The sequence below is a fragment of the Anguilla anguilla genome, chromosome 9 (genome assembly GCF_013347855.1).
Source record: "Anguilla anguilla isolate fAngAng1 chromosome 9, fAngAng1.pri, whole genome shotgun sequence".
NCBI classification, from domain to species: domain Eukaryota; kingdom Metazoa; phylum Chordata; class Actinopteri; order Anguilliformes; family Anguillidae; genus Anguilla; species Anguilla anguilla.
Genome location: NC_049209.1, coordinates 42880853 through 43023479, shown reverse-complemented (window position 1 = coordinate 43023479; position 142627 = coordinate 42880853). Strand labels below are relative to the sequence as shown.

General features: G+C 44.3%; 9 protein-coding genes and 3 long non-coding RNA genes across 15 annotated transcripts in view; 7 read left to right on the top strand and 5 right to left on the bottom strand.

The window, feature by feature from the left end:
- pigl (phosphatidylinositol glycan anchor biosynthesis, class L) overlaps positions 1–16771 on the top strand; it is a 26450-nt gene extending 9679 nt beyond the window's left edge. Inside the window, exons 3-7 of the mRNA XM_035434856.1 lie at positions 7063–7153; positions 10310–10377; positions 12590–12621; positions 14757–14890; positions 16422–16771. Coding sequence (XP_035290747.1) covers positions 7063–7153; positions 10310–10377; positions 12590–12621; positions 14757–14890; positions 16422–16550 — 454 coding nt within the window. The 3' untranslated portion in view covers positions 16551–16771. The remainder of the gene's footprint in view (positions 1–7062; positions 7154–10309; positions 10378–12589; positions 12622–14756; positions 14891–16421) is intronic.
- Positions 16772–17431: 660 nt separating this feature from the next.
- Positions 17432–20460, bottom strand: LOC118236455. The gene is made up of 4 exons (XR_004767039.1): positions 19419–20460; positions 19059–19157; positions 18194–18263; positions 17432–17529 (listed from the first exon to the last, which is right to left on the bottom strand). It is a non-coding gene; the product is annotated as an uncharacterized LOC118236455 (long non-coding RNA).
- Positions 20461–23594: 3134 nt separating this feature from the next.
- Positions 23595–27476, top strand: ubb (ubiquitin B). The gene is made up of 2 exons (XM_035435200.1): positions 23595–23745; positions 24637–27476. Exon 2 carries the CDS (start codon positions 24643–24645, stop codon positions 27382–27384), a length of 2742 nt encoding a protein of 913 aa, XP_035291091.1. The 5' UTR covers positions 23595–23745; positions 24637–24642; the 3' UTR covers positions 27385–27476.
- Positions 27477–30869: 3393 nt separating this feature from the next.
- Positions 30870–43124, top strand: p2rx5 (purinergic receptor P2X, ligand-gated ion channel, 5). Of its 2 annotated transcripts, none has more exons than XM_035435201.1 (12): positions 30870–31088; positions 32499–32649; positions 33908–33979; positions 35844–35919; positions 36465–36549; positions 38089–38169; positions 38747–38888; positions 39722–39855; positions 40767–40860; positions 40970–41035; positions 41436–41536; positions 42047–43124. In XM_035435201.1, exons 1-12 carry the CDS (start codon positions 30952–30954, stop codon positions 42162–42164), a joined length of 1257 nt encoding a protein of 418 aa, XP_035291092.1. In that variant the 5' UTR covers positions 30870–30951; the 3' UTR covers positions 42165–43124. The 2 variants fall into 2 exon arrangements, with proteins under 2 accessions (XP_035291092.1, XP_035291093.1); XM_035435202.1 differs by having other exon boundaries at positions 30873–31088; positions 41436–41518.
- A 1013-nt stretch (positions 43125–44137) lies between these two features.
- emc6 (ER membrane protein complex subunit 6) lies at positions 44138–45222 on the bottom strand. The gene has a single exon (XM_035435203.1). It carries the CDS (start codon positions 45204–45206, stop codon positions 44874–44876), a length of 333 nt encoding a protein of 110 aa, XP_035291094.1. The 5' UTR covers positions 45207–45222; the 3' UTR covers positions 44138–44873.
- A 7677-nt stretch (positions 45223–52899) lies between these two features.
- On the top strand, positions 52900–59780 carry shpk (sedoheptulokinase). The gene is made up of 8 exons (XM_035431711.1): positions 52900–53029; positions 53494–53652; positions 54243–54384; positions 55475–55658; positions 55886–56038; positions 56730–56905; positions 57009–57209; positions 57350–59780. Exons 2-8 carry the CDS (start codon positions 53500–53502, stop codon positions 57745–57747), a joined length of 1407 nt encoding a protein of 468 aa, XP_035287602.1. The 5' UTR covers positions 52900–53029; positions 53494–53499; the 3' UTR covers positions 57748–59780.
- Positions 59781–61485: 1705 nt separating this feature from the next.
- trpv1 (transient receptor potential cation channel, subfamily V, member 1) lies at positions 61486–76080 on the top strand. Of its 3 annotated transcripts, none has more exons than XM_035434767.1 (16): positions 61486–61590; positions 64246–64482; positions 65849–66006; positions 66849–67004; positions 67136–67273; positions 67762–68060; positions 68327–68503; positions 68740–68895; positions 69042–69137; positions 69744–69814; positions 70873–71038; positions 71375–71441; positions 71830–72176; positions 72734–72855; positions 73795–73895; positions 75215–76080. In XM_035434767.1, the coding sequence occupies exons 2-16, from the start codon at positions 64268–64270 to the stop codon at positions 75340–75342; spliced, it is 2397 nt and encodes a 798-aa protein (XP_035290658.1). In that variant the 5' UTR covers positions 61486–61590; positions 64246–64267; the 3' UTR covers positions 75343–76080. The 3 variants fall into 3 exon arrangements, with proteins under 3 accessions (XP_035290658.1, XP_035290660.1, XP_035290659.1); XM_035434769.1 differs by lacking the exon at positions 75215–76080 and adding an exon at positions 74115–74284; XM_035434768.1 differs by lacking the exon at positions 61486–61590 and adding an exon at positions 62382–62626.
- Positions 76081–81831: 5751 nt separating this feature from the next.
- Positions 81832–124402, bottom strand: fam222ba (family with sequence similarity 222 member Ba). Its single transcript, XM_035433176.1, is given in 4 exon segments — positions 81832–86137; positions 86139–86605; positions 93837–93964; positions 124277–124402. Coding segments are annotated over 3 exon segments (1749 nt in total). The 5' UTR covers positions 93919–93964; positions 124277–124402; the 3' UTR covers positions 81832–84937.
- Positions 123480–131272, top strand: eral1 (Era-like 12S mitochondrial rRNA chaperone 1). Its single transcript, XM_035433177.1, has 11 exons — positions 123480–123733; positions 124316–124480; positions 124941–125068; positions 125223–125300; positions 125515–125561; positions 125682–125743; positions 125851–125963; positions 126105–126455; positions 126844–126993; positions 127335–127415; positions 128858–131272. Exons 1-11 carry the CDS (start codon positions 123628–123630, stop codon positions 128978–128980), a joined length of 1404 nt encoding a protein of 467 aa, XP_035289068.1. The 5' UTR covers positions 123480–123627; the 3' UTR covers positions 128981–131272.
- On the bottom strand, positions 130761–132460 carry LOC118235631. Its single transcript, XR_004766890.1, has 2 exons — positions 132364–132460; positions 130761–131776 (listed from the first exon to the last, which is right to left on the bottom strand). It is a non-coding gene; the product is annotated as an uncharacterized LOC118235631 (long non-coding RNA).
- Positions 132461–134922: 2462 nt separating this feature from the next.
- On the bottom strand, positions 134923–135997 carry LOC118235205. Its single transcript, XR_004766805.1, has 2 exons — positions 135909–135997; positions 134923–135240 (listed from the first exon to the last, which is right to left on the bottom strand). It is a non-coding gene; the product is annotated as an uncharacterized LOC118235205 (long non-coding RNA).
- Positions 135382–142134, top strand: tbx16l (T-box transcription factor 16, like). The gene is made up of 9 exons (XM_035432344.1): positions 135382–135554; positions 135932–136094; positions 136707–136809; positions 137328–137492; positions 138170–138316; positions 138888–138958; positions 139501–139580; positions 140358–140583; positions 141171–142134. Exons 1-9 carry the CDS (start codon positions 135470–135472, stop codon positions 141850–141852), a joined length of 1722 nt encoding a protein of 573 aa, XP_035288235.1. The 5' UTR covers positions 135382–135469; the 3' UTR covers positions 141853–142134.
- The last annotated feature ends 493 nt before the right edge of the window (positions 142135–142627 follow it).

Below are 142627 nucleotides of genomic sequence, written 5' to 3'. Positions count from 1 at the left end.
GTAGCGGCATAAAGAAAACCTGAAAGTTCTTGAAATGTGTGACCGCAAGAAAAACAAGGAATTATTTATTCGTTTTTTTAATATTCCTGTCACTGCTAAAAAAGACCAATCTATAAAAGGAAACGATTCAGTGTCTCTGCCTAAATATATTTCCACTGTAGTTTGCCGCTTCCTTTGAGTTTAATTATACAATGATTTTGAAAAAATATACTGTATATGTATATATTATGTATGTATATATATATATTTATATATATTGGCTATATCTGTGAAGGAGAAAACTCATTATAGCCCTGAGCCCTGGAATTGACCTGAATTGTGCCTGCTAATGTAATCACTGGGGAAACAGCAATAAGCTTTGTGCTGAAGCAAGACAGCACAAGATGTGTATTCTACTGAAATAGTCCACATGTTCCTGCAGCCTCTTGCATTATAATGACTCAGTCCGTATTTGTGCACTTCTTGTTTCTGCTTGCGGCTAATGTGAACCCTGCTGAACATCTGTCTGGTCTAACGTGAGAATTGGCCTTTTGCCATGGTGTGTTTTTTTTGGCCAACAGGCGTTAGTTATGCAAATCGAAGTGTTGGCCAAATGTGAGCCAGAACAGAGTGATACTGCACCACATTCAGTCCTGCAGGTCCCCTCAGCTAGGGCTGAGCTCATATTATTGATATGGCAATTGATATAATATAATATAATATTAATGTCATAACTTGACAAACAACGTATTGGATACAGTGATTTGCCATATTGGTATGTTTATAGTATAGTATGTTTAAAATTCCGTGAAATGTGCACATTTCTTTTTACCCATAATGTGTTGTTTTAAGTACACACGTTTATATGTGAAAGCTAAAACTAAACATTTGTAACTGTTTCCTTTGTTTGTAATGTATGTGGGAGCTTGTTGGATTTTATGTGAGGTTTTTCTACGTTTTCCTGTTGTTCTTGGCTCTGATGTGATTTCTTTGAGTTGCTTTTACTGATCACAGTAAACAGTTGCTGTACTCAGTGTTTTCTTTAGTGATACCTGAGTCAGTTTTAAAAACATTTTCAAAAATCACATGCCTATGCGTAAAAATGATTTATATTTTATTGTGCCCCCCCCCCTCCCCCCCATATTGAGATGGGTATCGCATTGTGAGGGACCTCGCAATAGTCTCAGGGCTTGGCTTGCTCTCTGCTGTTTCCAAGGTGACATTGTACCACACATTGGCTATAAATGTATATATGATCGCAGTGGCACGTATTGAGAGTGCGTCCGCTGAGGTGGGCGGGGTCTGGTGAGGCTGCAGCTGCACTAGGTACCCTGTAGGCTGTAAAGGAGTTTATGACCGCGCTGTTATAGTGTCCCCAGCTGAGACGGAACAGAAGCCCGGTGCTTTTTCTCAAGGCCCTTTTTCGCCAGTGTGATCAGACTGAACGAGCGCTGTCGATCAGTCACAGGCTCTCCGGTAGACCAAAGTTCAAAGCCCGCTTTCAGATGCTCGCAGGCAATTAGACGTCGAACATGCAAAGCGGTGGGAGGGAGAGAGAGGTTACTCTGGGCCGTTTGCGCCGTTGCCATGGTGAAGCTACACACGGCATCCATTAAGCCCACTCTCGGCCTGTGGCCAGCTTGAGAAAGGTCAGGTAGATCATCTGTCCATTCTTCTTTTTTTTTTCCCTTTTCCTCCCTTTCTACTCTTTTCTTGTCGAATACAGTCGCAGGGATCTCAGCTTAACTTTCTGTTAGAGAGAATGGAGATTATCACAAAGCAACCTTATGAAAAAAAAAAAGGACTTAACCTTCTGGTCTGCAAAAGTTGTGTGGGAGTCTGTTTCATGCTTGAAACAGCGGATGTTCTCTAGCCGTGAAGTAAAAAGTTAGTTACTCCCACATAGACGATATAGTGCCGCGCTTGTTAAAAACAAGTCAAATTTAATGAGATTGTTTCACTTTCTGTTTCCTGCACTGATTTCAGGTGAAAGGGACACCTTTTTAAATGGACAACTTTTTAGTTTAGCTCCATTCTTGAAAGCTTACTTTAGAGGTCACTCGGGAAATGTATTTGCTGCAGTTGTAGTCACGGGTTAGCACCTCATTTTCGATCTAAATGTTACAGCATCTGAATTGCATGAGGTCATCTGGCAATATGCAAAGTGGTTGGAATCAATGTACTTGTTTAGCAATACTGGAATAAAGGGACTTAGGAAGTTCCCATTATCTCTTCTTTTGGAAAGGGGAAGGCTTCCTGTTTGGGTTTATTTACTGCATGATTCTGCAAGTTTGCGCCTTTAGTCGGATTCAGCCCTCCGTGTTTTGGTTAATTCGTTCGCTCCCTCTGATTTTAGCGGGTCAAGAAAGGGCAGAGGGAGGCCCGGACGGACGGCCATCAATTAGAACCTCACCACAGCGCAACAGATAGCCCCAAACTTTTTTTTTTTTTTTTGTTTACCAACCCGGTGTCCCCCCCCTCCCCCCCGACTCACCTCCCCTCCTCCCTCCCCCCATTCTGACACCACATCTCCTGGATGACCCTCGTCGACCCCGGCAGGAGTTGATTTGTACCCTGATCCATCACGCCTCCGGGACAGGCCCAACAGTCCCGGGCTCATTGTGGGGGTCCAGGAGGCGGGAGGCCAGGCTCTATTCATCCCCCCCCCCCCCCAAATGCGCCGGAGCTCGGGCCATTACTCTCCCGCGTGGCCTCCTGACCTTGAGCCGCGTCCCGCTGTGGAGCCTTTTAACGCCTTCAGCGCCATGCGGTGCTCTCGCACTGCCTGCTGGGAGGGGGGAGGGGCGGGGGAGGGGAGGGGAGGGGCGCACTAACGTTTCTTCAAACTGTACATGGTTTTGGGCCCTCAGTAGTATTTTATGCTTATATGTTGAGATTCCCACACCACCCCCTCACCACCCTCACCACCTCCCAAAAAAAGTGTATTTTTTCCTTTTTAAACCTGCTGAAACTGTCCTTTAACTTTCAATATTCTGACATTATCTCCTGCGTCGGGGCACTTTCCTCATATTTTCGATGTCATAATTGGTTACTCTAGATTTAAGTGATAAAATAGGGCTGTCGTTCGTGACACAAAAACATATTTGCATGTATTGAAAAATATGCTGTTAAACATTTGAATGACCTACATTTGAATATATGGATATGTTCAAATATATTTTATATTTTTATTTTACATATGCCACTACATGCCAATTTATTGTAATCTTTGTTTAGTACATTCTGTTGCTTATACTGCACTATATCCAACTAAGACTAATGAGGCAATAATTGGTATATTTTGCTACGTATTTCTATATATTACTGAATGAATTTCTGCGTGCAGAATTGAAATTTTGTCAAAAAGAAAATCAGGTTGGTGCCTTGGCCTTTTTTTTGTTGTTGACATTTTCAAAGAACACTGCTCCCCGTGACCGCCATTTTGGTTTCCTCCGAAGGACTCCATTGCTTCCTTCTCTGCAAATTACAACACACTGCGCAGTTCCACTAGCAGTTTCTTATTTCACAGCCGAGTCTGAGTTACGTCTTGGTATCATTGGTATGTGTAGTCAAATGACATTATCAAAATAACCAGTCAAGGGGGTTTCTCTTGCATATTGAGGCACAAAGCAGAAATATTTGCAGAGATTACATGAGCCAAAGGTTGATATAGCGGAGTGATGGAGATTGCAATATGCGAGAAAGTAGGCTTAGAATAGACTTTGAAATCTCTGGGGATGCAGTGCTCTATGGGGGTTGAACCTCTTCCTCTTTATAGGGGTCCCATGTGACCACCACCCAATCATAATAAGACAAACCAGGGTATCACTGAGGCTGCTGCGGCAAGTGTTTTTGCATTGTTTTAACTGAAAGCTACAGGGCACATAAAACCCAATAGCAGAACATAACTTTGCTTTGTGGGCACTACCATTTCCAACAACCTTTTTTGAGTGACAGCACATTAGATTAAATAGTTTCATAACTGCACAATCACACCATATCCTCGTTCTAGAGGGATTCATTGCAGTATAACAAACCAAGTAGCCTAAATATTTCAAGAGTTTCAAGCATTTCAAGTTGAGCCACAGTACATTTTGACCATATGATGTATGGCTTGCCTGTATGCCAGTGGAGGTACTTGTGAAATACTATAAAGAAGGTTTGTCTTCTTTTTTCAGATTAAATTTAGGAAAATACCTAACTTAACCAGCAATCCAGTTTACTGGTCTCATTGCACCAATAAAACAACTGACAAACAGGAAAAATCCATGTGATACAAATCGGAAATCAAAACAATTAGTGGTGCAGTTTTCATGATGCTACAGAGCTTGAGGAACTTTGCATGATAAGCGAGCAAACATCTGAACCGCTCACAACGAAAAAAAAAAAAAAAGACAATAACAAGCATCCTCTCTGCAATGTTAATCATCAATGTGTAATGCAGCACCAGCTGTGCTCTCTCTCAGCTCCTGCCCGCGCACCGCGTTCAGCACACAAGGAGTTAAACCCTCTCAAAAGCTTCCCCCCCCTCCGTTCCTCTTTCTGACGATGCCGTGCCCGTGAGCTGTTGTTTTCACCCGAACTGCCTTGACCTCGGTGTGTCCGAATCAGTTAGACCGTGCCTGGTTGCCTCTCATTTCGTTTGTTTGATGTCGAGGGAGACGGAGAGACGGCGGTCCGGCCCGGCCTTCCTGTAACCCGGGAGACACTGGCCACACCTCTGGAATGCCATTGGATTGGTCAGAAGTTCTGTGTATTTTGTTTACAGTAACCTACTTTGGTAGCTTACTTTATAAATCGGTGTGCGCCTACATTTTGGAAATAGTCCCCGGGCATTCTGCACACGGCTTCTGTCTCGTGCAAAGAATTCTACTTGTTCCAGGATTCTAACTTATTCTAGCCTCACCGATATGCCCATACAATAGTACATGCGATTAAGCTTTTCATTAGTAGAGCGGTTCTAGGCTCTTTATCTGTGCTGTTTGGCCACATTTATGACCGAGGGACTTCTGCCTCTGTGCCCCTGTTGACATCCAGCTTTGCTTACACACAGAGAGAGAGCTCTTAGACTGAGTTTAGGAGAAGATGCTGTCACATGAGCTGAGGAGGGAGCTTCAGGTCTCTGCAGCAAACATCAAAGAAACCCCACAAAGGTACAAAAACAAAGTGTGAAACTGAGACTTTCAAGCAAAATGGTTTTCTTTTCCTGTTACTTAATGTTGTCTATAATGGGAGAATGCTCTGAGCTGCTAACTTTGTCTAGAAAAAGAAACAGTTAGTTGCTCGGAGCATTTGAAATAAATGAACATAAACCAATAGAAATGGCCTGGCTTGCTCTGACTTGCCGTGAGTTGGGAGGGGGCTGGCTTTATTGGCCATTGTGGTGATGGATGCCAACCTGTCAGCATTTTCCAATGGCAGAGCTCAGGGCTGACCCCCATACATTAGGAGGTGGGTAATCAAGTTGTCAGGGTGGAACAGAATGGGAGAGCTCCATCTCTTGTGCGAGGTGTAATCATTTTCCCCGGGTTGAAGTTTGGAAGATGAATATTATGCAGAAGCCCCACGACCTCCGACCCCTTTGCAGAGAGGGTTCAGACTCCCTGAATCAGAGTTCCACAGGCGGAGCTGAATAGACAGATCCCCATAAATCTGGCTGGAACTTTGCCAGCGTTCACTCCCACGTTGAATGCTCCCCAATTCCTCCAACCACAAAAAATTGCCAAATCTTTTGTTTTGGTCAAGCTTTTATGTCATTTAAACACTAATTCTCTAGGTAGTCAAATATGTTGTAGGCCTACCATCTTAGTGGATGTACAAAACACCTTCTGATCTGAGCTGTGATCTCTTGAATTTGAAGACGATACTTCAATTTTACAGCACACACTTTTTGTAAAATATCTGTGTCGGAAATTATTCTGTCATCAATACTTCTGACCATTCTGCCAAATTTAATTTAGGAAAAACCAGTAGCTGAAGCCAAATATAAAAGTTAAACTGAAAACGGATGACCTATATCTGCCATTAGAATTTCAGTTGGAATTTGTTTTTGAAGGTACAGGCCAAGAATGGGTGAAGTTGGTTAAAGCATGCAGATTGAAATTGTATACACTTACTCGAAAATATTTCTTCTTGTAATATTTTTTTTCCAAGGGGGACCTTACATGTGCACACAGTTATAAACAAAAATATCATCGCAATCACCAGACACGTAAACAGGCGATAAGACAGGCTGTAGCGCCATTGGTTACAGAAGATAAAAAGCGGGGGCGATCCTCAGCTATAGTATTGGGAGTTAACCCAGGACACAGACATAACAACTATATCATTATCATCCTATTCTACTTCTATGAATGTGTGTAAAAATCACTGAACGTGGCCTCACTTTTGATCTTCAGGCATTTTCAGTTTAAGCTTTCCTCGCACCAGTTGTCTGCTTCGCTGTTTCTCCACCAGATACTGTTGTTTCTCTGAATTCGAGGGCACATCGGGTTGTTTCGAGGTTATTTATAAACACTTTAAACAGTAGTCATCGATGTATATTTATGGCTTACAAATGATATTTCTAATGTCATTTTTCTTCCTAATTTGGAATGCCCAGTCGTATATATATATATATATATATATATATATATATATCAGTGTTTATTGCTGGGGCCTCTGTTAGTGATTCAAGAGAGAACAGACAATCACGAGTTCTCCTCTGGAGCACGCATGTCAACTGCCCTTCTTATTGCATTGCACTAAAAGCATAATGGTGCCTTAACCAGATGAGCTGCCACACAAATCATTTTTGACACTCTGCAAGAGGGAAGAAATGTACCCTGCTCATCGAGTCTTTTTTTCATCAGGTTCACGCACTGCTGTGGATAGCCCTCCAGGATAATAAACTGCCAATCATATTTATCATCACTCGTATCATTGGTCTGCTTTTAGTCTACTTATATGCAGGCACTTAGCACTGTACATAAGTTTACATTGTCATCCTGCTACATATTTGTCCCATTGATTCCGGTGATGTGCCTTGCTGACGGGTACAATGGTAGTGACCTGCTGATTAATGGAATGTTTTCTTTTTTTTAGGGAACTTCCAGATGATCCCAACGTAGAGTGGAACATCCACGTCATCTCCTCCCTTGTCCTGAAGCAGATTCAAGCCAGCTCTATTAACATGGTGAGGCAGATAATCCATGAATAAAAAACAAAAAATACTGTGGCGGCTTTTAATTTCTTTTAATACTCACGTTACCAGCGTTCGTAGCCAAATTGGATTGGCAAGTCAAGACCGTAAGCCCGTCTAATCGGTGCACCATCCTGTATCAGTTTGAGGGGTTACAGACCGGCACGCCACCCTCCGAAACATGTGCAGCCGGTCGCTGTGTCATCCGTGCCCCCCCCCCGCAGTCAACCACCCGTGTCCCGCAGCTGCTGAGCGTGCCCAGCGGCCTCGTGCACATCTGGCGCAGGCAGGCCTAGGGAGTCGCTCTTTGCGCTGTGACATGGCAACCCTGCTGACCGAAACCCTCCCATCCTCGAGAAGTGCTGAGGTCTGCATGTCATGAGTCAACTGGCGGGGGTTGCCAGGCACGTTCAAACACCGGCCCGGTGAGGATTCAGTAAGCGAATCGGCGATCTTCGCTCCTGGTCCCGGAGAGCCGCGGGGTCTGCTGGTTTTCTGTTTTCGCCTTGATATCCGCGACCAATCCAGACCCAGGAATCCGGGCGAGTTGAGTTAACCGTGTAATCGACCGCTTCAATCTACCAATTACCCTGAGCGGCGAGCGACAACGAGAACCAGCCGACCCTGCGGCCCGCCGGGAATGAAGAAGACCGCTGATCCAAGGGGGTGACTCAGCGTTCCCCCCCTTTTTTAAAAACGGTTTCCTCTGATCGAAACTCGGCAGCGCTCTCTGCGCCCTTCGCCCGTGGGCGTGCGCGTACCTCTCCCTTTGAGTCGGTTCGTGTCACTCTGACCCGAGAGCGGGAGCGTCGGCGTCGCGTCCCCATGGCGATTTAATTAGGGCAGTCGTGTTCTCTCGAACCTGAGCGGGCCTTCCGCGGACTGCCGGATCAGATCGCTTGTTACCCGGGCATAATTAATTCACTTAGGGCATCACCCAAGTGCTGCATTTACGTGGCATTCACATGAGGTTCACTTGAGTCTACCGTTGGACTCTCTTAGAAATTTCAAGTGTTGACTGAAGGTTCCTACCAGCCGCAGAGGGAATTCCAGCCAATTTCTGGTCGGTAGGGAAGAATTTGTTGCTGAAACCTTGACAAACATTTGCTTTGCGGAATTGAAATGCAAGAAGAGACTGTTGCGGGCTCTGAAAGAAAGAATTCAGACGGTTGTCTGGAAAATTAAGCGTACTTCTGCATTCCCCTTTGTGTTGGAGGACGGAAATAGGAAAAAGTTGTGGCTGTATAATTGACAATAAACTTCATTGTGGTCCATTCTGTATACTGGGTAAACCCCCAGAACTTACTTTCTGATGTCTGATTTCATCATGACGTGAACATTTTTAGGCGTGTACTAAATGCGATTTTCAGAGCGTATGGATGTGCCTGAAGAGAATACCAATGTCAGCTTTACAATAAGAACATTTTATGGCATTTTTAGCACCAAATATGAATAATTTCTAGATTCATCCACTTCCATTATTTCTTGCTGTTCGGAAATTCTCTATTTTTATCCTGAGAAATTGAAAAAGAAAATTGTGTCAGTCAGAAGCAAAATTTTCAGTCAGAAGCAAAACTTTTGATGTCCATCTCACTTGACTGTAGAGGACCTTACATTATTCACGATATTCCTGATAGCTGATAGACTACACTGACTTGTGCTCCAATGTTGAACCCCAGGCCAAACCCTGAAATCCATAAAGCCCCTCTCCCTTCCCCAGCACACGCACATACGTTCACTAGCCGGGTGGTGTGGCCTTCCCTCCTCCGCCTTGCTGGCAAGGCCAGCGTTTTGTTTGAGGTGACTTTCTTCGTATTGCGTTTTATGGGTCGGCCATTTCCTCGAAAGGGAAGAGAGAGAATCCTGGAGCCCGTCGCCCACCCCTGGGGGGGAGACGCTATAGAGCCTGCCGGCTTTAGCAGATGTTCGCTCGGACGTGAATGCCCGTCCGGTGCCAGAAGCAACACAGACGCAGTCAGCTGTGCGGGTCGTTCCCAGACACCCTCTGTCTGTCTTCTCCCCTTTTTTTTGAGTTCTGTTATTTGTAAGTTTTTTTTTTTTGCTCTTCAAGTTTTCTCTTCAAGAAAGCAGATTTTCCCATTCCGAAGGCTACTCTGCCTCGCCTGTTTATTTTGGACTACGTCTTACATTATAGGCAATGTTTCTGTTGGGCGTTTTTAACCAAATCAGAAACCGCCCCCACCCCGTCACCCCCACCCCCTCCCCAGACAGGTCAAGGCAAAGCAGCCCGGGAATCTCGCCCGGAATCTCTCTCTGACTGAGACTTCCACTGTCTGTCTGGCGATTATCATATTTGGAAGGTTGGACCCCCTTTTGTCTTTTGTTGAGCGCCGGCTTCGGGAACGTTTGACCCTCTCGCCTTCCGTGCCCTCGGTCGCCGGCTTTCCGCCGCCCCGTGTCGTTCTCGCTCTTCCTCCGTGTCTCCGTGACGGGGGGAAGAGTCCGTGCCAGGAAAACTCTGCCGTCCTAAATGCCGGTTATCTTCGGCCAAGCGGCGTTCCATTCCGTGAGCAGACGGACCGGGCTGTCTGAGCTTCGGACGCGCTTCCCCAGACGGCAATCCAGCAATCTTCCCGTCGTTCGGCCCTCATCTCCGCCAACCCCTAAAACCGACTTTTGGAATGAGCGCCTTCAGTCCAGCCTGGAACCGATCCTTCACATGAACCGAGACATCGCTGAACGCGCAAAGAGTCTCTCAGGACCGTTTTGTCTTTATGACAACAGCAATGTTAATAATATTACTGATTATGTTCATAAATTCTCTATTTCACCACTCCCAGAATGGTTTATTGTCAGTACTGATATGTTTGTGCAGTTTTATTGAAGATTTCTGGCCTTCTGTAACACTATCAAGGGTTTAGATCATCTTTGTCTTCCAAAATCTTACTGGCATTCCATGCAATATTCTAACATAGATCCTTTTCAGTTTTCGAGAATTTACAGTCTAGTTTCTCGACCACCTCAAGGAAACATATTCTGTGTGTTCAATGTTAGAGGAGACTGCATAATGTTTTGTTCCTTTTGCCGCTCTAACAACCGCAGGCTTATGGAACACGCATCAAAAGAAGTATTCTTAGTGTGTGCACCAACGTTCAGCCTCTTTGGCCAATCCATTGTTTGTTTCTGCAGGTCCTGACCTTTGATGGCAGGGGAGTTAGTGGCCACGGGAACCACATCGCCATTTACCGGTCCCTCAGGTACGCACTGCAGCCGACTGAGAAATTCTTTTACATACAAAGAAAGAAAACACAACAAAGTAGAAGATCTTAGCTATACGCATACTCTTATGGTGCAACATAAAGCCTGCGGTCAGTTCAAAGCCCTCTTTGAGCTATTCTTTGATATGCTAGAAGCCTGCTACTGTTTGGCTGAATGTACCGAGCAGAAATCTGCACTGAGGGGCCCATTTTCTGGTTACGCATGGAACATGCCCAGCTGAACACTTCACCTTGGGGGTGGGGGGATGTTTTTCAGTTGCTTATAGTCTCCCTCTAAACTTAAAATAGAATTCAAACCACAATTCATTTTAAATTGCAAGCTAGGTACGCTGCCAATACGTACTCAGAGAACAAACCTAGGTATCCTTGTGCCGTCACCAGATTTGATTCGAATGCTCAGATATTGTCCTTGAGGCAGCACACAGGTCGGTCTCCCTCCACAAGTAAACCAGGACCAGGCCTGTTATGTGCGGACCTGGCAACCAGATCCCCGAATCCATAATTATAACTTCCAAAGCGGCGCTGGTTCCAGCCGGCCCGACCGTGATGTCCCGCTATGCATAATTCAGCCTTTCGCGAATTCAAACGCCGTCCAAGCCACACGCGAAGGAATAACAAGCTCTGCCCTGGAACCGCTGCAGATCCCATCTGGGGACGGGGGGGGGGGGGGGATTTGGGGGGGGGGGTGTTCTGAGGAACAGCGTCTTGCCTCGCGGTTGCATCAGTTTGTTATGAAGTACGGGGGGGGGGGGGTGGGGCGGAGGGAGCCGCGCGGCGGCTTGGCGCTCGCGTCGCGCGCCGTTCCGTTCCCGACCGACGTTCGGCGCGGCTCGGACTCGGCTCTGCTCCCGACAAGACTCCCCCACCGCTAACAGAGGCCTCGATCGGCAGCGACGAGGAGTCAAAAGGGCGCTGTTCCCTTTCGCGGCTACCCCGGTGGCGGTAACGTTCCCATTTCACTGCTCACTCCGCCAGAGGCCTGAATAATTCAGCACTTCAGCGCTCGTAGGCTCCCTGACAACCCCGCCGAGAATTCAAATGATACAGCGAGATTATTAACATGATGTCGCTATAGAAATTAGAGCGGAAAAAAACGAAATAAAACAAGTTAGCAACCCTATGAATATATAAATGTTTGTTAAATGTGAACAGTTTTCTTGAATTAAAAACTGCTTCATTCAGTGAAAACGTTCTTGGAAAAACTGCCACTCTTTAGTTCTTTGTTTCTCTATACTGTGCTTCCACATTTCCCTGCGGTGGCTGTCCTGGTAAAAAACATTTTGGTGGCAAATCTTTTTAAAATAAAGAGGTAGCCTGTGCTTTTTCAGCTTCAAATAATTAACCGATGAAAACCTCTACAGCTGGAAGAAAGCACTGTCCAGAGTTGTTACACTATTTAGAGAGAGACTCATAGCTGGAGAATGCAACCGTGGTCTGCCAGTGACCATAACCCTCATTCTGCAGTAAAACGTGTGGTGCGCTCGCTTCTCCCCACAGAACACCAACAGGTTTCTAGAAGGAGTTTTAAAACTTGTTTTCAAGCTGCAAACAGTCCCGCAGGTTTCGCTTGCCACTTTAATAACAAAAGCAACTCCAGTTCTCTCAAGGCAGCCTGTTTTCTCTGGAGTCCTCCACTGTCTGCTCCTGGAGCTTTCCGACCGCCCCCCCTCCCCCCTCCCCCCTCCCCCCCCCTCCCTCTCCCCCTTCCCCCCCTCCCTCTCCTGCAAGCTTAGAAATGTTCACCTCTTTCCCACTTGGCTCAATGCCAGCGAAACAGTTTATGTTTTACAAACACATCTCAGCTGGCGGAACCGTGTGCAAGCATTTGGTTATTTGTACCTTTGTAACAGGAATACTGCCCACAAATAGGGACTGTTTTCCTAACCCTGACCCGTTTGGCTGGCCAGGCATGTCCGACAGGGGGGTTATTGCAGGGATTTCCAGGAACCAGACAAGTGGAATTTCTTGTGAGAACTCCCAACTGTGAGATTCCTGCCTGGTGCGTATTTGACCTGCAGGGAGAATGCAAATAAAGCACATTGGGACTCGCTAATTTTTTTTTGCTACCATGACCTGCTTTTTTTGGTTTACAGAGAGAATTAACTGATGTGAAGGTAATGCTGTTTAAGTGCACAATGTTTTTAAATTCCAGGCAGATCCAGTCTTATTTCTTTATATCTGTCTTAAACAGCTATCTGGCCTCCACTGGAGAAATACCTGACGGTGAGTTGTTTCAGTTATTTGAAAGAGTACTTCGGGCCTTCCAAATAAGAAAAACAAAATGAAATGTGTATTCAACAAAACTTGACTCGTCAGTAGTAATTAACATGTTTAACGACATACCACATTCTCATTTCCCTGATTATTTGTATGTATATATAATATATGTGTGTATGTGTGTGTGTGCGCGTGTGCATATAATGTGTAATGTGCTCTGTCAGTTTTTTGTCTCATCTTCTGTCTAAATCTCATTGGCAAACATGCTTGAATTTTAGAACCTTTTGGAAATTTTTTGCCAAGGTCACCATCTACTGGTCAGTATAGTGCATTACACCAAGCTTCTGCCATAATTGCAGCAGGATGCATATTGTATTCCACATTACCCAGCAGGTTAAACTTCTGTCTTCTCAGGGACATATTTTATTTGTCTTTCTGGATTTAAATTTCCAAATACTTACTAGATGCTTAATTTGTACATTTTCAGGGAATTAACTTGTTTTTTTTTTGTCCCCCCCATTAGATAACATTAGCAGTTCATGTCACACGCAGGACATGAGACGAGATATTGCTAAGAGTACAAATAAAGGGAAACCATGTGTGAAGATGGATCGCATTAATGCATATCATGAATCACGCCTTCCGACAAGTATCAAACGAGCATGTGTGGCGTCTGACCTTTTTTTTTTTTTGTTTTCGTGGATCACTTCCACCAACAAACCTAAAAACACCATCTGGCACAACAGACGGAGAACGCTGTCTGCAGGCAGGCAGGTTCACTACAGGTTAATTCGCCTGTCTCTGCAACCCGGAGAAACGTTTCATCTTTCATAATGTCTATCCCTGAAGCCCGAGCGAATCTGGGCTCGATAAAACACAGTTTTAAATCAAACTTCAAATTATGTAATAGGGATGCCAAATCATTTTTGAGTTGCATCATCATTGAGCAGTATTAGTTAAAAAGAAAGTATCAGCCAAAAAGTGAAGATTGTGGCTTATATGATCGGCCAACATGATGACGCATGCACCAGAAAGGCAACACATTAATTGCTCCTCTGATTCTGCATTTAAAGTGAAAGCCATTTGATGTTGATATCTGTGCTCATCTACTTCTTTCATGAATGTGAAAACATCGTTGCAGTTTGCATTTGCATTTCATAATGTAAAAACGGAGAGGTATCAGCAACAGCATGGCCAAAGATTGGTTATTTACATTGCCCCAGAATTGCCAAAATTGCACCCCAAATTGCTGAGCAGACGAACGACAAAACAGCAAGGAAAGAATCTGACTAGTTATTTTGTCAACAAACATTTCATTGTATGTAAAAACAAGTGCGTAATGAGCATGTTTTGCCCTGTTGTGGGTACTGACTGATAGGTGTTAGATTGTTTTCAAGTGCTTTGGAGTCTGAAGTCCTCCACTGTAGATACCTGACTGCAGGGCAGTAATAGAATGTGCCAGGCAGTAGAACAGAACTTGCCTCTCTACACGTGAAGCTCATAAATGCAAGAAACCGACTTTAAAGGTGGCCTTGTACCCTGACAGGGAGGGGCCCATAGTGAAGATTATCTGTTTGCCACAGGGCCGTTTGAGTGGTCTCTGCCCAGCCTTGCCCTCGTTCGGACGGGATCAGTAAGGAGGGACAGATAAGCGTGTGACGACTCGCCAGGTCACGCGCTGGCACCGCCCCTCCTGGTTTACACGCTCTGTGTGAGCCTGTGTGGGTCTGAAACTGGCACCGTCATCATCCTCACTGATAGAGGCAGTAGTCCATGTCTGAGCTTTCGTCAGTGCCCTAGCCGCTGCTCGACACAGGCCTCTTAAGCATGCCGTTGTTTACGTGGGAAAAGACTGGGTAGGAAAAATAAGCCTGCTTCTAACTCACAGGAGATTAGCCTCTTGTATTGACCTGATTTTTACACAACTAAGGATTAAGTAGTATTTTTTTTTATCTTTTAGTATCTTTAGTGTCTTTTAGGGCCTAAAACTGTTACACCCACATTTTTTATTTAGTGAAGTGTGTTAGGTAACCCCCCCCCCCTCCCTTTTTTGTAAAATGTACGATGCTGGTTGGTTTTGAGCGTTATTTCCAAGCAGGAACTTTATGTGTCAAGACGAGGTGTCTCCTCCCGCCCCGCAGGCTGCTGCGTCCTCTCGCTGCAGACCGTGAACGTGATCAGGAAGTACCTCTCCGTCCTGGAGCTTCCAATCAGCTGGCTCTGCGGGTCAGACGTCTCCTTCCTCATTGGGTCGGAGGGGTACAGGCAAGCGAAGGTGAGCCCGCCCCCTCGCGAAACCTGACCGCAAACGCTCTGCCTCCCCCCTCCTCCGCGCACAAACGGGGTTCATAGTAAGCTCGTCCCGGGGAAGGCACCGGCCTTGAAACAAACGGGAACGGCCGTTATTTTTAAAGGCGTTAACGTGCCGCCCTGCGTGCACCTTTAGCGTTGCGCTATGATACAGCGCATGCCTCTGAATCGCAATGAGCTGAATAATCCGGCGTGGGAGAGGTGGGAGGACGGGGAGGTGCTGCTCTGGCTGTCATTTCCTCTCTCCTCGTGAAACGATCCAGATGCCTGACACTTCACACCGTGTGCTAATTGATGCGTCGGTGAGCGTGAGGTGTGTGCAGAGTTGCCAGTTTGCCACCGCATGGTGCCAAAGCTGTTTGTGAATAAAACATCTAGTCATTGCAATTAGGTTATTTGGGTCAGTGTTAACAGTGTAAATTTAGATTTTTTTTGTGAGCGATTTCACCCAAAAACAGCCTTAACTCAAAAACCACCTAATATTTGAAAATAAAAAATGAATTTACATTTAGAGCTTTAAGAGCCATAAACATTTATGAATTCAAACGGTAATGTGATTCCTAAATCCAAAGCTTTTTCCTAGAACATAATGAAGTAGTGAGTGGTTGTAAAGGAACATGGGTGGGTCATGACCATTGTACCACTGAATAAGGTACTGTGTGTGACCTGAATTGCTTCAGGAAATATCCAGCTATGTACATGGATATAATTTAGAATGTGGGTTGCCCTAGATAAGGGGACAGTATGTCTAAGTATAGACTCTCTCTCTCTCTCTTTATATATATATATATATATATATACTGTATATACATACAGACAGGTGACAAATTAAAGCTGACCTGAATTCAGATTCTCCCCTTTATTTTGTCACCCATCTGTGTATATATATATATATATATATATATATATATATACACACACACACACACACACACACACACACACACACATACACACACGCAGTTGAATTTGTTGTTGCTCAATATGATAATGCAGTTTTTTTTTTTTTAAAGGACTAATTTTGAGGTTACTCCACGCTGCGTTAGAAAGCCTAAGGGGACATATTGGATTGGTTCACCATCTGTGTACATTGTGTTGATGCAGTAATAGAGTACAATTGCAACAGCAGTTGGGTTATGAAGGCAATTCGGCGGTGGCAGGTAGGCACTGCCTAACTGTAGCTACGCTTTTCTCAGTGGTGCTACAGTCCAGTCACCCGAGTCAGCCAGCTGACAGATTCAAAGTGCTGAATGCACAGGCGTTTGTGCACCTTTGTGCGCTTGGTGAAATGGAAATATAGCTGGCAGCTATTTATATGCATGATTCTCTCTCCCTCCCTCCCTCCCTCTCTCTCTCTCTCCCTCCCTCCCTCCCTCTCCCTCTCTTCCTCCCCCCTCTGTCCCTCTCCATCCCTCTCTTTCTCCCTCCCTCCCTCTCCCCCCTCTCTGTCCCTCTCCCTCTCTCCCTCCCTCCCTCTCTCTCTCTCTCTCCTCCAGAGGGCCATGTTTTGTCACCGCAGCCAGCTCCTGTGGTTTCGCCACCTCTACATGCTGCTTTCCCGCTACGTGCTCATCAACACATTCCAAGTGATCTCTCGGGAAGAGAAGGACTGGGAAATGTATTAGCTTCTCATTTGTGTCACAAGTCTACTGTTCACTGCTAAGCTACTGTTACTTTGGGGTTCTTCGAGTGATTCATCTGTGGGCTCTGAATCTGAGCTGTCACAGCACTATTTTATGTGTAATGGGAAAAAAGCACTGACCGTGAATGTATGTCGACACATGCTGCTTCGATTTTTACATTTTCTAAATACTTTTGAGGCCTTCAATAAAAATTTCACACAATCTGACTGTTTCTGTGATCTTCTCTGCCAGGCAACACAATTTAAATTTATACTTGAATACATTTATGTTCTGACTTTGAATGAATGCATGTTTGATATTAACCAGATAACAAACCTTTATAAATACATACTCAGTCTGGTCAATGAAAAGGGGTCAGCAGTCCATTTGAGCTCCTTATAATTTTTTTTATTTTTTTATTGCTGCTTTTATAAACACATACACTTATTTCATACATACCATATTTACTGTCTTGTGAGCAAAGTATAAAATCCATTTTCAGAAAGTAAAAGTTATCCCCAGTATTTTGATCCAATCACCTGGATTTGCTATTTAGCACAGTTCTTCAGCCAAGAGGTTGAACTAATTAGTGAAAACAGCTGGCTGAGTTCATTGGTGGAAGAAACACATGGCAGGACTCTTATTTTCTGACCCCTGGACTTTCCACCTCTGCTTGTGGTTCAAATCTATATCTCACTGACTGCCTAATCTCTGATTACACGTGATAACGTTCCTTCCAGGAATTCTGACTGAAACAGGTTGTTACTGTCACTGAACGTTGAAAAACTGGAACTGTAGCCACCCTGCTGAAAAAAACTTTTTTTTATTTTTTATTTGGCTGACGTGTGTGAGTCAGCCTCAGCTTTGGACATGCTTCTGATGGTCTGGTGTGCCTCCATACTCTCCTCCCACTTCTCACCACAGAAGTCCTCCACCCTCACGCTCCTCACAGTGCCCGGGTCCAAGCAGTGCGGTGCCACGCCTGCAAAAACAAGCTTCCTGTCTGAAATACTTGTTCTGCATCGCCCACATCCCTAACAATGCATTTATATGCAAAATAACTCAATACTGACGGCATAAATAAACCATGTAAAAATGTCTTTGGGTCAACTGCTGTGTGCTTCACTGGAGTTTAAACATCAGGTTCAAACCCCAGGACCACAGAAGTGCATTACAACTGGAACAGCTATCCTAATCTGTGAAATAAGGATAACCTGTTCCACCGTAATGCAGTTCTGTGCTCTAGAGGTTTAAACCTGGGGTTTTAAACTCCAGCTAAGCACGCACCAATTGAACAATTAGGTTTTGCTGGAGAGAGAACAACAGAATATATCCGTTTTAAAGGGCCAGTAATTTAGTTTGTTCTTTCCTTACCGTATCCATCAGGATTGGAGCGAGGGGTGTAAAAACTCTGAACTCCACAAGTTTTGCAGAAAGTGTGCTTGGCGGCGTGAGTGTTAAATGTGTACGTGGTCAAATTCTCAGACCCCTGAGAGACATTAGATAAGTTAGTATCATTAATACTGGCCAAGAAAGAGAAAACAGACCAGAAAAAAATATCCTTTAAATGGGTGTGTGCTTTTGCAAATGTAATTTAAATAAAACAGTATAAGTATGCCACAAAAATCAGTGAAATGTGTGCTTACCTGCAAAAGAGTGAACTGACGTTTTGGTACAATGAAATGGCGGTTCTGTTTCTTAGTGCAAATGCTGCAGCTGAGTGAGAACAGAAACGAGTTTAGGTTCCGGGTGCGAAGGTTTCGAAATTTATTACACCAACAGAGGGCAGTGTGCCATTTCAAAGCTCTACTTCTGGTTCCCTTCGTACAACTGTATACAGTAGTACTCACAATCCCAGTCCCTCATATTTAGGGTCACTGTTTTTTTCTACAGCATGTGACCCACTGGGATTTAATCTTGTAGTATAATCAATATCCTCCATGTGTCACCCAACAGGCACTGGATTAATACAATCACCTGACTGATCATACAATCATATAATACTGATTGTGACCAAGGGTTTAAACTTTGTGTAAATACTGAAGGGAGTATTTTCCAGTTTTGAGCTGTGAGAATTAAATCAGCGTTGACTTTAAACTAAACACTAGTGACTGACAAAGAACCGCAAGATAGCCTACATGAGATTACAATTTGCAAGCTTCTAATGATCCCTGGACTACATTAAGTCACACATTAGCAGGTGTACTTGTTTTCATTTGGAACTGCTTTGGAAAACAGTGGTTTGATTATGAATGAGATATAACAAAAAGTTGGCAAATTCAAGTATCTCGACACTTGATCAAACGAAACGTCTTTTCAGAACAGGCATTGTGTCAGCACCAAATTCTGCACAATACCTTTTGTGTTCATCCAGGGTTGTAATTTAAATGTTTGTGTATGGGTAAAATGCGTTTTCTTGCGATTGGAGAAGGCGCCATGACAGAATGTTTGTTACCGAAACATATGGTAGTGGCTGGGGGTGCCTGGAGCACTGGTGGATTTGTAACATACTTGCAATTAAAGACGTGTAGATCAGGCGAACTCCACACCTCGAAACGGACTGCCCCACAATGGCATCCACCGGTATGCGTCACGCATCCCGTGTTCTCACTGTAAACAGATGTACTGTTTTGACAACAGATTGAGGTTTGGAGCGAACTAGGTTTCAATTTTACCCTGTGTACCTAGTCTACATGGAATGTGTGGTAATGTCTGCAAACCAGAACATCAAATGCTGATGTCGCACGGTGTTCCTAATCTTAAATCATCGAATAGGTTAGGCTATATTTAAACAAATACAGGATAAATTCATGAGCAATTCTTTGTCAAAGGTTGGTTATTTGCGAAGCAACGTGATTTCAAGCCACGTACCTTTGACCAAATCCTGTTTTTGTGGCATTTGCCATAAGTGAACTTTTCTTTCAACGTTTTAAAATAAGAAAACAAATCGCTTTCAGGTCGTAAACTGGCCCCGTCGATCTCCCGTCATGTAAACTAGATGAAACTCCAGTCGCAGTTCAGTGGAGCAGCTTTTTTTTTTTTCTTACAGTCTCTGGGAGCAGCTAGCGCTGAGTCACGTGTGCAGTTTGCAACGTCATTACCTTTCCTTTCCCGGCTATGCATAATGCATATCGAGCCGAATTGCTAGCAGCCGCTGAGTTACTCACGAGTTCCTGATCTTTTAGTTTTCCGAAATGAATACACTTGAAAGAAAAACTATTTTCGCATTTTCGGTTTCAAAATATGAGAAGCCAATGACGGTGATGCGGTGTTGGAAAGTCAGTAATATTACGGAATACATTGGCTACATAGTTCTTGCGCATGGACACGGGTTACGTGGATAGTCTGTCTATAATTTTAGTTTAAAAGGCCACCACGAGAAAAAGCTTCTGGGAAATTATAAATAGGCCAATTGGAAAAATTTAAGTAGCTTTTCTAGTCAATATCGTATTGTACTGGATCGGAATCCCGAAAGGATAATCGCCTAATCTTAATGCTAGGCCTACAACGAACAAAAAAACATATTTAAGGCTTATATTATAGGCCTATTAACCTTATTTGTATTGTCCTATACTGTTGAATAAATTACGACAATTAAGTGGCCATATGACAACGGACTGTTTTCAACTAACATCTGAACTGTTGTAAGAAAATAAAGGCAACACTTTGTGTTTACCATGTTGTGTTAGTGTAGCCTAGTCACTGCTAATATTCTGTTGGTCCGCTCCGTATTATCGCATTTTAGCCTACGTTACAAAATAATAAAAATACATTATTCTTTAGTTCAATGATAAAACAATACTTTTAGAATAAAAAAAATAACGAGTCCATCTATAACATGTGAAATGTATTCCAAAACTATTATACGTTTACTTTTTGCATTGGCTATTCTTTTTCAACAGATCGTGTTGCTGAGGTCCTAAGGAAATAAACACCTCTTTTAACCTCTTTGAATGCGGACCTCTTGCAATCCCTGTTCCATTTTAAACCTGTTTGTCATAAGCGTTTGGTAACCAAGTCATGAGACTATCAGGCGACATTCCCTGCCTTCACTGTGACTGGTTCTGTGATATGCGGTACAACAGGTTCCTGTTAGATCTATCAGTTAGGTAATTGGACGGAAGTTGGTTCAACAGGACAAACACCACGTACAAACAAAGACTTTGTACTTCCAACATTGACCTTGAGGAAAGAGTGACGTGGCCTCACGTGTAGTAGGGTATGGGATGTCTCGAGATATAAAATAAACTGCTCTCATTTCTATTAACAACTTACTCGTGTCTAAAAAGCCTCCTTCAAGTTCTGAACTAGCAAAAATAAACAAACTGAATAATGGCCATGGCTGTAAAAATGACTAGTTTGCCCTAAAGTCAGTTTTAACCATTTCATCATGCATAAGCACTACATTTAACCCACAGTTTTATAACGTTTACTTTCCAAAAGAAAATATCTGGAGCTAAGGGGTAGACTGACATGCTTTGTTCCAGCTTCAAGGTCTTATTCTACAGAAGATACAAGATGCTTAAACTGAATTATTCTTGCAAACAAAGTTGCCACACAGTTTTGTTTTTAATTTGAAACTGAAATTATCACAGGCCTGTTTATAAAGCAAACACATTGACATAAAACAATGTTACCGCAACATGACAGCAAAACTGGGCAAACTTCTGACTACTTCAGAAGTTTCTCTGCATTTGAGATATATTCCTGTGCTACTTAACATGTCCAAAAATCACCATACGTCTTAAGAGCTGAGAGATCAGCTATACAACATATACACATCGCACGGAATGCTTAATAACATAATTTATCCTCATTTGTCATCCCTTATATCTCCCACTAAATATTGTAAATGGAGCATAACCAAACTTCCTTTTTGGTCAGTCTGACCATGGTTGAAATGCAGTTTGAAATAACTAACCTCTTGTTACATTACACAGAATTATACACCATTCCAAATTAAACCAAAATAACACGGTGCACAGAAAGGACATTTAGGCAATTTCTTTTACTTTATGTGCAAAAAAAGTATTACATTTCAGGCTCAATGTCCCTGTGCTTGGTGAAGAGACATTGAGTAAACTTGCCTGCATTCTGAGCTATATTGGTGTTCCTAAAAATACATGTCTGCTCACTCTTATTAATCACCCACCCTCATATAGAAACAGGACAAAATTATGCCCTACAACACATAGCTAATATTAGGTCTTATGATCCCATTTATTTATGTATGTATGTATGTATGTATGTATGTATATAAATCTTTTATATAAAAATCCCTTATATGAACTACTTGTTTCCTATGATACTGTCTATTCCAGCACTGGTTCAAAGGGGTTATCCAGATCATCTAGGTGGCAGCTGTTTGCCCTGCTTGAGGAACTGATCTCATAAACCTGACTGTGCAGTTCAGTTAATCTTTTCACAGCAAGTCAGGAAATTCAGACACAGGAAGGCCAAAGAACATTAACAGACATGTTCTCTCTGGGTTCATTAAGACAAGGGAGTTCTGACTTTACCCATTGAATTTGGAATATTATTTTAGTGCCATTCCACTTTCCATTACTTAAAAATATTTCATAACCTTTGATATCATGATACCACTTGGTACATAAAGTCTTTAACGAAAACATATAAACACACGTTTCGGACATGTAAAAATAGTTTACAGTTTCAGTTGTGTTGCAATGGCAGTGAAGACTGTCTTGAGCAACACCATTGGATACTTGCCAACAAATATGCCCCTGCCATCTACAAGTCAGGAAAACATTTCCAAAAATACTTATGGGAAATAATATTTGGTTTACATGTGAGAATCGTCTATTTACCCTCTCACGATGAAACGTTTAATTGTAATTGAGGTTTCTATTCAGCACTGCAGCTGTCATCTCTTCTGTTTTTAAACGTTGTTCAGTGTTGCAAGTACTGCTTCACAAAAGGGAGAGACTGGGGATTGAGACAGGGCCTCAGTCTTTCCCTTTGAGCCCTGACCTACTTTGCTCTTGCAGGCAAACCAGCTGGCAACATGTTTGCAAATCACGTTGCTGTCTGTCTACACTCGAGCAGCGCATTACTTACTATATAAAGACCCTTGGATAGTTTATAGTTGAATCTACTGGTCTCTATGGTATACGTCTGTATATAGATATCCCCATGACATTTAGGAACAAAAAAGACGTAGCCTAGAACCTGTCCACTAGATGTGAGAGCAGGGTGTGGACTTCGAGCAACACATTTGAAAGTTTGCTTTGTAGCGAGCTGGAGATAATAATAAATGGCAATATGCTGAGTCACAAGCGCCTCCCTTCCACATGCTCACGATGTAACTACTAAAGTACGCGTTTTTTAATGTCGCTATCTTTTTTCTTTTTTTTAAGAAAGGGGGCGAAACACGGGTTTCGCAAGCATAGTATGATATTACATTTACTCCATTCTTTACAACAGAATCAAATAGGAAAACCTTAAATATCTTGAATGTGCTAGAACATTCAATTAAGCACTAGTCTGCTAACCTAAAACTAGTCGTATAGTTATGTAACTTCCGTATAAAATAAAATAATTACGTTTCATTAAGATGAACCTGTATCTTCAGAATGCTGTCACGTTCTTACAGATCATAAAGCCACATATTAATTATTTTCTCGAGGCAATGTTATCCTATTATCAACAGTAAATATTCCAGGTCATTCCAGACTCTGGACATTTCTCAATGTTTTGACTTGCTACTGTCCTTTGGCGATCTACATTCCATGGAACTAATACACAATCCGCCAATCGTATATGAGGCAAACAACCGAACTGGCCAATCCGTGACTGAGGGTGGGCTTTCACTAAATCCTTCTCGCACTTTCTAGACTTTTTCTTTAACTGACGAGAGTGTATTACTCCGCAGTTTATTTTAGCCTACTTAAAAAATTAAGATAATTATAAGTCAATATTTTAAAATCAGGTTAACTCTACAACATTTGCCAACAACATACTGGTATTTTAAATTTAAAAAATGGTTTATAAATGAAGATACACGCTTGAAATATGAGACTTATTTTTTCCAGCGGATGGATATTTTCAATGTGACGCAATGAACGTCACGATACTGCATAAATACAGTAAGCGCTGGTGTTGAGAAGTAGATTCAGCAAAGGATCGAAGAAACGCGTTATAGAAAATTTTACTGAGTGATTTGAAAGAAACATAATTGGTAAGTTGCTTTCATTTATTTTACTCTGTACATAAAATCATGTTTTGTGGTTCGTTACCGAAATAAGAAGATATTTAGTGTAGACTAGTCTAATGTTGGCTAAGGTCATTTCGTAAGCTAGTTTAGCCATACCGTCGGAAGCGCGCAAACGAGTTTTTTAAGCGAATATACCTTAATTAATTTAATTGTTACTTGAAGTGTATTTTTAGTACAAGTGTGGTAATTCCCCAGGTAGGTTTTTGGTTGAAGAAATGATTCAGTTATTCGCGATTAACTGGGTTTTTTGTTTAGCCAGCTGCGCGTAGACCCTACATGGCTAGGCTACATGAAAATGCTGATTCATTTTACAAACTGCGCAAAGAACCCGGACGTCAAGAAATGGCGTCAAGCTAGCTACTCGTTTCCGTTACTGATGTCGATTTTAAACCTCGTAAAACTGTTACGTTAACTGTACAGTTGGGTTATAATGAGAAATCTTTTTTTTTTTTTTTGCTCCCTGTTCAACAATACGATTTTCCTGATGTATTTGGCAGACTAGATTAGTCTGGCCGTGTAAATCGCTCTGTAGTTAACCAGATGATTTGACTTTTCGGCTGTTTTTGTAATCTCGGCTACATTGAAAATTAGGGCCTGGCCCTCAATTGTACCTCCGAGAATTTAATAAAGGTTATGATGATGATTATGTACCGTAGACCGAATATTCAATTGTGTAAGGATATTATTCAATTCTGTATTGTTGAGGAAATGAGCAAAAATATGTTAAGATTTTGTTCATCTTGAGTCATGGGAATAGTTTCTGATGGTGAAAGCAACATTAGAATTTCATAATTTTATATTTAACACAATGTTCTATAATGTGGTTTTGACCTTTTCTATTTCTATGTTGACCAGATCAAAATGCAGATCTTTGTCAAGACACTGACTGGCAAGACCATCACCCTGGAGGTGGAGCCCAGCGACACCATTGAGAACGTGAAGGCCAAGATCCAGGACAAGGAAGGCATTCCCCCAGACCAGCAGAGGCTGATCTTTGCCGGCAAGCAGCTGGAAGATGGCCGCACCCTGTCCGACTACAACATCCAGAAGGAGTCCACCCTGCACTTGGTGCTGCGACTCAGGGGCGGCATGCAGATCTTCGTCAAGACACTGACTGGCAAGACCATCACCCTGGAGGTGGAGCCCAGCGACACCATTGAGAACGTGAAGGCCAAGATCCAGGACAAGGAAGGCATTCCCCCAGACCAGCAGAGGCTGATCTTTGCCGGCAAGCAGCTGGAAGATGGCCGCACCCTGTCCGACTACAACATCCAGAAGGAGTCCACCCTGCACTTGGTGCTGCGACTCAGGGGCGGCATGCAGATCTTCGTCAAGACACTGACTGGCAAGACCATCACCCTGGAGGTGGAGCCCAGCGACACCATTGAGAACGTGAAGGCCAAGATCCAGGACAAGGAAGGCATTCCCCCAGACCAGCAGAGGCTGATCTTTGCCGGCAAGCAGCTGGAAGATGGCCGCACCCTGTCCGACTACAACATCCAGAAGGAGTCCACCCTGCACTTGGTGCTGCGACTCAGGGGCGGCATGCAGATCTTCGTCAAGACACTGACTGGCAAGACCATCACCCTGGAGGTGGAGCCCAGCGACACCATTGAGAACGTGAAGGCCAAGATCCAGGACAAGGAAGGCATTCCCCCAGACCAGCAGAGGCTGATCTTTGCCGGCAAGCAGCTGGAAGATGGCCGCACCCTGTCCGACTACAACATCCAGAAGGAGTCCACCCTGCACTTGGTGCTGCGACTCAGGGGCGGCATGCAGATCTTCGTCAAGACCCTCACAGGCAAGACCATCACCCTGGAGGTGGAGCCCAGCGACACCATTGAGAACGTGAAGGCCAAGATCCAGGACAAGGAAGGCATTCCCCCAGACCAGCAGAGGCTGATCTTTGCCGGCAAGCAGCTGGAAGATGGCCGCACCCTGTCCGACTACAACATCCAGAAGGAGTCCACCCTGCACTTGGTGCTGCGACTCAGGGGCGGCATGCAGATCTTTGTCAAGACCCTCACAGGCAAGACCATCACCCTGGAGGTGGAGCCCAGCGACACCATTGAGAACGTGAAGGCCAAGATCCAGGACAAGGAAGGCATTCCCCCAGACCAGCAGAGGCTGATCTTTGCCGGCAAGCAGCTGGAAGATGGCCGCACCTTGTCCGACTACAACATCCAGAAGGAGTCCACCCTGCACTTGGTGCTGCGACTCAGGGGCGGCATGCAGATCTTCGTCAAGACCCTCACAGGCAAGACCATCACCCTGGAGGTGGAGCCCAGCGACACCATTGAGAACGTGAAGGCCAAGATCCAGGACAAGGAAGGCATTCCCCCAGACCAGCAGAGGCTGATCTTTGCCGGCAAGCAGCTGGAAGATGGCCGCACCTTGTCCGACTACAACATCCAGAAGGAGTCCACCCTGCACTTGGTGCTGCGACTCAGGGGTGGCATGCAGATCTTCGTCAAGACCCTCACAGGCAAGACCATCACCCTGGAGGTGGAGCCCAGCGACACCATTGAGAACGTGAAGGCCAAGATCCAGGACAAGGAAGGCATTCCCCCAGACCAGCAGAGGCTGATCTTTGCCGGCAAGCAGCTGGAAGATGGCCGCACCCTGTCCGACTACAACATCCAGAAGGAGTCCACCCTGCACTTGGTGCTGCGACTCAGGGGCGGCATGCAGATCTTTGTCAAGACCCTCACAGGCAAGACCATCACCCTGGAGGTGGAGCCCAGCGACACCATTGAGAACGTGAAGGCCAAGATCCAGGACAAGGAAGGCATTCCCCCAGACCAGCAGAGGCTGATCTTTGCCGGCAAGCAGCTGGAAGATGGCCGCACCTTGTCCGACTACAACATCCAGAAGGAGTCCACCCTGCACTTGGTGCTGCGACTCAGGGGCGGTATGCAGATCTTCGTCAAGACCCTCACAGGCAAGACCATCACCCTGGAAGTGGAGCCCAGCGACACCATTGAGAACGTGAAGGCCAAGATCCAGGACAAGGAAGGCATTCCCCCAGACCAGCAGAGGCTGATCTTTGCCGGCAAGCAGCTGGAAGATGGCCGCACCTTGTCCGACTACAACATCCAGAAGGAGTCCACCCTGCACTTGGTGCTGCGACTCAGGGGTGGCATGCAGATCTTCGTCAAGACCCTCACAGGCAAGACCATCACCCTGGAGGTGGAGCCCAGCGACACCATTGAGAACGTGAAGGCCAAGATCCAGGACAAGGAAGGCATTCCCCCAGACCAGCAGAGGCTGATCTTTGCCGGCAAGCAGCTGGAAGATGGCCGCACCCTGTCCGACTACAACATCCAGAAGGAGTCCACCCTGCACTTGGTGCTGCGACTCAGGGGCGGCATGCAGATCTTCGTCAAGACCCTCACAGGCAAGACCATCACCCTGGAGGTGGAGCCCAGCGACACCATTGAGAACGTGAAGGCCAAGATCCAGGACAAGGAAGGCATTCCCCCAGACCAGCAGAGGCTGATCTTTGCCGGCAAGCAGCTGGAAGATGGCCGCACCCTGTCCGACTACAACATCCAGAAGGAGTCCACCCTGCACTTGGTGCTTCGTCTCCGAGGGGGACAGTAGATTTACCCTTCTCCAGTTCATTGTGTTTTGTTACTGACCATTTATTTTTATTCTTTTTCACCTGTTAAATAAAAAGCATTCATGTAAAATAATTTCTTGTCTTTATTTTATAATTATGTTTATTGTAGCTGCACAATACAATGCTGTCAGAGTGTAAAGTTCCCCACTACACCAGTCAAAGACTTAATTAACTTTTTCTTTTAAATATGTTCAAATAAAATAAATTGATGTAAAATAAAACTTTCTTGTCTTCTTTAACTATAGTCTTGTTGGTCAGGTGTAGGGAAAAGCTGATGCAATAACTGTGTGTAGTGATGAAGTGTAGAGCCATCAGAAGCCTATATCCTGAGTTCTAACTGGGGAAAACCCCTGAAATTGTTTCAACATGAAACTTGCCATTTCACTCTGGGGAAAAGTTGAGCATTGCCCTTTTTATATATATTAAAAGCAGTACATCAGGATGCAAAGTGTTTTACATGTTGCAGTTATGAAATCCAATGTCATAATCAAAGTTAAGCACCACATCTATTATAGCAAAAAAAGAAAACTATGATGTGTGTGTAAACTGAATACCCTCTGAACTGTGAAGTTGGAGAATGCTTATTCACTTATGTGACAGGTTGTTTACATATGAAAACCAATCGTTTAGAGTTTAAAAACCTATTAGGTTTTATTACAGGGTGTCTGCTGAGGGTGGGACATTTTTGACCCTGTGGACATGGGTTGCATGCAAAATAAGAACAAAACACAAGGGTCAGTAATCAAAGGTCTAACATACCAAGAAAGTCCCCTGGGCTGCTGGTTGAATAACACTCTTTCACAGTAGGGGTAGCTCATTTCAAATAACTGTGAGTCAGCAATTGCGTATGGCAACTGTCACAAGGGGGGTTTCCACAAATGAGGTATTACAAAAACCTAGCAATGTGACTTTGTGTAAATACCTCTAATGTATTTGCTTATTGATGCTGATGAACTAGAGTGCTATGATGATGGGTAATTCATTACATCTGAGGCTGTTTGGATTACTCAAGGATACTTGATCAGATGTAATGTTTTAGTTCAATCTGGTGGTCTCACACATTATTTTGCTTATCGTTTTGTGATACATTTCAAATAATTAGTTTCAAATAATAAGTCTCCTTAAAGTTAACTGAATTCAGGAATGGCAACCCAAAAATATGAATGTGATACATGTGCCTGTATACTGGCATCACCAAATTTGACATCACTGTGACAGTACACTTTTCTTGCCACCAGGAGTTACGAAGAGCATTACACCCAGTAACTGGTTACCATATCCTCCTTCCAGCAAGTATCATTAGCCGCGTTTCCACCGCAGGAACTATACCCCGGAACAAGGAACCTTTTGAGGAACTGCCTCAGAGGCCATCATACTGTTTATGCTACTTCCTTCATAAATGTACTTGATCCTTCTTACAGGTAATGTCAGTAGCTCGGAATAACACAAATCACACCAGCATGTTTATTAAAGTTCCACAATACAATGCTGTCTGACAGTTCCCTACTACCCCAGTCAAACTTAGGACTACCAGCTTTCTTAATACTTTAAATTAGCGCTTTCTTGGAACTCTTGTTTTTGAACCTATTATATTTTGTGCATGACTCAGATGAGTGAAATAAGTTGCTTTCGGGTCACCCCATATGCTTCATTCAAGTTAGACCAAATGGGATGTCAATTGACCTTCCATTTTTAATTGTTCCGTAGGCTGCCAAAAGTTTTTCAAATATAGCTAGTCCATCTGATGATCTCTCCATTCTTAGAAAAACAGTTATTAATTTGAATAGATGCAGATGCACATCCACTGTAAATTATTTAAACTAAACTAAACATGAAAGTACAGCTGTGAAGTTTCAAAAACACTCAGAACAATCAGTAGGCAAGCATCAAGATACAAAATCCTACAATAGAAGACTGCTTATTATTAAGAGTAAAATGCTTATAATAATGTACATTTACCAAAAATATAATAGTTCAGTAACTTCACCCTTTTTCTTCTACTTTGGCTTAGGAACTAGGTGAGTCTCTCCCAAAAAAAAAGCATCCCACATCTAACTCACCTTAATAGTTGGAGTTATGTCTCTATTAAGGTGAGTTGGGGTTGGGATCCCTTTTGTAAGTGTACATTGTTGGCTCCAGGAATCCCATGCCACTTCCTGCTAGCTTATATATTTAGAAAAATAAAATACGAAATACATAAAATATCTAAAAGCATATGAAATCTGAATGGTAATATTGGTGTGCTGTCCCTTTCCCTATATTTAGACAATCCCATTTCAAATTTGAGTTTTTATGGGGATAGGCTATGGACTATTAAGAGTTCTCTGCTTCACTGAGGTGGGTTGTGGTGACATGGGAAGGCCAGGCTTTACCACAGCGTGTCACCTGACAAGTTGTTATCAGTGTTTTAGTGTTATCATGTGGATTTATTCCCTGAACTGTTTTTGTTTGAAAATGCCTGATCTGAGAAGGGGTTGTGGTCATGTTGGTTAAAAAAATGTGTTATGTAAATGAGAGTAGTCAAGTTTAGTACTTTCCCGCATATCCTGTGCATACAACGACAGCATGAAGTCTGTGACCCATCTTGTAATGGGTTCATTACAAACTTGTTTGCAAGTTTCAAATGAAAACGAGGTAATTTGACAGGTTGTTGTGGCAATGGTTGTAACACCACATAAATCAAGGCCTACGTTCTTATAATAATTCATTTTCGTAAACTATGACATTTGGCTTTATTATTTTTGGTGTTTCAATGGTTAGCAAAACCAGCTGGTTCCGAAATTTCAGCGCAGTGAGCAGCCTGCGCGACTTTTCCCCCACCCTCTGAAATCCTCCTGGCAGTATCGGGTATCTATCCTAGTTTTTATTTTTAACCTACACTGTAAACCAGACGTCAGTAGCCTATGGATAGGCTAGTAAAAGCATACAGCTGTTTTTTGTGTGAAATGCAAGTTTAACATTAACCGTGAGCCACAGATAATATTTAAAGTTATAATTAACGCGTATCACCAATATTACTAGTTTATACTGTAAAATTAAAATACCCCCTTTTCAGTGATGTTTTAATTATAATTATAGCCTACTTCCCTTTTTCTGAAACAGCCCTATGTTTCCATTATATTAAACTTTGAAAGTAGGTGTTTAAATTTGCTGATTTGATTGCGATTTATTTGCTTTGCAAGTCAGGCTACATTTCCTGCGTTTGCATCTTATTCAAATCACTTTGAATGAGCCATCTAGTTAGTCTAGCCTAGTATTAGGTTGACATTGTTATCCCATCAAAATTGCCTCTGTTTCATATAACTATTAGCTATAGAAGACCCTTTTAATTACATGACCGAGGTGATGCCTTCCAGTACGTTAAGAATAAAAAATTTTCGAAACAACGATTTAATCGACAACTTGTTCAACTTGAAATTGAAATGAAAAGTCCTGGTGACTCCATTGCTGCTGTTGCTTTAACTGCTGCTCCTATCAGTGAAAGACTATACGGCGGCTTGCGTGTAGTCCTCGGCAGGCCGTTGTGGGACGCAGGTTGGAGAAGGAGAATGGCTAAGACAAGCTGGACGAACTTTTTCCTTTCGGTCTTCGATTACAAAACGGAAAAATATATTATCGCAAAAAACAAGAAAGTCGGCGTACTGTTCAGGGTTTTCCAGGTGTCTGTTCTTGCATACATTATCGGGTAAGGTGTGTTTATTTCATAATATCGTCTTTATTTTAATTATACATGTTGATTTGGAATAGGAAACCAAGCGCCAGAACACAAATGACATTTGGGGTATGACTCATTAGCAGGCAAGTTATATATTGTTTTCAGATATAAATATTTGTCCATGTAAAACACGCTGGTCTGTCAGTGTCCCTTTATGTCAGTAAAATTTGACAGTTTTACTGACATAAAGCGACATTGATAGACCGAGGACGAGTCACGAGTCAGTTTGTTAATTCTCGTTCTGTCTGTAGTTGAACTAGGCTATATAAGATGCCACAGGACTGGACAAGTATTATATTTAGATGACTGCATCAACTGTAATATTTGACAAGAATTCTCGAGGTGTCATCTGTCATCTATCCGAAGAGAGAGCAAGTGCCAATTGCTTCAAATGATTATGTGTGTACACACTCACACACGCACAATATGGCAATCTCTATATCAATATCTGGATTATTAGATCATTCTTTTTGGAGAATATACACCAAAAATATGTTTGTCCCATTTTTTAATTTTAAAAACATTGGAATATGAGAATACATAGCGACAAGTGTAGAAAATTTAGCCAAGTAGGCTCGCCTGTACCTTGAAGTTCTTTGCCTCAACTACATGAACTAGGAAACTATTCACCACATTGCCACCTCTCTGCCAGCATACTTCCTGATATCTATGCAGAATTCACGTTTAGCCAATTTCCACTTAATACACCCTCTTGTTATACTGCAGAACGTGACCTGGAAAATTTATTGTAGTTCACTTTGTCAATCCATTTCATGAATTTAAAAACCTCCCTTAGTTTACTTGTGCCATGCATAATGAAATTATGTGTCTTTTAACTTTTACACTTCATATTGTAAATCAATTTCCAGAATTTCTGTCGCAGACACAGAATTACACACATGTGTAACAGACTTCATGTGCAAGGCCTATCAGTGCTATGCTTGTACCAGAGACAAGCATACAACTGGTGTGCCTCAGTATAGTAGTACAGCAGAATATTGTGATGTTTATTTATTTTATTTACTTTCTGGGAGCCGCACAGGCTAGCTAGCTACTACAGACGAATGTAAACAGAAGTTAAAGTTTGAAACCGGTATCTGTGCTTGTCATCATACACTAAGTAACTGGACACCTCTTGGTCTGGGGCTGTTTTTCATGGTTTGGGCTCGGCCCCTTAGTTGAAGGCAAATCCTAATGCAATGACATTTTAGACGATTCTGGGCTCTGATATAATTATGTGAATTACAATGCATGCCGCTGTATAAGCTAAAAAACATCTCTCTCTCTAAATCTCTGAAATGAGGAAAGAAATGTCTAATTCATAAATTTGCCTTGGTGTCCTTCTATACTAGATTTCCTCTGTGTTTTAAATGCACACAGGTGGGTCTTCCTGACAAAGAAAGGATATCAGGAAAGAGATGATGCAATTCAGAGTTCCGTGATTACTAAACTGAAAGGGGTTGTTCTCACCAACACAACAGACAGTGGACTCCATTTGTGGGGTCCAGAGGATTATGTTATTCCTCCACAGGTGAGTTGTTGGACTGTTTCTTAGGGCAACGCAGAAAAGTCCAGCTTACGTACTGTAATTCAATTACTTATTTTCGATGACAGCTTTGCAATATGGTTTCTTGAGCATAAAGGCCAACTTAGTCAGTGTATCCATGAAAATTCACATTTTAAACCTTAATTGTGACAAAGCATTAAAGTACATCTGTCATTATTTTAAAGGGATTTACAATGCTAGATTCATAAAGAGAAAAAAAATATATATTCTGGCTGCAAGGGCTAAAGTACAGAGAAGTGAATCACACTTCCTTCAAAAGTGAAGTAGCAGAAGCTTGTTATTACATGAGTCTCACAGAGGTCTAGCCAGCTAGCAACAGTTACAACTGTCCTGCTTGAGTTTGGTGAAATATTTTAGTGACCATAAATATCTAAACTGGGGAAACAAACCGTTACAGCATCCATTTTTTGATGCAGAGAGAAGACCCACTTCTTATTAGATTGAAGCATTAATCTTGGAATTCATCTTGCACTTCCTAATTTCTGCTCCTTAGTACACTTCCTTACATAGATCATTTCTTCAGGATTTTTATAGCATTGATATGTTTTATGTATTATGGCATAAGTTAAATTATATGTATTACTTTAATGATGCTGCACATACACTTGCTGGTGTCTCTTATCTTATCTTGACTTGAGATAATTAACTTTATTTAATTATCTTACAGTTAGTAAATCGGTGGAGAGCTATCCACAGCTTAATAAACTGTCATTATCTTATTAAAACTTGCTATCATAATATTAGTGGTCTAGACAGGTGGCACATTCATTACATTTTCTATTCATAGCTTTTCTATTTACGACTGCTGCAAGTTATGGGCTAGATTGGTGGTGATGTATATGCAGTGTTCTAAAATGCGTAACGACTGCTTAACAAGGCATTGTGTATTTAAACAATGAGCTAGGAACTCCAAGATGTGTACAGAAGAAGCTTATATATGTAGTGTAACTACATCCTGGTTTTCTGATGTATAGTTAGTCATCTGTCTAACTGTTGGCTGTACTTATCAGTGCTGATTGGATGAGCATGACTAAAGTACCTGGATCAGTAAAGTAACAACATTAGGCAAGTGGTAAGGCTGAGCATGCACATATAAAAATATATAAAAGCACTAATGCATTATTTATTATGAATTGTTGGAATGTTGATACTATGGTGCATGCTATAACCAAACAGCAATTTAGCATATAGCATATAACAACAAAAACTTCTTTTTTTCCAGGGCGAGAGAGTATTCTTCATAATAACAAATTTCATAGAGACACCAAACCAGAGGCTTGGCCACTGCGCAGAGGTAAGAGACTCATCAAGAATCAACAAATGTGTTTGCAGCACAGAGAGACTTTTTTTAAAAGAGTCCCTCAGTACTGAAGGGGCAACACGCTCCTGTTTTAAGGTGAGATCAGCAGGAATCCGGCCAGTCCATTGAGAGTGAAAGGCAATGCAGAGCAGTTCATTATGCACCAGATGACACGTCCACCAGAAACTGTGCTGGAAGCCAGTCACCATCCTTCACCTTTTGTTAAGGTCTTAAATATGGCTGAGGTCTGGTGCCAGTTAAAGCATATCCTCCATCTTGCATCATTTATGTGAAGTCACTGGCAATCTAATGATTATCCCTTTTACATTTTCCCCAGGGAAAACTGATTTTTAAAAATTACAATAGTTGCAAATAGTTCTGGGAAAATGGTCCTGTTTGCCAATTTGTCACAGCTTTGATTGCTAAGTGAGGAAAGGTACTTCACAGTCATCATGCTTTGACAAGAATGATGAATGATGTAGCTCAGTGACTTGGTGTGACTTCCTGTGCCTCAGCCAGAGATTCCCTCCGAGTGATTGAAATTAGCTGAAAGCTTTCTTCACTTGTCAGGGGCAGGTACTGTAAAGAAGTATAATGTATGGAAGTATGGTCTAGACCAGGCTGACAATCTGATGTGCGATGAGTCTGCCCAACCTCCGAGGATGTGCTATGCTACTAAACCAGTGGTCAGTGTAGGTGCAGCTCCATCTTATTTGTTATAACTAGTCAAATTGCAGGAAATCAATCTCACTGGGGTTGAAACTACCTGTTCACATACTGTTTTGCTGTCTCCGCTTGGTTGTCCACCATTGTATAAGTTAATTCCACACTCAATTGCATAGTTTGTCAGTTGAAAGTTTTCCTGGTTGAAAGGTTCCTGTCTTATTTTTCCTGACTTTTTTCCGAAGTCCTTTTGTGACTGATAAGTCATATGGTTCTTATTTGTGATAAGTAAACATTATCATTTTACACTGTAATAATGAAACCATAAAATGTGCTGCATAGGAGGCGATTCTATAAAAATGAAGAAAAACAAATGAAAAAGTAAAAAATGAAAAAGTAAAAAACATTTATGTTATGTAAGACATTGTGACTAAAAGACAATGAGGAATTAATGCCCTCCAGAAGTATGAGAGAGGTAGAGGGAAATTTATGTTGGCTATATACTTAATGCATTGCTATATGCTTAGACAAACAAGACTAGACACTCACTGCTCTTTTGTGTGTGAACAATCCATGCAAAAGGAAACACCTGAGCAAAAGCTAACATTTGTCTGTCCTCCATTCCTTTTGCACAACTGAAAATGGGGGCCTCAACATAAACATACCTGTTTTAGTGAAATGGTACATGTATTTGCATGCAAATGACATTAAATAAAATCTGATGGTCTGTACATTTGTCTTATATTCTTCTTTTGATCTCAGATACAAATGGCTCAAGTATATAGCCAGTATTACAAATTTCACTCTACCGTCGCCATACTTTTGAGGGTTCTGTACATAGTGTCATGTAGTCCTATAGGGTTTATGAAGACTTTATAGAAGACTCTTAAGTACTAAAACGATTGTAGAGAGATCTCTGGTCAAAGTGCATTGATAATAGATACAATATGTAACCCATTTTACTTCTGGTTATTTTATTACCTTTTTTTCTTTAAATATGTGTGAGGGTGAATCGTGCATTATTCAGGCCATTTACTGTTAATTTTTAATCCAGTCGTGTGGACAGCATTATTAAAGGCACCTGTGTTGCCAACATAAATACAGGCTGTTGACAGTCCCTCATTAGAATTAGGTCAACTATACTGTTTGAGCCAAAGGTCAATACATGTTAAACACAGTCTCCCCTTCCTTCCAGAGCATCAAGGTGCCTGATGGTCACTGTCGGGTGAATGAGGACTGTGCTGAAGGGGAGGCGGTAATATCTGGACATGGTGTGTACTGGATCCCCTGCTGTGTGACTTGTACTTCCTGGGTCAAAGGTTGGGTGATAGCAACATGTGCCATTTCCGTTGGCAGCACATACGGTCTGTTAAATTGCCTTATATTGCCTTATAAGTTATGTGTGCTGGGGTGTATCATTTAACATTTGGCTAGCTACTTCAGTAAAACTGAATGATCACCAAGGATATAAATAGCACTGGAAAAGGCGAATAGGATTTCTTTTTCATTTTAGTGCCACCTTTGTCCTCAGTGAAAGCTGATCTTTAGGTTACAATGGGCATGTAGCACTGAGATTAAAATATAAAAAAAACTAACATTGAATTTGTCAAAACTTTGGTGAAGGTTTCATGTGTAAGAGATTTAAAAGTATGTTTTGGATTCACTGATGGGATGAGTGACGTGTACAATATCACGTCAAAATACATATTATTTGGAAAATAAAAATACTAATGCCTTTTACAAACAATAAAAATATATGTATTTAATTTCTGTAATACATAAATTGCAGCGTAATAAAATCTGTTCTCCTCCTCAGGGATAAAGAGTGGGCGTTGTCTGAATTCTACAGGTACCTGTGAGATATATGGCTGGTGTCCCATTGAAAAAGTACATAAACCACGGTGAGGACACTCTTCCTTAATTGAAACCCTACATACATATATTCCAGTAACAGTGTCAATTTAATTTACTTATGACCATTCAATTTATTTAAACTAATTTTGATGCTTTTAATAGCCACTATATATATATATATATACACAGATGGATGACACACACAGATGGATGACAAATTAAAGGAAAAATCTGAATAAATGAGTTGACAAACATAACGAATGCAGATTCTTCCATATAAGTGTACTGCATGATACAGTTAATTAGCATCCAATCATGCTCTGTGGCATGTATACAAATTCTGAGCAGGCCCAGTTGACCTTGATTTTGGATCAAAGTGGCAAGAGGAAAAGATCTAACATTGAAAGAGGGTTCATTATTGGGGCATGGATGGCAAGAGCTTGTCATGAAGACTTCTGAACTGGTTAGTATTTCAATAGGAACAGTGACTAAAGTGACATCTGCATTTAGGTCTACAGGAAAGACATCAGTAAATAGGGTTGGACACATTTGATGGCCGTGATGATCGTGCATTAGTGTAATGTGTAAGGAAAAACAGAAGAGGAACTGAGGTGACTGAGAATGTCAATGCAGGACGTGATCAGACTGTGTAGGCAAGAATAGCCCATACACAGAGAGGAATATTATAGTAGGGTCGCATTGCATAAACCCCTCATTGCAAAGACAAATGCACATTTGGGGTTCAGTGGTGCAAAAACCACAGGCACTGGTCTACGGAGATGTGGAGAAAAGTGGTATAGTCAGATGAGTCATCCTTATTCCCGACGAAGTGGGCGATTACATGTGTGGCATACCCCAAGAAAACGGCACAGGCCTGAATGCTTAACCACTACAGTGAGGAGGTTCGGTGGCTCTGTAATGCTGTGGGGGGGATTTTCCTGGCATGGTTTGGGTCCACTTGTCCTCTTGGCAGGGTAACAGCAAATCAATACGAAGTTATTCTGAGTGATTACCTTTATCTGATGGTGAAGCGTTTCTATTCCAATTTGCCCAAACAATTTTTGTGTGGGATGAAGGATATTTGGTATTCAAAGTAGTTTCTAATGACCTACCAGCTTTATAATGGTATTCATAGGGCATTTGGGGGGGGGTTCATGGACTAAAGGAAGAAAGTACACTCCAAGTAGACCTAAGTAAAAAGCAGCTTTACAAAAAAATTGCCTCCATCCACAAGGCACCAGGGGTCACTGAATGGTTTGATGAATATGAAAATGATGTGACTCATATGCTATGGCCTTTGCAGTCACCAGATCTCAACCCAGTTGAATGCCTACGGGAGATTTTTTAGACAGTGCTCTTCACCACCATCATCAAAACACCAAATTGGGGAATATCTTTTGGAAGAATTGTGTTCCATCCCTCCAGTAGAGTTCCAGAGACTTGTTGCATTGAAGCTGTTATGTTGGCTTGTGATGGCCCAACACCTCATTAAGACACTTTATGTCAGTTTTTCCTTTAATTTGTCACCCACCGGTATGTTTGTGTGGGCATAACTCACACTGAGCATATTGTTCTGTTCTCTACAGGGAAGCAATTTTACGAAAAGCTGAAAACTTCACAGTCTACATAAAGAACTTCATCAGGTTTCCTAAATTTCAATTTTCAAAGTAAGTAATGTTTGTGAGCACTGTGCAGCAAATGCTCATAGAAACACAGTGACACTAGAGTTTGGGTGTATGGTGGAGTGAGAACGAATGGACTACACCCTGTTCCTCAGGCTTATCTGTTTTGCAGGGGCAGTTGTGGTCTGAATTGATCTTCACTTGACTGCTCTTGGCAGGTGTCAAGTTCGCAGTGCTCTCATATTTCAGTGTGGCTGTCATGCGCTCTCTCAGTGAGACTCCTTCTGTCCTGGCAAGCAAAAAAGAAAATGATTTTCGTCTGTGAAAAAAATTAAACCCAAGGGAATTTATTGATTGGGTGTATCAAGCATTTATAAATCTGTCTGGTTAAGGCTCCTTGATCCTTCCCTCTAGATATTTTCCACAGGTTCCTTTGTCTCGTTCTTGTACTGGTATTGCATGCTGTGTAAATGTTTGCTTTCGTTTTCAATATTGTCATTATGTTTGTGTAATAGACTTCGGAAATTAACAAAAAGAATGAGCAGAACGGTAAGAGCAATTAGTGTCTGAATAACGAGTTCCCTCCCTGAGTTCCCTCCATCTATATTCGCTTTATCCTCAGATCAAATGTCCTGGAAACAAACAATGACATGTATTTAAAAAAGTGCCTGTATAATCAGACCCAGCACCCTTACTGCCCCATATTCCGCCTTGGAGACCTTACCAGATGGGCTGGCCACAGTTTTCAAGACATGGCTTTGATGGCAAGTATTCAGACTGCATTGTGGGTGCACTGTGCATGAACCTACAGGGACAGATAGAGCGAGGCCTATCAGCTGATCAGTACAGTAACCTTCACAATCTAATCTCTGAAGGAAGAAGGTAGACTGTGTGGTTACATGATAAAAGCTATGTGAATTATTTAAAGGTCCAGGAAACGGAAATCTGTGAATTCTTTGCTGAAGCCTAGCATTTGTTGGCTTCTTTTGTGTTGTCGGATAGTTTGACGGTAATTTATTGCACGGGTCAACCTGCTGTAACCTTGCGAGTAGTTACGAGGAATGCTTTACATGTGACGTGAATGGTTTACATATAATATGAATATTGATGAGTGCAGGATACACGCCCACCCTGTCCTTATCTGCTGAACAGGTCATGATAATCTAATAGTGTTTATTACTATTTAGTGGTTGTAATTGAATTGGGTTATAATATAACCGCAATTCGCATCCAGTTTCCTGGACCTTTTAGATAAGGAGATGCTTATTCAGTGTACAGTACAAGGTCTGTTTAGCTGTTCCAATGTGGCTGATGTTATCTGGTCTTTTACCTCTGCCCCACATTTAGGTCTAATGCTAAATTAGTTTAAACAAAAAAAGGCTCACCTGAATAGTGTCAAGTTGGTTACAGTGCATCAGCCATAATTATGATTGTAATTCGCCCCTCTATACGTGAGGTAATATATTTGTGTCGAACCGCGAATGGCTTCTGTAATATTCAGATGTTGCCCAATTTTCTGGGCCACCAGTGAGGTTGATGAGCTATTTAGTGTGGCAAACCATGTCCCGAGGCAGTGTCCAGACTGTGTCTCATCCAGGGCGGGTCAATTGGAATTCTGATACAATGGAACTGTGACCTGGACAAGGACTACTCAAAATGCAATCCCCGCTACGGTTTCACTCGGCTGGACGTGAAATCAAACAGTTCCATCACTTCTGGGTATAACTTCAGGTACGTGACATCGCTCACTCATATTACTGGTTTAGCTCATGAGTGTCACATTGTCAGAAATATTAATCCTATTAAATGTACAGGGCAGGAATTTCAGAAGTACTGTATAGGTGAATGACAAAAAGAGTTGTCGAAGGTACTTAAAAGCATTTGCAATTGCCTAGGAATGAAGACTGAATATCTCATCTGAAATTCACAGGAGGTTGTGTTTGGTTTTGATCAATCTAAGAAACGTTAATTTTTTATGAATGGTTTTTGTACACCTCAAAGTTTTGACAAAGTAGGACACACTTAATTTGCACAGGCTCAGTACATTTTTAACATTCTCCACCATGGTGACTTCTGCTGAACACACAGTAATTTACTTCACAATCCCTGCGACTAAAAACCTGTTTTTCCATTTCTTTACACTTTCCCCATCATAGGTTGAAAAAGCTTTATAGACAGAATAAAACATGAATAAAACTGACGAACAAACTGTGAAAGATTTATCGCTTTCAATATTTAAAGCTCAACAGATCTGACGGAATATCAAGTGCACTGTGAAAACTGTCTGCTGACAGATCTAATTGGATTAGTTGAGCCGAGATGAGTTCTTGGGCTCGCAAGGCATCTCATATGTCAGCGTTATCTATTTTCAAAATGGATGTTCTTTTTTTAATAATACTCCTTTTATGAAAACGTATCTTATAGCGAGTATTTACCAAGAATGCAGATGGGTTGCCAATATATTTTCTTTTGACGTTAAGCATTTTGATTGACTGGGGCAGGAGTATGATTCAGCCAGGTATACAGAGTCGCTGCTGAAACTCCCCCTGGTGTTTGAATTGCTTTTTTTTTTTTTGCATAAAAGCTTAATGTTCCTGGAAAAATGCAAATACATTTTCAAACTTTGTTTTTTGTCTTCACAGATATACTCGTTATTACAAAGATGCTGCAGGGCAGACGTACCGAACCCTGTTTAAAGTGTATGGAATTCGCATCGACATCATGGTGACTGGGGAGGTGCAGATACATTTTACTGGTGATGGTATTCAAGCTGATGTGGTGAAATAATGCTGTGTTCCTACGCCGATTGTAACATTTTCTGTGTAATTTTCTGGTTCTTTTTCAGGCTGGGAAGTTCAGTGTAATCCCCACCATAGTAAATATTGGGTCAGGGCTTGCTTTAATGGGTGCCGTAAGTATCCATGTGTCATTATATGTTAACTTACTAAATTTGTCAAGCTTGTATAAATATTTCTCATCTCATCTTGAGCCTTTGCACATTGTTACTTTACAGTAGAAAAAGACTATAACCATATGTGGTCAGCAGGGGGCATTCCTGTATAATTTTTTGTGTTTGTTAAAACAGCATGTGGGAATATGACAGTATGACAAGATGAACCGGCATTTATTTGTGAAGCAAACTTTGCTTGACCTTTCAGTGACATCGTAAACATTACAGAAGGAACAACCTTATTTGTATTTAGGAGACGTTACAGATGTAATGCAAATTCAGGATTATTATTAACCGTTATTTTTAGACAAATATGTTCCGGCATGCTTATGCTTAAAAGCCCTATTTTATGTTGCTTCAGGGAGTGTTCCTCTGTGACATGGTGCTGCTGTACATGATGAAGAAGAGCACGCTCTACCGAGAGAGCAAATTTGAAACTACCAAGTATGAATCTGTCAGATGGTACTGCCATTTTATTTTACACTTTGTCAAGAAACCCAAAAGTTTGCCAGAAGGAGTCTGATTAAAACTCCTCGGAGTGAAAATGGAGACGCGGGTATAATATTTAGAAGGCCACGTCTTGGGGGAGCTGTGGGAGCACTAGGGCTTGCAACATTTTATGCCGGACAAAATCAAAGTTCCTGGCTCAGATTCATCTTTGAATACGTGAATGCATTTGTCATGAAAGGAAAGGCCCTTACTCAAAGTACATGGTAAAACTTGGGCTTTTCAGTCTCCCTAATCTAATTGGCTAATCGCAATACTTGCCTTTCAAGTACAATTAATTTATGGCAATTATTCTGGCCCCAGAAACATCTTCACTGACACTCCTTTCATAATAAATACAGTAATGCTCCTGCTAAAACAGCCCATCTGATGTGATGTAATGTCTTTTTTTGCATAATTCAAGCACACAAATACATCACAGTTTGTTTTCCCTTTCGGTTGTGTAACATGGTGTTCTCTCTGCAGGAAAAATAAGGGCGAGGAACTGAACACTGCGTTAGATGACGGAACACCCAGCAGACAGGATATGTGGCGAGGAAAATTCATCGAGCTGTCACCGAACAATTCAGAAGTGAAAAGCTAAGGCAGGCTTTGCCAGCACTGTCAGTGAGCAAGGCTGGTGTCTGAGGCGGGGAGTGAGGTGCTAGCTGCTGAATTCAGTTCGAGTTCCTCCTGCCTTCCCCATCAGCACTCGGAACACGGACCAGGACAAGAAGAAACAGGGCCCTGGACATCTCTGCTGACAGTCTGTAGTCACACACCACGGCTCCCTGTGGTTCAACTGGGGCAAAAGACACTGCGTTGCGTGGCTGGAAAACGTGTCGCCAAAGAGAACAACACCATTCCTGTTTATTTCCTTGTTGCTGTTTTATGAATGACATGCAGGGTGCATTTTGACCTTTGTCATCAAGTTTGTTGTGGCCATTTGCTGAGACTTTTCTCTGCTGATGGTGAGCGACGGACCATAATCTTTCAACATGAAGTCAATAAGTATCAGAAGACATACTGACAGGTGTCTGAAAATCTTAAAAGGCATACTATTAGCCTGAAAATATAAAAATAACCATGCTAAGGCATATCTATGATGCACTGGCAATCTCTTGTCTTTATGCATTTTAGCCAAATTCATGCATCTTTACCTGTATTTATTATTCTAAAATGGGTTGCTGGGCATGACACTCTTCTCTGTGGGGAGGAGTTTGCGTGGCTACAGAGCCTGTGGTTTGGGATTACATTTTGTGTTTGCTGCTAGCTATCTACAGTAGCTACCGGAAAAACCCAGATAAAAATGCAAAAAAAAGAAAAAGCCGACAGGGCTCGTTCAAGAGCTAGTTAACCTAGGAGTTGCTTTTCCTCAGTGGTGTCAGCTGAAGTTCACCAAGGAAATGAAAAGCGATGCAGAGTTGGCTTGTTTGCTGCTGGACCTGTAAGTAATGTCACCTGCAGTGTGAAGCTAATGACGATATGGGCTTTCGCGAGGGCCTGAAATTTTCGAAATGAAAATCCCAACAATAAAACCACTATTACGTTCAACATAATGGAATTAAGATATAATTGAATCTTCTTACTGCTGCTGATGGTCACTCATTTCACGGTACTAACGTTGACCTCTAGCTGTCTAGCTAGCTACGTTGGGTGGGGTACTCGGGGTGGAGTTGAAGATGGAGGAGGATACTTCTTTGACTGTAAACACAGTACCACAACATGGCTAAAAATCCCACATAGTATGCCTTCAACATCCAATATGAGGCGGTTCTATGGAATGTCAGATCTTTATTTGTGAAAGCTCCTAAAATTCTACAGAAACTGGGTCTTCTGTAGGTCAGAAGTGCAAACCAAATACGGTTTGCCTGTGATGTCAAGTGAAATTAACTGGGAAAAAATTTCACATTTCATTTCACAAAATGAATGAATGGCTTTTCAGTCAAGTTAAGTATTTAAAGGAGAATTTAGAATAACTGTTTCTATTTATGGTGATTAGAGGTGCATGATATGTAAATTCAGGGACTGGTTTCAATAACAAATACTTGACTTGCTATATTGACTGATGCCAATGTTGATTCCTACCTGTCCTACATTACAGCAAGTTTCCACATTAATGGAAGTCGATGAGCATAGACATCAACCTCTGAAGGAAAATGTAACATTATTTGTATTGCACAGTATTTCAAAGTGCTTCGTTTTTAAATTAGTGAGCGTGAGCTTCATGAGTCTCTATTGTTTTGTTTGTGAGACTGGCTGGTGATATGTTAAATTAAAAATAAGAGGTTCAGATTAATTTTATTAAATCATTTTTATTATGCCTTTTTTCAGGGATTCAATGGCCTCCACACCGTGTCCTAAGTCTGTATGCACTGAGGCATGTATTTGAATAGCGAGATGAAATCCATTAAATATATCTATAAATATACTTGCATTTTGTATGAACATATAACAGCTTGAGACAAAGTTACGTAAATGTTAACCCTTCAGGTAACTGCTTTTAAAGATTTGTGTACATCAAATATATATTTTCACCATTTTAAAGACAAAATACAACAAACTTCACAGCATGTATGTGTTTAGATGACTGGTTATTTATTAGAGAAATTAATTGATCTTTTCTGAATCTTTCCCAAAAAACCTATAAAATGTACATGTCCCATCGGTAGTCCACAAAGCCTAATTACATATATTGGCAAACAAATTAACTGGCATCCCATCCTGGGTAAACGGCAACGTAAACCATCGTTTCCCAAACTTTCTGAACCTAGGACCCACTTAATGAGCGAATACATTTTCTGGGACCCAACCCTTTTCTAAACATGGCCTAATGCACATTTATAATCTGTTAATTTCTGTATCTAATGCAGTGTTTGACCTATGTGCATTCCACTGGAAGGTAAGATATACAAGTTACTTCTTTCCGTATCTAATCTTGGGACCAACCTCAGCCCTTCTCATGACTCCTGAGTGGGTCCCAATCCAGTTTGGAGACCCACATATCCACACCCTCTAAGCAGAGTTCTCGTGATGAGTCTTAACTTAGACATAACATCCATATTTTCTATGATTTTTAGAGCAATAATCAAGTTTTACATAATTATATTTCAATACAGAATAGAAAGGAAAACATTTGAATTGGTAATTTGCATAATTCGTAATCTATACAAATCCAAAAAAATCTTTGCTGCGGTACAGCCTGTATATAGACCACAATGGGCTTTACGATTGGTTGGGTGTAAAATCCCAAATTTACATGGAGTCCATTTCAGATAAGACGCGTGTTGTGTTGATCCATACATATTTCAGTCTAGTACACATGAACCATGCCGTAAAGGAAGGTCCAGAAAAGAATGTAGGTAAAAAGGCCTCCTACGAGTCCTCCTGTAAAAAGCAGCCGCCTAGACTTGAAGCACTTGTTCCAGCGACGGCCAGCCTTGAGTATGAGGAGTAGGGAAAGGAGAAACGAGGCTAAAAAATAGAAGATGAAGCCATACAATCCTGTCAGCCCCAGTATCCCCGCCGTCGCCCCGGACAGGGCTGAAACGGACGTCCTGCAGTAGTCCAAAACGGCAGCGTTACCTCGCACGGAAACCTCACTAATGAACTGTGGTCCTTCCCGTTTAGCTGCCAGTGCGGCCATGTTTTCTTTGCTAGGTTACTGTAAGAGAAGAATATTGCGCATGAACCGATTATGTAAAAATGCATATGTTACAACCATTCATATAAAACTTGCTAACGCGTTAGCTACTTGGCTATGGGCGGACATCATCGCTGTCATGCTAAATCTCTACAGCGACGTTAGAATGACTACAAACCGGTCCAAACCGCCACTGAAAAAAACAGACGTGTAATGTTTAAGTGTGGTTACTTACGAGTGGTGTTGAAACAATAATTAAAAGATTATGTCCGATTTCAGCAATAAATGAGCCGCTTTTGTAGGTTAAATTCACAGAAATTGCTATCCTTCACAGGAACTCGGCCATTGTTCCTCGCAATGCTTCGTCTTCTTCGCCTTCTTCTTTTCATTATGTGACGGTAGGCAAAAACACTTTAATGGTGCATTTACCGCCACCCACTGGTTTGGAGTGTATACTGGGAAGTAACAACATCCTAATAGGCCTATTTCACAAGATGGCGACCAAAACCGGATGTAGGGATACTTTGTTTCCGGTTACCGTTGCTACGGACGCAAGTCCATTTCTGACAGCGAAGAAATTGAGCCTAAACAGCGACGTGTGTTCTCACAGTCCCTGATAGCTCTGCCAAAGTTCACTGTCCGATGTTCTCCGCATTGTCGAAGCATTGCCAGTGAACGTTAAGCGGTCTAAACTGGACAAGGGCTATAAATTCTTTTTTGAGAAGTTTATATTCGGTTATGCAGGTAAGTATAACGTTAGCTCTGGTTCACAAGAAAGCTAAATAGCTAGCTTTCTAACCACACCAAGTTAGCCGATTAAAGAGATGTTGCACTTCGACATAACATAAATTCTTTTCTGGAGGCGACTCCATTGTGTTTTCGTAGCGTGAAGCAACATCTGCTGTCCGTTAACAGCGTCTCTGTTCCTCTCGGTTGTCCCGAAAATGAATGAATAGGGAGCCTGACAACTGTGAGGAAAAGCGATTCTGTTAACGTTGACGGTCAGCAGGGGAGGCAAATGCTATGTAAGTACAATGTGTTAGGCTCCACAAAATTACTTATGTTATTATACCGAAGTGGAATATCTCTGAACTAAGTTTTGTACTACCGTTACTATTTTGTGACATGTTGTTTGTGCTGTACTTGTTCTAATAAAGATTTATATTGCTTGTCAGATCGCCTGTGTAATGGTGTTCAGTTCACTACCGAGCTGTTTGTTTTCATCGCTGATAAAAACTACCCACACATTTTTAAATCAGCTGATATATCTTAAGTAGGCTTGTCGCGATGTCCGTCAATACATTTTGTAATTACAATTAACAACTAAAATAAACGTGCATCTGCAGTTTCAACATTGAATATCCAAATATGTGCTTGCTAACAAGCTAGCTGTCTAAAATGTAATTTGCTAATCATAACATAACATATAGCTCGCTAGTTGATTTTATGACATTCCAAGTTCCAGCGCACACCAAACTACGGAGGAAGAGGTCTGCATGCTATTTCGCCGAGGCTCTCAACCAGGCGAACGTTTCCCTGCTCCTGTTTACAACCTGAGGCACTTCTCCAAAGCGCGCAAAGAGTACAGATGAGCTGCTTAAAATCTGAATAACTCGCGATGTCGGTGTTTGAGGTGCTTGGCTAAGTTAGCTAGCTGGATGCGTTTCCTCATTCAGTTTGAAATGAGCAATGACAGTGTTTCCAAACGCGTTTTTGACAATGTTGTCTTGATTATATAACCAATTTCTGAATATATAAATTCAATTCTGGATATATAAGTACAATTCCCGAATATATAAATTCAATTTCCGAATATATAACTTCAATTCTGGATATATAAGTACAATTCCCGAATATATATAAATTCAATTTCCGAATATATAACTTCAATTCTGAATATATAAATTACAATTTTGAATATATAAATTCAATTCTGGATATATAAGTACAATTCCCGAATATATAAATTCAATTTCCGAATATATAACTTCAATTCTGGATATATAAGTACAATTCCCGAATATATATAAATTCAATTTCCGAATATATAACTTCAATTCTGAATATATAAATTACAATTCTGAATATATAAATTCAATTCTGGATATATAAGTACAATTCCCGAATATATAAATTCAATTTCCGAATATATAACTTCAATTCTGAATATATAAATTACAATTCTGAATATATATATAACTCGGTTTATAATCAGGCATATCACAAGACAGCCGTTTTTACTTTTTGAATAATTTCTTTTTTTTTCTTCATGGGCTAATGAGTGAGAAAAACAAGTTTAACATTAGCATCAGTAAAATTTGACAGTACAATCAAGGATAAGCAAACAAAAACGCTAAATAATTAAAATTTGAATGAGGCAATAATTCGGACTTCATTAAGGGGTCCTTATTTTCTTGGCATTAGGACCTTTCAAGTAGGGGCACCAAATTTCACAGGGAATGGCCCAAAGAGCTAGAGAAATAGAAAATAATCTCTTAACCAGCGAGTTTCATAGAAACCCTTGCTGCAGCATGCGACAGAAGACCGTGTTATGGCTCAATGGCAAGCTCCAGCGCACACCAAACTACGGAGGAAGAGGTCTGCACGCTATTTCGCCGAGGCTCTCAACCAGGCGAACGTTTCCCTGCTCCTGTTTACAACCTGAGGCAATTCTCCAAACCGCGCAAAGAGTACAAAGAACAAATCAAAATCAAACAGGCCTAGTGATTGTAACAGTTCTAGTTTTTTCCATTTTCGTACCGCACTCTAGTCTGAGTTGGCCTGCTTGAGAACGGCTAAAAACACGAAAACAATTCATAACAGGTAAAGATGGCTAGCGGCAGTGCGCCTGCCATGACAGTTCCACCAAACATAGGCCCTACCACTCTTTGAGAAACAAAAAAATAATAATTCATGTGTATGAATACTTTGCCCTTGGTTATATAATCAAGACAACATTGTCAAAAACGCGTTTGGAAACACTGTCATTGCTCATTTCAAACTGAATGAGGAAACGCATCTAGCTAGCTAACTTAGCCAAGCACCTCAAACACCGACATCGCGAGTTATTCAGAGTTTAAGCAGCTCATCTGTACTCTGCGCGCTTTGGAGAAGTGCCTCAGGTTGTAAACAGGAGCAGGGAAACGTTCGCCTGGTTGAGAGCCTCGGCGAAATAGCATGCAGACCTCTTCCTCCGTAGTTTGGTGTGCTCTGGAACTTGGAATGTCATAAAATCAGTTAGCGAGCTATATGTTATGTTATGATTAGCAAATTACGTTTTAGCCAGCTAGCTTGTTAGCAAGCACATATTTGGATATTCAATGTTGAAACTGCAGATGCACGTTTATTTTAGTTGTTAATTGTAATTACAAAATGTATTGACGGACATCGCGACAAGCCTACTTAAGATATCAGCTGATTTAAAAATGTGTGGGTAGTTTTTATCAGCGATGAAAACAAACAGCTCGGTAGTGAACTGAACACCATTACACAGGCGATCTGACAAGCAATATAAATCTTTATTAGAACAAGTACAGCACAAACAACATGTCACAAAATAGTAACGGTAGTACAAAACTTAATTCAGAGATATTTCACTTCGGTATAATAACATAAGTAATTTTGTGGAGCCTAACATTGTACTTACATAGCATTTGCCTCCCCTGTTGACCGTCAATGTTAACAGAATCGCTTTTCCTCACAGTTGTCAGGCTCCCTATTCATTCATTTTTGGGACAACCGAGAGGAACAGAGACGCTGTTAACGGACAGCAGATGTTGCTTCACGCTACGAAAACACAATGGAGTCGCCTCCAGAAAAGAATTTGTTATGTCGAAGTGAAACATCTCTTTAATCGGCTAACTTGATGTGGTTAGCAAGCTAGCTATTTAGCTTTCTGGTGAACCAGAGCTAACGTTATACTTACCTTCATAACCGAATATAAACTTCTCAAAAAAGAATTTATAGCCCTTGTCCGGTTTAGACCGCTTAACGTTCACTGGCAATGCTTCGACAATGCGGATAACATCGGACAGTGAACGTTGGCAGAGCTATCAGGGACTGTGAGAACACACGTCGCTGTTTAGGCTCAATTTTTCGCTGTCAGAAATGGACTTGCGTCCGTAGCAACGGTAACCGAAAACAAAGTATCCCTACATCCGGTTTTGGTCGCCATCTTGTGAAATAGGCCTATTAAAAAAAGGAAAAATAACTGAAAGTCTGTCTACCAAGCCTGTTGAATTTAAATACTTTAACAGAAATGAAATACGGTTGTCTCTCGTTGAGCCAGTATGTTCAGAATTGGCTCTTAATCTCTCTCTCTGTCTGACATTTAATACCGCTGTGTACTACAAAGATTACCATTTCTTATTCCGCATAATAATCACGTCTTCCATCTTCATTCTTATTAATCAAGAAGAGTGCTATTTAGACCTGCGTGTCCTAATATTAATTTAGAGATAACAATGTCCCCCTTTCTGTTTCCCCCTCCGGATCGTTTATTGCCAACCAACATATTAATTGTAAAGAAATGACAACCCTTACTTTCCCTGATCCTTTCTTCTCGCCACCTCTTTTTAATTTAACTTTTAATTACCACTTTAACCTCTGTTTTACTGATATTTACACCAACTTGAATATAGTCTGTTTTTAATGCATTTTTAGCAATTTTATCTGCTTCCTGATTCCTCATAACTCCAACATGAGCAGGTATCCATACAAACATAACAATTAGCCTTAATCGCTTGATATGGAATAGTGACTGAATCTCAAATTATAAAATGTCCTGTCGGTTACTGGAATTAAAAGACTCTAAACTCATTAACACCACATATGAGTCAGAACAGATAACCATCCTCTCAGTTTGAACTTCCTTTACCCATTCTAAGACAATTACCATAGCCAGCAAGTCACTTGATAATATTTTTGCCTTCTTGATTTCAAACTTTGAGATGACAAAAGCAGTTACAACTCTCCCTGAATTAGGATCTACTGATCCATCTGTATATATTGCAAGAAACAATAAAAGCTATTGCAAATGTGTTTCTGAACTATATTTTTTATAAATTCCATCTCCCCCATATATCTCTACAGGTCGAAATGTACTATTGGCTGTGACAATAACCAAGGAGGTATAGCTGGAAGCACCATCATTATACTGTATTTCCTTTTTATTATTCCTATCTCACTTGCCTTATTCCGATTAAAGCTTTCTGACCTCCGTTTTTCATGTTCCCAACATGGTTCAGTGACTGTTTTTGTAAAATATTCTCTTTTCTGGGCCCTGTAAATTTGCCCAATATGTCATCTTTAGCCGTTTCTTCCATCTACACTTGCAAGGCTTGGGCCAATAAACGTTTACATGCCCCACAACATATCCCAAGTTCTAGAGCCTGAATCACATCTAGCCTCTTAAGTAAGGGTTTTGAGGTTGACCCACACACCACAGATCCATTATACAGCACTGATCTATCTTATAATTCCCATAAATATTGTTTTCAAAGATGCTATATCTGCTTCCCAGTCCTTACCAGCCAAACATCTCATTACATGTACAGCCTACTTACATTTTGTAACAATCTTATCAATATGAATACTGCATGTGAGCCTAGTATCAAACCACATTTATAAAAAACAATATTCACCCTCTCCAAATCTCTTCAATTCAATTGTATTTAATTTCTGAATTTCTTCACTAATCTTTTTGCATGAAAAGAAAACTGTTTGTCATTTCAACAGAACATTTAAATACCCACTCCAAGGACCAATGCTCCCCCTTTTTTATAGCTTTTTGTAATTTTTTCAACATATGATTGAGATTCCTTCCTCTTTTTCATAATTCCCCATCATCACCATATAATAATCTCCCTTTGCCCTGTTCAGCATTTTAGTACACATCATCAATCATAACGGTTAATAAAATGGGACTAATAACACCTCCTTGTGGGGTTTCCTTATCCACAAAAAAGCAAGATGAATAATTTCTTCCCATTCTTATTTGAATTAACTCGCAAAAAATAAAATCTTGAACCCAATTAAACATCTTTCCTGAAGTTCCTAATCTTTTATTTTTAATCAGCAACCCATCCTTCTACATCAATAAATACAGCTACCACCATTTTATTTATTTGTGCTTTTCTTATCTGTTATTTTAGACATTAAACTGAATCCATGGTGCCACTCCCTTTCCTAAACCCACTTTCACAATCACACCTGAAATTTCTTACTTCTAGTTAATATGTTAGTCTTTCTATAATCATACTGTACGTTCCATTATTTTACATCAATAAGATGGCAGAATTATTGACGTGTAGCTTGTAGGCTTAGTAGGATCAATTTCTGGTTTCCTGAATGGAACAAACACTGCCTGTTTCCAACTTCCAGGCAATCTACCCTTCTGCCATACTTTATCAAAAAGTTCTATCAATGCTTCAAAAGCTATATCACTTAGATTATCTAAAATCATGTAGCAAACTTGATCTCTTCCAGGTGCTGTTAATCTATATTTTCTAATGGCCCCTTTGATCTTTTCTATTGTGAGAAAAGCATTAATGGTACCATCTCTACCATTCCCCCATTCCAAAAATTCTTCTTTTGTTTATTCCTTCTTCGTCTTGCCTCTTCTGATTTTAGAACTATGTACTTTAACATATGTGCCTTTACTTTATTCCATCACTTTCTATCACAGGAAACCCCCCATTCTATCCTCACCCCACTCATCTTTTTTATTATTCCCCACACCTCTTAATTCGGTGTGCTTCTCCCAAGTGTATTGCAATAATATTGCCAATACTTTCTTTTGGCTTCTTTAGTGATTTTCCGAACCACTGCTTGCACCCTTCTATACTTTATCAGATGCTGGAAGTTGTGAGTCATTTTTAATTCTCTAAAAGCCTCATTGTGGTCATTCACAACCTCAGTACATTCCTGTGCCACCATGGCACAATTTTTCTCCTTCGCTTACCTGATTTTTAAAAAAATGCTCTGATTTGCAGCTCTTATTACAGCTGCTGTAACATTTTCATTAAAATATCTATACTTGATCTTATCTGTCATCAATAATCTTTGTTCATGTATTACTTGAAATTTATCCCACTCAACCTTTCCAAAAACTGACTGCTCCATCATATCATTTGGTATCACATTAGTCTCCATACTGACTTAACATACAACTGGATAATGATCACTACCTACCATTGAATAAATCCACACCTCCCATGAACATAATCCTGCTAATGACTGTGAAACTGAAGTTAAGTCTAAGATAGATTCACTCCTTGTACCACTGGCTAATTCTTGTTGTGATATCTCATAAACACACAATTCCTTTATCTTCCCTAAAGCCAGCAACTACTAACCCATTATGATCTGAATTTTTTCATCCCCACACAGTATTATGAGCAATAAAATCTCCAAACCAAATAACTTCTTGCATTCCACTGAATGATTTGCACTATTACAATAATTCTTGTGAACATAATTCTTTATTCAACTGCATTTGTTCATTCAGCTTTTTCTATATATATATATATATTTTTTTTTTTTAACCCGTATTTTTACCTTTTCCACCACTTTATTTTATTGCATAAGGTATATTTATTATAGTATATTTATTTCGCTGTCAAAAATGAATGGAGCCCAATGGGAAAACTGGCTTTATGAGCACGAATTATTGACAGCAGCAGAGGGCGACTTTATATCCGGTTTTGTGAAATCTTTGGCCTGAGCATGTCAAATGAAATTAGTGCTTGGATAGCATTTCTGAGCTAACTTGTGTAAATCAGCGAAACAGCTTGCTATCTGCGTGTTCTCCTTCTTATATTTTTCGTGTGAGTGCTGTAAAATAAGTGTGCTAAATGCAGTACTTTTCATACGATGCTTTAAAAATGTTCAACATAGGTAGTGAGCATTTATTGGTACGTGCAGCTAGCTAGCTAGTTGATGAGCTGGTATGTACGGTGCCCCGTATGCGAGCTAGCTATCCAGTTCGCTGCATTAGCCAACTAGATTTTGCAGGTCGTCGGCTAAATAATATAGATGATAAGCAAAGCTGTTGTTAGCTTATTTTACAAACTTCTTGTAATCACTTTGCTACCGGAGCTATAGCGACAAATTAGGCTTGCCAACTAGTAGGAGTTTACCGGCGTAGCAACGCCAAGTTACTATTTGGCTGGCTTGGGAACGAGCTCGCGCTGTCTGAATTATTATAGGCGATTAACTACTTTCAGCTAACACGTGGGGTTAAATAATCATAGTACTTTGGCTCTGTTCTTATATATCTGGTCTGTTTCAGGAGATCATGGCACTGTCATCCAGTTCTGACAAGTATGTCCTTGGCATGGACTTGGGGACAACTTCAATCAAGGTTGTACTGGTTGACACTCAGTCAAAGAAAGTAACGGACAGCTACACTCTGCCAACGAAGGCAGATTCCAGCAACACAGTCGAACACGTATGGTATACTTTTTAAGATAACATCATTACATTAAGCATGCATGTTCTCGCACACCTTATTGAATCAGCACAATAGTGCTTATTTGGCATCCCCATTCCCTTCTCGTCTTTTATGATTCATTTTAATTACTACCACATTTGTAGACAAAATTTAAAAAGCCCTCGCAGCCCAAGTTTGGCCTTTGAGTGTCATTGTGCAAAAGAAGTAAATATTGGACATTTTATTACAATGCAAAATGTATATTGGCCCCAGTGTTCATACCTATAGTTTGGCAATATAAAGCAGTGCAGTGGGCCATTTCAATGGCATTTATGCAAGTCTTTATAAAAATATTCGTTCATCACTTTAATAATTATGAGTGCATTAATATTGGGGTCTGCAATATTTTGTACTGGAGCACCACTGAGGCCCAGTGCATGTGTTTTTTGCTACCAAGAGCAGGGTACATCAAGCGCTTTACAAATGAAACTGATTTGATTTGATTTGATCATATCAACACCCACAGTATAGATTTTGAAAAGAAAAGATAACGAATAATTACTTGTTAGAAACTTAATTTGCTTTGTTTCCATAAACTGCTCTGACAGGCTAAGGAACAGGATCCCGAGCGAATAATAGACACTCTAAATCAGTGCATTGCTGCTTTACCAAGAGACAAACTCCGAAACGTCACCAAGATTGGGGTGTCTGGACAAATGCATGGGGTCATGTTTTGGAAAGCAAGAACAGGTAGAAACATTTATTTCTGCAAAAATCTCATCCTGCTGCCCGACATGATCACGGAGTCCATAACTGCTAAATTATGGCAACTACGAGTGGACTCCCACATTGCCACCTCCCGCATAAGTAACCTACCAGATTACCCTCGTTTAAAGGACACCCTCATTTAAAGGATAACTTTAATGTATAATCAAGGTTGACAGTGGTGTGCAGTACATTAACTGTCTCGATGCATTCTAGGATATGTAGTTCTGGACTTCCCTTGCATATGTAATTGACTTTCTGTGTTCACCTCACTGAAAAGAAAAATGTGAACCAGAGGGTTTGCTTAATGAATGAATTGCTGCATATTCACATTTTGAAGTTGCACCAGCTTCAATGCTTATTTTAAGTTTCACTTCCTGTTTACCCAACCTTTTGTGTATCTGCCACCCCTCTGGTTAATTTGAGGTCGACTATGCAGGGTTCACTGTAATAACTGTCTTAATACTTTGTTTTGAAAATACAAAATGTCCTCCTCTCTATAAAATGGTGTTACTAGCTTGATGTTCATTCCTACAGTCTTGGAATCAATGTCCCTGTTGTACTTATGGGGAATACTGCTCTGTTGGAGTGCAGGTTGGTCAGGTAATATGTTAAACCTCTGACCAAATGCACTGTGGTCAAGTCTGCAAAAATGCTCCAACCCCCTCCCAAATGCCTGGCTATCTGTCCTCTTCAGGATAATATATTATGTCCCCATAATTTAAGGTCCGCAATATGGGCCTGATTTACTGAGACCTTCAGCAAACCTTTCAGCACATGCAAAACTAATAACACAACCAATGATTGGTGCCAAACAATTACCTTGACCAATCAATGGCCATGTTATTGGTTTTACATGTCTATGTAAATCTGGCCCAATATAGCTAATGGGCTTTCCTCTTTATTCTGGGTGGGTTAAATTCCTTAGAGTAGAGGAGTGATCTATAATCTATTATAAACCATCTTAATTATTGATGCGCAGAAGGCCTCCATTCCAAAGGAGTGCATCAATGTGTGCCACTGTGCCTTACCAAATCATAAATTGGGCTACAACTGTTGTTCTTCTACACCCCAGGCTGCAGCTGGGGGAGAAGGGATGCCGTTCACGTGTTCTGGCCCAGAGAGACGAGTCGACTGATCACGTGGCAGGATGGGCGATGCAGCGGTGGCTTCCTGTCTTTGCTGCCACGGCCCGGTTCTCACCTCAGTGTGGCCACTGGCTTTGGCTGTGCCACCATCTTCTGGCATGTCAGGCACAGGTATGGTGTGGCTGTCTGCCCGTTTTGCAAGGACCCATGTCCGGTGAAAGAATGCTATTCAGGTGCCACTTGTGTGTTTGGTCAGTCTCATTTAACATGGTGCCAGTGATTAAATGACTGGTTGTGAAACAAGTTCTCCACTTTTTTTTTGGAAATATGAACTTTAAAATATTTTTTGATTTATCAGAATAACAAAACTGTTGTTTTAAACTCGTGTTTCAATGTAGGTCTGAGTTTCTGGCCGAATTTACTGCAGCAGGGACTATTCATGACTACGTGGTCGCTATGCTGTGTGGCTTGGACAAGTGCCTCATGTCCACCCAGAACGCTGCTAGCTGGGGATACTTCAACACCAGCTCCCACCAATGGAACTTGGACATGTATGCAAGTCAATTTTGCCTTTTTTCTTTTATTTTACATCACTTTAATAATCCTGAGTGCACATCATTAATACCGGTTCGATCCCCCGCCCTGGGCGTGTCGAAGTGTCCCTGAGAAAGACACCTAACCCCTAATTGCTCCCAACGAGCTGAGTGGTACCTTGCATGGCAGCCTTTCACCGTTGGTGTGTGTGTGTGTGTGAATGGGTGATTGAGAGGCATCATTGTAAAGTGCTTTGGATAAAAGCGCTATATAAATGCAGTCCCTTTGTGCTGGTGCAGCGCTGTCAGGTCAACGGCGCATGTGAAGTGGTTAGGAAATGCTGAATACATGAGAATGGAAATGCATCCAGCTACTTTATTATAGACGACATCAGTGCAGTAATGCATCCTGCTTCTTAAGCACTAATGCTGTACCCTTAAAGCTATTCAAGGTCAGTATTCTAAGATAACATTCTGATAACATCTTTCTCTTTCTCTGTGTCCCTCCCACACTCCCTCCCTCACTTTTGGTTTTGCATTTTCGTGTGTGTGGTGTGTGTGTGTGTTTGTGCATATGTGTGTGTGTGTGTGCGCGTGTGGTGCATGTGTGTGTTTGTGTGTGTGTGTGTGTGCATGTGTGTGTGTGTGCATGCATGTGCACGAGTGTGTGTGTGTGTGTGTGTGTGTGTGTGTGTGTGTGCACGTTTAGTCTGAAGGATTCTGGCTTCCCTGTGCATCTGCTCCCTGACCCAGTGAAGTCTGGTTGCTGTGCAGGGCTGACCTGCTCTGAGTGGCATGGGATCCCCTCACAGACCCCCGTGGGAGTGGCCCTGGGAGACTTCCAGTGTTCCGTGTACTCCTGCATGGCCGACAGGACCAGCGCAGGTAGGGAGTGCGCGCTGGCACCGGGCGGAGTCGATCGCATGGAAAACAGCGCGTGACACGTGTCCTTATGCCCTCTGTGTTTCTGTACCTGGTCCGTTTCTAGTCCTGAACATCAGCACCTCTGCCCAGCTGACCTTTGCCATGCCAGATGGCTTTGAGCCCCCCGCCACCCCGGACCCCTACTCTCCTGTGTCCTACTTCCCTTATTTCGATGGCACTTACCTCGCCGTAGCAGCGTCGCTCAATGGGGGCAACGTAATGGCCACCTTTGTGGAAATGCTGACTGCTTGGATGAAAGAACTCGGTAAGTGCGATTTAAAGTGGGTTGGGGAGAGCGCTGCTTACTCTTATGTGAAAGCCATACGGCTTGCCAACTAATGACAACTTGCAGTCCCTGATGAAACTCACCCAGTCTAAGAAAGCGATTGTTTCTGGCATCCTTAGGAACGGACGTCGACGACGACAGCGCCCTCTACTCCCGGCTGATCAAAGCTGCTTTAGATCAGGAGAGCAGCGACCTGAAGGTGAGCCCGACGATTTTCGGCGAGAGGCACAACACCGGCTGCCTGGGTCAGGTGTGCAACATCTCCGCCTCCAACGTCTCGGCCGGTCATGTGACCAGGGCGTTGTGTCGTGGAATCATAGACAACCTAGCCTCCATGCTGCCCCCCGAGGCCCTCCTGCAGTCTGGGGTGAAGCAGATAATGGGAAGCGGGAGCGCTCTCTCCCGAAACGAGGTGCTTCGACAGGAAGCAGTGAGGGCCTTTCCCCTGCCCGTGCTGTTTGGTAAAGATGTAGATTCAGCGGTTGGTGCTGCCATGATCATGATTGACAGAAGCTGAATCGTAGGTTTAACCCTTGTTCACCAAGAGAAACATTTCTCCTGCATCTGCTGTGCATGTGATGGTACTTTAGGATCAAAATCTGCTTACTGTTTATCTTTTATTTAATTTGCACATTCCTATTAGCTTCGAGCCCATATCCTTATAATTTATGGATTGTTTTCTTTTGGCAAAGAAACATACAGTATGCCTTAAACCTGAATTAATCACACTCAGAGGCCTCATTCACAATGCTTTTCTTAAAGGATAACACCGGTAATTAAAATTGTTTCAGTATCGTCAACATATCCTATGAAAAAACCAAAACTGATCATTTTTCTGTCCAACTCGTCCATCTGGCCAATGCCAATATATATATATATATATATATATAAGTCGTAGAACTCCATTGTTCTTCAAAAAAGTATTAAAACAAGTCAAAGAGACATAATGTCACTTTGGTGTGCATAATTCACCATTACGAAGAACCTGGCCTTTTACTTTTCACTGACTCATAAAGTGACAACGGTTACTTTTTCAATATGTGGCTTGTAGTTTGGTGCGGTACCAAAATACAGAAAGTAATCACCATTGAAATGAACTATTTGCTTAGGAAGTAAGTTCCTAAGAAAAACCAACATGGGATTCATGAAACATGTGCAGACCCTCGATTTTTCAACTAGGTGTTCCAAATGATGGTGAGCCAAGTAATCCAAAAACAGCAAGGATGCCATTGCTGAGAGTAGAATTAGACTACATGCATGTGGGTCTTCATCAGTCACTTTTATAAATAAACATAATGAATTAAATGTATGATCAACAAGCTTAATATCGCAAACTAAAACTAAGATGAACACTTGTTGGGAAAAACATTGTCATAAACTGAAATATTAATATATGATAATATTAAATAATAATTGCATTGATAAATATTTTGTTGTCAGTATGGCATCTTACCTCCTTAAAATGACTTTGCACAAATAGTGAATCATTCTAAGTAGAAACATCTGCTTATATGCCTTTATGCATGTTTCTAAACACATGTACATTCCATCCATCTAAACTGCTTATTCCTGGTCAGACTTGTCCTGCCTCTCGATCACAGCAAGCAGTGGGCGAGTGGCAGGAATACACCCTGGACAGATTGCTAATCCATCGCCAGGGCCCGCACACCATTCACTCACACACTCATCACTGTTTGGAGTCTCTGCATTAGTTCTGCATGTCTTTGTACTGTGGGAGGAAACTGGAGTACCCAGCGGAAACCCAAGCGGACCAAATCTGATCGTAAGCATGTTTTGTGAGCGAGGCCCGTGTTATAAAGTGACAATACTAAACAGGTTTTCCATTTTTGAAACAGCTTGCCAAGTTTTCCTACCTTTGTAAATAGTTGTCACAATTAGGCATATTTATAAGCGCATCATGGCTGCTGTGTACAAGTTTGACATTCATTTGTGTCTACTTAGAAATGTTAAGATCCTGAGAACGGTGTATGGCAGGAGTTTCTTTAAGGACCAGTGTAGTGTAACTCAGGTAAAGATTCCAGGAAATTTTGTCTAAAGGCAAAAAATGATTCTATTGTTGCTTCTGACTGATTGAGTTTAAAGAACCCTTATGGGTGCTAAGTCTTGGTGGTGAAAAAGGTGAGTCTCTTCCCTGCATTTTAATGCACTGGAGATTCTTGAAGAACAAGATTGCTATATAGCTGCATAAAATATACTCCTATATTCTGTGAGTGTTTGCTATTGTATTGATGCTGTGGAAGGTTAAGAATGTCAACATTCCACTTTTTGTGTTCCAGTAAATTATGACATTGTTTATTAATTATTCAATTTAAAAGTGTGAATCATAAGTTGCATTATCATGTTTATCAAGGGAGTAATTGAATCCTGCATTTGCTTAAAAGGATTTACCATGACCCAGTGTGATAATAGCTTTGTGTAAAATGTGCTTACTGTTTGTGATTAATATTTTATTCTGTAATTATTTTGAAGCCCACATCTTCAATCTTATAATTTATGGTTATGAGAAATTAAACTTTTTTTTCAATTCAATTCAATTCAATTTTTGTGTTTCTTGTCTGTCTCTTGACAGTATTTAGAGTCTTTTGGATGGTTTTAATATATACAATAATAATATACTATTTGAAATATACAGTTCAAAGTATTTTGACAGTGACACTTTTTTGTTGTTTTCGCTCTGTACTGCAAAACATTAGATTTGAAATACAACAATGAATGTGATGTTAAAGTGCGGACTGTCAGTTTTAATTTGAGGGTATTTACATCCGTATCGGGTGATCCGTGTAGGAATTACAGGCCTTTTTATACATAGTGCCCCCATTTTAGGGAACCGAAAGTAATTGGATCAAATTAACTTAGTCTCAAAGTCGTCATATCTAGTATTTGGTTGCAAGTCCTTTTCGCGGTCGATAGCTGCCTGAAGTGATGACCCATAGACATCACCAGATGCCAGGTGTCTTCCCGTCCGATGGTCTGCAGCCATCTTCAGTTCCTGTTTCGAGGGCAGTCGCGTCTTCAGCAAGTGAGACACACGTTCAGTTTTAGGATTTAGGTGGAGTGACTGACGTGGCCAGTCATGAACATTCCCCTTTTTGGCCATGAAAAGCTCCTTAGGTGCTTCAGCGCGTTTGGGATCGTTGTCCTGCTGCAATGTGAACTGCCGCCCGGTGCATTTTGGGACATTTGGTTTGATCTAGGTAGATAAGGTGTTTCTTGCACACTTCAGAATTCATCCTGCTGCTGTCAGCAGTCACATGATTACTAAAACCAAGTGAGCCAGTTGCAGTAGGAGCCATAGCACTACCTCCACCGTGTTTCACAAAATGAGGTGGCATGCTTTAGATCACGAGCAGTTTCTTCTTTTTTCTGTCACAGGTTAATACTGGTCTCATCTGTCCATAAAACTTTGTTCCAGACTGTTTTTATGTGCCTTTTTTTTTTAAAGAAAACTAACCAGGCTGTTCTGTTTTTTAGGCTTATCTATAGTTTGCATCTTGCAGTGAGCCCTCTGAGGTTATGCAGGTGTGGTCTTTTCTTTATGGTAGTCTTTGAAACATCTGTGCCTACAGCCTGGAGAGTGTTGTTGATCCAGGCCGTTGGCATAAGGGGTTTTTTTTTTGTAGGGTTTTTTTTTCTTCACAAGCGAAGGTATTTTTCTGTCATCAACAATTAGTGGTCTACTTCTGCTTTCCTGTCGTTGACATTTCTTTTGTCCTTCTGTCGAGAGATAGTCGCAACAGGCTCCAAATTCAAATGCCACACCTAGAATCAACTCAACATTTTGTTAGTTGTCTTGTGCATCAACACACAGCTGGCCAATGTACAGCTGGACAGCCAGTTAATTTTATTTCCTCTAAAATGGAGGAACTATGTCTGAAAAGGGCTGTAACTCTTACACAGATATGGATATAAATACCCAAGCTATATACATTAAAACTTGTGGTAAGTCATCAAAAGCATCTTTAACCACACACTGACAAACATATTCAGTGATTATTAGTACTAACAATGGCAATCTTTGCAATAATTTCACACAAAAGTAACTGTACACTATTCTACCACAGAAGTGAAGTCTTTTATAAAATGCTCCATAATGACTTGTATAAATCAGTATGGAGGAGACACTATTGAAAACAAAAGGAGAATTGTCATGGAAACAAGTTGGTGAACCAGCATGTCAACCGCCGATGAACAGTATCGCCTCTTTTAAACTGGTCACATGAACATATCTATATCGGCTATGCAGAAGCGTCTACAGGAAGTTCAGCAAAGCTGTGGTTCAGTGCAGAGGCAAAACATCTTAAGTGCCAGTCACAGACTACTGAGAAAAATCCGTGCCGAGGTAAGTGAAGAGACTCCATTTAAGACACAAGAATGAGATTCAATTAAACTGTGAGATGTACTTTTACTGTGTGAAAATAAAGTAGAGTTGGTTTCTTAAGGGCAAAGACCACTGCTTCCAGTGTGGAGATGAATGATAATAAAACCAAATCACACCAGCGCTATTGGTAGCCCTGGGTGTCATGACAACAAAGCAATGTGCAGTGAAGATGGATAATCTAATTTAAACCAACTTCATACACTACAATATGTTGGCATATTCCTTAAAAAAGAATGTATTCACATTTCACCGCTCTGGTGTGTAATCCTCTCAAAGGTCTGGAAAAAAGGAAGATAAAACCTTCTCTAAGGCTAAAAGAAATCTAGGCTACAATTGGGAAGTGAAAGCAAGATTACCTCCATTTTGGAGTACAGGGTGTTGTGGAAATGTTTTCTTTCAATGCTTAATACAGTACAGTAAAACAATTGTTAGCTCAGTGACATCAGAAAATACTGTCATTTAAAATTGTTAATGTTTATTTTTAAAAAAAGGAGTAAAGATTTTACTGGCAATGTCTGGAAAGTAACACGAGAGACAGAATTATTGATTTTCTCACAGCAAGACGCAGAGAAAAAACTCCTAATACAAACGCTGCTCGAACACTCAGGACTGTGGTAATGCACTCTTGCTCTCAGAGGACGTACGGTGTAAGGAGGAGCACAGCATCCACCCCCCACCCTCCACCCCCACACCGCCCATCCACAGCATCCACCCCCCACCCTCCACCCCCCACACCGCCCATTCACAGCATCCTGCCCAGCAGTACTGTACAGCTTCATTCAGTCTGCTTCTCACGGCCTGAAAACACCCACCAATATCGGATTTTAACGACGCTGACTTTTAAAAAACTTTTGTACTTCCATTGCCACGTGAACGTGTTTTAAAGGAAGTGAGGCGTGAAAAAATGAAGAAATAAATAATAATAAACACAACGGGATACAACGGCAGGGCATACTGCAGCCCGCAGTAAACACTGTGAAACAGGGAGCACGTTCATGTGAGTACGGTTCTTCTGTAATCTGCACGTGAAAAGTAACTGCTGCTATATTAATTACTGTATGTTCTTGTCAGAGCCCCGCCTTTGACAATAATAAAAGATAAATAAAATGTGGACCACTTGTTTTTTTGTATATTGTAAAATTAGAGGCTTAGCATTGGATAGCAATATTTCTCATTTAGCAAAACACACCACAAGGTGAGCCATTACCCCAACCAGCACTAGAGGACAAAACATAATCAAATAAATGTCTATCTTATCTCAGTATACAGAGGGGGAAGTGGTTGTAATTAGGTTATAAAGTCTTCTCAATAACCTACATTTTTTCATTTTTTAGATAATGTGGTAAAAATCCATTACAATAGCTGCAACGTCAAGAATTTTGAAGTCACTGGCAGAGTACATTGTGTATAGAAATAGTCCATTGTAACTTTAATTTGCCTGGCAGATGACATTTTTCTCTCTTCTTTTGTATTTCTTTGGTTTTTCTTCATAGCCAAGTGTCAGATATGATTGTTTATATCCTACATTAAGGGAAATGGTCTAGCAATGTCAAAAACATTTGAAAAAACAAAGCTAAAAAAAAAGAGATGTGATATTTAGCCACTGAAACCTCAACACAAGAGAACAAGGAAAATCCATGTTTGAGATCTGATTACAACAAAATGGAAGCATTAATAATTCATTTCACACAGACACTGAACATAGCTGACAGTAATCATTATTATTCTTGCTCATGCCAATAGTCAGCATGACTGTGGTACCTTATAAGCCCTATATTCACATGCTGAAAATGATTTTTAGGATGTAAGATTGGTTACAATACCAATCTAGCCATTATTTTCTGTTACAATGGGAAATTGCTTAGCAGAGTCCAGAAATGTCCTCGTTGATTTTGTTTATCACATGTAACTTTGGTGAGGCGTGTGAATATAGGCACTGATTTTTGTCTATGGCAGGCCAATGTGTTGCAAATATAAAAGCACTGACAAAACTTCCCTGTTTCCAGGGTCTTCTGATATTTGTGGATGAAATGGTTTCACTGTGAGTCATTGTGAGTGGAAACCTCGTGTCCTGTTTGCTTGGGTCTCTTTAAAAATAGATCCTGTGGTATTACTGACATAAAGTGATGAGTCTGCGTGCGAGGATTGAATGCATCTCACAACTTGCAGGACTTGATTGTGTATTGAGCAATAATTGTGGGGAAATAGTCCCTCTTCAAAGTGCAGCTAACCAAGTGATTTTGTTTTTGAATTCCTGAAGGCAGCATTAATGTTTCAGGACTCAAACTACAGAAGGTGTCCGTGTTGTCATGGGAGACAGCTAATAAATGCCGTCCTTGTTGTGCTTTTTGTGATGCACCATCACAAGACTCCACACACACACACACACACACACGTGTTCAGAGGTCAAGGCTGCGAATGTCACACAGAATATGATGCAGAACATCCCTACGAGGTACAGCGGTGGTGCACCGCACATGTCACTCTTCCTCTGTCTGCTGCCCTTCAGCGGCTGGCACACAGAGCTTTTTAAGGCAAGTTTTTTTTTTAAAAACAACAAAAAAAAAACACCCACATGACTGTTGATGCACTTCCTCTCTCTCTTCTTGCTGCCAGGCCACCGCTGTGAGGAGGAGCCATGAGCAAGTTTAACGTCACAGAGAAGGCGCCCTTCTCCCTGGAGATGGACGACAGGACCAAACCGGAGAAGTCGCACGGCGGCAAGAATGACCGGCTGTCCTCGGCTCTTGGCATGGGCGGCTCGGAGAAGGAGCCGGCCCCCATGGACTCCAACTATCAGGAGGACTTGGCAGACACAAAGCCAAAAATCAGATTCAATTTGAACTTTGACAAGTAAGCCGGCGTGTCCCCTGCACTAATATAATATTCCGAAAAACCCCATTTTGAAACCAGCAATGAAACAAGAGTTCTGGTATTTTTTGGTTAAAATTGATTGGAAATGTAATGAGCTAACTGGTATTCTCCATCACCATGCTTACACTTCTCAAAACAGAAATATCCAGTTAATTAAACATAATTTAGTAGAAGGGTATTGAAACTTTGCAGATGATCTGTTACTTCCTGAAATGATGTTACTTCCTGTAAACTGAAGTAGTTGCATTTAGGCTTTGTTGCTATTGATGTGTACAAATGACTTTTATCATAAGATACAGCTCCTCACACACTCTTTAAACAGTATTGACTACCTACCATAACCACTATATGAAAATTATCATGCTACATTTCCACAATTTATTCCGAAATACTGAGTTTTTGTATCCTCTACAAAGGTCATGGGTGATTAAACAATGGAGGTCTTTCTAATTGGCTGAATAACAAGCCCTTGTAGTCTGACTAACTAGTCTAACAAGCAAACAAGATTTTACCCATATTTATAAACTTGAAAAAACCCAATATTGTCTTCTCTTTCTAATGACATTGCCCATAACCTGTATACTTAGAATGAAGGCATATAGTGGCCATAATCCTATCAGTATCAAGAGACACATCTTACACATAAGAATGTCATCCACCACAATTTACACCTTACTGACTGGAAAATGGCTTCCCTCTTTTGTAAGGAACATCGTTAACATTGTCTAATGTTGTCTAATCAGTGCATCATAGACACCATAGCCCTGGAGTGTGCACTTTCCACCCGTGGTCACCCTCATAGTTCTGTTCCACTGAAGCTCAAGCCAAATGTGCCCTGACAGCCAGTCCTCTTTCAGCCACTGAGATCTCCTCTTGTAGCCATGCTTGTCATAGTTACAGACAACGAGACCCGTTCAGCATTTTTCGATATTTGCAGTGTTGCCTCACAGCAAGAAGGTCCTGGGTTTAAATCTGGCCTGGCCCTTTCTGTGTGCAGTTTGCGTGTTCTCCCTGTGTCTGTGTGGGTTTCCTCCCATAGTCCTAAGACATGCAGGTGGGCTAACTGAAGACTCTAAATTGCCCATAGGTATGAGTGTATGAGTAAATGGTGTGCGCTCTGGTGTGCGACCCTGCCCAGGATAAGCGGGTATCGATGATGGATGGATGAAAATTATGAGCGACAGGTGTAGCAGCATCTGCTGGTGGCAGACTCTGCACAAACAGTGAGGGTTCTATTGTGAACTGTGAACCATCGTCTAACCTGCTTGTGCCGTTTCATTTAAGAACCTAGTGTGAAATGACAGAGGCAAACTACAATTTATGTTTATTTCTGTCTCCACAACAGGTCTGTCAGAGAATCTGCGGGGAACAAAGACCGCCGGGAAACCAAGAAATTTGACATTAAGCAGCTGTTTGAAGCAGCAGCGAGTGGAGACGTCGCCCATCTTCAGGGGTTACACGACTATCTGCATCGGACGATGAAACACCTCACCAATTCAGAATGTATGGGAGAAAAGCTACAGGTTTTATCATCCAGCAAGAGCTCTGATCAGACATATGTCACCAGGGGCAAATACACACAGTCACACTCACGTCGTATTTACATATTTAATAATAGCATTAACTTAATTTATCATGCTCCCACTATGGAACTGTTGTAGTCCAGAGTTCATGCAGTAGAACAAATAAAAAGAAGCTTTAAAAGGACATTTAAATATTTAAAAAAATATTTTAAAAGAGTTGATAAAAACATCTAAAAATGCAATGACCAAGTGAAATAGACAAAAGCTACTGTTGAAAGATGCATTGAAAAAAAAGAAGCTAAAAACCTTCTTAAACAAGTGAGTTTTCATTTGAGTCTTAAAATTTTCAGTGGATTTAGCCTCTCTGGTTTGCTGTGGGAGAGAGTTCCATAGCGTAGAAACATAAAACAGAAAGATGCCTCTCCACTTTCTCTGTGCTTTACTCTGGGAAAACTGGAGCAGGCTGGCTACTGCAGATCTGAGGTCATGTCAGGGATGATATTTGGTAAGATATCAATAATGTACTCAGGTGCTAGGCCATTTAAAGCATCAAAAAACAGCAAGTTTGTATCAGAACACATCGCCACATTTTGTACTAGTTGCAGCTGGTCTATTTTTTATTTGATTTTTTTTGGGGGGGGACAAATAAAGAGACCACTGCAGTAGTCTAAATTACCGATGACATGTACTTATTTCTCTGCATTAGCTTATGACTGGAAAAACCTTACTTTTGCAGTTCCTGAGACTATTGAAGACACAATATAGAAACCGACATAGACACGAACATTAATACAAACATTGATACATCTACCTTTTTTCCAGATCAAGAAAAAAATGGTAAAAATGTGTTACTGAAAGCTCTTCTAAACCTGAAGAATGGTAGAAATGACACCATAGAATATCTCCTTGACATTGCAGAGAAGATGGGAGATTTAGACAAGTTTGTCAATGCTGCCTACACAGACAACTTTTATAAAGGTGAGTTACTGGCCAGTCAGAATTCGTTTTTTGTTAGTAGCAACTTTATTGTATAAGTATGCTAAAACGTTATTCCATTCTGTACATGGTAGTGTATTCATTCTGCCATTTTGTGTGTATGCATGATGTAGGCCAGTCAGCCCTTCATATTGCGATTGAAAGAAGGAGCTCCTACTTTGTGCAACTGCTTGTCCAAAAAGGAGCTGATGTCCATGCCAAAGCTTGCGGGAAATTCTTCCGAAAAAATAAAGGAGCGTTCTTTTATTTTGGTAAGTCACACCATAACTGCTTTCATTTTCCCTGTCAGCATGGAGTCAGCCCTTGAAGGTGTCAGATCACAAACATGCGATTAGATTGTCCTTAACTGAAGATTCTGCTGGTGGTATAACAATCACCTCTGGTAATTGAAAGTAGTGGAGTTCTGCGACACTGACTTAAAATTTTTAAGAAATCTACCCTTTAAAGTGCATGATCTGTGGATTGATGCTCCATCGCTGTTACAGATTTCGGAACACGGAACACATTTGTTCAGGGACCGTTATAATTAAAAATATTCAGTGATAAGAATGTGGTCACACAAGACATCCTGGCACCTGCTGCCTACCCTCACCACATGTAATTGAACTGTAGTCCTCCAAATACAGTGACTGTGCAGTTTAGCCCTTGCACTGCAGAGTGAGAACCACTGAGTGCATGCTTGTCTGTGATGTCACAGTAAGTGTCCTTCCTCATGAAAGTGCACCTTTTCCACTCGTAGGTGAGTTGCCATTATCACTGGCAGCCTGCACCAATCAGCTGGACATTGTGAAATTCCTCATGGACAACCCCTATCAGAAAGTGCGTATCACAGAGACAGACTCCATGGGCAACATGGTGCTGCATGCGCTGGTCATGATCGCGGACAACAGCCCCGAGAACACCGAATTTGTCAACATGATGTACGACGAGATCCTCACCAGTGCAGCAAAGCTCCACCCCAAAACCAAACTGGAGGACATTGAAAACCACCAAGGTTTGACTCCCATAAAGCTGGCAGCCAAGACTGGAAAGATTGGGGTAGGTTCCTGCTGTAGCTATGCTCTGTGTAGTCCAAGGTCTACTCAGAGACTTTGGACTACAAAAAATCTAACCTTGAGCTGGAAATACATGTCCTGGTAACTCCTGGTCCAGGCAGCTCATCGCCCCAGATATGTAGCCACAGCTCCACTGTGATAACTTCACCGTGTTCCCCGGTGATCACATTGATTATGTCGCCTGAATTGGAAGTTACGTTCTTGTCTCTAAGCAACATTACCTCACATCTCTGCCATTCTCTTCCCCAGATGTTTAAGCACATGATGCAGCGCGAGTTCCAGGATGCAGAGAGTAAACACTTGTCCCGCAAGTTCACCGAGTGGGTCTATGGGCCCGTGCACTGCTCCCTATATGACCTCGCCTCCATCGACACCTTCGAAAACAATTCCGTGCTGGAGATCATTGTATATGGCAGCGAAATTCCGGTAAGAAAAGGGATAGGTCAATTTCAGTTTCATTCACCGCTCATTCGCTGTTACAGCATGATGTCATAATGAGCAGCACCTATGCAAAAGATCCAGTGGAGAATTATCTGCCAGTACCGGAACCGTTTGTGATATGTTGCCAAGCAACGCAAACGCAGGTGGAGATATTCCTGGGTTGATGCGGAACTATTGTGTCATATATATCTTAAACTCATTGTATATTTATTGCATTTCAGAATCGCCATGAAATGCTTGATGTTGGACCTCTTGCCAGATTGCTTGATGAAAAGTGGAACAGGTTTGGCAAATGGATATTCAACTTCAATTTCTTTGTTTACCTGGTGTACCTGATTATCTTCAGCCTGGTTTCTTACAACAGACAGGAGCAAAAGGTAAGGCCTTTCTTTGCCGGGGTCATATTTACACAGTTTTGTAATCAGAGGTCATTATGTTTCAATGAAAGGCTTGCGAATTCTGAAAAAATATGAGAAAAGATACTGTTTTTGCCCCGAAGTTGACACATCATCTTGACTTGCAGCCACTGCTTACCTTGGAGCATACCCCCATCGGCTACCTGTTGCTGACCGGCCAGGTCATCTCGGCAGTGGGAGCCCTGTTTCTCTTCATCAAAGGAGTGAGTGTGCTGTGTGTGTACATGAGCATTTCGCCCAAAGAAATCTCAATGCCGCTGGCTTGTCGACGGTATTTCCAAGAAATGCTCTAGTCCTTAGTGCAGTGATGCAATATCCAGTCCTGACCATGTCCTGACAGTTATGCACCATGAGGGAGGGAGGGCCCCAGTGTCACCCAGTGGAGGAGTTTTTATTTTACTGCAGGGTTTCGCCTGGCCAGGGCCGGACTGAGAGCTTAATTCGGTGTTGATATTTCTCGTCTTGACCGGCACACCCCTACTGGCAAGAGGGGATTGCACATTTTGATTGTGGACCGGGGGGTGGGAGATAGCAATTGTTAACTGGGGGGGATTATGATTGCGGGCTAGGCAGGGGTTATTGCCATCACGGTCGGGGGAGGGGGCGGGGGGGGGGATGGCCATCATTAACCAGGGTTGCGCTGTGCAGCTTTGCCAGTGGACAGGAAAGTGAAAAACAGAAATTAGGACATGTGCAGCCTCCCAAATTACTGTATTTCACCAGTAGACAGTATTATCAAGCATCACTTGGTTGTCCTAACCAGTTTAAATGTGGAATGCTTGTCTGACCCACAACTTTGTTATTCTAAGATCGTGGAATTCAAGCGGAAGCCTATGACGCTGCAAGCTTTGCTGTCAGATGGATACAGTGACCTTCTCTTGTAAGTTGAAAGTTTTCAGTTTTGATGAGTTGACCACTTCTTCAGATTGCCACATTATTATCCTACCATCAGTCATATGGTTATTTCTAGGTTATGTCAGTCATGACATAGAACCGACAGATGGGTGACACATTAAAGGAAAAACCAACATACAGTGTTTTAGTAAGGTGTTGGGCCACCGTGAGCGGCCAGAACAGCTTCAATGCACCTTGGCATAGATTCTACAAGAATATTTTGGTATCGTTCTCTTGGCGTACACCACACATGCATTCGCCCACTTGTCGAGAATATGGTGAAGGATGACTCATCTGACCATATCACTTTTTTCCTTATCTCTGTAGACCAGTGCCTATGGTTTCTGCACTACTGGACTTTCAAATGTGCATTTGTCTTTGTAATGAGGGGTTTATGCACTGCAACCCTACTATAATATCCCTCTCTATGTAGTTGTCGATGGACTTCCTGACACAGTCTTCTTATCACATGCTGCATTGACATCCTCAGTCACCTGGGGAAGAGTTGCTCTTCTGTTTTTTCCTTACATATCGCACTAATGCACAAGCATGACGGTCTTTGAATGTGAGCTCTCAACCACAATTTCAGACCCTATTTACTGATGTCTTTGCATTAGATCTAAATGCAGATGCCACTTCAGTCACTGTTCCTATTGAAACTCTAGCCAGTTGAGCGGTCTTTGTGACTGAAGCTCCTGCCATCCGTGCCCCCGATAACGAACCCCCTTTCAAAGTCACTGAGATCCTTTCCTCCAACTGGGCCTGCTCAGGATTTTTATACGTGCCACAGAGCATGACAAGATGTTAATTCCTTAATTGTATCGTGCAGTACACCTTGTATGGAGGCATCTGCATTCGTCATGTTTCTCCACCCGTTTATTCAGGTTTTTCCTTTAATGTGTCGCCCGTCTGTACATTTTGCTAGCTGTGGCCAGTCCGTTCTAAGTAAGTCTGTGTACTCTAAACCTGTATTTTTCCAGATGTGTCTCTTCGCCCCATGTTTCCCCTGAGCTCTCTCGATCCAGTGGTGTCTTCTGCTCCTAGTTTCCTGCAGGCAATTCTCTTCTTCATCACGGCAGGGTTGTACCTCTCTGGGAAGCAGGTGTATGTGTCCTGTCTGGTGGTGTGTCTGGCCCTCAGCTGGGTGAACCTCCTCTACTTCTCCAGGGGATGCAGGTCCTTGGGCATCTACAGCGTAATGATTCAGAAGGTGCATGTTACCGGCCTCTACAACAATTTAATTTTAATGACAGATGGAGATAGACAAACGTGAAATGTGCTTGTGTTCACATTAGTAAGATATTATTTTAGACAACTGAATGAAGCTCATTAAAGAGAAAAATAAAATAAACAGCAATCATGTTTATGTGATTTTTAAGAATGCATACTTGTGCAGCAGTCATTGACATTGCTGTGTTGTTACATTGTTGTTCTCACAGTCCCAACAAATATCCGATTTACATTTTTACAAATAAATTAAAATTACAAATGAGTTTTGACCATTAGAGTTTCCATCTTTTGTTTTCTCTTTCTCTGTCCTGGCTAGATGATTCTCAGTGAGATTTTTCGCTTTCTCCTTGTCTACATGGTCTTCCTCTTTGGATTTTCTGCAGGTATCCACCTCTGTCTTTCCATTGCAAGGCGTGGCTGGCAGTAGACAATGAGAACTACACTATAAAAGCTCATTTTTGTTTATTTATGTATTTTTTCAGCACAATGGAAGTGTTAAATTCGCTGTCAATGTGCAGGTTTATCTGAGCTGGCATGTTCATTTTAAAGTGTTACAATATTTTACATTTTATTTCATGTTAATTAAATAATGTGTTGGTCCTATTATTAGATATAAATACATTATGATGATTCAATACAAAGCAGGAATTTTTTTTTATGTGGTTTAATGGACAGCAGAGCATATTTATGAGTATTTGGTGTATCCAGCCAAATCATTAAACCAAAAAAGTACAAGTGTGCAAGTAATCAAACCTCTTTCTGTCTGCACAGCTGTGGTGACACTGCTAGATGAGCCTAAGCCTAAGCTTAAGCCTACGCCTGCGCCTGCGCCTGTCCATAAAGAGGGGCGGTTTATTTTCGTCGCTGATGGGGAAAATGAATGCAAGAAGCCCACATTCAAGAGCATCCAGTTCGCCCTTTTGGAGCTGTTCAAGTTCACCATTGGGATGGGTGACCTGGAGTTCACCGAGACATACAGCAACAAGGTGGTGTTCTACATCCTGCTCATCACCTACATCCTGCTCACCTACATCCTCCTGCTGAACATGCTGATTGCACTCATGAACAAGAAGGCAGAGGACATATCCAAGGAGAGCACTAGCATCTGGAAACTGCAGGTAGCCGAAACTCACGAGGGCCATTGTCCGGGTGGCCTCCTCCATTAGGGTCGACACCATGACAACAGGGTTGTGCTAGCATGTCGTCCCCACAGCAAGGGGTCTTCCACATCTGGTGTTCTGAATTGCATTTTCCCTCAGATTCCAGCAGGGGGGCGTAAAGTTCCCTGTGCCACACGTAGCGCAGCTGCACTAATCTGCAACGATGGGGAGCACCGAGAGCTTAGGGTTCGAGGGTGCTGTGTGGTGTTTTCGCCAAAAATTAGTGATTAACATGGGAATGCTCCGTGTTGTCGCTTTTTTGCTAGACATCAGGAAAGACTTTTTAAAGCATGTTAAAACTAACATGGATGCAACACAAAACACTGCTATGAAATGCCACTTGAAAATTGTGAATCTTGTTGTGTCAAAGCTATATCATCTCTACGTGGAACCCCATAATTAAATAAATGATTCATGATTAACTTGAAATGTGGTGGCAATAAGTGTACTTCCACCAAGTGTGACACCACATTGGTGCTACCATTTCTCAACCATCTCTGCTTTGTGTGTGACAGAGGGCCATCACCACCCTGGACGTGGAGAGGACCTTGCCCCTCTGTCTGAAGCACAAACTGCGGTCAGGGGTGCAGAAGCAGCTGGGTGGGACGGCCGGAGAGGACAAGCGCTGGTGTTTGAGGTGACCCTCTTCATTTCCACGCCATGTCTCTCTCCCTCCACTACCAAAGCCAGGGAGGCTGAATTCCGTTTCAACTCCAGGAAATGAATTCAAAAGTGCCCATACCGTTCTCTGAGAATCTTTCAATTAATTATTTGAATTTCAGGTCATTTCTTGAATTAAATTAAATGTCTTCAAGCCTGATGAACACAGTCATCCCAATGGGATGGCACATTTAAACTATGTGTGAATGAGGGATCTGTTCAACTGTGATCTCTACAATGATACGCAGCTATTGTACAGTATGCTTTTGCTACTGAGACTATTCAGAGTATGTATCCAGGTCTGTCAACTGTTCTGTGATGGGGATGAAGATATGAATGAAAACTAGCAAGCATTCTTTGGTTTAGGTCTGAGTGGTTCGCTGTAATTTTTCTGGTGACTTGTGCCCTGGTGTTCACAGCGGACCACCAAAAGTATAAATGACGCAAATTGTAGAATTCTCCTAGAAAATGGGAGCCTTAGCCTGCATATGATATTCAGGCAGAATATGCCAGCATTTGCTTTACTGCACTACAGGTTTGTTTGTGGATGATACAATGAAAAAGTTAACGCATTGCTAGCCAATGAGCCAGCCAGCCAGGACTGTAATCAAGGGGGGACAACTGGGCACATTGTCCCAGACCCTGGAGGAAGGGGGGCCCAATGGTCTATGAACTTGTAGTAAATATTATTTTCCCTTGTCAGGGATTAATATAATAATATAATTTTGTTGCGGGCCTGGGAATTTCATTTGGCAGCGCTGCAGCCAGCTTTGGCCCACGCTAACATAGTTCCAGGACTACAGTGGAGAAGTAGCACCTAATTGCTCACTTTGCATAGTGCATGGCGTGCATTGTGGATCTGTGTTCATGGATGTGTAATACTCTGACCGGAGTGTGTGTCTGATGTCACCTGCAGAGTAGAGGAAGTGAACTGGAACAAATGGAACACTGACCTCGGCATCGTCAGTGAGGACCCTGGGAGGTGTGATTTCAGGAACCTCTCCCGTCCGGAAAGAGGTGTGTTCCAAAACCTCCCGCCTACAGACCCGAAACATGGACTCATACCTCATGAACATGAATTCACGGTTGGCCTCTAGGATTTCACAGGCAGTAAAGGTGCTCACCGGGAGTACCAGCGAGGAATTAAAATAGTAAACATGAGCGTCGTTAGTCATTACTAGCCAGCTATGAATGGAATTATGCAACAGTGAGACAGCGTTGACCTCATCTCGTCAGGGAGAAGGTTGGTTAAACCCTGGCCTGGGTGACTTGGAAGCTGGAAAATAGTCACTGGCTTACAGATGAATGCAGGGGAGGAGTGTACACACTTCAGCTCATGCAGGTGCGGGTGTCAAAGTGGACATACAACTGGTGAGCCCAAAATGGAGAGAAAAATGGTGGAGAGTGGGGGTGGGGGGGGGGTTGTTTTATCCCCTAGAAGAGAGTAGGTTTTTTTGGAATGTTTTTTCAAAATTCTCGGTCAGTGTTCTAGAACTCCATTGCTTTCAGGCACGTTACATTACAGGCATTTAGCAGAGGCTATTATCCAGAGTGACTGTCACTACTTTTTGGCTAGCATTTACATTTCATCCATTCATACAGTAGGATATATACTGAAGCAATGCAGGTTAAGTACCTTTCTCAATTCTAATCACATATTTGTGATCATACGTCTTAAGGGCAAGTCAGTCCTCAGTTAATCTGTGCTTTACATTTACATTGAAAGCAGCTTGCTAAACACCATTACATATAGCAAACAAAGCTATGGCTTCTTATATATCAGACTAGAAACCAAACATCAAATATACACAAAAACAAGATTTGCCACCTAGAAAGACAGGATAAAGAAAAAGGGAAGGAGAACAAGGGAGAGTGTCACAATTCATTGACCCATTGCGGATGACCCAACATAAATGCCTTGCGATGAGCTGGACATGCTGATGTAGAGTTTACCTTGGGTGACTGTGGTAATGTTGCACAGTCAGGGAGCAGTAAGATACAGTGATTACACAATTTCAGCCAGAAGAGTGCTGGCATTGCCACCAAAGTAGAGCAAGTGTACCCTTAAGCAAAAAACCCTGCGCTCCTTGAGAAAATATCCAGCTGTATACAGTACATAAAAGCGTATGCTGACCCTGTAAGTCACCATGTACACGTCAACCCTTTGAAGAGTAGGTTTTCTGGATTTTTCCAAAATTTGAAGTCGGTGTTCTAGAACTCTGTTGCTTTCAATTTACCAGTACTGACTGTTACATCAGCATTAGAGTGTTCAGTTAAGACCATTCTAACCGCATATTTGTGATCTTACACTGATTAACACTGTAATGTCTTTTAAGGGTATGGCTGGCGACAAACTCTGAGACACTTAAGTAGGAGGTCACCACATCTGCGCGACCTCGAGAGGACCCCCATGACAACCAGCGTAACTCATGAGGGTACAACTGTGTACCATATGCCGCCCTGATGGATAAACGGACCACCCACCACAGTAGTCACTGACGTCAGAAAATAAACATCTCAAAACGCTTCACTGTGGCAAATTCTCATCTGCTGACAAACAATATATTTAAGCAGGAAACCTTTCTTGTCCCCTCGAATATGCATGAAAAATGTCTGCAGCCTTTGTATATAAATATGATTCAGGGTCTGTGTACGTATTATGCATTGAGCATATTTGTTTCATTGAATCTGTTGACATCTCAACAATAAAATGATCCCAAAATATGACAAATACTCGATAATACTTTCCTCTGAGAGGCCTTTTGTATTCATGAATGCATGACTTTAAAAGTACAGTATTTTGTGAGAAGAAACCACTTGATGTTGAAAGAGTTTGAGTTATTCCTTTTTCCATTCAAACATTCCCCTTTTATCACTAAAGTATAAAATTCTCTATATGCATCAGTAGATATGAATTTGAGTCATTGAAAACTGACAGTCACACAGTGATAAAAGTTACTGTTTGTTGATTTTTATAGGATGTGTACTGCTGCAAAAAACCACTGTTGTTTGTATCAGCCAGTCCTAAACATTATAATGGAAGCTCTGCCACACAAAGTTGGGGAAAATAGATCAGTTTTGGTGTCCATTTTAGGTTGCGCTTCTGCCAACTGTCAATCACGCATATTTTCTGTCGCTCATATTTACCCAACTATATTTCCTTGTGGGGTGTCATTAAAATTTTCTCTCGTGCTTCACTTGATTTGGTTGTCATCTCTTTTTAAATGTACCCCTCAGACCTTGTTTGTTCACAACTCAAACTTTAAAACATAACATGGCAGATTATGTTTTTTTCATTCATTTCATTTGTTGGATAATATTTCAGAGTAAGTTGACTACACGACTGTAAAGGCTAATTGTGCTTCCTATAAAAAAGGCAGCATAAACTGTGAGTGAGGGGAAGTGTGAAGACCAGACGCGACCAAACAGGGGATCTATAAGTTACCAAAGGGGCACTCCAGTAACCACTGAGTCTCGTGAGAGACGAAATAAGAAGGGGGTGCTATACTCCTAAGGGACGTATCCCAAAAAATGAATAAACCCCTAAACGGGTAACTGAGGAAGAAGGAGTATATAAAGAAAATAAAGGAACAGGGAAAAGAAAAGAAAAAACGACTTCGACCCGAAGCAGAGAAAAAGAAAATGTCTTTTCAAAAACAAACAGAAGACGTTCTGAGGCCAACTAAAACCAGGGGGGAAACTGGTTAGTAAGAGGCAGAAAGGTTTGTGCCCCAACGGTGACACAATAACCCCTTAAAACCGCCAGCCTCAGAATCTGGACATATACCGTCCTAATACCTTTTTCCCAAAAAAACAAACAAACTGAAGTCAGAATTCTTTTAAATTTCTTTGTTCTTAAAATCCTTACACCTTCCTCAGAAATACGACAGGGAACTGGCTAGAGCAAAACACGTCACACTCAAGCACCGTTCCACTGCCTACTGACGCTTTAAATACCCAGCCACAGGTGTGGCTGGTAATCAGCGGAAGATGTGAGCAACCCACAGGTGAAACCGATCAGAGGTAACCCTGCAGGAATGCACGGAATGTTCAAGCAGGAACAATCCTCCCACAGGAACCAAAAATAACGATTAGCCGAGTGGCTAATCTGCAAGCTCGAACTAATCGTCCCCACACACCAAAATAACGATTAGCCGAGTGGCTAATCGGAATGCTAACCACTGAGCCGGTGCAGGCACAGAAAAATGATCTACCCTGCACAGAAACCGTGACAATAAACATTTATAATCAAGGTGAAAATTTCAACTGATGCTCAGCACATTAGTAATTTTGTGTAATTTCACCTGTCTCATATAATGAGTCCAGACACCAAAGAGCGCTTTTGTGGAAAAAATCTTCAACTTTTCAGCGTAAAATCCATGCCTGATAAATGTGCAAAATATTATGGATGGATGTATGGAAGTTACCCTGTGAGCACAAGCCCGAATCTAGATAGAATATAGATGTCTAGAGGGGTGGAAATTTAGGTTGAGAGATGTTTCGACAAACTGACTAGGTTAGCTCAGGTGACCTCCCAATTTTGCTCATGTTTTACCTGGATATAGCCAGGATATGTCCTAGTCGGTTTGAAAACTTTCACTTTTCAACCAAGTGTAGCCACCTGGACGTTCAGCGAAAACCCAGCTAAATTTGGCTGAAAATTGAAACTTTTCTAGCCGACTAGGACATAGCCAGGCTACATCCAGGTAAAACCTGAGCGAAACTGGAGCTAATCTGAGCTAACCTAGTCCATCTATGTCAAAACTGTCAACCTAGATTTCCACCCCTCTAATGACAAAAAAGTGTCATGGATGACAAAAACATGTCGAGTTTCAAAAACATTTTATTTTATTTTAATTGAATGCCCCATATGTAGTAGGTTTCAACAAGGTAGAATATATGGTACTTGAGATTAAGACCAAAAACGAATGTCCCCTACAGTGGCAAAAATGAATTGCTGGGTGTTAGGAGGATATTATGCATGGCCTGGAATCTAGAGCAACAAAATACATTTTACCCAGCAATCCTGTCATTAAACACAAAAATAAAGTGCAACAACAACAACAAAAATATTCCATACATCAATACCTCAACCCTGATCTGACCGCTCAATATTGAACATTTTCATCAAATGATTGATTCTTAGTCTATACACAAATTTAATAGAAGCAATATTATCTAAAATATATTTATGTGAAGACCATATAAATTCTAACCAAAATATTATACTGTCAGAACAAGATACAATAAGGCACACAAGTGATATATAATAATAATAAAAAAACCACACAAATATAGAGGATTCTTCAAAACAAAAAGGTCTATGAGCAATCTAAGAGTCTTCGTTCATGGCTTTCAAATCTGACATTTTGGCAACAAAATGGCGTCTTGGTCAGAGGTTGCCTGAACTCCGCAGGGACTCATAGTTTATGTTGACAACACTGCCACCTTCTGGATCATTTAGATCACAAAATGCTCTACATACAGAGCCAACACTGAGTTTGACGTGATATTTTTTTTTTACAATTTATGCCACAATTACAATTTGCAAGCAGCAATAAAACATTTTTTATGACAATGATGGTTCTGAAACGGAGGATACAGTCAGCATATTAATTTAATCAATTTACCTAAATTTATATCGGAACCAACGGGCTAAAAGAGAATAATTTGTTTAAAACGTGAAATTAAATAAATCACCCAATGGATAACTGCAGTAAATTAGAGTTCCGTAAAAATTGAGACTGGACAGATATAGCAGTAGACTACCAACTCTGCTAATCGGTGAATATCTCCAATTAAGCAATTTCGTAATAAATGTAGGCTATTACGTACTTTTGTTCAGACAATTAATGTTTCATTCGTTGTATATTGGGCGCCCAACTGCAGAGTGAAATTTAGCCTATATGATAGGCTACGCCACCTCCACAAATAATAGCCTACTCTTAACTCGAGAAAAAAGTTTAATTATTTTTGTTAACTACAACACAATACTACGAGCTATGCAGTTTGAACTCGAGGAAAGATTTAGTATGACCTTAATGTAGCACATTTCTTAACAGTCCGTTTCACCATCAATATCTTTCATCACTTTAGTGCACATGGATCACTGGTGCGCTACTCAGACAGGACTGACATCGGTGTTCATCAGCTTCCCCGCTGCGCGTTCTTTATATAGCCCCAATTTGCATGTACCTCAGACAGCGCAGATCCATTTCAGCCTGCCCACACTAACCAGACATTCAAAGCCGCACTCACTGCGTGACTGCGTCGGCCCGGCAAGACTTGATTGGAATGGTTTGGATAAAATGGCTGTAATCAGCCGTCGTCCGGCTCGGCACTGCCGTTACACAGCAATCGTGGAGCGCAGAGGGCTTTATCGGGGTAATCGCAGTTCTGATCCCGCTGACGGTCACCTTCCTATGTCTGGGCGGAGATGGAGCGGGATCACAGTACCCTGCTAGCAGCCATAAAACCCATCACTTCATCTTGGCGAGATTTCACAGACCAAATAAAGTTCAGCAAGAAGCAAATGGAATTATCGCCACAGGCGCGAGGTGCACATCCGCACTACAGCTCCCGGGACCCCGACTGAGATAAAAATGTCCTCGTTAAAATTTGCAGGAATTTACGGGAATGAAAAGGCTTCGGAGGACGAATTACCTGAATAATTATATGAGGAAACATTCATGCACATTAAAAAGAGACAGATTAAGATCCATTCACTGCTGTGGCGCTGTCTTTATCAGGCTCATATTTGATTTTACTTCAAGGTGCTTTGTTCCTAACTTTAGATAACGAAAAAACATGACGTTCATTTTTATTCCACCATTATTTCAGTTATCTGACATGCAATATTATACTAGCTGTTGTTCGCAAAAATGTGCGTAAATTATGCCTATTTACAGAAAGATGGAGAGTGTCCTTTGTGGGAGGAACTCAATTTTGGCCTGTGTATGCTAGTCAAAAATGAATAGCGTCATGGAGGAAAATTGACAGCATATGTCTCACTTTTTTGTATGCCATCTTTTAAACTGTTAATGCTTGCTTAAACTGACCTGTTTGAAATGTTGCAAAACGTAAGGGGGTTGTAAAAACAGCATCAGATCCTCAACAGTTAATGCTCTGCGATGTTGGGAACTAGGGGATATTTACAGTTGATAATCAGACTGCTACAGGCTTTGTGCTTGAAGAACACTTTTACAGAATGTCAACTAAGCATTTCTATTATTTATAGTGTTTGACTGTAATGATTTGCTGGATCAGTAATTTCACACAGCTCACATTGTCTGCCTGCAAATGTGGCACACGGGTAACGCCTGGAAATAAAACACCCTTGTTTCATTTTCTGCTTTTCACTGCCTTGCACTTATCTTTCCTTGCTTCAGGAACCCCAGCTGTTGTTGTCAACCAAGCTGCTGAACTATTTATCAAGGTGGATCTCCCTCGCAGTCAGAAACGGAGGACAGCTTTCTTAATGGAAACGTGCTAGTCCCTGTATCCTTTCGTTTCCCTCACTCGTAAATAAAAATTTACGGTTTTAAGACCCAAAGAGAACTCACTTAAAAACCAAAGAAACAGTGCTATGTAATTCTCAGTGGGACCAAATGGCACAAATTCCTGGAGTGATTTAACAAGCTAACAAATTTTGTTTTCGTCCAAATGAAGAAGACACATAAATGCACACGGCAAGTGTACACTGTGTACAGCTGGCAGTTATAAGAAATCTGTTGTCTAGTACAGGGCACCCAACCATCCTCTACTCCTGGCAATAATTAATCTATTCTGTCAATGCCTGCATTCGGACCTGAAAGCACTACGAAACAGTCTCCATGGCTCCCATATTGCAGCTGAACATGGCGATGGCAGTCAGTGGTTTACAATATGGTCCAGTACCCAGGAGGTTGCGGGTTTGAATTCTGAGTGAGGCCAATGAGTCGTGGAAATAAAGAAAATGAAAAGCCACTACTGGGTTATCAGGGATGACTCTTTGAGGGGTAAGATCACAAATATGTGATTAAAATGTTCTTAACTGAACATTCTAATGCTGATGTATCAAACACTACTGGTCGGGGTTCTGGAACACGGACTAAAAATTTTGACATTCCAAAAAAACCTACTCTTTAAAGGGGTAGGACCTACATCCAATTTAGACCCAAGAAACCGAGCTGAAGTGAAGTAGATGTGTAACCAGTTGGTCCAATTGATGAATGAAGCGCTGGATAACACCAAAAACATGTACATCACTTTGCTCCAAGTGCATGAGTGAATACCGTGATCTCACTAATTGGCTACTTCTACTGGTGAAATTCCTCAGCTACTTTCTTATGGTTGAATACAATACAGAACACCAAAAATACACCTTGTTGTTTACTTCCTGTTCCCTCTTGCTATTGTGATGCAATTGACGGGTCCACAGTCAACTCGGTGGGAGGTACTTCCTAACAAAATGTGAGCTGTCTGTAACATTTGCCAGTGGGCTGTTTTCAAGCACACCATATTTAGAAAAACAAATGGTCCTGTGCCCCAGACATTATATAACATTACAATCCCTTCGCAGCAGACACAACTAGAGTGATTAAAAAGTGGGACAAGGTACAAAAGTACCACAGAACATACAAGATACTGGCATGATTCATTTCTGAGCGGGGTGGGGCTGACGTTAAAGAAATGCGATAAAATATTAAGACAAGATGCATTACCCTATTCGTCAGTAATTTTGGATCAAAGCCTGTGACGAAACACAATTTCATTCAGCACGAGGTTTTAATGCATTACTCATCTCTGTCCTTCAAATGAAAAAGCAAAAAAACGGAAATACGACCAATCACTTTCAAATTAATATCATTTTTTATATTATAACATTCAGGTCCCCAGAAGAAAAAAAAAACAAACAAAAAAAACAAAGCAGAGAAAAGGGGAGGAGCCAGGAAGAATAAAAAAAAGTGTGTACAAACTCAAGTCAGGCTTTATTTTGGTTAGGTTAGCAGGGAATGTTTGTGCAACACACATGTGGTCAGGAAAAAAAGGAGAGAACCAGAAGGAAAGAAAAATATCATTAAATGAAGGAGGGGGAGAAACTACCCCCCCCCCCACTCCCATGTACTCTCATGTAATAGGTGGGTATTGGTAAAACAAGGCTGGTCATTACCTGCCAATGCCTTTAATCGACACCTCCAATATGCCTCATGTACAACAGCTCAGTTACTAAGAGGCTGTTGCCATCAAATGACAAGAGGAGGGGGGTGGGTGTGTGCTTAGGTACACAGGCGTCACTGAGAATCTGCCAGCGGGGCCACTCTTGGCTCAGAATTTAGCCTGGAACCCCATGGACTTGGGCTATAAATTAACCTTATTAACATCCGCTGTCTGTTGTTAGTTTTGCCCCTGCCACTGATATGTTTCAGCGTCAGAGATTATAACTCGCAAAGTATTACTCTTTCTTTTTTTTGTTGTTGTTGTACCCGTAACATCCCAGGAATTCTATTAATGAATGCAGCAACAGTCCTTTTAGGTGGATTGGCCCCCACGGTGGACGTTGCACCTTCGGTGCAACAGGGTGTTTGTGCGTGCGTGCTACACCGTACACACACACGCACAGAAAAACAGCGTTTCCTCGTTCAGTCCAGTGGAGGCACTTTGAGTCGTAATTATCAAGAATCACTCTGAACCCAACATTCTTTATGTCCTCGGGCTGTAACAAATTTTCATTCGAAAAAAGGAAAAGACAGAACAAAAAAAAGGAGAAAATAAAAACAAACAAACATGCTCCAAAGCTCACAACCAAAGGGCAAAAAAAATGCCAGGGAGACTATGCCAGTCCTACAGCCAGCTGGTAAATTCAAATGGGCAGACAAGCAACAGCACTGTTTTTACAGAAGGATAGTGCACCTCCCCCCCCCCCCCCCCCCACCCACCCAACACTCTCTCATTACCCTGAGGGTCAAAAGGCTCGTGTGAGGTGTGTGCGATCTGGGATGTGTCAGAGCGGCAGATTAGGAGATAACACCCATGCAGCACAGCCTTTTCAAAGCATAAATTAGAACTTTATTTTATTATTACAATATTACAAAAAGTAGCACAACTCCCACACTCCTGTCTCGTCTTGTCTGCCACACAGCCACAGTCTAACACTCAGAAGGAAAGGCTCAAGGATTCGACTCCTTTTTGCAGCAATAGTAAAGAAAAGTGTAAAAAATAAAAATAAAAATAAAAAATAAAAGAAAATAAAAGAAAACAATTTAAATAACAAGCAAATCAAGTAATAAATAGTCACGTATTGCAAACCTGAAGCTTTGAAACTTTTGAAAAAGACATTTGTTACAGCCCAGTACTACACATAGCTATAAAATGCAATTACGTTAAAATATTTTTCTTTTTTTAAATAATTTTAGGAAATTCTAAATCAGTTTTTTTTTCTTCTGTTCAACTATAACTTCAGTTAAAAAAAAAAAGAAAACGAAAAAAAACATTTTCGGTTCAGTTGTGTCACTGTCGTTCTCATCCTCTTCTCTGTATTGTCTATACCATGCTTGTGTTCAAGGAAAAGTCCAAGGACCAAATACTTAAGGCTTTTTAAAGGGCTGCAGGGAAGGAGGAAAACAGGTTTTTGGGTGTTGCCAGGGGAACCACCCACATACAATATTACTCAAACCCACACCAACAGGCAACATTCATACACAATCCATACACTTTTTTAAAGTTACAGTAGTATAGTAGTTAAGCCAGTGTACAATAAAATAAACAATGCATTTGCTGTTTTTCTCTAGTTTTAAAGTCTTTTTTTTTCTCCTTACCTCCAAGAAAACTTGCAAGTGATCAATTGGCTCTTTTTTTCGTGCACACACTTCATTCGGTCAGCAGTAGCAAACTAGGACTTAGTTTCATGTAAAAAAGAAAAATTCTGAATCAAACCACTGAATTGGTTCACATTTTGGACTGTAACATGGAAAAAAACAGCCTTAGCCTCTCTGGTTAGTTGCTTTGAACTAAACCAACCTCCCACCCCGCCCCAGTCCCAGACACCCCCTCCCGCTTTCCCGAAACATACACACCGAACCCCATATATTTCTGCAATTCAAGTAATAGTTTTCATTTGTTACAAACTAAAAGGTTAAAAAAAAGGAAATGGCACTACTCTCTTAGCAGTTTTTTTCCCCTGAATTCTTCCTAGGATTTCAGCTTGAGAGAAAGTTGGCTTCACAAGTTCATTCCTGGTGGGATCTAAATATCTATTATCCAAAAGCACCTGATTAGATAAAGAGAAACCAGCCTGGACATTGACGAGATTCATTCAAAACAATCCCGCGTTTCATAAATTAATCATAAAAGAAAAAGAACAAAAAAAAAAAACTTTCAACAGCCTCTTTGTACATATGCACACAATAGTCACTTCCTTTCCTGTTTCAGTAGTGTCTACAGACGTTTTTACACATACATTTGAATATGATCTGCTTAATTTGTTTCGTTTTTTCTTTCTTTTCTAAAGAGATTTGAGAGGAAAATGTTCTTAAGCTTCTCTCAAATCTAAACGTCACAATGGTTCGGAGAGAAAACTTCAAAACAGTCAGCAAATCAGCAAATTAGTATAACTGGTGAAAGCAGAGAACACCCAGCACTGGACCGGCAAGTCCAGCATTCTTACTGGACCTTTTTTTTCTTTTTTTTTTGTTGCATCCATAAGGGACTACTTCATTTCCAGAGTAAATCTATTGCTCTTAAAAACATGAAAAAAAAAAGGTCTGAAAGACAACAAAGTACATACAATTCAAAAATACGCAAAGAACCAGGCACACAAATGGGCAGGTAAACTACAGAGGGAATGACAACAATTCTGAAATTTTTTAAAGAAAGATACAAGACAGCGATTAGAAAAGTCATTATTCTGAAAAGGCTAATTGATCACTTGCAAGAAGATCTGACAACAAAAACACTGCTTCTTATTAAATATATTCTTCTTTTTTTTTAAGTTAGCAGTCATTTACTTAATTTATTAATTTAATTCCTTTAATTTTTTAAGACTAAAAGAGATCCGTGACTGTTGTAGACAAGGCCGTAGCTTATCTGTACCCTGGGTGCTGAATTTGAGTATTTCTAGTGTCGCCCGGCTCTGGGACTCTGCCCATGGGCGGCCTGTGCATCTTCCCCATGCCCAGATTCTGATCTCGGTAGCAGGGCGGCTGGAAGTCCCCGCCCAAGTAATCCATGGTTTGCATCAGATTAGTCTGGCCGGAGGACCCGGCGCCGGCCCTGTACTGCGTCCCTGGGGCGCAGTCTATGGAGGCCCCCGACGGGCCCCCGTGGAATGGCATGGCCAGGTCCTGAGACCCCGAGCTGTCACTGTTGGGCGTGGGCAGGATGCTGCCCCACACCGGCTGAAAGTAGTGCCCGTTGGTGTAGGTCATGGCGCCCGGCATCCCGTTGACGGGCGGCGAGGGCGTGGGCTTGTCCACGGGGGGCTTCAGGCTGTAGGGCTGGCCCACGCACAGCTCCGGCAGGTAGCTCACGCCCTTGCAGGGGAAGGCGGGCCCGCCCGGGGGCTCCCGCAGGGGGTGTTTGCAGGGGTGGCCCCCCTCCGAGATCTGCTGCTGCAGGTGGGCGAGTTGGTGCTGGTTCCAGGAGCGGATCTGCTGCTGCTGCTGCTGCTGCTGCTGCTGCTTCAGGTCGGCGTGGTAGACGGGCATGTGGTTGACGGCGATCATGTTGGGGTGCGGGACGGCGCCCGGCGGGGCGTGGCCCGGGGCGACGACGGCGGCCGGGTCGGCCACGCCGGGGCACCCGTGGGCGCAGGAAGGCAGGAGGCCGGGGGCCGGGTGGTGCATGGACACCCGGGAGCTGGCGTTGATGAGCAGGTTGCGGCTGATGGGGCTGGGGTTGGCGATCTGCCCCTCGCACACAGAGGTAGTGCTGATTCGGGCCCCCGCCTGGCAGAACTGGTTGATCTGGTGCACGATCCTGCTCAGGTTGGGCCGGTTTTGGTGCAGGCTGGCGGCCATGGAGAGCGGAATGGTTGAGGTAGACACGGTAACGTTGGGCGGGACGTCTCCGTCCGCCATCTTCCTGTTCCCGAGCAGGCCCGGCGGCGGCTGCTGCTGCTGCTGCTGCTGCTGCTGCTGCTGCTGCTGCAGCAGGACGTTGGGCGGCAGGTGGGCCAGGCTGGGGGGGTGGGGGAGAGTCTGGGTCCTGGCCAGGCCCTGGTGGGGGGGCTGCTGCTGCAGCCCGGGGGGCTGGGTCATGCCTGGAGGGTGTCGCATGCCCTGGTGGGGGGGGCGGCGGCTGCTGCTGCTGCTGCTGCTGCTGCTGCGGGTGCGGGTGCGGGTGCGGGTGGGGTAAGGCCTGGGGCCGCTGGAGCCCCTGGGGGTGGGGGACAGTCTGGGGGACGTTTAAAGTGCTCGCCGCGGCGTAGGGCCCGGCGGAGGGGTTCATGACGATCTCCGGGAGCAGGCGCGCCCGGCTGCCGTCGAAGTCCTTGAGGACGCCCTTGGCGGGGACCTTGACGACGGCGAGCAGGCCCGCCTTGGAGCTGGCCTGCGGGGGGTAGGGGCTGTAGCGCTGGCCCGAGGTGTCCAGCCCGTTCACGGTGCGGCGCACGTGGTTCCGCTGGGGAACCTTGACGCTGTTCGGGAAGATTTTTATAGTCAGTGGGCTGTTGGCGACTTTCTTAGCATAGGCATCCAACTCCGCTGGGGTAGGGTACTGTGCGGATCTCATCTTCTGCGTAGTGTCCCCTGAGAGACAGAGACAGTAACGGGGAGAGAGGGAGAGAGGGAGGGAGGGGGGGGGGGGAGGGAGGGAGAGAGGGGGGGAGAGAAGAGGAGAGATTGTGTTAATGCAAGGCGACGCCGTGGAAAGCGATGTCTTGCCGCGACCCCGCCCGCCCGCCCGGGTGCAGATCAGTGGAAACACGAGCGGAGCAGTAACCCGAGCAGCGGAAGCTCGATCGCCCGCTCGCTCGCAGCGGCCTCCCCTCCCTCACATTGGCCGTCTCAGCATTCCAAAAACAATTGCTTTTGGGGGGAAAAAAGAGCTGGTGGGGGGAGTGGGGGTGGGGGGAAGGGGGAAGGGGGACTGAGGGGGCAGGAGATGGTCAGATATTTCAAATGAGAGAAAAAAGCTACTGGGCCCAAAGGGTATAAAGTCTCAAATTTGTAACAGTCGTACGACTAATGCTATTTCTGCGGCTCTCTCAAAGTTAGCGAGAAATGTTAAAGGGAAAAAAAAAACTAAAATTCTGCTGAATCACTTGGACAAAACAAAGAAAGGAGTGCCTTGTGCTCCACCCCACCCACCCAACCCCCCTGGCGACTTGTCAGCCTCTTTCCACGTTATCAACGGAGCCAGGCTCCCAGGGAGAGGAATGTCATCATGTGGCATCTCTAATCACTGGGAGCCCGCCCAAGCGCTCGCTAGTGCGGGCCTGATGCAACTGCTGCAAAGTGTCTCTGCTATATTTAACAATGCTCCTGCGTCGCGTCCGTGTGTGTGTGTGTGTGTGTGTGTGTGTGTGTGTTGTGCCAGACGTTCAGGTGTCAGCCTAACGCCGCGTGTGTGTGTGTGTGTGTGTGTGTGTGTGTGTGTGTGTGTGTGTGCCGCTGTGCGAGCGCTTCTGCAGTCTGCCAGGCTGAGCCCCGCAGATTAGCTTTTCCACGGCTGAAGACGATCCAAAGTGGAAACGGGTCATTGCAGACAATCGCACTTTATTGGAAACTCGCTCCGAGCGCTAGCCGCAACGGGCTAACGAGCGTGCTTTTCACGCTCACACAAACACGTTCACACACTCACTCACTCTCTCTCTCTCTCTCTCTCACACACACACACACACACACTCTTACTCTCACACACTAACTCTTACTCTCTCTCTCACACACACTAACACATTCTTACTGTCACACACACACACTAACACTCTCTCTCTCACACAGAAACACACACTCTCACTCACTCACACTCTCCTCTCTCACACACTCACTAACACTCTTACTCTCTACCACTCACACACACACACACACACACTCACACATTCTCGCTAACACTCTCTCTCTCTGACATACACACACACTCTCATTAACACATGCACACTAACACTCTCTCTCTCTGACATACACACACACACACTCACTAACACTCTCTCTCTCTGACACACACACACACTCACTAACACATTCTCGCTAACACTCTCTCTCTGACACATACACACTCTCACACACACACACACACACACTCACTAACACACTAACACACTCTCACACACACACACACACACTCTCACACACACACACGCACACACACTCACTAACACACTCTCACACACACACTCAGGAGCAGCCTTCCCGGCGGCGCAGACGGACGCCCAGGGAGCAGCAGGAGAGGAAGATGCTCCCTGACAGCCTCGCTCGTGGCCCCTCCCACCAAAGAAGCCGTCACCCTTCTCCCGTCCCCGCCCACTCGCGGTCTGCCGCCCGCCCGCCGCCGCAGACGGCCTTCTGGCGGGGTGGGGGGGGGGGGAGCACGCGCCGGGGAGGAAGACCTCCCACGCGCTCCACCCAGAGGAGACAGACGGGGCCGACCGCCGCCCCGGCCAGAAGGGCCGCCCGCGTCTCGCCCGCCAGAGAAACCGCCGCGTTTACGGATCTGATTAGCCGAGGAGGACGCGCGGGACCCACTCTCGGACCGAGGAGTTTTTTCCGACTGTGGCCGGCACTGAAAACCGCCTCTGGCAGGACAGTGCAAGGGGATGGGGGGATGGGGGGTTGGGGGGATGGGGGGATGGGGGGGGGCAGAAAACCATGAGGGCAGGATTTGTGATTTGGCGGAGTGGCAGGAGCTCTGCCAATGCGCTAATTAATCCCGTCTTTATTTGCAGCGAGGAAACAATGGGCAGCAAGACTGGGGGGGTGGGGGTGGGGGGTGGGGGGGTCTGTTTTGACTAACTGCCGCTTTTGCTGACGGGAGGCCCATTAGCGCACTGGCATTTGGGCTGAAAAAGGTCTGAGCCAAGCAGTCAGCCCAATGCTTTCAGATAGCCCTGATTCATTTCTCACTGTGGCTTTCATCTGGGGCGCGCGCGCGGATGTAAGGAGACGCGAACCCGCGAAAACCCGCGCGGACGCTCGCCCGCTCGCCCCAGGACCCCCCCCTCCTTTTTTTCCAGCGCGGGTCGCGGCCGCGCCGTGACCCTTAGCGACACGGACGTGCGCCGCACTCCTTTTTCCCCCCGCGGAAACTCCGGCGCTCATGCGCCGAGCGACCGTTTCCGCGGCGACTTAATGGCCCGAAGGTGAGGGGACCCGGGAGCGCCTCCGCGGAATGCGAAGAAGAAAGGGCGCGGGACGACTCCAAATTAGGAGGCAATTATATACGACCTCGGCCCGAGCGGCTCTCCGCGTCGAGGAACTCTTTAAATAAAACATCGCCCCCCCCTTGCCCCCCCCACCCCCCTTCTCGGCGCCCGGAGAGTTCCTGTCGGCTCGGGCGCATCCGACCGCACTTCAATGCCGCCCGGCGAACCCGGAGGCCTCCCGGGCCATTTGCATGCATTTACATGGGGCTGTTAGAGCCGGCCCGGCCCGGTGCAGCCGGCAGTTTGGCCACAGCTAATCAAGCCTCCGTCAGAGGGGGGGGGGGGGGGGGGGGGGGGGGGGGCTCGAGCACATCTCCACCGCGCGGTTAATGAAGCCAAGTGGCACTCTGCATTAGCAATTAGCCAAAAGGCGTTTTTATTTGATGTTTTTTTTTTTTGTTTTTTTTCCCCCCCCAGGGCGAAGCACGGGAGAAATGCGCATCGCCCTTGCGTCACGCACGAGGTGGGCGGGCGGGCGGGTTGGCGGGCGGGCCGGGGGCGTGAGGACGGCCATTCTTACGGAATTACCGGTTTCTCCAGCGCGTCGAGGGGTTCTATCGCATCGCTCGCTCGCTCTCGCGCGCCCACGCACGGCGACGGCGGCTCGCGTCTATGCGACGCGGCGTCCGGAGTCTCGGTGACTCACCGGCGCCGTGCCGAGGCCAGGCCGCGCGGGGGGAGGGGAGGTGGGGGGGGGGGCGGGAGAGATGCCATTTGCTTAAAACGTGGCGGGTTCGAGGCTCCGACGGCCGTCCGCTCGGGCGCGGGGAGACACGCCGAGGGAAGACTCCCTTTGACGTGCGCTAATAAAAAGTTAGCGGACGCTTGGATGAGCCCCCCCCCCAGAGGGGGCGCGGGGGGGCTTTGAAAGCTCTCCCATGCGCTAAGGAGGGGCCGATCCAGATAAGGGGGTTATCTCATGGGGACAGGTACCTCCACAGCAGCTCCCCGATGGAAGAGCTGCATGATGGGTAAACAGGCGACTCCGCCGCATCCTTAATTACCTCGCTCCGAGCGCCGCGCGGGACAATTACTGGCCAGTCAGCACTCTCTAATTGGAAGAACTCAAGGCAATAAATGAGCCTGTTCTTCCTTATTTTCATGTTTTTTTATTTCTTTTTTTTTCTCTTTTTTTACCAAATTCCAAAAAGTAATCCGTGGTGGATCAGGTGACATACACACGCACACAGCAAATGTAGAAATTGCAGGGAGTGGGGAGGCAGGGGGGAAACAAAGACCAAAAATAGTGTTATTGAATAAAGAGGTTTGCGCTAACCGCGCGCATACAGCGCACACTGAAATAGACGGGACCTCGCGCTGCTCTCTCTCTTCCCCCCCCCGTATTCTGCTGATTGAATTTCTAAAGATTACCGCCTCCCAAAATGGCAGAGGGAGTCGAGAGGGGGCGCGCTGTGGAGGAGCGCTCTGCCCTTGATCTCCACGCTCACCCGAAGCGGCGTGACCCCCCCCCGACGGCCCAGCGTCCCGTCTGTAAAGGCACTCAAGAGTCAACTCCCCCCCCCCCCCCGCGAGATTACCAGAGTCCGGTTCCACTCCTTTCAACCCCCCCCACCCCCCCCGGTACGGATCACAGCACCCGGAGAACAGACCACGTCTTCCCCCCCGCCCCCCCACCCTCACCCCCACCCACCCGCTCACTTTTTTCTTTTTTTTTGTAATCAGCGGGAGAACAAAAGGCCCGCGCTTCTCCCATTAGAAGGGATTAATTGTGAAGTGCGAGAGCCGGATCGTGCCGGCTGAGGTGTCATCTCAGCAGTTTAGGGCCGAATTAAAGCCCCAGTGTTCCCCGACAAAAGGATTATGGGATATAATCAAAGCGAAAGGCCGTCGCCGCTGCTGGGGCTGGGGGGGGGGGCTGGGGGGGGGTTAAGCTGCCGTTCTGTATTCACGTCTCTTTCTGTCTGGCAGGACGGAAAATAAGCCCCCCCCCCCCCCCGCCCCCGCCCCCGCCGTCGCCAATATTGTTTTTCTCTCTTTCTTCCAGATGACATTTGCTTCAGTTTCCTCCAGTGCTACGACAGGCAGGCTCCGCAGGGCACAGGGCTATACAGATGGCCCTTACCTTCACCCACTTTCCTTCCAGCCAACTGACTTGCATCAGTTCTTTCTCATTAATTTTAATGGGAAAGCCATCAGTCCACTGTCCCCCGTGCTGGAAAGGGCAACCCCCCCACGTCCACTTCAAAACAAAACAAAACAAAACAAAAAAAGAAGAACAAAAAGTGCCGTATAGATTTCAATTATTCGCAGTAGTCTAAGAATGCATTTTAACAGACAGGTGTGAGCTGAGACGATTGAAAAACTGGAGAGGTGACAAGAGAGGCCAACGCCGGGTCAGGTCAAAAGGGCACGTTTTGTCCCCGAGCTCCAAAAAAAAAAACACGCGTACGTTTCGCTGGGGAAGCAGACCGTCGACCTTCAGACTTGTAGCGTCTTCTGCGGCCAGCTTCTCTCATTCTGCCCCCACGCCAAAAAAAAAATAAAATAAATAAATAAATAAATAAAAAAAGAAGAAGAAAAAAAAAAGAAAAGAAAAAAAAGTCTGCCGCATGCATCTCCAAAGGCCTGGCTGTCAAATTAGATTTCAGTCATTGTGACAAATCGCGCCCCAGAGAAGCAATTCATTTTGCGCCATGTATTGATAGCCCAGAGACAGATGGGCTGCGGATCGCCACGGTCCCGAGATGAGGAGCAATTATGGAGTCGAAATTCTGATGCAGGCCGCCCGGGCCGCTTCGGGGGGCCCCGGCGACAGGGGGGGGGCTGCGAAGTGCCCTGAATGTCTGAGCGTCCCTGGCCCCTCGGTAACCTGCGCCCGCCAGCGCGGCGCACGTCATACCTCGTGAGCGTGGCAACTGGATTTAAAAAAGAAAAAAAAAAGAAAAAAAAAGAAAAATGCGCACGACCCCTGAAATCCTTCATATCTTTCGCATCTAAATCCGGGCGATGGATTTCGACGCCATTTTTCATTACGCACCTGGAACACTTTTTCCAGACTCTAATTTCCGCGCAGCCGCCCCCTCCCCCCCCCCCCCCCGGGAATCCGATTCGAGCCTCGAGACAAATAAAGCCGCTCCCGGTTCCAGGGACGAGAAACCCCCCGAAAAAGGTTGCGCTGAAAACGCTTATTCAGAGAGAGCTCCGCGCTCCGCGCTCCGCGTGGGAAATGCGTTTCGAACCGGCGGGAAGCGGCTTGTTTTAAAGAGAAGGTTCCGGCATCTCGGGAGACGGGGGGGTGGGGGGGGCGCGTCCGGTAGAACGCCCGCTCGGCAGGGACAACGGAACGGAGGGGCGGGTGACGGGGAGGGGAGGGAACCGTTTCTCTAAAATACCCGTGAATCCCGTCATCCGAAAGCAGAACCGCGGCTCGCTCCCCCCGCGTGCCTTCAGATTAGACGGAGAGGACTGCTACAGACGGGAGGAAATTACTCGCTTACAGAAAAACGCCAGGCGATTTCCCCCTGAGGTTACACGCATTGCACGGGCTCAATCCAAACCAGCAGGCACGGGAAAGGGGAGAGGAATACAAAACAAAGCATACGTTATGGTTTAAAAGGTCACAGAATAAAAAGCAAAAAGAAAATGGGGGATAGTGGGCGGGACTAGTGGTTGGGTGTGGGGGGGGGGGGGGGGGGGGTTCACATCACTGTACCTGTCACAGGCTATAAAAGTCTGCCAGAGCAGTCCGGACAGGGGGGTTTCAGAATTTGGGTTGTCACGACGAGGATACAAGACAAACTTGCTTTACGCTACGGACTCCCAGCGGTGGACGGATTACCGCGATGCTGAAGTTACTGACGACTGACGAGCCACAGAGAGGCCATATTAAATGGATAAAAAAAGATAAGTAGGTCGGGCTCCATTTAAAAATTCATCCACATGGGGGAATTCGTCAATGGGTTTTTCTGCTACCTTTGAGTGGGGGAAGGACACAAAAATATTAAATAAAATAACGGAAGGAGAGTTATCAGAAGAGTCGCCTTCCCAGCGCAGGGGAATCCATAAAGCTAACCGACAGCGTAAATTTCAGAGCTGTCCATGGACGTCAGGAGATGCCTCATTCTGTTCGTTTTTTTCCCAACGGGCAAACAGCCCTGTGTACCGCAGGTCCTCATCTGAAGTACGACAGCAACACCACGGAGGAAAGGGGAGGTGCTGCGTTGGGTGGTGGGCGGAGCCAAGAGAAAAATACACTATACACAACATACAATATCCCACTATCTATATAAACCCTCCACCTCCGACCCAACCACTCAGCACTGTGCTTGCAGGGCGACTGCTGAGTGGAACCTTTATGAGACTCATTTAATCCTGAGGAGGTGACTCCTCCTCATCGCCATGGGAACGCTCCCCTGTGTAGCCAGCCCCTTCAGGGAGGAGGAGCGCTCCACGGAGGTTTATTAAAAGGCACGTCTCCCCCACCGCGACTCCTCGAGGAGGGGATCTGTATTATTGGGGTTAATTCTTTGGCAGGCCTGGATTTTTAGCAGAAGGCTGTTTGAGACTGAGGCGGGTGGGGAGGATGAGGAGGGGGGGGGGGGGCGGTGGAAGGGGGGGGTGGGGGGGGGGGGGTTGGGGGTGCGGGGGCGAGCACTTACATTTCTGAAGTCCAGTGTTCATCTGCGTGTGGGAGAGAAGCTGGAAGGACAGGTCACCTGGTCCTGGCAGACAGGCCAGCATTTCACACAGGCACTAATGCAACATGGGGCATCTGCTCCTCGTCACTCTGAAAGAGACACACACAACGGAGAGACGGGGGGGTGAGCGCTCGGGCATCGCAGAGGGGTGTACGGGCGGGGGGGGGCGGGCCTGACGGAGGGACACCTCTCTGCGAGCCCACCAGACAAACATTCACACGCAGGGCCCTGTGAGCCGCCCATCCTGATCATTTCGGGGCAGACATCGCACCACACTGTAAATTCAATACCGGCGGCCAGCACAAGCTTATTCAAACACATTCTTTTTTGTTGTCAATTTCAAAGTAGTGGATGTACAGACAGTACAGACTTGTAAAATATTTATTAAAAGTTGCTTTTGTTTTGCTTTATTTTGGGGTTTTTTTTTAAACGACTAGAGCTGACACATTCGCCGAGAATGAAAACAAGTTTCTCGTGCAAATTAACTTTGACCTGAGATTTCATTCAGCCTCAAAGCAAGACTAACAAGGAGGAAGGTTTCCTCCCAATTAATTTTTTTTTTTGTTTTTCTGACATTTAGAAAATTCCATACACACACACACACACACACACACACACACATTTGCAGGATGGAACACACACACACACACACACAAAATTAGAGGAAAACAGTTCGCAATTAGCATGCTGTGCGCTTTAATGTGAACGTGTGCGCTGGTGAATGGATTAAGTCGACACAGTTCGTCAATTTAAGTCACCCCCCCTCCCCCTCTCCCTCTCCCTCCCCCTCCCCCTGCCCCCCCCCCCCCCCCACTGCATGACGCCCAAAAACCCAAGCTGGCGGAGGCAGACAAATGCGGGGATGAGAGGCAATTACCACAAAGTAACCTCGGCACCGCGGTGCACCTCTGGTGACCGGCTGGAAGCTGTGCTCCTTGTCAGCGGTGTAGAAATGAACTCACTTAAAACCTCAAAAGGTCAGGTTGACAGCTCATTTAATCCTCAGAGTGAGGAAAACAAGCGTTAATGAAGCCGTGGGTTACATAAATACCTAAGTGCTCTGCACCTGTGGGGACCGAGGGAGGGGGGGGGGGGGGTGGGGTGGGGGGGGTGTTAGGGAGGAGGGGGGGGCGGGTGGTTGGCTCATACTGTAGCGATTGTATCCAAGGATTTCAGCTGCAGCTCCATGACTGCCTCTGCACAAACCCGGCCAGCCCACATTACAGCGCGAGCGCCATATGGTAACAATTCCTGTCCCTGATTTAATATGTCATGAAGCATTAACTTTAATAGGCCCAATATTTTATATTTCAATGAGGCTTGGGAGCTGGCCCGGCCTGATGTAGGAGAGGAATTTACAAACGCGCACACACATGCACGCACGCACGCACGCACGCACACAAAGTGGGTGTGTGTTATTTTAAAACAAGGAAGTGAACAACCTCAGATGGTTAACAAGGATGGAAAACTGTGTGTGTCTGTGTGTGCACGCGTTTGTGAATGCGCGTGAGTGTGTGCCCGTGTGTGTGCATGTGCATGTGTGTGCGTGTATGTGCACATGTGCGCGTGTGTGCACGTGTATGTGTACGTGTGTGTGTATGTGTACATGTGCGTGTGTGTGTGTGTGTGTGCGCGTGTATGTGTCTGTGTGTGTGTATGTGTACATGTGCGCATGTGTGTGTATGTATGTGTACATGTGCGCGCGTGTGTGTGTGTGTGTGTGCGTGAAGCCGCCATCTCAAAAGCAGCGCAGAAGACAGGGGCTTCCAGCATGTCTTTTTAACAGTCTCCTTATGCACTGGTGTGAAAGGTTCAGGAGCAGCCCATCGGCCCTGATGGGGGCGCGGGGGCGCGGGGGTGCGGGTGCGGGGGGTGGGGGGGTTAAGCAGCCGCCATTACCCATTCCGCAGGCAGGCAGGCAGGGCCGCCCGGGGACCCAGCGGCCCGGGTCCTTTCCCGTCGGCGGGAGTCACCCGCGGGCGGCCGCGGCGCGCCTGTGAATGTCAGAGAGCCGCGGAGAGCAGCGCCAAAGGTCAGGCTATGGTAATGCCCGCCGCCCGCCGCCCGCCCCGCGCCGCCGCACCGCGCAGAAAGGTTAATAAACACGCGGACATCACAAACTGCAGACTGAGCAGGGCCCGGCAGCGGCAGGACGGGGGGGGGGGGGGGGGGCAAGCTCCTAATAATAAGCGATATGTTCTTCGACCTGGACGCGCCCCTCCCACAACAGAGAGAGAGAGAGGGAGAGAGAGGGGGAGAGAGAGAGAGAGAGCGAGAGAGAGAGAGCGAGAGAGAGAGAGAGAGAGAGAGAGGGGGGGGAGAGAGAGAGAGAGAGAGAGGGAGAGGGAGAGGGGGAGAGAGGGAGAGGGGGAGAGAGAGAGAGGGAGAGGGAGAGAGAGAGAGAGAGGGAGAGAGAGGGAGAGAGAGAGAGAGGGAGAGAGAGAGAGAGAGCGAGAGCGAGAGAGAGCGAGAGAGAGCGAGAGATTAGAGAAGCGCGCTCCGAGCAGCAGATAAGGACGAGGAAGAGAAGGAAGAGCCCGACCGCGGATATCTCTGACAAGAGAAATAAGGACATATGGGCCGGGGAAAAAAAGGACAAGATTCTTACAGAACATCCACTTAATCACACGCCATTCAGTGAAAAGAGAGAGAGGGAAAAAAAAGACATGAATTCTCCCAAGCAGAATAAAAAAGGTAGTGGTTGGGGGGGGGGTGGGGGGGGGGGGGGACATACACGACCAGACGAAAGTGAACCTCGAAGAATTTCTCTTCAGGCAAACGAGGGATAGCGTTTGAAGGATGGCACTCGGAGGACGGGGGTAAGGAGGAGGGGAAGGAAGCGGCGACGCTGACCCGCGGCGAAGCCGGGCCGACCGCCATCGCTCTGCCGCCGACGGCTCGAGGCGTTCGGAGGCGCCGACTGGACCCCGCCGTTTCCCCTGCCGCTACCTCATCTCCGCCAACATTTCCTGGGCCTTCCCGCGGTGTCAGATGGTAAATGGTAAATGGTAAATGGACTGCATCTATATAGCGCTCTTATCCAAAGCGCTTTACAATTGTTGCCTCGCATTCACCACAGCAATTAGGGGTCAGGGGGTCTTCGACACGCCCAGGGCGGGGGATCGAACCGGCAACCCTCCGACTGCCAGACAAGCGCTCTTACCTCCTGAGCCATGTCGCCCCTAAAAGATAAAAGGCCCCGCGGAGTCTACGTGTACGAGGCAGAGCGGTAGGGCAGGTGTCACGCAGAAATCCGACCCCAAGAAAAACTGACCCGAGGATCACTTTTCTATATAGAAAAACCACCCCCCTCGTCCTCGTATAGAAAAGTGACCCCGCCCGATGGAAAAATGACCTGTAAAATATGCTGTAATTCAGGTTTTTGGGATGGGGGGGGGGGTCCGTTTTCCGTAGCGTAGAAAAACGGCCCGTGGATCGAAACGCGTCGAGGCGAAACCATTCAGATTCCTACCGTTCGGTTTCAGCCGCTTTGCTCCAAACAATGCAAAAATAAAAAATAAAAACCTGAGGCCGGCAGGCCGCACAGCTCTGCGTTATCAGCGCTGCGTACGTCGCGTGAGGAGCCCGTCAGCACAACGGACCGCCGCCATTTAATTCCGTGTTTACACCACGGCTACCGGGGTCTATTATCGCAGAGGAAAAACCTGCGTCGCCGATTTCTATGCGGGCCGGCACTCCCCCCCCCACCCCCTCAGCAGAACACAGAGAACGCAGCACCCGGGGACAGAAATGACTTTCTGTTTACACTGCCGTTCAATTCTTCTCTCCCCTGAAAAGGGAGAAGAATGGGCCTTCCCCGGGATTCAAATCGAGCCGTTCTCAAACTCCCTGCTCAGCAAGCTCGCAGCGGCGGCGGCTGCGACCGGCCGGCCGCGTTTCGCATCAATTCCGCCCTTCGCCGCGCCGTGAATCCACTACAAATAAAAAGCGGCCGGGGGGGGGGGTTTCTGCCGCACGCCGTTCGGTTCTCCTGTCGGAGGGGGGGGGGGGGGGGGCTCACGGGCCGGCGGGAGCCGCCGCTCATATTGTCCCGAAAAAAAAAAAAGGAAAAAGAACGGGATGACTGCAGCAGTTCTGAAGCGGGTGCTTTAGCCGTGACATTTCGCCATAGAAACCCTCGTCTATCAGGAATGTTATTTTTAAACAAAGGAGTTGGAGTGAGTGTGCGAGAGCGAGGGGGGTGGGGGGGTGGGGGGCGGGAAGGGGCACCGTATCCAAATACACGACACAAAAGGTGTCAGAAATAAACCTGTCAAATGAGGAAATTGCTTTGTTGTAGAGCAGAAGAGGAGAGAATTACATCTTTGCTGGTTTAACTTCGGGGTGGGGGGGCTGGGGAGGGGGTGCTGGTGGCGGGTATCTGTGAAATTAATCCCAAAAGAGATAAAACACCAAAAGAGAAATATCTAATGAGTCTGTGACACTTTTTTAATTAAAGGTGAGTGAAAAACAGACAACTTTATATGAAAAAAATTATTCTTTTAAAAAAAAAATAAATAAATAAATAAATTTTAAAAAAGGCACTGGGAAACATTGTGTCAAGACGTCGCTCAGCCGAAACGCTGACAGATCGCTTTTGCACAATTAAGCCCAGAGTCTCCTGGACGCGCGCGGGGCCCGACAGACGCAGAAAGTCCCCGTAGAGCGTCTTTCCTCTCATCTTTCACCAGGCCCTCCTTCCTCACGGATGTTTTTCTTTTATTTATTTATTTTTGATTTTTTTATCGCCAACCCCGGCCCTAAAACGCAGCGTGCCGCTTCCCCATCTCCTGACAGAGGTTGCCCGGACACGCTCGCGCAGAGATGGGACACATGAAGGTGCTGCGTGTCTATAAATTAACTTGTGTCCTGGCCTGATCTTGCCTGCGGCTACATCATTAGTAACACCGATTCCAGAGTGAGCGGACAGCAGAAGGGGGGGGGGGTCGGGGGTGGGGGGTGGTGGGGGGGGGGGTGGTTGGGGGCGGCCTCTGGCAATACCCCCCTCCCAGGCAGCTTCAGCTGGCCACCCAGAATTCAGTTCTGTAATTGACTGACTGTGGCAGCTAAGAGAGAGGTGTGGAAGTGCGTGTGAGAGAGAGAGAGAGAGAGAGAGGGAGAGAGAGAGAGGGAGAGGGAGAGGGAGAGGGAGAGAGAGGGAGAGAGAGAGAGAGAGAGAGGGAGAGGGAGAGGGAGAGAGAGGGAGAGAGAGAGAGAGAGAGAGAGAGAGAGGGAGAGGGAGAGGGAGAGGGAGAGATAGAGTGAGACAGAGTGTATGTGTGTTTGTGTGTGTGTGGGATCGGTTACGAAGCCAGGAGAGTCAACAGAACAGCGCCTTGACAGGAATACCAATTCCAGGCCCCACAAGTGTCACCGGACAGACATGTTTTCACCTCATAAGAATGTGCTCTTTGACAGGCCAACCCTGGACCAAGGGTGCCAACACTTATTTATTTCATTATGTCCATCTCCACCGATGGCAGGAAGGGCTGAACCTGCCTGGCTGAAAGACCTACTGAGCGCGCTCCTGCATTCTCATCGGCAGCCGAGGCTCAAAGCGTCCTGTGCCCGTCCTTTATATCCGACACGGCAATGCAACAAAATATAAAATACAGCGGTAGCAGTAAATCTCTAAATACTTCTGCGGCGCAACCTTAAATATTTACCCATAAACGTCTGACAGAGCGCGCGGTGAGGCTCCGCCCCTCAGCTGTCCCAACTGCCTGTGCCGCCCCTCCAAAGTTGACTTGGAACACCTACCGCCTCTTTAAGGGGATTGGAATATAATTTACGGGCGACAAATGGCATCAGGAGGGCAGGAGCCAGAGGCGCCCCGGGGCACTGAGAGGGCAGCTCTCTCCCCTCAGAGAGCCCAAAATGGGGAACGGAAATCTCAATGAATCCAAAAAAAAAAAAAAAAGTTTCCATTTTTCTGCACGTTGCTGTAAATCAGTTATTTTCAAAATTCGAGGGAGGGGGTGAGCGAATGTTTAATCACATCGTTCCTCCCGAGCGGCCGCAAATAATCCCCGAGCGAACCAATCGCGGACCCGCGCGGCGGCGGCGGCGTACGCGGGTAAAGACGCGGGCCTCCTTTCGAGAACGAGAAGGCGCGCGCATTTTTGACGAGGGAGACAAAAAAACAGATGCAGATGGATATCGACACCCACCGGCGTCCAGAGGAGAAGCAATCGCTTTAACCTGACAATTCAGATTGGTGTTGCCCGGGCGATAAATCACCAGGAAGTGGCAATCCGCTGAAAGGCGAGCGCAGTTGCGTTCCGTAAGCCCTAATATTTCACACCGCCGCGGAGCGCTCCCGCCAAGGGGGATCGAGAGAGAGATTACTTTCTGCGGCTGCTGCTGCCGCCAGGAATTACGACAATGCAGAAAATAAATTCCGCTAAAACCTCCGAAAATCGCGTCGCGGGACGGGGGCGCGCGGAGGAACCGGGGACGCGAGGAACGGCTCGACGCCGCACAAAAAAGCCAGAAAAACGCCAGCCCCCCCCCCCCCCCCCGCCACCCCCCGCCACAGCCCGTCATAAATACAGCGTTTTTTGCGCGAGCTCTTTGTTGCGATAAACACGTTAAGAGCTCGGTGCTAATGCACAAAGCCATTATTCTGGTTGGGGGGGGGGGGGGGAGGGAGGAAGAGGGTTGATTTAATTCATGAACAGGTGCGTCCATCAGTATCATCCCCCCCACATAGAGACTCTCTCTCCGTCTCTGTCTCTCTCTCTCTGTCTCTCTCTCTCTGTCTCTCTCTCTGTCGCTATCTCTCACACACACATATACACAGGCATACACACACACGCATGCGCGCGCACGCACAATCTCTTATTCCAAATTGGACGTTCCGGTGACAAATGGATGGCGCAATTAGAAGCCGCTTTTTTGAGCGCGCGATTAGGATCTGCTCCGTCTGCAGCCGAATCCCCGGGCACCGCCTGCGCTGCGAGCGGAATGCGGCCCCTCCCCTCCCCTCCCCAGGTGTTGGGCTACCTCGGGTTACCTCCCAGCACTCTGCAAGCCCGCCCAGGTCCGCACGACCTCCCCCCCTCTCCCCCTCTCCCCCTCCCCCCCAAGGCTCCGCACCACGTGTGCGTTAGCCCCGCGAAACGGCTCCTCTGTTCTCAGTATTCGCCGTGCCCCTGAGCAGCCTGAGCCTGTTCATAAGGGCCCCAGCACTGAGGGGTCAGGGCGGCCATGTTAGGAGGGGTCAGACCAGCAGGCGGCTCAACGCATTTTTGAGTTCATTTAAAGCCTAATGTAGCAGGTGAGTCCACATTCTTGTTACTATAACAAAGGACACTACCCGCCCTCTCGATGAAGCTAAAGCTTGTCGATTGGGACAGGTTACGTAGCTTATGGCCAACACGCGCCACAGCATACCCCCTCCACCAACCGTTTTCCCCCCCCGTTTCCAATGCCGTCGCCAGCAGGAAGCGTCTGAACGTCAGCAGCGGCCGTCCGCAACAGGGCGGTCCAGGGCAGACGCATCAAAACAAGCTTACGGAAGGAGAACGCCCCCTTCCAAAGGGTGACTGACAGGGGAGTCACTGGGGGGAATTAGAGGGGTTATGTTTCTGGCTGGCTCCACTCCCGCTTGTGGAGATGGCTCACTCAACCCCAGCCCCCTCATCCCCCTACCCCTCCCGTCCCCCTCTCCCCGGCAGGACGCCTCGGCCTGCTCCAATCCAGGCCGGGTTCTGAGAGGACGGGCAAACACAGTCCCCGCCGCGCCCCGACGGCAGCCGTAAGCCGAGAGGAACATCTGGCCCTCCCGAGAAGCCCTCGGATAAGCTCCGCCTGCCGAAGCGCAGAGGGAGCCGCGCGCGGCGGGGGCGTTCGCACCCCGGGACGTGAATGGCGGATTCTTCTCCTGAATGCGCGACGGCACACGAAAACCGGAGAGCGCTTAATGGCGCTCGGCTAGCAAACCAGGTTCCCCCCCCCCCCAAAAAAACCCCTAAAAACTGTTCGGAGTGCCGATAAATGCTGCAACTCATGAATATCAAACCGGGGGTCTGGACACCGTCCCAAAATAGCAGGAAAGGCAGCCATCAAAGGCCGGCGTGCCTAATGGAATCAGCGTCCCGCAGCAGACGTCCCGATCCGCCCGCTTTCCCCAGCGTCAGCGTCAGCGAACATCAAACGGCCAGCCAGCCAGCGGAGCGGCCCGCCTCAGCCGAGCGGACGCAGCTCCCGACGCAAAAACCGCGACTTAAAAAGCGGGCGACAAATTCTGACACGAGTAAAAATACGACAAACCTAATACTTACTGCCGCCTGGCACCCGCCCGGATCTCCACCGCTTCAAAAACACCTGCGATATAAGCAGCCGGCGAATTGCTTCACTAAACCAAAACTACAGCCTGCAGTTGCGATGCGGCATTAAGCCTATGTTTAAGGCCTAACCACAATCCCCCTTTTTTCTTTATTTTTTTTTTTTTTAAAAGGACACAGACGGGGGGGGAAAACGGGCCTGCTCAAATCTGGTATCCACATAGCCGGTAGCTCAGGAAGCCTTCGCCTGAGGTCTTCAAAGCCAACGGAAGCCTGGTTTTTCCGCGCCGCGGCAGAAACACGAGACTTCCCCGCCCAGCTCGCGCAAAACAACGGGAGGTCTCGTGGATGTGCTAATTGGGGTCTCTGAAAGCAGGCCCAGAAGCCCCCCCGCGGGGGCGGGGTGAGTTAATCCTCCGAGCGCTCGTAGATCACCAGGACCCCGGCCGCCACTTCATCACGCGCGGCCTGGTGATTTAGGGCGAGCGGCGCGGGGCCCGGGTCGTCCCATAACCGCGGAGACCACGGCGAGGTTCCATACCGGCCGGGACGCGGGGCCCCCGTCCAGTCTTGAGCAGGGCGGACGGGCGGGAAAAGGCCGTTTCGGGGGGTCACACTGCTAGCTGGGGGGAGGGGGGGGGGGGGGGAGGGAGGGAGGGGGCTGGGGGGCGGGGGGCGAATCGATCCGTTGCGCCGTACAAGGCGCGCCGTGCGCCTCCGAGGGCGGGGCAAGCCCCTGGAAGAGGCCGCGATAAACGATCGCGGGAACCCGCGCTGCAGTCTTCAAAAGACGACGTTACGATAAATTACGCTAACCTTTGGAAGGGGATATTAATAGTTTCTGGCTTTGAAACGGAAAAGGTGCGCTCATATTTCAAAGCCGGTAAGAGGAATATGGCAGTTTTCCACCCACAATATGATGACAGGGTACAAACTGCGCCCCCCGAGTGGGCGGGGCAAACCCACAGGCATTGGCTTCGCAACTTTGGCCAAGTCCTGACCTTACCACAAGGCTCTGCCCGCCGCGGTTACTGCTGCCAGAGCTGACAAGTATTATTTGCAACGTCGGTAATTAACAGCGTGATGGAGGGAAGGCCACTTGGGTAGGATTTCCCTAAATTACCCCAGATACAGCGTCTCATTGGCCGACAGTTCCAAAGCACGGGGCCGTGTTTACCACGCTACTACTGACTGGGCTCTGCGCTAGCATTTTTTCCAGCACGCTAACGCATCCCAATTAGTAGATGTGTGCTAACTGGAAACATAATTTGGGAGCGCGTCAGTTTTTTCCGGAGCGCACGCTCCTGAAATGGGAGCACTAATCGAGCTCCGGCCCGACGCAAGCGAAGCAGAACCTCACCTCCGAAAGACGACGTTAATGAGCTCGCCACAAAAATATGGCGCGCGCGGAAATAAAACCTGGCGCGTAAATCTCCGCGGCTACATTACAGCGGTGTTAGCATAACAGAGGACACCAACTGTGACCGAGACCCATAAATAACGATAATAAAAAACCCGGCGAATGCACCTCAGCGCTTAACTGGCTGATTTAAAAGGCCACTCATAATAGAGGGAAAATCATCTTCATTTAAGCAATCTCTAACAAAGCAGAAGCTCCAAAACTCCAGCCAGCTGCCTAACTAGCCGTACGGCGCCCAGGCTAAAGTCTGTTAACGTCGAAAAGCAGAGCGAATGGGATCTTTCACCACAGTCTTATCTTCCGCCGCCGCTTCAGATCTAAAACTCAGGCCTTTGGGGGGTTTCGCTTTACAAAACAGATTTAGGAGTGACTGGGTTGCTTCAGTGCGTATCAAATTGGAACTCTCCCCCCCCCCCTCTGACAACGGTTGAGGGAGCACTGTTTTCAGTGATCAGTCAAGTGGCGGCCCGGAGGCGGGGGGGGGAACCCACAGAGAACACCAAATTAAACTCGGGCTCGGCGAGGCAGCGCCCGCGAGCAAATTTAATTTGTTCAGATTCGCAGAACTTCGGAACGCCTCTGCCCGGTTAATCTGGCCCTGGAATTGTCCGTTAACGAACGAATCCCGTACAAACTCTTATCCGCGTTGCTGAGGGGGGGCCTGGCAAGGGGCTGGATTCAGAGTCGGGGGGAAAGCGGGTACTGTGCTGATAAGTGCCAAAAAGATGGGGGGGAGGGGGTTGAAACACATCTGTCCGTTTAAAAAAGCGTTCGCACGAGAACCGAAGACGAGACGAGCCAGCCGCTCGTCTCCGATGGGCGTAAGGTCGCTCTTCTCAAAAGCGATCGCAGACGCAGAAACGGGCTTGTCCCAGATCCGTCCCTCCCCCACACAGCACCCCATACCACGAAAAAACCATATGCCGTGTGTGTGTGTGTGTGTGTGTGTGTGTGGTGGTCTGGGAAGAGCATCTTCTTTATGTTCACCTCCCAGAGCTGTAAAGCCTGACTGAATGATGAACCAGGCTTCCTCACACAGCTTGTTTTGTGGAGAGCCAGATTGCAAGTTACGGTGAAGACCCCCGGCGGATAGTCACATGGAGAACTACCGGCTACGGCAGGTCAGACGCCGCAGCGCCGGGCCCCGGCAAGCAGGGCCGAACCTCGCGCAGGTTTTCCTGGACAAACGCTACGGACGCGTTCAAGCAGGGCCGGCCTACAGCGAGCGCGTCAGCCCGGAGAATAAAACGTCTCAAAATGGTAATTTACGCTTTTTTTTTTTTTTTTTGTTTCGTTTCGGATTTCTGCAGGCGCGGCTAACCTCGGGGGGCCCGCCCGGGCCGTCCCGGCGGTCAGCTGCCCCTACATGCCAGCTGCTAATGCAACCCGACGGAGAGGCGCTTGTGAATTTCAATTCCCCCCCCGCCCCCCCCACTCTTTGTGTGGGTGAGCGCGCTAGCCGGCGCGGCGGCTAACGGGTAGCGGGGACCGGAAAAAGGCGGAAGACGACGTTTGGGGCGAAAGTGCTTCAGCATCGCGGTCGTTCCGTTTTTTTTTTGCAGATTACTGCTGGCACGGCCAAATTCCACTCACTTCTTAAGTTGGCAGCGATGAACGGAATGAGCACATGACCATAGCGACCACAACGGAAGTCAACTTGAAACCTGTTGATCTGAAGAATTCAAGGGTTTTAGGACGGGTAGCCAAATTATTAATGGTTAGGGAATGCGGCTGCCCGGGGTGTACAGGAAGGCAGTGCGTTCAGAAGCACCGGCTCTCTACAGCACTTGCAACAGAACGCCTGAACGAGTAGCTGGCTAGCCCGGCAACTTCATAAAAGCAAATACAGCTCCCTGAGAAGGAGCCTTCTGTATTCCAGCAAAACGTTATTCATCAGAAAACCATTTTTCATCTAAAAAAAAAAAAACTAGTCAAGTCATATCAAAGCACCGCTCTCCCTTCTGAAACTTAGTTTTGCCATTAGCACACGGCAGGACCGTTCTTCCCTCCCGCTATGTTTTTTCTGTAGTAACATTCAGACCCAGACCTCTATAAAGATGCTCTGTGACAGTGCCCTCGGTAAAAAGCCCTAAATAAAAATTGAAACAAATAATAAATAATTTTAAAAAACAAATACAACTAAATTGAATATTGAACTGAACTGAAATTGAATAGAACTGAATTGACGTCATTTACTTAACAGCAAGCTTATGCCATAGTCTCCCAAAGAAATCACCCCGATTCATCATTCATTGACATTAGACTAAATACCTGGCAGCAGCATTTTTAGACACAAATAAAAACATTTCGGGAAGTTATCTGAGACAGGCCAGGCCTGACCTCAGCGGAGGGGGTATCTGGAGGATACATTAACAGGAACAGGAACCCCCCAGCTCGTGTGCACAAACACCTGAACGAGCTCTCCTGTAAACAGGGGGACTGCTCATTCTCCCCGTCTCAAACCCGAGCAGGTGGGGGGGGCAAAGCAATCAAAACAGAGCAGGCGTACGCAGCAAAGCACAAAGGGAAGCTCCTCTAAAAGCTGCGGACGAATCGCCGAACGCTGACCCATCCCAGGGATTTGCGTATTCAAATGGAGCGGCGCAGTCGTCACTGGAAGCGTTCAGAAAAAAAATGTTTATTTTTTTATTTTTTTCACCGAGCGTATCAGGATTTAATTACTTTTTTTTCCCCCAACTGAGAAGATAAGCTCAACCTGTTTCTACATGTAATATCTAAGGAGGGGGGGGAGGGGGGTGGGGGGTGGGAGGGGAGGGTAAGGAAGCAGAGTGTGGAAGGGGCCGGGGGGGCGGGGGGGGGGGGGTGGGGTGGGGAGGAGGGGGGGTGGTGGCTGTCAATTTCTCCAGGAAAGCTGCTAAACACACCTGTGCCTCTCAGCTCCTCGAAGCACTCCGGAGATTTCAGAACCACCTGGTCCCCGTTTGGGTCCGGGCTATTTACAATTAATTACAGAGAGCTGACACGGCAGGGCGGCAGACGTGCAACGAGGCCCTGGAATGTCAAATACGGGGTGATAAACGGTGCCCAAGGACCGAACGCCACACCGGCTTTGGGGGCACCGCCGGGACCTCCCCCCCCCTCGTTCCGAACTACATTTCTCTTTCGGTCGCAAAGAAAACTGTCCGTTAAAAAAAACGCGCAGGCATTCTCGCCCAGTCCTCCAATCCGACAAGATTATGAGCTCGCAGATAAAACCTGACATTTTCCCTTCGATGGACCCTTATAAACAACTCTTTTATGCACGCCGGCCCCGGCCCGCGTAATGGACGATTTCATTATTCGCTCCAGGGCTCCCCCGGCCACGCACAAAAGGGGGGAAATGGCGAAAGATACTGTGATCATTGATCGCCGAGAGACGTCGAACAAAGGGGGCCAAACAAAACGGGAGACGCTTCCCTGTGGCATGTACCGTGTCACTCCGCTCCGTGGCTACAGAGCCCGCCCCCCCCCGCCCCCCCCCCCCCACCCCCCCCCCCCCCTGCCCCCCCCACCCCTCGCCGTCCACGCTCCCGAGCGCAGAGGGAGGGGGTTGGAAACGCAGAAGGGTAATTAGGGCTTTTGTGCGAGGGCTGTGTGCGGCGCGGGCCTTTAAAGCCGCCGTGTCGATACATCGAAGGGGGCGAAGTGGCATCGCAGAGCCCGGCTCGCCGAATGTAGGCTAAAACCTTTCAGCAACATCCGAACGCTAAATCACCTCCAATATAACTCAAGTCATATTCCCTTAGAAACGCGCGGATCATCGTGATAAAATGGAAAGCCCCACAATGATAACCAACTCAAAATGATAAAGATAATAAAACCAGATTAAAGTACGGAGCAATGAAAAAAAAGTATGCATTGCAATGTACGAGCGTTTCTAAAATAGTGTTAAATTACCATTAATCTTCATATTGTTTTTCAAATGTCCAATTTTTTTCAATGACAACCGTAATTTTACCACATTAAATTGTTGCATGTGAAATTTTGCTGCATAGTCCTTGAATTATGCAAATTGCCACTTTCAAAGTTTTAAACAAATGACCATTGAAATTATTATGTGTTCTGACTCAGTCTTTGAAGGTCACAATCTACCCTTTGCTACAGCCCTTACAATAACAGCAGCCACATTTTATGATGGGAAGAATGTCATCTGGTTATTTTTCTCCACTGGAGATAACATTTGCTATTGATAACAATGGTCCCAAACAAGGACAAGGGTTAGGCCACATAATGGCCTCCTTTCTGAAAACGTGCTCCCCGAGACTCACTCACACACTCACACACTCACACACTCACTCACTCACTCACTCACTCACTCACTCACTCACTCACTCACTCACTCACTCACTCACTCACTCACACACTCACTCACTCACTCACTCACTCACTCACTCACTCACTCACTCACACACTCACTCACTCACTCACTCACTCACACACTCACTCACTCACTCACTCACTCACTCACACACTCACACACTCACACACACACACACACACACACACACACACACACTCACTCACACACTCACTCACTCACTCACTCACTCACTCACTCACTCACACACTCACACACTCACACAGACACTCATTCACTCATTCACTCACACACACTCATTCACTCACACACTCACACACTCACACACTCACACACTCACACACAGACACTCATTCACTCACTCACTCACTCACTCACACACTCACACACTCACACACTCACACACTCACACACTCACACACTCACACACTCACTCACTCACTCACTCACTCACACACTCACACACTCACACACTCACACACTCACACACTCACTCACTCACTCACTCACTCACTCACTCACTCACTCACTCACTCACTCACCTCACTCACTCACTCACTCACTCACACACACACACACACACACACTCACACACTCACACACTCACACACACAGACACACAGACACACAGACACTCATTCACTCACTCACCCACACACTCACACTCCTCCTGAAAGGATCCACTGACAGTTAAGTAACCAGGTCACCCCACACTGACATCTAAGCAATTCCTCCTCACCTCACAAGCCCTCCTCTCCGCCAGCTCAACCCCACCAAAACAACACTGCTTAGTCGTCTCAGATAACGGATTTAACATTCAAAAGAAAATAAAAGCACTAAACAGAACAAACACTCCAGTGTCTCACCAAAAAAAAAAAAAAAAAAAACAGGAAAGAAAACAGACATGCTTGTTTTTCAGACTGTGGAAAACTTCTGCAGTTCTTATCTTAAACAAATGTGGTTTCAGACACCAGACACAGCAACCAGCTACTATCACTTAAAACACAGCTTTGAGTCAGCTGTGTGCCAGTTCTGTGAGTCCAGGCTGCTACGCTACATTTCTTTCTACATTTTTTCCCACTGTACATAGAGGCTGAGGTAGCAAATGGGGGTATCTATAATCAAGTTCCACTGCAAGGGACAACCTCCTGCCATATCTTTTAAAGATCTTCAGCGTGAAGACAAACATGGCCAGAGGTAATCGGGTCGAAGGTCAGATCGAGAGTTTTCCCACCAGCTGGAAACCAGCCGAAGTTCGCCTTGTTTTCGTCAAGCGGCAGCTGAGGCCACCTAAACTGGTTTTGCCATTATCCGTTCTGCTGCTCATTCACACAACACCTAATGCTACATTTCATGAATACGAAAAGCACACACACGCGCGCGCGCGCGCACACACACACACTCGTCAAACAGATGTGGCGTGCACATGTGTGTGTGTGTACACAGATGGAACCGGCTGCGAGCAGCTCGGACTTGCAGCTTAAAGCCAAATTTGCTTTTTGAATCCTGACGCTGAAATTTGCACCCAGATGTTCGATTAATGCAAACAGCGCCAGTCTGCAACGTGAATTTGGCATCAATGGCCCCGTTCGGGAAACCATTAATCCATCAGAAGCGCCGCGGAGCCGGAAACGGCGAGGCGGCAGAAGGTGAAACGTTAGGGTCTCAGTCCGTGCCTCTGCCCGGTAACCGATAGCAACCCGGCTTTAGAATTTAAACAACCTGCCGGCCTGCAGATCGCCTGACAAAAGACGCGTCCACAAAGAAGTGGCTCGAGCACGCTGAAGCCCACATCCGCGGGACGGCGAAACAACGCCATTCCGCGCGGCGAGGTCGCAGTCAACCCAACGGGCGTGACCGTCTCGACGTTCCGCCCAGGAACGTCTCCCGCAAACCGCGCTCAGATCCGCTCGATTGGCTCCGGCACCGACGCGCACGCCGCGGCGCGGCTACGGGGACAAAAACATTTGACATTCCTGGCGTGGCAAAACTGAAGCCGCTCTGCCGGGCGGGCGAGTGCGCGCTGTACACAAGGAGGGCCGGCTGTTTGTCAAAGAGGAAGGCGGCGGAGAGCCGCCTCCGGGCGAGTCCCACGGTGCCGCGCCTCCAATAAATTACCGCTAAAGCCCGCGCGGGGAACAGGAGGGCGCGATCAAACGGTTATGTCATTTTTTTTTTATCAGCGGCGCGAACGCGGCGCCCGAGCGAGCAAACATCGTAAACTCGCGGCGCTAAAGCCGCGACAAAAAAAAAAAAAACAAACGCCCGCGGTAGCGTTCGCGGCCAAATCCGTGAGATTTAGGGTCGTTTAGAAACGACGAGCCGTAAAAAAAAAACAAATTAAACGGCCGCAGCGCGACCCGCCGTCGCGCGAATCGGGAACGCGGGGCTGGAGCGCGGGGCTGGAGCGCGAATCGGGAGCGCGGGGCTGGAGCGCGACGCTCGCACCGTCCCCGGCTCCTGTCAGCTCAGAAGGTGGAGCGTGGGCGCGTCCGGCTAACCGAAGCGAGCAGGCGCTCGGGGTGTCATGTACGTCGGCGGGGAGTCTCACACCTCCGACGAAGAAATTCAAATAAAAAAAACAATCTGCTCCTCGGGAGCCCGAGTTTCTCAAGGTGAACGACGAGGTCCTAAATGTCTCCATCCACTCATATATTCGTCTACCTTTGCCTTGTTAGGTCATCGACAGGAAAAGATAGCTCTATAAAGATTTTTTTAAAAACATTGCAATAAAATAGAACTGCATGCAATCATAACTTTCCAGGAAGGTTGGTGTGTATTCTCGAGATGCGGGTGCAGGTCAGAGAGGTAGCTCTCCAACCACAGCTTGAGTCAAGCCATGGTTACACCTGCTTTTCACTAACAGGCCTGGCAGGTCACCAGGAGACCAATGAATGTTGCTGCAACATAAGCGCATGGCACGTCAAACCCCTCTCACCCCAAACCCTACCCAGCAGCTGAGGGGGGGGGGGTGTGGCATGGTCTATCCAGCACATAAACAAAACAGGAAGCATGAGCTCCATCAAATCAAACCATCAATTCAGCGTGTCTTGCCACTCCTCTGTCTGTTAAAACTTTCAATGCCAAAAAAAAAGTATGAATCTTTTAATCAGCCTCCCAGAGTCCCAGCACCAAATGAAGATGTCTCATTCAAAAAGGGCCTGGTCTTGCCTTCCATGGCCTAAATTCAATGACCCCTCGATACAGCAGTAAAGTTGAAAACTGAAATTCAATCATTCTGACAGACTACACCCACCTTCACCGCCCCCCCCCACCCATGCCAATTAATTGCAAGTCTCGTTGCCGTACGTCCACGCTGGAAGCGATGCAATCAATCCATCCTGGTTCAGATGGGAAGTCTTCCATTTTGACGGACGCCTTGTTACTTATTAAAATGAGGAGGGCGGCAGGTATCAAGGCAGGCGAGGTTAGCCTGGCGCATAATTCATCAGCCGATCCTGCCCACAGGACCACGCCGCTGCCGCCGCCGCTCGCCGTGATTCGCGTGGGAGGGGGAGGGGCAGGCGGAGGCGCTCGGCTGCTTCCGACAGATTTACGCCGAAACGGCGAACCCGCCGCCCGCCGGGGCGAGACATTTAAGCAACCCGCTAAATTATTTGCGGTTATTCTCCGTTTCAGCCCGGTCTGAAACACGCGTCATGAATGATTGATTTTTTTTCACCTTCCTAAATGGGTCAGGTGCCTGTTCTCTCCGGGGGAAAACGGCGGGTTTAGTCAGAATTTCCACCATTAGGGCTCGTTATCATATGCGAAAAAAAAAAAAAAGAACAAAGTCTAGAGGTAGGCTTGATTTACAAAAAAAAAAAAAAAAAATGTAAACCGCTCAAAACATTTGGCCGCCTAACACTAGGGAGACCGACCTGAAGCATTTGTCCGAGAAACCATTAACCGTCTCCCTGTCCCCTGGGCCAAAACTTTCCTGAAGCCAGTGGAGTATGGGGGGAGGGGGGCAAAGGGCTCAGGAGTTCACAGCAGGGATCACGCTCACACCAGCCCCCGCTCCCTCTCTCACGTATCACTTGATCTCTGCGATAGCATGACTGCATGAAGTGGCAGCCCTGTGACTCGGGGGACCTGATTGAGCCAGACAGCCCCACCAGCCCTGCAAAAGCTATTCCAGAGTTGCTTGGACAGCAGTCACCGCCCCCCCCCCCCCACCACCTTCCCTTCCCTTCCCTTCCCCTCCCCTCCCCTGCCCTGCCGTATCACACACCCCCATGTTTGGTGTAACAAGGGGGAGGTGTGTGTGTGTGTGTGTGTGTGTGTGTGTGTGTGCACATGGAGGCGGTTAGCCATCTCAAAGTGCAGACCTGCAAGTGACATCTTAAGGATTAAACTGATTGAGATGCAATTCGCCTAGCAACCACTCATTAAGCGGGGTTCAAAAGCGGGTCAGCAATCCATTCTTCCTCCTTATCTCATGCCATAAGCAGATAACAGTCTATGCCCCTCCACTGATGTTCCTGTCAGACTGAGTGGCATAAACAAAACACACAAATGCACACACCCCCGCAAAAACACACACGCACACAAACTCCCATCTCTTCCACTTAGTGGACCTCTCCAAAAAAATATTTTTTAATTAAAAACATAAAAAAAATATAAATCTCTCGACTCATTTTCTATATTGTACAGTTCAATGTCCCCTGTGTTTCATGTTTCATGTAGAAAAAAGCTAAATACCACTTGTACTCAATACTATCTGGGCCTCCACACTACAGTACAAGTCCCCTCTGGCCAATATGAAATGGAACATCAGAAAAACCTTGCAGAAAAGCCTGCGACTGCCAGGTCTCCATTTTGCATTTCCGTTAATTCGACAAAAAGGGAAAACTCTTAGCTTGATGTTTCCTGCGCCGAGTGACTTGAAAGGCTTAAAGAGATACATTATCATTTTTTTGCCTCTTCTTTTGTGCAAATGACATCCAGCAAACAGCCAAATGCTCTCAAAATGTCAAGGCATGAAACATAAAGTTGCCTGAAAACCTGTACTTCAAATGAAAGGAAAGAGAAATGGTTTGATAAACCACACATGACCGTTACACAGCATGAGACATTTGACCTGCACTGCAGCAAACCTGACTTGTTTTGGTTAAAAGGCTTTGTTGCCCCCATAAACGAATGGAATACACAACCCTTTCTTCAGCCTACATGTCACATGGCGCACTGACATGTAAAGACCCATACTTTAGAATCTCTCAACTTGCCTTGGACTTCAAGGCCCTCACAGTGACTTGCAATGCCACAAAGAGCTGTCATAGCTAAGAACAGCATAACCGCACACTAACTGAGAAGCGTACCACTCTTAAGGACGAAATGGCTTACTAAATTACTCCGAAGTTATTATAAAGGTGTTGCATTTGAATAATTTACAAAGAGGTGCCAGTAAATTACAATATAAAAGCATAAATTTACCAAATGGATCACACTTTAAGGGATGGACGTGGTTTGTGTCAGTAAAGCATTAAATCAGGCCTGTATTCAAATTAAACTGAATATGTGACAGGCAAATCAGCCGCTTAGCAAAATAATCAAAAACAAAGCCCCAGACAGCTAATACTGAATTATTACTCTACCCCAGCAATCTGTCAAAATGGTCTTGATGAGGTCCCAAGGAATCAATGCCTAAGTAAACATATTTCAGTGCGGATGTTATACATTTCATATTTTACGTAACCATTGAAATTCTGGTTTTGCTTTATTATTCCGAATTCCTTCAAGGTCTCAAAGCAAATCTAAGCATCTGCTATAGTTTAATCCTAATTTTGTTGCTATACTGTATATATTACATCCTGGGCATTGAGTTCTGGCAGTTGAACTCAGCTTGAAATACTTTAAAAAGCATCCAATTAAAATAACCTGTGCAATGCAATCCAACGAAACCAAAGCCCAACCTGTCAGTTTAAAGCCAGTTTTGGTTTCCGACTGACAAAAGGCAGGATTACAGAAAATTACATCACAGGACATCTAAGTCACACATTTAAAATACTGTTTTCCAGGCTGTAACAAGGGATTCTACAACCTTAAAAAGGAAACAGGCAGCTAACATTACTACACAACACAGCACAAGATTATTGATCCCTCCATGCATAAATGCCACTTAGTTACAATGACATTATTGCACTAGGTCTAGCACACACAAAAACCATCCGTGTCCTTTAATTAATATTTACTGAAGTGCTTCGCCAGCCTGCAGTGGTTTGCAGAAAAATTTAACAAACAGGCTGCATTATGTTTTCCCTGGAGCTAGAGTCAAGCTTTGCTCTGGTTAATCAATTAAACATAAACTGGTTTCAAAAACAGTTATGAGCCTATAGACAGAACAGCAATCTCATTACCTCACGCACTGTGAAGTTACAAAACATTGTGAAGCTTTTCACTTAAAAACACAGTGCATATTTATATTGTTTTCCCTTCAAAATAAAAGACTGTCAATAGGCACCCCGTACGCAGCCATCATGAATGAAGTGTTAACTCTAGAAACCAATTTGCGGTTATGTGGGACTAACAGACAAAACAATAAGTTTTCAGGCATTTGTCATCTACGTTTATAGCGAAGTACTACAGGCTTGCAAATGTACTACTCCGAAGTACATGCACATGAGATAATCGTCTTCATGAAAATAAAGATTACAAAATATGATGTCAAATTATTTTCTATGTTCGTATTACTGACGTCCCTGAGGGAAAATCTAGAACGAAAAATCGAAAAGGCAAGCTAATCCACGTTCATTCTTATTAGTCACCAATAAAATGCACAAGTCATCCATTTTAAATGGTCTAAAAGAACCCTCACTTCAGGGACTCCGGTGTTAAATCATACGTATTTGTTAAGGGTAAGGACTGAAAACCGGATGTGACAATTACTTTGTGATTCCATAAACAACAATAAACGATGTCTTGTGCGTTCCAGCACAAAGAATTTCAATGACACTTAAATACATGAAAATGTAGAACGTTATAGTAACATATTACACCCATAAATCAGAAACAAAATTAACTCCAGAATGTTAAAATAAAAACTTATTCTGAACATCCAAACGCAGAATCACTTAATGACTTTCCATTGTGAGAGGAAACGCTACACCCAGACGTCGAAACGAACACTGGAAATGCTCCGCAATCGTACTGAGAATAGAAGCCACCGTTTCTCGGGGAACAAGTGCAGAAATGTAATTATCCACCCTTTGGAAAATGTAGGGCATCACAATAACTGCGCAACGATGTCAAATTGCACTCGAACGAACAAATGTCAGGCTCTCATTTCGGCAACGTGGTAGCAGACATCGGAAATAAGATAAGATTACAGCATACCATCGTGCATTTGTAAAAAATCATGTTCGCCGGTCAAATGAAATTACACTTTAAAAGCGATCAGACGACTAGTCAGGACACCATTACTAGCAAACGTATTACAACCCGTGAATATAATTTCAATCGGAAACCTCATATAAACAATGAATTTGGTTTACAGCAAGCAATGTTTGATACATAATGTAGTCACATTGTACTTGGTGACTTCCACAATCCTTAGTTATTCTCTGAAGCGACTAAATCCTGTCGCAACAAACTCACCACCTAGTTTGTTTCGTCACTTTTCAGTAAAAACTAAATATTTAAATGGCTGTACACGGTACAGCACTAGTTTATCCACACAATAACAACTGATAGCGCAGTTTAAAAGTACAACCATTTGGAAAGCCAAACAGCGACGGCTAACTAGCGCTCGCTAACTAGACAGTTATTACTGCAGCTAGTTTGCAGAGCATGAATTGCTGGGAATGAGGTTGACGTACACTTGCTATTAGATAACAGCAATACGTGAGAAAGAATATTAAGTTTACGAATTCAGATCCTGCTGTCAATTTGGGGCAATTTCTTAAAATTACCCCTGAAATGATTTTTCACGAAAGGATGCTTTTTTACCCACATCCGACAACGTTACGTCCCTCCTTAAACAGTCTGTCTGGAATAACGTTAGACGGGAAATATAAGGAAAGAAAGCTAGCAAGCAAGCCAGTAATCTAACCTTAACATACGCTTATCTTAACAATTATCGGCATTTCAATGTGTCAGAACTTGAAAAATTTAGCAGTGAGCCATTACCTACAAAATGCATTATTCCAAATTCCTCCGATCGCAGCCACAACAGACATCCAGCCCTCAAAATAACCGCAGACCAGATCTGCCCTGGTTTAGGCACACTTAGGAGTCTTTCCTCCTCCCATAGCCTACAAACTCAACCCACAAATCTGACATCAACCCGGAAGTCGCACATTGGGTCTTGGCGATAGGCTTATGATCACACAGAGAGCCGCAACCGGCATGTTTTAGCCAATCGGAAATTCAACTACTGGTAGAAGAGGTAAGGATTCCGGACTCGAGGTCAGGCAGCCGGATATAAAAGCATGACGTCATCCCTTTGTTACCTTGCCGACCCCTCTAGATGGAGTTCGTGCGACAGGATTCCAAGGAAATTAATTGCGATATGAGAAAGAATGTTGTACGCATAGCATCCAAGAGAAACGCAGTTCGTCTAAAATTAATGCATCATAACCCATCTTGACACATTGCACATTCAAATTACAAGATGATAAAAGCTATGTCACTAACTATCCAAGTCGCAGACTACAAAATCAACTGAAATCGAAGCATAAAACATCAAATCAATCTTCAGTGCTTGAACATGCAAGCTAACTATGTGAAAACAGCACAATCATTTATTTGTATTCAGCCAAATATATATCATCCACCCGAACAATTCATGTAAATTGCAATGTAATTCTTTCTGATATTTGACAATGCCTTCATTCGTATACAAATGTATTTTATTATGCAAAAAAGTGCCACAAGAATTGCATATATGAACTCATTATTACTGGAACCCAAACTATCCAGAATGCGACATGAGCGAGACCCAACTTAAAAGGGGATGTATCCACCCTATGCTGTCAAATCTTTGGCAAAGCATTTCCCCCGAGTAAGAATCTCTAGGATATTTTGAAACAGGGCATCTTGTTTTCTGGAAAGATAATTGTACTGAACAATATCTTTCCATCGAATGGCAACGTGTCACTCGAATGTAGCTCACCATTTAATCAGCTCAAACGAGCAAGCGATGTAATCTGACCACCATCTGACTAATAACATTTAACCAAATGTGCTGCTCATGCAAATTCTCAACGTTAATTCAGATACGCAGAAGTGGTAAGAAACCAGTAAAAAAAGCCAACCAACCAGCTGGCTAACATATTTTCTAAATAGCCACTGAGTAGCCTATGCTAGCCGGATATAACACTCAATTGCTAGCAAGCTACCCCACTTGACAGCGGACCAACTAGCTTACTAAATTGCAACCAAAAAAAACACACAAAAAAAAAAACACAGTTGCAGTCAGACGATACACACTCTTCATGAAACCAATCATGGCATCTTAACCCATATTGAAAACAGACAGAATATCAGTTATTGTGGCTACAATCACATCTGCTGGTCAGAAATAGAACGAGGTGGGTTGTCAAATCCTACACAATATTGGCTAATAGTAAGAAAACTACAAATATAACCAGCAGACATTAGCCACTGAATTATGAAAGTACCTGCGTTGTGATCCTAGATAATTCAGCTAGGTTGCTAGCTACACCACTGCGTGCTGAAGGCTAACTATAATAACGCTAGCTAGCGAGCAGCTGTCCGTTCACACTAACGCACAGGTTAAAAGCCAGATACTTCTTTGTTGCTGTCACCAGTTTTCCACTTGGTAAGAGCTATAGTCTGCAAATGTAATGCTGTGACTCACATTTCGAGCGGCTGTACTTACTCTCCATAAACCACCGCGAAAGGCATAGTTTAAAACACCATCATGGTTTATTGCTAAACACCTATGTTTTCTGCTGTTCACTGCCGAATCACTGCTGCTGTCTGCGGCAGCAACTTCCGGCGCATGCGCAGTCATAAAAAGGACAACAAAATCAGGCACTATTTCGGCACCCCTCTGCATAATTCAAGATTGAGTATGTCTGCCTGTCGCCTGATCGAAAACCACAGTGTATCATAATTAAATCTTTTTAGGTAAAATACATGACGTATCTTAGTTTGTTTACTTCTCTTGCGTCATTACTTGAATAAGCAGATACAAATATATTTGAATATGCAGTTACATGCGGATACAATATCTTCTATAAAAAAATTAAAAAACTAGTCTGATAATGCATTACTAACCAAATTCTGAATCAATATAAATTTCCTAAAGGTGGTATTTGATGTGCTGCTGTACTTACCAATTTTTAGTAACGGGATACTGGTAACTGGTTTAGAAATGATACCCAAGACCTATGAACTGAATTCTGGGTTCATGCATCTATTACCAAAACACTGGCAAAGTTTTCGACTATTAGCAAATGATCATACTGTTAGCAGTAGTTGCTTGCTAAATATCAGTACAGCATCCATTAACACAATCAATTTGAAAGTATTATCAATCATAGTTTTATCATGTGGGAAATAATACATTGTAGCAACTTTAAAAAAAAAAAAATATATATATATATATATATATATATATATATATACACACACAAAAAAAATCATTGAAAAAAATAAAACAGTCCTAATCTTATTGTGATATTCTAAAATTGTTATCTAGCTTGAGCTTCACATTCATTTAAAGACTATAAGTGAACCCTACATTCTGTGGGTTCTTATGATTCAGAGACATATCTGCCACTTTATCCCTAAAACAAATAAAAAAGAAAATAAACATTATAGGCACACATTTTAATTTGGTTTAAACAAGACCACAACACAGCACATTGGGGTATTTGGGGTTCATAATGTCTGCAATATTGTTTTGAATATTAAAACCCTATATTACGGTTAGGTGAAAAAAAAATTGAAATGGTTGTCTTGTTCTAAGCTTCTCTTGAATTACTAAAAGGTAAGAGCTAACCTCAGCTAATCTGACACAGGTTGATTTTGTTGCACGTATGTCCCGACAAAGCATGCCATACTGAAGTAATACAACGGGTAAAGCCAGGCTTTCTGACATTATCCAGTTTCACAATGAAATGGCTGTCACACAGATCAATCTGTAAACCCATCGTCAATACTGTCATATAGTGTGTGATTTGATATACTGCTTGATTGTGGAGTCAGATCTGCAAGGATCTCTGGTCAAGGACTTATATTTCTATGACAACTGAAATAGATTGCACAATTACACCAGCCCAGCTGTTCCCTTTACAGTATTGATTCATATTGTAGCTGGAACATATAGGCTCAATACACTGAGACTTGTATGACAAAATATTTTGTATCTCTCTATATATATATATATTTTTCAAGATGACATAATGGGTAAATATCTGTACACAGATATACAAAGAAAGAATGCTTGCGATTACCATTTTTAACAAAGAGCCTAATGTAGATTGTTTTCATGCAATGCTGTAGTACTATAAGCTCAGTAAGTGTTATTAATGAACCTCTATCCACCAAGGACCAAGACAGCATACAAATGAAAGGGGGTCTCTGGGATGGATTATATGCATTCTTGTCAGATCGGATTTTACTGAGGTATGGTTCTGTGATTAGCAGAACACAGGAACACGTATTACTATTTTATAACAGTATCATTGATCAAAGCCAAAAACTGGCCCTGATAAACACAAGGTAAAACATAGCCCATCCTCAGTGTTATCAGTATCCTCCCAACTTCGTTCATATGCTTAAAATCACTAACTTACATTTTACATTATTATCTAGAAATTATAATCCACATAATTGAATATTAGGGATTCGAAGTAGGATGAATAAAATACAAAATAGTATTTTAAAACACGACTTTTTAACTGGACACAAGAAAAAAACAAAACCTTTACTACAATGTATTGTTTTGAAAAAAAGATAAGTATTTAAGCTATTTAGCTGGGTGAGTTATTTAAATAAAGCTCTACAAAATAAATGTATATACCCAGTGCTAAAATCTGTCAATGTGTGCTATTGATTGAGTAATTACACACAATACCCTGAAAATAATATTGAGATGATAGATCAAATAGTGGAAAAGTTACTTTTCCCCACTGCTGCAGTTGGACATCGGGTGAAACATGGGCCAAGTACTGGACACTGTGATTTGCGAATCAGCTTTGGACAGGCCGGCATCCGCTAGGATACTGCTCGCGATAAAAAAAGCACAGTGTGTACTACCCCTCCAGAACACCGCCAAATAAATGTGTATTATTGCGAGGCATTACTGTTCTCCTGATGATTTTATCTCTACCACACTAAACAAGGTAAACCAAAGCAGCTGCATGGCAGCTCTCCAAACCAGGCCATTTAATGGTGCCTGTAGTCATATTGTGTCTCAGAGCATCACTTTAGCTCTTCCCTGGGAGCACATCGAGTGAAAAACGCTGCTTGAAACCCCAATCACACAGCATCAGGGAAAGCCAGGGGAAGTGCACTGCAGTGGCTCCATCAGGCCATAATACAAAGTTAATGATGCAGAATGGTGTCTTTCTTCAACCCTGAAAGAAGTCAATACAGGATGTTTAAGAACAGCGTTCCTAATTATGCTTTTTATATTCAACACGGGTGTGATTGATGATTTCAAAGGAAGGCATTATTGATCCACTTCACAGACAAGTCATATTGATTGCATGTCTGGACTGAATATAAGTTTTTTTTTTTCTTTTGTACTTTTTTTGATTGGGGAGGGGGGGCTGAGAATCAGAGTAACAAATGTGAGCACAGGATTTTTTTTTTAAAGCACTTCGCTGTCGGCCTAATAAGGGATTCAGCAGCTGTATTGGCTGCATTATGAGAGGCAGTCATCTGTAATGCATTAGTGAGCGCTCCGTACGGTGCGGTGATCCTCCCACAGCTAGTCCCTGTCACACTCGCGTCCAGCGCTTATCGTTTCATTAACTTTGTTACTCCTCACCGACAGCAAGGTTGAAACGGTACCGCAGCAGCTGTTTGGCTGCAGATCTATTTGCGGCTTTTTCAATGGGCAGATATGAGGCTCGCTGAAAAATGAGACGTGACAGTGGCCACTCTCCTCCGGAGCCGACAAAGGCTCCACGAACAAAGGGAACGCCGCCGAGCAATGCTTGTTCGGAGCAGATTGCCGGGCTGCATTGTGAAGAATGCAGAAAGGGAAGCATCCGTGATTGAATCATGCTCTGCTGATTTTTTTAAGAGCTTAAATTCATTCTGTTCTCGGCACAGGAGCAGGACTCGAGGGGAAACGTCTCTCTCTCTCTCTCTCTCTCTTTTTTCTCCACGACTATATTTTTAATCCAGCTCTGCTCTGTAATCTGGATCTGAAATCGCCGTTGTGCCGGTCTGATTAAATGGTCCCCCGCAAGAGCAGTCCTTTCATTTTTGAGTGTGCCATTTTGCTTGTTTGAAGGGTAAAGCTAATGCGGTCAAATTACCTCAAAAAGCACTCTAATAATGTTACACATGCATTGGCCATATGAGTAAGAGCCTAGAAGCACACCTTCTGTTTGGATATGTGTGTTTGTGTGTGTGTGTGTGTGCGTGCGTGCGCGCATGTGTGTGTGAATTTACCCCAGAAAAATAATGCAAGCCCCCAGATAAACCTTTAATTGGGAGGCAGTCTTCTAGTCTATCTTATCTTTGTGTCCCAAAGGTCTAGAATCACTTTTCTGGGTCTTTCGTTTTGAATTCTATTCGGCGCATTTGCATTACAGCGTCTTTTTGTGGCCTCTCTTTCATTTTCTGTTTCAAAGGTGGATCATGACAGATTGCGAGCCACCTGATATCCCCCACCCCTCCCACAGGAGCTGTTTGTTCAGCTCGGAGCTGGCCCTGAAGGACTGCCAGTGAATATGTTCGATAGGTAAAGAGAAAGAGGAAGAAACATCCATTCTTTCTGCCTTTTACTTGAACCCGTGCTCTCGCCATTGTCGATTTAACTTGCGGAGCTTTGCTCTTAGAACTGAATATCTTGTTTGAAAATACTGCCTGTTTCCTGCGTAGGGACCTTTTCAGTTACTTGGCAGTGATTTTTTAAATAACCTTTGTGTCACATTTGCAATGCAATTTCTGGTGAGTTCTCAACTCTTTCTTATTATCATAACCTTCCCTGCAGAGGAAAATCATTGTGTTTGGCTGGTTTGCATTCTAGCCCTGTGTGGGTGAAAGGCATGACTGACACATCCATACCACACAAATGGTGTGACTCATGACCCCACGCAACAAACCAAACAGGACTTACCCATCATTGCTGGGAGACAAGGGCCGCTAGACTGCCTCACCAAAATGTTGTTCGAGCATCACACGACGTGCCAGTTGGCTCAGAGGCCATTTTGCACTGTGGAATTGCCACAGATCAAGGGCGCTTTATTCCGCTTTTAATGGATCGGCCACTTTAAAATGGCGGAGGAGAATCTGATGCTTTCAGGAGCCGGTTCAGACATTCGTGTTATCTCAGAGACATATTGCAGACATATGCAATATGGCACACAGTACTCCATCCCTATAATGGCTTAATGAATGTTCCACAACAGAGATTTAAGGGATGGGAAGGTGGGGGGGGGGGTGGGGGGGGTGGGGGGGGGGGGGGGGGTCTACGACTCAGCTGGATAATTACTATTTTTTAGCTCTGGAATGAATAAATGCTCTGGTTACTAATAATTATTAGCTTTACAAGCAGGAGTTTTAGTGGTAAAATGTGTTTTTACCACCACCAAAATAATTAACGTGATTTATTCTGTGCCATAAAGAGAACCATACCATGCTATAATATAAAATTAGGAAGTCAGAATTCTTTGTCAAAAAGTAAGTGAGACCAAAAGGACAGGCCTTAAAAAATGCATTACACACTCAAGCCATTGATGATTTCCTACTACCAGTTCATTTTACAAGTGCTTTTGAATCTGTTATTTTAAAACACAACTAGGGCACTGCCTGAAAAAGAGAACAGTTATAATATATGTACTATCCTGATGTGTTGTGTGTCCTGCAATGACATTACCTAGAATACAATACCAATCAATATTCAATATGTTAGAACTGACTGAATAAACTGCACCTGTATGCAAAGCATAATGTGTTTGCCACATATATTATACTCTGCAAAAGTATCTGCAGGCATGCATGACCATGATAATTATGCACTTTTGCACGTCGCTTTGGATAAAAACGTCTGCTAAATAAATGTAATGTAATGTAATGTAATGCAGTAATGTGACCTGAGAACTGTTCCAGAGCTAAAAGGCCTTAAAAGCACAGGACAACGATGAACTTCAATTACCTACATTAACCACTAACATGAGGACTTGTTTGTAACTATGAATTTTAATTTAATTACACAGTTTTCTAAACATAATCTCTACAATGGTTTCCCAAAAAGGTTCAAGTTAGTCTTTGGCCGGCTTCAATCATGCTTTCGCTGTGTCCGTTTAGCACATCTCCAGGTATCTGCTCCTAGCTGTCAAACCTCAGCAAGCAGTCTTGCTGCCTCTACACCGCTAGATGTCACTACAGATTAGACCTACTTCTGAGTTTACTGAGAGGACACTCTTAACCAAGTCCGTAGTTCTTTAGTCAAAGCAACATGTCTGCGCCCTATGGACAATGTGGAAGTAAACAATCATGACGACTCAAATAACCTTCCACATAAAATAGCCCATTCGGATCGCTTTTATCATCAGTGGGTTGTAATAACCGTTAACAATGGCGTTACGTTTTAGCGGCATCATTTTTAGAAATGTCTTGCGGTGTTCTGTTAAAGTACACAAAGCTGCGCCAGTTGAAAATGCGTCATGGTTTCTGAACACAGGTCAGTCCCAAACGTACTGCTAGCCAACGTTACAGATTTAAATCGACAGTTTGGCTGTGTTGATACATTCGTGTCTATTTATCTAATGATAGAAAATGTTGAGAAATTACAGAGGGATACACATGGCTGGCTAGCTATCATGTCGCTGATCCACGTTATGTTAGCTATTGCTAGCTGACCTTAGCCGAATAGCTAGCCAGCAAACTAAAAGCGCAGTTCTAGTTGACGACTGATTCTTCAAGTAAATTTACTTACCAAGCAGTATAGCTTGCTAGCTACTTCATAATACAGAACGTTTGCCATGATATTCGACATTGAAAAAAAGTAGAGCTAGCTGTTATTACTATTTAAGGGATTGCCTTATATCCACGTGTACTGGCTAGTTGGCTTGACTAGCTAACTTCCAGTGTTGACAGTGCTAGCTACGTAGCTATTCTTGTACTGGTTCGCTTATAAGTGTCTGTGTAGATCGATAGATACTTATGAGATTACATGACCCGTTATCAAATTACCCGTTAAAGTACCATACGAGTTGCTAGTCACCAGCATAGATGGTTGTCAATGTCTTTTTCTCTGGATCAGGTGGTGGTTTCGGCTGCTTGAGGACCAGTGGACAAATCTGTCTTCACTTCACTCCCGTCTGTTTTATTGCATCGGAGGCGGTTTCGGGAATGCTGGTACAAGGCAAAGCAGTAGAAACACATGACAGCTTTTGTCACCGTCCAGCCTCGGTTCCGCCTAACAACGGTAATTTAAGTGCTTCAGCAAAACGCGTCAGATCCGTCTTACGAGTGAACATGAGAGAGCTTTGTATTCAGATCAATGTGATACAGTTTTGTATTGCTGTTGTCATAAAATATTATTTCACACATGCTTTTTTTGTCTACTGGAAAGCACTTTGTACTGCAATCCACGTGCTATACAGATTAATTTATTGCAGTTTTGTATTCATGATCATGCAGCTTGTTTTTAATCAGTACCACCTCTTTTACCAGTATGCCTTCCCAATTATGGCCTATGCATTTGTGTATTATTGCTGCAGTCACTACGGAAACAAGCATTCCTTGATTTAGTTCTTATAATGAAAACACTTGGAAATTAATTTTTGGAGGGGTAGTGAGGAGTACCCTATCAGAACGTGCTTTTCTAACGCTGCTAACATCTTCCCAGGCAATGTAAACCCAAGTAAAACTCGCTTCTCTTTCAGCTGAGCAAAAGACTTTGCTGGTTAACCGTCCGGATCAACCTGAAAACTCAAAGATATTGAAAGTGGCCATCATTGGTGCCCCAAATGCAGGGAAATCAACTTTGTCCAATCAGCTCCTTGGAAGAAAAGTACGTGTCAATTTCTCACAGAACATGAAAGTACTGCCTTGCTTGTAATTTAGTTCACTTCAAGTTGAACTGTCCAATATGGCAAATAAACGAGTCAAAGTTCAACCATACGTATCTGCTTTCCAAAAAAGTTATGAATGTTATTTTTCCATAGGTGTTTGCTGTATCAAAGAAAGTGCATACAACTAGGTCTCGTGCTGAAGGTGTCCTCACAGAAGATAACACCCAAATTGTATGTTTTTTTTTTTGAATGATTAAATTGTGGGGTAAAAGACATTTTGTTACCATGGCTATACTTTGTGAAAAATATAACACATAAGACAGGATGCAGTTAATGCTATATGGTAATTACAGATCTTTGTATTATACAGTTCCTTTAGCCCATTGAAGTATGGTAGAGGATTACTGCACTTTCATACATTCTTACTGACTTTGTCTCTCTGTAGGTTTTACTAGATACTCCTGGTCTCACGACCCCTTCGAAAGTGAAAAGGTGTGTTCCTATACACAGCGTATATTGGGGAGAGTGGTTGTTGTAGGTCAGTACTGTGGCTGGGTTCCTATTTAAGTTCTAAATTAGGTTATTATAAATGTGTTGAAATTTTTTCCACAGGCACCAGCTGGAGAGGACTCTCCTTGTGGATCCTTGGAATTCAGTTCAGGAGGCTGACCTAGGTAAGACTCCCTGGACTTTCTAGCAAATGCAGCACTTCTGACAAGGACAGAATCAACACTCTGGTACTGATCTGTCAGTTCACTGTCCTTACTCCTCCCCTCCACAGTGGTAGTCCTTGTGGATGTGTCTGACAAGTGGGCCTGCAATAAACTGGACTTTGAGGTCCTGAAATGTTTGGCTCAGAATTCGAACATCCCAGCGGTCCTCGTCCTAAATAAGGTACTACAAGATCTGTGTGTCTATCCAGTGCTCTAAATCTGAAACTGGTGATTTTGCAATCTGGAGGTATGGCGTTCATGCAACTCGTGTGACGAGTGATGACTGCTCCTTTGATGGAGCAACCACTGTGATCTCCTGCAGGTAGATCGGTTGAAGGCTAAACATAAGCTGCTGGACATCACCTCCAGCCTGACGGAAGGAGTGGTCGATGGGCGGAAGATAAGAGTCAGTTCGGCCTTCAGGGAACTCCCTGAGAGGCGGGGCCTAAACTCGAAGGCGGCCGCAGCCGGAGTGGACGCGGGTGCGCAGGAGTCCGCGGACCCCTCCCCCCAGGGTCCCGCCGACCTCCCTCAGGCTGTCACCGCCGGCGACGGGAATCCAAAGCTGAGCAAAGAGGAGCTGGGGCAGCTGAAATCCAGGCACGGCTGGCCCCACTTTCGGGACGTGTTCATGCTCTCTGCCGTGGACGCTGAGGAGGTGGAAGCTCTGAAGGTATCCTTCCGGCTTCAGGCAAAAACCTCCCTCTAAATACCACCTAAACTCACACTTTACACTTTGCCTAGTATATATGTTTTGCAATAATGATAAATCAAAAAAATCGCCATCCAACTGAAACTCCAACGTGCTTATGAAAGAGCTCCAGCTGAAGAACTGATCAGTTTTGTTTTTTGAGCTCATAATGGATAAGGTTAGGATATAGACAAGGAAGCCTGACACGAGAGCTGCATTTCTAATCTCAGATGCTTCATGAATAAAGGTCCTCACCACTGTGATGGGGTCAGGCCGTGTTTTTCAAAAATGTGCTTGTGTATTTGTAAATTGTGGCCTTTGCTGTTAAGGCTGGGCATGTGACTGAGGGTGTTGGCCTTCTGACCCGCAGAGGTATCTGGTGCTAGGGGCCAAGCCGGGGTCGTGGCATTACCACAGCGGAGTGCTGACTGACCAGAGTCCAGAGGACATCTGCACCAACGCCGTGAGGGAGAAGCTTCTGGAATATCTTCCCCAGGAGGTGCCCTACAATGTCTCTCAGGTGAAAGGACACGCACGTTATCACACGCTGGGGACGCCCGCTCCTCCCTCACATCTAAACTGCCAAAGAGCTATCTCACAGCACAGCTTGATCGTTGTAACGAACACAAAGGATTTTGAACAACCAACCGCTGCATGTGATCATTAACTCGTACTGTCCTTCTTAGTTCATTTGTCAGGAAATTGTTTAACGTCCTCTCTTATGCGGGGGGTTGAACGTCATTTATTCAAGTTTCTCAGATAAATGTCTTGAGAAGATGAGCATAAGTAGGTTTGGTGAAGTATTAACTGTGTCCTAGTTTCTTGTCATTTTTTCCTCATTTCCACATTTTTGCATTTCAGATTATTGAAATGTGGCAAGAGGGAGAGAATGGGCAGCTGGACATATCGCTGAAGCTGTATGTGAAGAAGGAGGGTCACATGGTGAGACCCCCCGTAGTATTGCTCCATTATTTGTTTTCGGCTCGAAATGCAGGATAGAAGCCTGCCTGAGAATCTATGGTCTCACAACTCTCACCTTTCCAGCGTGACAGATAAGTGGTCACGTGACTCCAGGTGCGGTGATGTAATCTTGCTGTGGCGTGCACTTAAGTCAGCCGCTGCTCCTGCAGCTGCCGATTTCTCACTAGCCTGCGAGACGGGCCGGGTGTTGGGCTAGCCCAGCTGCGGTGGCGTTCGCACTATACCGCCAGCAGTGTTCGTATGTTAAACTTCGCAGCCCTCCTGATTGACCCCCTGTTCCACCGGCATTTTTAACCCCCTCTCGTGGACCCAAAAAGGACCTGCTTTGCCCCTCCTGTGCCCCCCGACAAGTCTGTGGTGCCCTTGCTCCATTCGCCGGGCCTGCCCTGGTTTCCGCGGTATCTTTTGCCCAGTCATGCAGGCACGGTCAATCTCCTGCCCGGCGGTGGTCAGTAAACCGTGATGTATCAGGCAGCCACAATGCTATGTGAAAGAAGGCAGTGCTACAGGAGGTTTTAGTTGATATCCCATGAGGTGTGACCAGCTTCATGGCTATCTGTACATTTCACACCCAGCTCACCCTGCAGTAATTGTTCGACTTCAGCAAACGCTAGTTTTTGTCCTGCCTGGCAGGTTTAGTGATAGCTGTAGCTTTCAAGCTTTTCTGTGCTATATGTATCAACTTATTACAGAAAGCACGGACAGCTTCATACTTGATATACAAAGATTGATGTGAAATGTAGAAAATGAACACCAGATTTTTTTCATGTTGTCATAGTAGCTAATTGATTGTGTATGAACCAGGTGCTTAAGAGTTCTGTATATTCAACGGACATTCTTTTTTCTGTGTAGTGTATGTCACCTTTTGCTCAAATTCATCTGAAGTATTCGAGCCTGGGCACTGCAGTGTCAGTCAGGTCTGGCTGGGTCTGACAGGACTTAAGTATTGATGGATCAGTGTACACAAACCACTCCTTCCCTGCAAACAGTCTTGTCTGCAACTGATCATGGCTTTTGTTGGTCACAGGATAGAGTGATTCAGTACTTTAATATTACTGCAGGGGAAGAGAAACAATGTAGCCCATACCTCCTAAAGTTAAATTTAAGCACCCAGGGTTATTTTGAGAAAAATGGTCAGTAGTTTACCGCACTGTTATAATTTGTTATGCAAAGCTAATTGGAGCTTGACCTGATTCTGGATTTGTCTAGAAAAAACCTATTTGAATATGAACCTCGGGGAACATGTGAAATGTGTTCCACCAATGAAACAAGTAGGAACAAAGAGCGTGTTTATCCTGAAAGTGTGCCATGTGATCAGTTTGGAGCTGTATTATCAGAAGGAAACAACTGTGGTTTTCCTATGCTACTAACTGAGGTAACTTTGAATTTCCCTTGGATTACAGAAAATGCTGATTGGACAAGCTGGTCAGGTGATTGCTAGGATTGCCGGGGAGGCAGGGGAAGATCTGGCCAATGTTTTCCTGTGTGATGTCAGGCTGAAGATAACCGTGAAGGTCAAAAAATAAGAGCGGGGTGGGGTGCTGGAGGACCCCTTGTTTTTTTTGATGAGCTGTTTTTTTTGGCACTTTTGAGACTTCTTGTGACAAGCCATCACTGAAGGACACCCTCATTAATATGGACTTAACAGAGCAGCCTCTGTGTGTATTCATATGCGTGCATGTGTGTGTGTGTGTGCGCATATGCCTACGTGCACATGTGACTGTGTGAGTGTGCACTCACTGGAGAGGTGAAGGTGTGAATATTAGATATCATCCAGTATCAGCCTCACCATACGCAGCTGACCAGCCCCCCCCCCCACTCATTATGACTCGGCTTATGAATTTAATTTGTGTGAAAAAGTCGGGAAAATGGACCTTATATAAAAATGAATCAGGAAAGTAAGATGATGCAACTTTACGGTGGATCTTATGTATGAACACTAAGCTCCTGAAGGGGAGGAGTTGCAGGGCGAGAGGACAGTGGCAGCAAGAGTAAGGGTGTGAGAGGCGAGGGGCAGGGGTTGGTTGAGCTTTTGAAAAAGGTCATTTTTTATCTGTCCCTCTGCAGCCCTTGGAATCAGCCTCTCACCGTTGGCCTTCTGCTAACCTGAGTGCCAGAAGATAAATATACTGGTTCAGGCACAGTCATGCATGGGGATCATTTCTCTCCCCTTCCCCCTCTTTCCATCCCTCCCTCTCTCTCTCTCTCAGTATCTGTCTCTCTCTCTTTCCCTACCCACCCCCCATCCCAAAGCTAAACTGTAAACACTCTGGCCCAGAGAACTAAATTACCTCCTTAATGGAACGCAACCTCCCCCACAAAATGGGTCAGATAATACAGATCAGAGCCACTTTTGTCCTTTAGAGTTTATGGAGGCTTGATCAAGGCCATCTTGATGAATAACTGGAGCAGGCAGCCCAAAGCCAGAGTACAGGGCTGTTACTGCTTTCTAAGCAAGCCAGTGTCATTCCAGTTCATTCAGTTGAGTAGAAGTGGCCATTTTGTTTGAATAACCAAATGGTTCACTTAAGGCCTTGGCAGAAGCTAGGCCTCAGTCTCCTCAGGGGACATGGATTACAAGTTTAAGTCTTGAAAGCCACCATCCAAATCCGATGATCTTGTGATATAAATGGAAAATTACAGTATCTATGGTAACACATTTCAGTCTGAATGCCTGTAATATAAGCAACTAATAAAGTTTTTTATTTTAAAAAAAGCTGATTTTTTTTATTCTAACAAAACCCATTATTAAGTTGAAACACAATAAATATTATAAATATTACTGTTATATTGACATCATTTGGGGGATTTAGCTTTCATCCTATCCGTGACCTGGATTCCTGTATTTATTTATATTTTCCTTATTGGACATTATTACACAGGAATGAATGGTGAGTGAGGGAGATAGTGCTATGAAATCCAGCTCCCTGTGTTTTTCCACAGGTTTTGAAATTGTGCATAACAGGATAAGAGCGTATCTTTTATCTTTATGAATGTATATGGCAGATAAATGCCGTTGGGTTCCACCATCCTCACCATACAAATTCCTGCTCTTAAGAAACTGATCAGGTCTGTTTACCGGAAAGAAATGTGTATGCATTCAGACCACGGCTATCTCAGACGGCCAGTTCAGCGAAACGTGTACTGCAGGGAACGTTCCAGTGATCCTCGTCTAATTTTAATCGATGCTCGTACTTTGTGTCCTAAAGACACGTTTTAATTAAAAGCTAAGTATTAAAAAAAAAAAAAGAATTCTGATAACTGACGTTTCTAAAACCAGCCAAAATTCAAGACACAGCTTCCAAGTGATTTCTACATCTGCCTTTTATTTTAATGTATGCATAAGCTTTTGTCATGACGCTGTAAAGAACATTGGAGATGAACCTTAAGCCCCATTCATGTACCGCTCCCACATGAGTGAGTCACTGCGGTCATTATTTCCTCCAAACATGCCTCCAGGCAAGTGGCCGAGGATTTTATAGGTTTAATGACCTCTCATTGCTTAAGCCTTGCCCCTCCATAAACATACTAATGTATAATACACTTAGACATTTCCTACTCGCAATACTGTCCAGTGTGTGCACTGCACTGTGTCCAGAATTCATTAGTCGGTGAATGAGTAATACACGTATTTATGTATTAATATATGTATATGAGTAATATACGTATTTTTGTTCTTGCATTGCTCTGTGAAGTGTATCTTTTGACAAGCACCAAGCCCTTTTTATTTGTTACATTATACAAGCTCACAATAGATCATACTGTCAGCTCTGTAGTTTGTGTATGGGCCAAAGTCACAGCAGTTACAGTAAAAAAAACAACAACAAAAAATACAGATAAATACTGTTGCAAATAATGCCTCTGAATATAATCATTTGAATATTTTTGAACTTTTTATGAACGATATTAAATGGACATACTCGTTAAAATTTTAACTATTAATTGTCAGAGCACCAATAATTTATGGCCTCAGATGTTTATTTTGAAAATCCCGTCGCCCATTGGAAACACTGTTCCTTTGAGCAGTCGAAGTCGCGTCAGCCATCGTGCGTAGTCCCCCCGTTCTGGCAGTTGCGGACGAGAAGGAGAAGGGGCAGTTTAACCCTTACCATTACTAAAAACTCAGTAATGGTAACGGTTTTACCGCCACTCCCTGTGAGTCTTCTGCTGGTGCAGCGCAGCCCCCGCACTCTGACGGCGGAATGGGACCCTGGATAGTACATCATCTATACTGTAGTGTCTCAGTAATGAACTTACAGTATACGGTGATATCCTGTCCAGGGCGCAAGACGTAATGCAGAGGCTCAGGAATCTGAGTCATCCTGTGGCGAAGGAAAGTGGCGTGCAAAATTAGATCAAACTTTACAAAATATCCAAGATGGAATGAATACCTTTTAAAGCAAAATAATCCGACCATTAACTTGCATTACAAGTGCATTGCGAATTTATATTCATATTTTTGTGTATGAAAAATCCTTTCAAAAATCTTTTTCTAAGTAAAATGAAATGAAATGTATATTTACAAGTTTCGACAAGTCTTGTCCTCATAAGTGGTTTTTACTCAAGCATCAGTTTTCAACTTTTAAGAATATTAAAAAATTATTCATGAGCACATGGCCCTTTTCCCTTTAATCATCCAGGTCTATCCTCTCTGTAATCATTATTGCTAGTATTGTATATGGCCTGTCTGTTTAACTGCGAGTAGCAGTGGCATTCCCTGACTAAGTGCAGTTTTAGCCGAGTCATTTGTGGTTTGCCTCGGTCCTTCCACCAAATCTTCCTAGTCTTCTACTTCTTCTTTAAAAAGAAAAAAAAAAAACTTGGACATAACATTCCTACACACAATTAGGGGTCTCAAATGAGGCCTTTGACAGCTTTAGAAGTTATATTGACTGGTTTAAGTGCTCACCTTTGTGTCTGCGGTCCTCTTGAAGCGAGTGTTAATGAATGGCTTAATTATGCCTTTTTATTGTGCCGCGTCTCCGTGCTGTTCGCGGTCCCCTGACAGATCGCACGGCCCTCCCGGCCCTCCTTTTAACGGCGTTGCCTCATTTGCATACTGCGATGACCTCGGACTCCCATTTTCTCTCCTCGGGCCCGTTTCTGACCAATGACGAGCCTTCCCAATATCTGAGCAGTTGCACAACGTGTTTTTTTCATGCTGCATGATGTCCCCCCCTGCATACTCTGCCCCCCCCCCCCCCCACACCCCCCTCATTTTCATGCAGTATGTGTTGGGCCTATACTTCAAATAGTCCTATGTTGTGATAGGTTATGATGGCAGCAGCAATTTGTTAGAAACGATTTGTCCACTGTTTTTCATTTGCATTGGTAATTTCAGGATATGACACAGATCTGCCATTGTTAAAGTACATATCACAAAGAGCCCCTCTTTGAAGTATGGCGACAGGGTGGGTTTAGACCAATGCACACTGTAAAGACCGAAGCACTGAACGCTGAATAATTTACCCAGAGCTCTGTGGAAGAACTCTGGGCAGATGCAGATAGAGAAAAGTGCTTTCTAAAAATACTGTCCAGCCGAAGTATTGGGGATATTTCTGTGGGCTGTGAGCACCTTCAATAAACTACCGTCTTCCCGAGTCTCATTTGTTCAATCTGAAACGCTGCCTAAGCAAGAACCGTTTGTTCAAAAAATGTTGTTCTTGAATCTGACTTGGAGAGTAGACTCTGCTGCTGCATATGGTCTGCATTAGAGCGAGTTAGAGAGGCACTGAACTCTGCAGTCATGCGTCTTTGCTTCATTTATTTAGATCTGAGTACACAAGGAATTAGTCCACATTCTCAAGCCCATTTAAAGATAACCTCATTCTAAACAAACAAACCATCGAGAGAATGGAATACAAATGGGCTGAGATAAATTTGTTTGTAAAATTACAATGGCTCTGAGGAACTACGTTTATATTAGTGATATGGCCAGTTTCACAGCAAAACAATGGCAAACATTAAGTTATATTTATTGGTTATAGGCTGTCATGAACTCAGCATATATACCTTGTATAAACAGAATGCATTTCTAGAGGCCCTTTTGGCATATGTTCATAATTGTAACTACTGTAGCTGTGAAATAGAAAAACAAATTAACAGATTTTTATTAAAATATGCACACAATTTATGGACAAATATGAAACTTAACAGGGGAGACCATATTGTTGCCATGGAAACCAGATCCTGCGTATGGGTGGGGACCATAGGTGGGGACGTGACTGGGCCGATGACTGCTTGGGCTGGACCCACAGATAATGAAAAATAATCTTTGGGCTGCAACCCAACAACCTGCTGTCAGTATGCAGTTAATTATCACTAACAGAAATAAATGGCAGGTTTTTGTTAGATCACGCGTACTTTTCACAGGAAGCAGTCTTTTCTAAGGAAATGCATATAAGATCTATTTATTTTCTGAACAGCTGTATTTAAAATAGACAGCCCTCTACATTTAAGAAACAACATTGTTATCATGTTGCTACAGTTCATAAAGATCAGTAATAATATGAGCACAGTAATGTATGTTCCACTACGGTTTTCAGAAATATTTGTAGTTATACTTATTAGATAACATGTATGTGTATCATTACATAACAACTACATTATATCATGTCTTTTGCCACTGATATTCTCTGCTTTATGGGTAGCATATTGTTCATGGTCTATGAAATGACACCAAATACTGTTTATTGGTTAATGTCTCAAAAATAAATTTCTCTTTGATCATATGAACATTCAACAGGACTATGGAGATGGCAGATTTTACAGAAAAGCCCCCTTTGCTCTGCTTTGCCATAATTTGTGTATGATGGAAATAAAATGGGAAGATTGCCATCGCTTCAGAGAAATTCCTCTGGTGAACCAGCTCGGCGCAGTGGAACGAGCGTGAGTGTGTTTTTAAAGCTGCGGCTAATGGCAGTGGAAGCCCCCCTGTCTCCTAATGGCCCAATTAAATGTAAATTTACAGACATTTCACAGTGGACAGAAAAACCACAGCACTTTACACACAAATACCCGTTGCGCGGCGCGGGAGCCGCTGCGTCCCTCTTTATCGAAAGCTAACGTTTACGAAACCCCAGGGTCCCCCCCGCGCGCGTGTGCGGCAGGCCCGCGCCATTCCCCCGTGCTTTCATCCCCGCGTCTGAAGCAGAGACTCCTCGCTTTACAGCCGGGCTTCACTCCGATATTTACACTTCACAGGAAATGCTGCTTGTGGAAATTAAGCACAGTTGTTGTTATTTTTAACTATTAAACAAGTTATACGGGTTATACTGTGGTATTTTTCACGTACGTAGACGACATCCCCGATCTCAGACCGAGTCGTAAAAGCTGACTGACTACCTAATTGTGGTTTGTAGAAGTAAAAAACAGATTCTCATTAAAATGTAGGGCAGTGCATATACTTTTACATTTGAAAAATACATTATACATGAATGCTCCAGTAATGTGGCCGAACACTCAAGCAAGCCCTGATCCATTTATTGAATGCTGCGTTCATTTTTAAATGAAAAAGCTATGTCTGCCTCCACTAGTGGAAAGGCAAGTGAAAGTTCTTGAGAAAGTGTCACGCAGGCAGTTAATTCACTCAACATGCACTCCATTTACACACCATTGCCCGCAGTCTAGGCAGTATGTGAACTCTATCAATAAAGGAACCGGGCCTGCTGGCTTCCTGTAGTAATGGCAGGACAACTGCTCAGGTGATTAACGCCTGTGAGAGGGGTTTTGAAGTGGAGGAGCCCGCCGTCTCTGATGTGGCCACTGCTCGAGCGCAGATCCCAAACTGTGAGAGACGGGAAGAGAGATCAAAGGGAGAGAAATTTGTTGTTGTTGCATCCCGCCCCCAACTGCCACCCCCCCCCCCCCCCCCCCCCAACACCAACATCTTGCATGGACAAGGTAGAAGGCATGACATTTTATCCATCCAATCAGATACCCAGCGAGCACCAGTAACACCAGCATCAGCATCTGAAGTTCCTTAGACTGGGACTGGCACAGCTAGCTCCAAGGCCATGTTTCTGCATGAAGAGAGGCCATATTGTGACTACTCCTTTCCCCTCAACCCCCAGCAGAGCACCTACAGTTCCTTCCCACCGGGTAGGTATTTTTTTCTTGACAGTTGAATACAGCTAATGTTTATAGGTTATTGATTAGATCATATGCAGGAGCCATTTTAATATTTTTTTTCCATTGCTATTCATGGCTTGACCGGAGGGCCACTTTGCTGTGGCAGAGCTACTGTTTCTGCTCTTACAGTAATAATGTGGTAGAGGCCACAGCCATAATGCGGACATTTATTTTTCCTCTGGGTGCAATAAAATATCGGATGCTCTTTTTTCCCCTCTAGTGGGAGGAAGGAGGTGATAGAAGTAACGATGTGATTCCATTACAGGTTTGATTCCGGTAAAATTGCTGAGAGTGAACCTGTCGCGTAATCATAAGTCGACTCACGGAAATGTTCTTTCGGTTGGCAGAATGGAAAGATGCGGTTCTCCGGAGCCAATGTCGGGATGCCGCGAAAGTGGAAGCGCAGGGCGAAATTTGCGCCCAGCAGACACGGGTGTCGCTACAGGGTCGCGAACTATGGGACACATTCCGAGGCATAGGAACAGAGATGATAATCACAAAAGCTGGCAGGTAGGTTTCGCTTGAGTTAACCATTCTAACCTCCAAATGTAAATGTGAAAGGGTCACACGGCGCATATGCACATCAAACCGGACTTTATGAAGAACCAAGATAATGTTTTATTCAATTTTTATTTGTATAGCGCTTTTTACAGAGACCTGTCACAAAGACACTTAACAGAGTAGCAAGTCTTGAAGTATTACAATGGCTTTACTCACCTAAGTGCTTCATAATGATTTGTCTTTTTTTAAAACGGGGACACTTTGCTGCTCTATTTCAAGGCAGTAGGCCCAGAGCGATCAGAATTGAGATGCAAAAAAGAAGCATTATAACATAATAATAGGCTACACCTCTGAAAAGGCAGTGATGGATTCCAAAAATGTTTTCTGTTCGAATATAACTCATTTGCTGTTCCGCCAGTGTAAATGATATAGCACGAAAGCACTGTTCATCGTCATAAAACTGAGAGTAGGCTAAATAACACCTCTTAGTCTGCGCTTATATCCAGTTATACCAACGTAACCTACTAGAAGTAACTGGATTTAAAAAATTAAATTCTCATTGCGGAATTCGATAGGCTTAATGCTGAGGCCTAGTGTGAAATTTTGTGTCTTGCTTTTCAGACGGATGTTTCCCGCCTGCAAGGTCAGCGTCACTGGGTTAAACCCCAAGACCAAGTATGTGCTGATGATGGACATGGTGCCTTTTGATGACAGTAAATACAAGGTGACGACATAAGCTCGCTCATGAATAAGGATTAATCTGCGTTTTTGAACTGTATTTTAAAATTGTCAATAAGCTGTTTAATTTACCCAAAACAGTACCGATAAAGGCCTTGGAGTGAAAAAGGCATAATATCTTGGATGGAATAACTTTGTCATTCATACTTTTGCCCTGTTGGAAGTAATCATATCGTGCTGCTTTTTCAAATCGATTTTGCACTTTCAGCCTAATTAATGCAGTTCTTTCTTGCATAACTGAAGACCTACATATGACCTGCTCTGAGTCTATTCAGTTGTTATATATTTATATGAATTCTGAGTCAATTTGGAGCCTGAGGCTGTTCTGTATGTGGCAGTGAGTGAAGTGTTGAACTCAAGTGAAGAGTGTGGAGCAAAATGTCAGTCTAAACCCATTGGGCCTGTCCAGGTACATTGGTTAGTCAGGGACAGGTGGATGTTTGTGTGTGTGCGTGTGCATATGTGTGCATGGATGCAAATGACTGACGATGGGCCTCCTTGCAGTGGAACAAGGACAGGTGGGAGACGAACGGCGTGACCGAACCCCACCTGCCCAACCGCTTCTTCATCCACCCGGACTCCCCCGCCCTGGGGGAGAGGTGGATGCAGTACCCGGTCTCCTTCCACAAGCTCAAGCTCACCAACAACACCCTGAACACCAACGGCCTGGTAAGACCGAGGAGCCGCCGCAACCAACCGCGCGGTCTGACACTCACCATTCCCAGAGTGCCTTGCGCTAATCCGAATCACAGAGCACATGACTGTGTGCGCTGGTGAACAACGCCGGATATTCTTGTCAGCTTCTTAGCATGTTGCATGCTGCTGAATGCACTTCCTTCTTATACCCCTCTCCCACTTCAGGAATGCGCCACTAGACCTTTGTGAGAGAGCGAAATGCCGAGGCCTCGTTACATAGACTCCATTTCCCTTGTATTTCCTAACGCAGGCCAATGTCTTTTAATGTACGTTGAGCTAAGGGGACTGAGCTTTGGATTAAAACAGTATATCAGTGTTGTGCCTCAGGGACAGCTGGGTAAAAGAGCGAAAGTACAGCTTCATTAGTCTGGATGGGGAGAGCAGGAGTGGTCACGGCAAGGGGACGCTAATCCCTAATATTCTCTTACCCAGGATAATATCCACCAAATAAAAGGCCACAGTCTGAGCTCTGTGTGTTGGCACGTACACCCATGGTGAACAAAACCTGATGACTCCCCTATCAGCTATGACCCGTGTACACTCAGAAGACTGCAGCGTGGGGCTCAGAGATGCAGTCCACTCGCAGGCGGTCAGGCTAGCGCGTCGACCGCGCTCCTCACCTCTCGCGCTGCGCGTCGTTTGTCTTGCAGGTGATTCTGCACTCCATGCACAAGTACCAGCCCCGCCTGCACATCCTCCAGACCCCGGACCCCTGCGGCCCGCACTCCCGGGGCTACCTGCGCTTCACCTTTCCCGAGGCGGCTTTCATCGCGGTGACCGCCTACCAGAACCCGCAGGTATTGGACTCTGCCTCTGAGCCAGACATAACCAGAACCTGCAGGTACTGGACTCTGCCTTTGAGCCAGACATAACCAGAACCCGCAGGTACTGGACTCTGCCTTTGAGCCAGATATAACCAGAACCCGCAGGTACTGGACTCTGCCTCTGAGCCAGATATAACCAGAACCCGCAGGTACCGGTCACTGCTTCCTAGCCAGATATAACCAACTGATTGAGATAGAGTGCTGGAGTTCAAATAAGACTGTGTCCATCACAAATGTTTAGTAATAATATATTTGTTTGTTTTTGGGAGATTGAGATGCAGATTTTCACTGTAATCAATATGGATAGGTTCAAGCTAAAGCTATTCTATTATCTCTTCTGCCATCTGGTGGCAAATAACAGTAATGATTTGAACTCTAGAAGAACAAGGCTGTTTATAGTTATGAACAAAAATATATTGATGCTACTTATTTCCATCAAATTCTTTTTATTGTGTTAGCATTAGCATTTAAGCATTATTAAGTTATACTTCCATTTTGCTTCATCGAGAGCTCCTGGGAAATATTTTATTTGTTTACATTTCAGATAACAAAACTCAAGATAGACAACAACCCATTTGCAAAAGGCTTTCGTGATCATGGACTCAATGGTAAAAGGTAACAGACATCTGGGAAACTGGCTTAATTTCTGTAAGGATGAGTGGTTTAAAGTGAGGAAGCTCGTAACTTGAGATGCTATGGAGCAATCAGTCTGACACAATTGGTTGTTTGAAGAGGTCACATTGTGTTACGCTGATTACTTACTTATCTTAATTCAAGCCATTGACTTTCTTCACATTAGATTGTAAAACCAAGCTGTGTGGACAGAGTGGGATTTAGGAACATTGCTATTCTGCTTAGATCAGCTCAACCAGATAGAAAACACTGGAAAAATAAGTAGATAATTTAAGTGAGAATGTGGTGCAGATATTTCAACACAAAATTATTATTTTTCTCCTTTCATGTATGAAATTTTATTCATACACTGCAAATAACACATTGAATTGCATTTTTTTGAAAGTTCTAATGGGTATTGAATATGACACATTGACTTTTACATTTTAGGCTAAGGCTTTGTGGTGTGGGCTGTCCTGTCTGGATTTTTGGTTTTGTGGTTGAATCATTTTAATTTGATTTATTTATTGATTATTTTTTCTCAGGCAGAGGGAAAGGCCAGTCCAGAACTCCAGGAAACAGCCAGCAGAAAGTTCCCATGAAACAGGACCCAGAAGCCCTACTGGTACTAGTTCATTTTGTTGAAATATGAGATTCTATCATTAAGTGAATGTATTTGCTGCACAGGCACATTGCAGAACACCCCTCAGGTAACCCTTGGGTCCTTATTTACAACTGTTGTACACGTAACGATTGAGAGTGCTAGAGGTTATACTACATTTGGTATATTTTGCTATGCCATTGGACTGATACAAATGGAATCACCTCTGTTTGAGGTGGCGGGCAGTTTATAAGGTCTTCTTCAGAGTTTTGTAATTGTAAAATTAGGGTATTATCTCACCAATTCTATATGGATTTAACCTGGGTAGTTTTTCCCCAGGGGAAAAAAATAGGCTTTTGGTCAGCCAGCAGATGGCACTTTGTACCAAATATTTATGTCCCTAATGAAGTGTCAGATTGCATGGAGTTGCTGCCTTGTGAATGAGTACTTTGCCCTGATTCTTGGAAGTCAATGAGAAGTTTCGCAACAAGCGGAAGCGGCAACCCGTGCTCTGACTAAATGCTGAAAAATTTGTCAATCAGGAAGTATTCTGTTCAGGTTTAACCAACCGAACAATCCTGGTCCCTCCCACTGGAACTGCTCTGTGGCAAACGTTCTGGCTGCCACCAGCTGACTGGGCCTTACAGTTCAGCGTTGGCTGCGGTATTGTCCCCGCACCTCGTGGAAGCCTTTTTACGACATGATGAGAAAACTGCTACACGAACGCAACGGGCCAGTTTAAGACAGTTTAAGCGGTGCTTCTCCCTCACGGGCCGTTATTGTAATCGCGTCTTTTTCCAGCGGCGAAGGCATTCGACGCAGGTGACGGAGCAGACCTCACGGTTTCCAGCTCGGAGGACGCCTGCGCCTCGGCGTCCCGGGCGGAGGGCGGGGCCGGCCCGAACCCCTTCATCTCCGCGTTCATGAGGCGGTGTGCCGCCGACACCGCCTGCGGCGTGGAAGAGTGGGCGGAGGGCATCAAGCTCCTGAGCAGCCAGGACACGCTCCCTGCCACGCCCTACGCCAGGTAGGGGAATCGGCCCTGGCCTGGATCACACCTGTTCTGGACTCGTCCAATTAGAACTCCGCTGTAGCTACATTCCACCGGACTGAATATAAACAGTTCTAGAATTCCCGTTCCCATTTCTTGACTTCTGCTACACCTGAGTTTTTAAAAAAATGTATTACTAAGACAACTGTGAGAATGTAAAGTGTGTGGTTAAAGTGCAAATTAATGCAAATGGAAACTGGTACAATTAATGCATTTATGCAATTAGCTTGCCCAGAACCTTGACTACATTAAAACAAGACAGCCATTCTCACATGCAAACGAACAGGTAATGACTAGCAGCGGCTTTCGCGGCTTGCTCTCGTCACGTGACGCTGCTTGTCACGAGCGCAACACATTTTGAATCACCTGACTCGGTAGGCGTTTTTTTTGCGCGCAAGCAGAATAAAATGTTTGCAGAAGCACGAGGAATGTCGAAGTCAGGGCAACGTTTCGAACGGAAACGTAGCTTCGGCGTCTGTCATGGTTTCGTAACGGCGCAGGCTGACGCTGCACTTTCGGCTGCGGGCCCTTCCTTGTGTGACCTTCCTCTCTTGTTTTTTCAGCTCCGCCCATTATGGAGGCCGGCCTCCCTGCCTGCCCAATAGCGTGGCGGGGCTCCCCAGGCCGCCTCCTCAGGGCCCGTCCTTGGAGAGCCTGGGCTGCGGGAGCCTCTCGCTCGGCCCCCAGGGTCTGCGTTCTCACGGCAGCGGAGCCGAGGACCAGCCACTGCGCCCCGGCGACCAGCCACAGCGCCCCGGCAACCACCCCCCCGCCGCCTCCGAGGCCGACGCGGCGGCAAAGGGGAGGGCCCAGCTGCAGCCGGACTTCGACTACCCCCTCCCTTACCCCCCCAAGGTCAGCAGGGTCCACCTGCCCGAAAGCACTCTGAGGAGCCTGGAAATGGCCTCTGCCGGCGACCCCAGCAGCCCCCGCCCCCTCGCTGACATCATCAACAGGATTCGGGGGAGACGGGAGGGCAGTCCGGGGAAACTCCAGCCGGCTCAGGCCGCCTGGCCGCCCCTGGCCCTGGCCAAGGACGCCCTGGCACAGCCGTACCAGTCGCCGCTTGAGCGCAGTGGCGAACACCTGATTTTGCAGGGCATGCTGGGATACCAGAGTGGCACGGCAGCCAGTGCGCAGGTGAGCAGTGGCCACGCTGACGCCAGAGTGCCACTGTCCCCTGCGGAGTACCCCTACAAAATGCCTCTGCTCGACTTCTACGTCAACGATTTCACTAGGAGATGAGGGCCAGAGGAGTCAGAAAAACACACCTTTGTGCCTAGAGACCTGGGCCTCAACAGAGACAGCCCAATGGACTGACAAAGCACAAGTGTGCCATTTCTTTTTTTTAGCCATAAAAAGATTATTAAAATGTTGGTACATTGGCAACATTAAGGTGTATATACCAGATAATATTTCCCTTCCTTTACTCTTTTGAGTTTGTTACAGCTCCAGGTGTATTCCTTTGTCCAATGTTAAAAGTGTGATGGATGGGTGGTTAAAAAATGTTTAATGAATCTGAATAAATTTCTTTTTTTACCAAATAATGTTTCTGTACTTTTAAAAGTATAGTCCACATATTCTAGCATGTCATCTACTGGGGTTATATGACAACTCTTTGTATTATACTTACTTATACAATAATTCATTGGTATCACTGCCCAGGCAGCCATCCTAGTAACAGGTTTCATTTCCACAGGGGGCTATGGCTAAGAGAAGAGCTTCATTATGTACGCTATTCCTGTCCAACATTGTACCGGTAGGTCCTACACTGGTAGGCACTACACAGCTGTCGCTTCAAATGTGAACACAACCGGTGGTCTGTGGGCCCATGAAGTATTGAATTCTCACCACTTCCTGTACCGGGCAGTTGCCTTCTGGGCTCGTCTCATTGGTTCGGCATGTCGACTGCAGTTAAAAGAGAATCGCTGTTCAGTTGCATTACATTACATTACATTACATTCATTTGGCAGACGCTTTTATCCAAAGCGACGTACAAAAAAGTGCATTTCATGGTCGT

Bases quoted from the DNA above. Each gene is read 5' to 3' on its own strand.
- ubb (XM_035435200.1), top strand. From the start codon at position 24,643: ATGCAGATCTTTGTCAAGACACTGACTGGCAAGACCATCACCCTGGAG.
- p2rx5 (XM_035435201.1), top strand. From the start codon at position 30,952: ATGGCTAAGACAAGCTGGACGAACTTTTTCCTTTCGGTCTTCGATTAC. The intron at 36,550-38,088 runs GTGAGGACACTC...TGTTCTCTACAG, and splicing joins GAAAAAGTACATAAACCACG to GGAAGCAATTTTACGAAAAG. The intron at 38,889-39,721 runs GCAAGTATTCAG...TGTCTCATCCAG, and splicing joins TTCAAGACATGGCTTTGATG to GGCGGGTCAATTGGAATTCT.
- emc6 (XM_035435203.1), bottom strand. From the start codon at position 45,206: ATGGCCGCACTGGCAGCTAAACGGGAAGGACCACAGTTCATTAGTGAG.
- shpk (XM_035431711.1), top strand. From the start codon at position 53,500: ATGGCACTGTCATCCAGTTCTGACAAGTATGTCCTTGGCATGGACTTG. The intron at 53,653-54,242 runs GTATGGTATACT...CTGCTCTGACAG, and splicing joins CCAGCAACACAGTCGAACAC to GCTAAGGAACAGGATCCCGA. The intron at 55,659-55,885 runs GTATGGTGTGGC...GTTTCAATGTAG, and splicing joins TTCTGGCATGTCAGGCACAG to GTCTGAGTTTCTGGCCGAAT.
- trpv1 (XM_035434767.1), top strand. From the start codon at position 64,268: ATGAGCAAGTTTAACGTCACAGAGAAGGCGCCCTTCTCCCTGGAGATG. The intron at 67,005-67,135 runs GTGAGTTACTGG...TGCATGATGTAG, and splicing joins CACAGACAACTTTTATAAAG to GCCAGTCAGCCCTTCATATT. The intron at 69,815-70,872 runs GTAAGTTGAAAG...TTCTGCTCCTAG, and splicing joins GGATACAGTGACCTTCTCTT to TTTCCTGCAGGCAATTCTCT.
- eral1 (XM_035433177.1), top strand. From the start codon at position 123,628: ATGGCGTTACGTTTTAGCGGCATCATTTTTAGAAATGTCTTGCGGTGT. The intron at 125,964-126,104 runs GTACTACAAGAT...GATCTCCTGCAG, and splicing joins CGGTCCTCGTCCTAAATAAG to GTAGATCGGTTGAAGGCTAA. The intron at 126,994-127,334 runs GTGAAAGGACAC...TTTGCATTTCAG, and splicing joins TGCCCTACAATGTCTCTCAG to ATTATTGAAATGTGGCAAGA.
- tbx16l (XM_035432344.1), top strand. From the start codon at position 135,470: ATGTTTCTGCATGAAGAGAGGCCATATTGTGACTACTCCTTTCCCCTC. The intron at 135,555-135,931 runs GTAGGTATTTTT...TTCGGTTGGCAG, and splicing joins CTACAGTTCCTTCCCACCGG to AATGGAAAGATGCGGTTCTC. The intron at 137,493-138,169 runs GTAAGACCGAGG...TTTGTCTTGCAG, and splicing joins CCCTGAACACCAACGGCCTG to GTGATTCTGCACTCCATGCA.